Below are 121896 nucleotides of genomic sequence, written 5' to 3' on the forward strand. Positions count from 1 at the left end.
CAAAACCAAATCATAACGTTATATATATAATATATAGTGAATTCGAGTTAAAGCACTTGAAAAAAACTTATGGTACTGTTTCGAAAATTTTGAAAATTCTTATTTGAGAAAAGAAGAAGACCAAGCAGAATTTGAATGGAAAAGGGTGGAAGATGGGGACCCCCAAAGATGAGCTTGATAGATTTTGGTCAGTGCCGACAGCTTAGTTCGAAGTCTTTCGCCGAACTCAACTCACTTTGGATTTGTTCTTATTCTCCTTTATTCCTGACAATGACCTTATTCATATTTTATATGATTCTTCGTTTTCTTGGTTTATTCATTTCATCATTTGCATTTTTGTTGATTCATGACTAATTATCATGAAATATATATTATTATTACAGTAGTTGCCAGTATCATCATTTTCGTGTAAGTACTCAAAGGTGACCATGTAATTCTTATGTGTCCTTCTCACATCCATGGAAAATCACATGTTGGCTATTATTATTAAACTTATTATGTCTCAACTGTTATATTGTAACCCCGTTAAGGCATAAACTAAAGCCCCACTCTCTAATTACTTTGTTAATCATCATATATATCTCAAGTGTTTTGCAACCGCACCAAATCTAACTAGTAAAATGACCAAGCTAGGGCTTGAAGTTTTACTCTACCAATTTTCTAGATACATCACACTAATTTGATTTTTGGCTAATGCAATTGACTACACATATAAAACTCCAAGAATCTTGTCACCAGTTTGTTAATCCGCAAAATTCGAGTAATATGTCGATTAATTGTACAACTGATGACAAATTTGTATTACATCTATTGTTTCAGTCCATCATTCGTATAATATCACAAGAGCTGTTCATTCGTTCTAAACTACACTACTATATATATTGCTTAGTGTCATAGTGTGAGAGATGGTTTGAATACGAGTGTTGGAAATGGAGAACTAACTCTGAGGGTCTCAACGTCGAAAAAAAAAAAAAACTATTACACAAGCATAAGATTTCAAGGAAACGGGAAGAAGTATATAAATAATACATCACAAACTCTTATCATTGTTACTCTTGCACAACACAAAAAATTATAATCAATATTCAACAACTTATTTTACCCGTGGACAAGAAAAACTAAGGTTGTGAATGGAGAGATGGAAAAAAGACGATTTGTGTGCTTGCGGGGAAAACTGCACATGTGTTACCATTAGACAAAATACTTAAAATAAAACGAAACACATAAAAACGAAACAGTAGAAATTGTATTACTTTGACTTTCTCAAATTAATGATGCATAGATAAATAGCTGAATGACTCTACGTCTTTTGGGTCTGCCATACATAGAGCTATCACTTATTAGGGACCATCTTCGATATATATACACATAAAGATATGTGTTATTAGACTCTACTGGTGCATGCATATCTAAATTATCTATAGAAACAGCTGTTACGTTAAATAGTCAAAAGCAGGGAACTCATGCTATTTCACATTTTAAAGTTTATTATAATAAGCACTAAACTCCAAGTAAAGTGGATAAAATCATGGGTCAAAGTGCCAGTTGTACTAATCCAGTAATAAAGCTTCATTAAATTCTTAGCTTTTGGTGAAGCTAGAGATCCACAACCTAATATATATTATACTATATAAATTGGATTTAGAGTTGCCAGTATCTACGCCCATTTCTTCAAGAAAGGTTGAATCATCAAAATTTCTCAATAAAACAATTTAGGCCTCTGTTTGAGACTTTGAGCTATTGTTTTATTTTCAAAGCAATTTCTTCGAGAAAGTTTTTTTCTTTTTTCTTATATTAAAAATGGTGTAATCAATAGTGGTGGCAAGCAATGTAGAAAATAAAACATGTGAATGCTGAAGAGAAATTAGAAAACTGAAAAATGATATATTTAATTTTTTATTTAATACTATTTACAATCTGAATGAGATAAAAACACATGAAATATAAATAATTGACCAAAAGTCGATAGTTCAATCGGTAGAAACTTTAAGCAAATCTTGGAAATCGTCAGTTTGAATGAGAATTAGGAGGAAATCATATAAAATGTATTGTTTTCTGTTTGGAAAGATGTATGAATGGCTAATATCTATATCTATATATACATTTTTTAAGTACATTTTGGGTTCTACCCTTTTATTTGTACTTATTTACAAAGTTAATCCCTAAAAAATTTCCAAAAATACTATTACTTTAGATTTTGTTTCCTTAATATTTTATATTTTATTTCAACTAAAAAAATGACAGCAAAATCAATATGGAAACAAAAACTATGGTATTTAACCACACATCTATATTAACATTTTTTAAGCACATTTTGGTTTATGCCCTTTAACTTTTACTTATTTAATTTTTTTTTACAACATTAACCCCTAAAACAATTCCATAAATAACATTGCAGAGAAACTCAAAACTAAAATTTCTTAAATTGACCAACATTAGTTACATTTATTGCCATAAAATCTTAACAACATCTATACATTCCGATTTTTCCAAAAATAACTCTATCCATTAAAGTTTTAACCCATTAAATCTCCAAAACTATTTTTATGGATGCTAGAATCTCTCAAATTTAAATGATATACAACAGATTTTCCATAACAAAAGTTTATAATCTCCATAATTATATTAACATTAATAAATTTCCTAAACCAGAAATCCAATTATAAAATATCACATTAAATATGTTGAAAACCCTCCATGTAATTTGGTTTATTTTTTATTTTTGAGGAAGTACCAAAAAAAAAAATTATATTAATTATCATAAACTATATATATTGACATGGAAAAATTATAAACTATAAAAATATGCTAATTTGGTAAAACAATTAACATAACTAAACTTGATAAAAAACTTATTTTGATTATTATTTTTTACGCAAAAACTTATTTTGATTTTGGTGAGACGGGTTGGCATTATTCCCATATAAGGAGTTATTATTATTTTTTTAAACACTTTTAGATGTGTACCAAGAGATAAATTTATTACTAAACTATACATATAACACATGGGTTAAAACCTTAAAACACTACAAAAATCCTAACTTTGAATACTTAAATCAAATACCTGAAAATTTTCTGTTTTTAAAATTAATAATAAAATAATAAAATAATAAATAAATATAATATAAATTTTAATTTTTTAAAATTAAAAATATTGTCCCGCGGTATACTGCGGGTTAATTCCTAGTTACTAACATTTTTGAAGTATATTTTGTGTTATGACTTTTTAGTTTTGTTTATTTAAAAAGTTATTTATAACATTAACCCCTAAAAAGTTTCCAAAACTAACATTACTTCAGATTTTGTTTCCTAAATATTTTTAATTTCATTCCAACTAAAAAGATAGTAGCAATCCATATAAAAATAAAAACTATCATATATTTAAGGGAAAATTATAAATAAAAGATCTTTTTCCAAAAATTTGGCCATCTACACTTTTTTTTGAAAAGTTTGGTTATATAGGGTTTTGGATATAAAAATAGCCAATTATACCCTTAGTTATATTTTCAGATAAAATTTGTTGTTTTTTTGTCTCCTGAAATTTTAAAATCAGTAAAAATCGAAATAAGGAAAATTGAGAAAATAAGTTTAGTGGGCCTAATTTTTCGTAATGGGTCTTGAGAAAATAATGAAATTGTGACTTTGTCTCGACAAATTAAGAAAACAAAAGGGATCGAGAAATTGAGAAAAAACCCTTCAAAATATTCACCCTTTTTTACCATTGAATCTTCCAACTTTAAACAGCAGCATCACCAAGATTAGCATCAGTACGCTTTTCTAATACATCATTGGTCAGCTTAGGTGAATACCTTGAAATAATACCTACTGATTTTCCCACATCAACTTCCATCGCTACTATCAGCTGGGAACTTATTCAGATCGAACTGGACTTTACTCCTATCACCATCAACTACTCTTTTGAATGTAACAAACAACCGAATCATGTTTATTTTTTTTCAGATATGCAAGAAAATTTTTCATACCTCTATCATTTGTCAATACAACAGGAGGACAATCAACTTTAACCTCTGTGGGTAGATAACTGAATTCCACATCAAACATATTTTGCTATATTTCATAGTCTTCTGAAACCATAAACTTCAACTCTTCAAGAGATGTAGTGGGTTGCAAAGTCAGTAATCTAGCACGTTTTTCTTCATCATCAATAAATCTCCACTCCTTCTTGGCATCCAGTGTCCATACACCACAAGTAACATAGATTTGCATCATAAACAGGTAAGTGAAAGCTTTTGTAGAAGGTGGAAGAGATGGTGATCGATCACGTTAAGGTATAATGTCGATTTTTCTTAATTAGTTTATCTTCTAAATAATTTAGAATACGCATTCTAAAATGTATTAGAACAAATCTAAACAATAATTACGAAATCTTAACCATAAATTAAGAATATTTAAAAAATATTTAAAAATATTCACTTTCCTTATTTAATTTATTTTCTTTCTATTTTTAGGGTATTCTAAGGTTTACAGATTACAAATTCTAAAAATTTCTATGATATATCTTCTACTTGTTTTAGTATATAGGGTAAAACGTAGAAAATGAATTCTGAATTGATGTAGAATGAAGAAAAACGTAGAATACATATTCTTAATTTTGTAGAACATACAAAATTCAGATTCTCAAATTTTTAGAACAAATTTTCCGTCTAAACTTCGTAGAACATTTACAAACTGTAGAATGAACAATCTAAATGTTTCAGAAAGAGAAAAATCGTAGAAAGTCTTTTCTAAACAATTTAGACCATAAATCAACAATTTACAAACTGATTTTTAACACCCAAAACATTTTTTTTTCAAATTTTTTTTTTTCACAGTTGTATACTAACATGGTTTTTCTATTTGTTTATTGGTTCAAACTCCTAAAAATTTCACTATTTCTATTAGTAGGGGTATTTTCGTCACAATTGACAATCTTCAAAAAAAGTGTAGATGGCCAAATTTTTAGAAAAAGATCCTTTATTTATAATTTTCCCTATATTTAACCACAGATTCTATTGTGTTTTGAATCTGAATCATTCTCAAACAAAAAAAAAAAAATTTGATTTCCATTTCGTTTTCCAAACCCCATGAGCTTTGATTCTTAACGTAAGAAAAACTTCGATTGATATTTATTTAAATATTATAATTAACATATATATAAACTTAATAAAATTTTTAGTTATTACGAATATGTAAAATTAAAAAAAAAAAATACTATATAATGGGGTTATATAGTAGATGAGTTATAAAGAGGACATATTGGAATCAATAAAATATTACTCCCTATGTTTCACAAAGAGTGTCATTCTAGTCTGATTTTTTTGTTTCAAAATAAGTGTCATTTTAGATTTTCAATGTAAAATTAAGTATAAATTTCCAATTTTAACCTCATATTCATTGAAGAATATCAAGAATAAATTTCAATTTTAAGGGTATAAGAGATATTTTAATATGTTTTCTTAATTTATATGCAAAGTGCCAAAATGACACTTATTATGAAACAGATGGAGTATTAAATTTGTTTTAATACGGGTTAAATCCTCATTTAATTATTTGTCAACACTACTAATATTAGACTATTTGACATAAAATCAAGTTGATTTAACTACGATTGTGTTAAATAATTAAATCATTAGGAAAAATGAGACTTAATCACAACATATAAATTACTTATTATGTATTTAGATCCCTTATTTTTTGTTATAATAATTAAAAATAAAAAAGAATCTCAAACACTAAACAAAAAAAAATTAAATATAACAAACAAATGGTCATGAGGTGTATTGCGGGTTAAAATATAGTTTCCAAAACTAACATTACTTCAGATTTGTTTCCTAAATATTTTAAATTTTATTCCAACTAAAAAGATAGTAGCAATCAATATAGAAATAAAAACTATCATATATTTAACCACAAATTCTATTGTGTTTTGAATCTGAATCATTCTCAAACAAAAAAAAAACAAAAATTTGATTTCCATTTCGTTTTCCAAACCCCATGAGCTTTGATTCTTAACATAAGAAAAACTTTGATTGATATTTATTTAAATATTATAATTAACATATATATATATATATATAAACTTAATAAAAATTTTAATTATTACAAATATGTAAAAAAATTTTAAAAAAATACTATATAATGGGGTTATATAGTAGATGAGTTATAAAGAAGACATATTGGAATCAATAAAATATTACTCCCTATGTCTCACAAAGAGTGTCATTCTAGCCTGATTTTTTTGTTTCAAAATAAGTGTCATTTTAGATTTTCAATGTAAAATTAAGTATAAATTTCCAATTTTAACCAGATATTCATTGAAGAATATCAAGAATAAATTTCAATTTTAAGGGTATAAGAGATATTTTAATATGTTTTCTTAATTTATGTGCAAAGTGCCAAAATGACACTTATTATGTAACATATGAGTATTAAATTTGTTTTAATACGGGTTAAATCCTCATTTAATTATTTGTCAACACTACTAATATTAGAATATTTGACATAAAATCAAGTTGATTTAACTACGATTGTGTTAAATAATTAAATCATTAGGAAAAATGAGACTTAATCACAACATATAAATTACTTATTATGTATTTAAATCCCTTATTTTTTGTTATAATAATTAAAAATAAAAAAGAATCTCAAACACTAAACAAAAAAATTAAATATAACAAACAAATGGTCATGAGGTGTATTGCGGGTTAAAAAATAATATAAATATTTAGCCGTAAAATAACTGGAAAATTTAGTTATTCTTCAATTTACAAAACATCTAATACTTAACAAATAAACACAACATAAAATATAAATTATCATAAAACTTATATGTCTGCGGTACACCGCGGATTAAAATCTAGTATATATATAAATTTATTTAATCTGAATTTTGTTTTGTAGTGAAATCATGTGCGGACCTGAGAAGAGTCGGATGAAAATTTGCCTTAGCCCCAAAATTTAGGTTGATACAATAAAATTCTCCCAAATTGATACAAAATTATATACCATCTAAAAGTGTAATAGTTTATAGCCCTACATATCGTTTAATTTGATCGGTTTTGAGTGAATGTGTTTTGTTATCTCCATATAAAGCATAAACATATAAAGTATTAAGGCTATTGTAACCAGTACAATTTATTTTCATTAATGAAAATTCACATTTTACAAAAAAAAAAAAAAGCATAAACACGAAAGATACGAAAAGTAGATATAGGGATTATATACAATATAATAACCATACATTCAAGTTTACAGATATCTTTTGAGTGGTGGTATATTTTTCTTTTTAATGATCACCTATGCCAATTTGATTATGACAATAAGTCGGTAAAACACATGAAGAACATTAACGAATACTGTTAGGATATTGTAGGATATGATTTGGTAATCAAATCATATCTCTTATCTTAGGAATCAAGGAGAAATCTTAGCACTTAATAGATGATTTGATTGAATATATTTAGGAAGATTTACATATGTCATTTATTGATATATCTTTGTGTATATATAGAGCCTTATAGCCATTCATAATAAACAAGAAAACCTTTTCCAAATTATGTTTTCTTGACATGGTAGCAGAGCGAGTCAATCCTTGTGGATCGATACGTTCGAACGTCAAAGACGACGGTGATGAAGATGACAACGATGAAGACAGTGCCTAGATTCGATGATGAAAAGATGCGACAGTGGAAAGCAAGAAGATGAACATGAAGAAGTTTTTGCCATCTTACGTTCTTCTAGCAGAACGATGAACCCGACGAATCCGACAAACCCAATTAATCCGACGAACCAACGACCACGACGAACCCGATGAATCCGACAAACCCGACGAATCCGACGAACCAACGAACCCGACAAATCCGACAAACCTGACAAACAAAAACGCGACTTGAAGGATTTAAATGAATCCTTGTGTCACACACAATTCTTGTGTTGTGACATCGACAAATCAGATCTTCGCAAGAAAAAAAACCAAGATGACTCAACGGTGGAGTATAACACTGTGATGAATACCGAAACCGAGATGTGAAGATGAGGACATGATTATGTTCAAGTTAGGCATTTGCAAGCGGCATGCTCCAACTTGAGGGAGGGTGTTAGGATATTGTAGGATATGATTTGGTAATCAAATCATATCTCTTACCTTGGGAATCAAGAAGAAATCTTAGCACTTAATAGATGATTTGATTGAATATATTTAGGAAGATTTACATATATCATTTATTGATATATCTTTGTGTATATATAGAGCCTTATAGCCATTCATAATAAACAAGAAAACCTTTTCCAAATTATGTTTTCTTGACAAATACAATTTCTTTCAAGATAAAATCCTATGTGGAAAATTGACCACACTCTCATTTCCACTCACATTCAATTGGCGAAAACCTTGACCAAAGCACTACCAAAGCACTCGATATGTATTCTTTCACGAACTCGACAATACATGCATGCACTAATATGAAGGTGGATGGGTGGGATATTGAGAAATATGGCCAACTCATCATTTTGTTAAGTATGGACTTAACAAGGAAGATTAAAAGAGTGAGAAGAGAGTAGAAGAAGATAAGGAACAGATAAGAGAGAAGACAACAAGATGGAAATAGAAGTTCTTATTAATTCATTTGATACCCCAAAACCTTAGCAACACATTCAGCTTATATAGTTTAACTATTGAACGAGAAATCGTTCTTCTTAAACAACTTAAAACGACAAGTACTTAAATATAAAACCACACGTAGTTCATTATTTATTAGATAAGGGAAATAAGAGACTCTCAATGCCACAAAGTCTTTCCTTAACGTCTCTTTCCTGCTCTTCTCAGCCACTTTCGTTAAACTCCACCCTCGCTCTCCTTCCTACAGTCCTGGTCCTCTTCTTTACACAAGCAAGTCATAAAGTGGCATTGCATCGATCGACACAACAGGTGTATCGGTCGATGCAAGGATCAGTGCTCTTAATGGATCGAAGACTAAACGGGCTGATGGGTTTGAAATAATCGAATTGGTGGTGGGCCGGACTGAGCCCAGTTGCATCGACCCAACAGTTTCATCGACCGATGCAACCCCAGCATCGATCGATGCAACATAACCTAAAATCGCGACTTAAGCTTCACGACTTCGTCTTCTTCGCCACATTCATCTGAAATCGAAACCGAAAGAACACAACTTTGATTGATCGTATCTCACACGTTTCTTGCTCAAATCCGATGATTCCAAGCACCATTCCACTCGATTTTGTCTCCTCTACTCGATTCCCTTCTCAGATTTGCGATTCGAGCCAATGTCGACCAGCCAGAGATCGAAGCAACTTCACCGCTCCAATTCCAGCGTCGCTCCACCGCGCCAGACCGATAATCCACCGCCGGCGGTTCCTCCTCCGGTTCAACTGAGACCAATCCGACCACTTCTAGCTCTTGATGCACCATTTCTAGCTAATTGTCATGACCCATGGCCAAGAAGAAAAGGACAAAGGATTCCACCACAGTATGTTTGGCCAGGACGTCCAGTTGAAGAAGTTAAGAAGCTTGAGTACATCAACAGACGGCTACTTGATGCTTGGGGAGAGTATGAGACTCTATTCTACAATGCTTGGCTGAAGGTTGAGATTCTGCCAACTCGGTTCGTTGATCCTGTTACTATACCGAGGCTTGGGATTCATGATGAGGTACTGAGACTTCTGGAGAAGATTGGACTTGGGACCATGTGCACTCGCCACTATGACTTATTTCCGGAGCAGGTCCAGCAATTCATGGCTTCAGTCCGCCTTCTGTACCAGAACGAGCAGGTCCCAAAAGCTAGTGAAGGAAGGCTGTCTTTCTTCATTAGAGGAGTTCGGTATGAGATTTCTTTACCTGATCTTTGTGACATTTACGGTTTTAGGAGAGAGCCAGAGGGAGTTTCACTTCCAGGAGAGTTTGTAGATGTCTCGCATCTCTGGTCTTACTTTGGTACTGGTGATTATGATTCCCGACGTTCTACTATGACTGATGTGAGACATCCAGTGATCAGGTACATTTTTAGAGCCATAGCCAACACTATTTTGTGTATGATGGAACCTGGGAAGATGAGAGTGATTGAGTTGCACATGATGGCATCTGGGATTTATGATTTGATTGCCGAGGATGATAGATGGGTTGATCCTGAGAGGGTTAACTATGGTGCAGTGTTTGCCGACCATTTGATCTCTCTGAAGGTCAAGGCTTTTGGGCGTGGGAAGAAAGAGCATGTTTGGAGTCTACTTACTCCTATCTTTCAGAGACTGTGTATTGCTACAGATTCTGTCTCCATTTGTACTGAGAGGAGGGTTATTGATGAGGAGCATATGAGGAACTCTACTTGGATGAAGAGGGAGATGCTATGGCATTTTTGTGATTCTACTGGTACTCATCTGATCAGATTGCCGCGACCAGACCTCACCACTATTGGAGAGGATGCAGAGCAGTTGCGTTTTCTTCCTCCTGCCTCTGATTTTGTTATACCATCACCTTCTCGTCATCAGAGCACTGCTGCTGCTGATGAGCCACCTGCTGATGGTTTTGCTAATGATCACCCTGCTGGGGGTTTTGAGATTGGTTCTTCATCTGGCACTGCAGCATTTGAGTTTCCTGCTTTTCCTGAGCCACCACAACCTTCTCGTACTATGAGTCAGGGAGACTACCAGGAGTACCAGACATCCACCATGCGTACCTTCTGGAACGCGATTTCTCGATTTGCTTGCTTCCGTCCCACTAGGCGCAGATCCCATTCTCCTCCCCTTGCTGGAGCTAGTGGTAGCGATGCTGACGCTGCTGGTGGTGATGCTGGTTCTGAGGGTTGATCCTACTTCTGTTTACAGTTTCTTTTATCCTTTTTCTCTTTCACTTTGAGTCATTTTGTTTTTCCTTGAGTCAGTTTGTCATTTGTTTCAGATTGAACTTGTATTGCATTATGAACCATTATCTATCATGTTGCATTTAATGTTGTGTTTGAGTGATTCTTAACAGTGCTGACATCCATGAGAGAAACACAACTAACATGCAACTAACAGGATACGTCAGACTCTCGCACGATTTGGCTCTGCATCGATCGATGCAACCTTTGCATCGGTCGACACAGAGGCTATCAATTGGTAACACGAATCTGGTTCATTTGTTTACTACTTTTTCAATTTGATTTTGCTTTCTTAGTCAATTTTAGGCTTGATAAAACTGGGGACAATGTTGTTTAAGTCTGGGGGAGGCTAGTTACTAACTAATTACTTTTTCTTTCTTAGTTTCAGTTGTGTCAGTCAAAACCATATTTTTGAGTCAAATTTTTCAAATTTTTCTTTTTGGAATTAGGATCTCTAGCTAATAGTTTATGTTCTTTGGCTAACACTCTTATGAATCTTGATTAAGCTTGATCTCAGAACTGAAGTTTGGAAAAGCTATGAGCTGTATCAACAATCCTGAAAGCCTTTATTCAAAAGATATCTAGTTAAACTAACGTTGTCTCAACTTTTATCAGAATTTTAACCGGAATTAATCTCTTACTTTGGAGTTGGAAATCAGTGGACTAGACTTCTTCTTCGGGCCATACAAGACAGTGCAAGTTTTCAAAGTATATCTCCCCTCTCTCTTCCCTTCAGTACTTTAAAAAAAAAAGAATGATCAAAAAAAAAAAAGAGGAGAATAAAATAAAAGATGAAATGATTTTGATCAGTTTAGAGGGGGTAGGTAAATTACCTGTGACCCCATTATTCTACTCTTGAGTCAAATGATCACACAAAGCTTGGAAGCGAGGGGTAGGTAAATTACCGATAACCCCGGTATTCGCTTACACCTTTGATATAAAAAAAAAAAGAAAAGAAAAAAATTGGAAGTGAGAAAAAGGAGAGGAAAGGAGATGTATGAAGAATGTCTTGGCCTGAAGAGAGTCCATATTCCACTGATTGATACACCAAGCTAATAACTCACTTGTACTTGCTTTAATTTATTTAATGAGATGACAATGGTGAGACTAGAGATTCCAGAGGATTGTGGGATTTGAGTAAGGAATGTTGATGCTTTTCAATTGACAAAGTATATGAAGTAAGTTTTGAAGATCAAGGCGATGAAGAGTGCGAAAAACAGTTACCTGCAGTTGAGTGAATTCCATGTTTTCAAACCTCTTTCACAGGCCTAAGTTTCTGTTTTGCTTGAGGGCAAGCAAAAGCTAAATCTGGGGGAGTTGATATATCATGATTTTTGTGGTTTTTAACCATGGTATAAGTGTGTTTTTGAGTCTTTTGATTTGTTTTCTAGGTTGTTTTTGAATCTTTATAGGTTTAGGTACTCATTGGAACGGATGGAACACAAAGGAGCTAAAAAGGACGATTTGGAGCATAATCAAAGCATGAAGGCTGATCAACGAAGCTGGGAGACGAGATCAAGACTATGTATCGACCGATGCAATCTCAGCATCGATCGATGCAACTGACACAAAGCCAAACGGAAGTTGTCTCCACAAGCTTTAGAAGATTTACAAAATTTGCCCAAGTTTTCCTTATTTGCAATTAAGGCCCAAGATGTGTTTTAGAGTATTTATAGGATTTTTATGGTCATTGTTTAGACCTAAGTTTTATTCTGCAACCTATTTGAGAGAAGAGATATTGAGAGCTTTGGAGAGACAGATCTGATTTCATCTGTAGAGAGAAGATTTTTGAACTCCTTTCTTATTTCTTAATATCAATTGCTTATTATTCAGAAAGATGTTTTGTGCTTTATTGAACATATCTGAGTAGTTTGTTTGTTAGGTTCAGGGTTTTTCATAGGGTTTTTATGGTTTATTAGATCTATTATTTTTAGGGTTCATTATCTTCTGTGATCTTCATGTTAGGTTGTTTTTCATATTGATTCTTGATTGATCACCTAGAATTAATAACTTAGGAAAATAAATTGATACGAGAATATAATTGATTTTCCTGATAAAACTTTTTGATGAGCAAAATTACTTTCTGCAAAGAGATTTGATTTGGTGATTTTGTGAGCAATCTAAACTTGTTTTTAAAGCTGATTTATTACCTAGAATTTTGCAAAGAGATTTGGATTTTCTGGTTTTAAATTTAGATAATATTTGCAGTGAGAACTGATTTATTTTACAAAAAAGTTTAGAGTTCTAGATCTGATTTTTAATTGCTTGAACCATAGTAATTTATTGATTTAATATTCTTTAATTTCCTGAAAAATTCCCTAGACCTAGCTCTTTGATTCTTTGAATTTACAATACTTTTAATTATGTTTTTGCATTGTCTTTAATTTAATATTTTGATTTAGCATAATTAAAAGAATAATAAGTCTATTGTGTGAACTAGAGTCTCTGTGGATTCGACCCCTAGAGTATTACAACTGCAAGGCTGTTAGTACCATTAGGGTATTACAATTTGAGCATATCAAAACTCCTCCACATCCTTCCGTTGTCCTTTCCACCAGACTTCATTAGATAATCGCTTGTAGGTCTTAAGGACCCCTTCGTGCCCACCAATTGCACTTGAGTGGAACTGAGCTAGCAAGCTTGGAATGAAGAGAGATCCCACCGGTATGACAATCCTTCCCGATTTGTACAAATTCTCGTGTAGCAAACTGTAGCCATCACCAGTTGTCACTCCACGCCTATCTGAGAGCAAATGCCTTGAAGCTCTGAATCCGCCTGCACCTGACGACGTAGTTCTGCGCGTTCCAATGTAGCAGGAGCCAGTAACAATATGTGCAGTAACTGTTCTTGTGCAGGACGACGAGACAATGCGTCTGCTACACTGTTCTCCTTGCCTGGCTTGTACTCAATCTCATAATCCAGACTGACAAACTTTGCTGCCCAGCCCTGCTGTATAGCAGACACCACCTTCTGATTGAGCAAGTGTTTAAGGCTGCGCTGGTCTGTCCTGATGATAACCTTTTTCCCTGTCAGGTAATGTTTCCACTTGTCAACTGCGAAGACAATGGCCAAAAGTTCTCGCTCATACACCGACTTAATTCTTTCCTTGGTAGAGAACCCTTGACTGATGAAGGCTATGGGACGTTTGCCTTGTGATAGGACAGCTCCAATACCCGTGCCCGAAGCATCTGTCTCAATGATAAAAGGCTGATCAAAATCAGGCAAGGCAAGAGTGGGAAGTTTGGTGACAGCATTCTTCAAGGATGTAAAGGCCTCTGAAGCATCAGGATTCCATTCAAATTTACCCTTCTTCAATAATTCAGTCAAAGGCTTGGCTATCTTGCCATAGCCATCAACAAACCTGCGACATCAACAAACCTGCGATAGTAACCCGTGAGGCCCAGGAACCCGCGAAGCTCTGTAATATTCATAGGTTGTGGCCACTGCAGCATAGCCTCCACTTTGGCAGGATCAGCCGAAACCCCTTTGGCTGAGATGATATGGCCTAGATAGGCAATTGATATGCTCCCAAAACAACATTTCTTCTCATTAGTGTAGAATTGATGTTGAACCAAAAGTCGCAATACCATCTCTAAATGTTGTGCGTGAGCTGCAACCGATGGACTATATACCAATATGTCGTCAAAGAACACCAAAATGAATTATTGCAAGAAGGGACGATAAACCTCATTCATGACTGATTGGAATGTGGCTAGTGCATTGGTGAGGCCGAATGGCATCACTAAAAATTCATAGTGTCCTTCGTGTGTGCGGAACGCTGTATTTTCAACATCAGCAGCCTTCATTCGTATCTCGTGATACCCTGACTTAAGATCAAGTTTAGAGAAAATCTCTGCTCCTCGTAGCTCGTCCAACAACTCCTCTATGATGGGAATAGGATAGCAATCTGGGATCGTTGCCTTATTCTGTGCGCGGTAGTCAACGCAGAAACTCCAGCCACCATCCTTCTTCTTAACTAAGAGTACAGGGCTTGAGTAAGGACTGATGCTTTGGCGAATTATCTCAGCTTCCAACATTTCCCTTATCAATTTCTCCATCTCATTTTTCTGAGTAAAAGAGTAGCGGTATGGTCTAGCCTTAATGGGTGCGGTGCCTTGCTGTAAGGTAATAGCATGTTCACGCTCTATGGATGGTGGTAAGCCTTGAGGAAGTTGAAAAACCTTCTTGTACCTGTGCAGCAACTTTTGGATCACGGGTTCCATAGGTTGGTCCTTGGTGCCGTTAGGACCCGAAAACAACTCAGACAATTCAAGCATGTAAGCCATGTCTCCTTGTCTGATGATTCTCACCAAAGAGTTAAGAGAAATCTCCTGACATAGCAATGCCGGGTCTCCCAACAAGGTAATCCACTGTTCACCAACCAAAACCTCAATGTATGCAGTCCCCAGTTAACCCGTGTTTCGCCCAGGGTTTCTAGCCATGAGTAGCCAAGCATTACATCTGTACTACCCAACCCAAACAAGAAGAAGTCCTCTGAGATTTTCACTCCCTAAATAGACAATGGCACACTCATACACTTACTTTGGCCAGTAATGACTTGTCCATCACCAACAGCTACTACAAATCCCCTCGTAGGTGTGATGGTCAAGGAACATCTGTTCGCTGTCTCTTCGGAGATGAAGTTGCTAGTAGCCCCAAAATTGATAAGGACGATCACCTCTTGATCGCCTATTCTGCCTAGCATCCGCATAGACTTCTCTGTGGTTAATCCCACCATCGATCGCAAGGATAAGTGCATCAGAGTCTGAGCTTCACCCTTGAGATCCGGTTCCTCATCACTGGCATACTCTTCTTCATCCTCAGGAGTTGGACTGCTACCGCTGGTCTCCCCTAGCTCCAAGCATTTGAGCTTTTGATTCTTACAACGATGGTCTGGGAAGTATCAATCACCATAAGTGTAACAAGCGTTGGACCCCCTTTTGCTGGTTCTACCTTCCTGGTATTGCGACCTCCTTCAAAAGACTTCCTCGCAGGAGTGAACTCCCCACCAGTACCAGGATTCGTGTTTGACTGACGGTGTAACGTCGGTGCAGAATTAGTACGAACCACACCTCTAGAGTTGTGGTTAGCCTGAGCAAAAGTGCAATCCGCTTCCTGTTCTTCAATGAGTCGAGCCATGTCAACGATCTCATCAATACCCACTGGTATAGTTCGCATAACCTGGTGTCGAATGTTCCTATGCATTCCCTTGAGAAAGATGCCCTCCAATAAATCATCCGTCACGTGTGGTACCTCCACAATCAACTCTTCGAATCGCTCTCTGTACTCTTCAGTGGATCCTATCTGCCTGATGCTCAGCAACTGCCACACCATAGATCCACCATGACTTGGTATGAATCGTTTCCTAAACTTATGTTTAAAGTCCGGCCAATCTCGAAATGATCCCCTCACCTGTATCCCGTGCAACCAAGTAACCAGTGCGCCTACTGCCATACACTCCATCGCCTCGTTCACCTTCATGTGTTCGATGATTTGACGTTGCAGGAAAAACTTTTCCATGCGAAAAATCCAGTCGTCTGGGGTTTGACCCTCAAAAACCGGTGGATCTAACCGCCTTCCTGGAGAACCAAGAAATCTGCCAGGCAAATCAAGCGGAGCTGAGTGTTGGTACTTGCTGGAACTCTGAGTAGTTGCCATCAACTGCATTGGAACCGCTAAAGGGGGAAGCGGTAAGAGTCCTTCACCCTTGTTTTTAACCGGCGTAGAAGGAGTAACGTATACCGTAGGCGGTACCGTCTGTGACGGTGCGGTGGATCCTGTGACTTCCGTTGAAACCCCTGAACCTGCATCGGTGGATGGTCTCATCCCTTTCATATCAAGGCAGATCTGGTCCAGTGCTTCGAAGATCCGTTGCATCGCATCATCATGAGACGTCGACTTCTCTTGAAGACCCTGAACGGCGGTATCGAGCTTCGAGGAAAGCGCTGAAACCTTCGCTTCAACCTCCGAAACTAACTGAGCAACTTGAGTAGAAGACGGAGCCATAGCTCTCAATGAAAAGCACCAATTTGTTAAGTATGGACTTAACAAGGAAGATTAAAAGAGTGAGAAGAGAATAGAAGGAGATAATGAACATATAAGAGAGAAGACAACAAGACAGAAATAGAAATTCTTCTTAATTCATTTGATACCCCAAAACCCTAACAACACATTCAGCTTATATAGTTTAACTACTGAACGACACACCATTCTTCTTAAACAACTTAAAACGACAAGTACTTAAATATAAAACCACACGTAGTTCATTATTTATTAGATAAGGGAAATAAGAGACTTTCAATGCCACAAAGTCTTTCCTTAACGTCTCTTTCCTGCTCTTCTCAGCCACTTTCGTTAAACTCCACCCTCGCTGTCCTTCCTGCAGTCCTGATCCTCTTCTTAACACAAGCAAGTGGTACTGCTAGCTTATCACATTTACACATGCAAATTCAATGAGCTCAAATAACTCAAATCAGTTAAGTCCATTATGAATTGAGTTTTAATAACTTTTTATTTGAAAACGTTTATATATATGTACTAGTGAAAGAAAAAAAAATACTTGCAAGATAGTATGTATATATATGCTATGTTAGTATGTTACCATGCAGGCCCAGCTCTATACATGTGCTGGGGGTGTAAATGCACATGGTCCATTTAATTTTTAGACTTTTTCCTTTAATTTTAGGGTCCAAATTTTTTTTTTTTAGTATGAGGAATAGGGTCCAAATATTTTTTTAAATCAGGGTCCAAAAAATAATTGAGCAGGCCCTGTTATCATGAGGCTCGACGCTTCATGGTCTATTTTATTATATATATATATATATATATACTAGAATTTGTACCCGCGCACGCGCGGGATTTCAATTTTAAATATTTCTTATCAATAGAAATTGTTAAGCTCAAATATAATCTTTCCAATTTTTGAGTATAAATTTATATAAATACTAAACTTACTTTACTCAGTGATATACAACATATATATTTTTGACAATTTGTTAGAAATACCTTTTTTGGCATATCCATTTTCAAAAATGTCCATTATTTTATACATTTTCATTTTTGCCCTTTTTTACACAATTACACCATGTTAAATTAATTTTTAAAATTTTTTTTTAGGTTTGGGTTCCCAATTTACATTTAGGGTATAGTTTTTAAGGGATAGAGTTTAGTATTTGGGGTTTAGGATTTATAATTTTGTCATTTTATATATTGAAAAGGGGTATTTTTGAAAATAGACATCATGAAATGGTATTTTTGAAAAGTGACATAGAAAAAGGGGTATTTTTGAAAATCCCCCTTTTTGAAGATAATATTTCTTTGCTATATCTATTTGCGATTTTACGTGGGATTTCAGTTAAAATTTATATCAGTAAGAATCATTAAATATGAATATAATTTGAAGATTAAAAGATAAATATATATAAGTGCCGTACTTATTTTACTAATCTATATATAACATATATTGTCTACTTTCGCAATAATATTGTCGACAATCTTGTGACCTTTTATCTTTAAAAAAATTCATTCCATATTCATATCTCATGAAAACATAATTTTAAAAGTTCTAACATCAATGTCGATCGTTGACCTAATTATAGAGACCATTTCAACATATCGATATCCTACATTAAATGCGAATATACAAAGTTTCAGGAACAATTTTAATGTTATGTCGCTACAATGAGGTTGTCCAAATGCATCATCTGCCATAATAGAATTTCTGACTAAGTCAAGAATGCTTAAATGATGAAATGTTTAAACCCTACAATGAATATCTATTCACTAATCCAAGTTACATATTTTTCTAAAATCTCATATGTTATTTGCAGATGTTAATTTTGTGATGCAACCCCAGCTTCGTCTTCTAAAAAAAACATAGTGTACTTTAAATATGTTATTTTTGCCAATGTTTTGGGTTAAAAGCATTTGATAATATATATATATATATGTTATATTTGTTATATATGTTTTATATCATGTTATAAAATTGTATACAATTACATAACTTGTTTTTTTACTCCACCATGCATTAAATTCTTACGTACATTCTAAAACTCATTAACCCATTCTAAATATTGGAATATAATCATTTTTGGTTATAATTTTAATAATAACATTATTACTAAAACAAATTTATAGTATTATTTTTAATATTTTAAAATTTTCATTTATTTTACTTAATTCATTTTTAGATAATTATTAATTTTATTATTTACTAAAATATTATATTATTATTTAAACTATTTTAAATTTAATTAATTTTAGTTAATTCATCTTTATTTATTTTTTACTATTATTAATTATAAATAATAAATATGCAATGAATGAATATTAAAAATAATATTTTTTATACAAAAAAAAAAATGATTAGGTGGAAGCTGATGTGGAGGAAGGAGAAGTGAGCAAAGTTAACTTTATATATATAGATTTTTTTGTCAATCAACCGATTCAGAGGGAACAGGCTATCCTTTGTTCCAAAAATATACGACACTCTGTAAACATTATAAATTTGTTTCAATTCCAAAAAGTGTTGGCTCGTCACTCTCCGCTTAAAATTGCATTTAAACTTAGTTTTTGGTCTAGACTTTTTGATAAGAAGATAAAAGATGAACAATTTACTTCTTATCAAAAAGTATTTCACATCTTCACTTTCTTTCCCTTGTTAGAGTTGTTATTGTCGGAGACTAATGGTTTGTGGAAATCTATTCTAATATATTTTTACAAGACGAGGTTGGATATGTGTTTAACGGATATATGCACTTGAGTTGTTTGTTGAGGCAAATAAATTTACTTTCAACATTTTATAACCTCTAAATCTTTAAAAAAAAAAAAAAGAGCCAACCAATTAACCTCTAAATCATTATTTTCTGAAATTTCTTATGTCAATTATTTTCCTCATAATTGAGCCAACCAATTAAGGAGTAAACATAATGTATGGTTAGAAATAGAAATTTGGGCCTAAAACCAACTAAAGGCCCACTGGGTTTCCTAATCTTTATTTTGGTTACTTTGTGTATGTAGGATTGGAGGTCAATCCATTCTATATTCCTTATTTTGTATTCTCTTCTTTGAACAAAGACTTCTCTTCTATGTCTCATATATATATTTTTCTTTTAATCGATTATTTTGTAGAAATTAAGCAGAGGATGAGATTCCAACGAAAAAGAAAAAAAAGAAAAGAAATTAAATTGAACAATATTTCAAAAGATTATAAGTATTGCATAACTACAATTCCACATTTCGTTAGAATGAGCAATAAATTTTTAAAAAGATACACAAACTTGTTAAAATCCTTAAATGTTATAGAAAAAGAAGTCCCTTTAGCATTAATAATGTCCAAACACATAGTTTAGCTCCTCAATAACTAGAGACTATGGAGTTAGCTACCGATGGTTCGCGTATTGACACTCGTCCTCCGTACAACCTTTTCTGTTCTTGGGACAGCCCGATAAGCACTAAGATCCACATCATTACTTCTGCCACAAACCGTCCTCGGAGCCATCAGATTCATTCCTTTCCACAAATTTCGAATGCTCACTTTATTTACCAACCCATTCTCCTTCTTACTATCATATTCAAACTTCTTCTCCAATATAACATGATCATGCCGGAGTCCATTACCCCGATTGGCAGGTAAAGAACCCTCATCGATCCTTTTAGAGATACTCTTAATCTCATAAGGGTCAAGAAGACTAGAGAACTTGGTTTCTTGATCTCCACGCGATAAATGATTAGTGTGTGGTTTAGAAACCCTTTTCTCGGAGAGGATCTTGTTCTTGTTGGCCTCGAGCTTGTACCGTGAAGGTCGAGGTGTTCTTTTGGCTTTTGTAGTGAGATCAAACTCTCTCATCATCGGTTTGCCTTCGTGTCTTTGGTACCAAGCCCACGCAGCAGCTTTCACCGTCGCCAGCTCATCATCTCCTCCTCCTCCTCCTCCACCTCCCCCTCCGGTGAAGAGTGTATGTGACCATCTCTTCTTTCTTCTGTTGCTAATGGTTCTGATGATGTTTTTCTTCTCGGACATAATTGGTGTTGAAATGTAGTAGTTGGCGAACGGAAGCATAGCTCATTGGTTATATTTTCTTTTTGGGTTTGTGGAATTTGGATGGGACACGTTAATAGGGGTTGAAGGGAACGGCTAAGAAAAAAACAACATGAATTATTCATATATAAATAATAAATACGCGTATGTGAAAATGATTGATGAAAATGAGAAAAGAGTAGTATAGTATAGTAGTTGTTGCTTTTGGGTCCATAGTGGATACACAATTATTCCGTAGGTAAAGTGTTTGTAATTTTCTAGTTGGACTCACATTCTCCATTTCCTATATTCCTTTTTGTATTGGCATTTATTTTTGTTTCCCAAAGAAATTATTAATATATATGTACGTACCTACTACCTTGTTGTGTTGAAGAGGAATTAAAATCGAAAATTTTGATTCGAACAAGACAAAGATTGATATCACAATCAAAACACGTTTAGTAGTCATCCGACATACTCCCTCGAGAATCTTGAGAAAATTTGGAAAGCTGCATTGGAAGAAAAGCATTGTTGTATGAAACATGCGAGGCTTTGGAACAAGAAAGAGAATCTGAAAAATCCGATTCCAAAACTGAATCAAAACCAAACCGAACATCAGTTACTAGCCTTTTTCAACCGATCAATTTTTTAAAAAACTTTTCTATTTTAAAATTTTGAAAATTCTGAATGCTTTTGTTTCTCTTTAGTTGTTTGTTATATTCTGAAAAGAAACTACGGAAGTGATTGGTAAGGAATTTAAATTTAGATTTTTACTACACAAAATTGTTGTAAAAAATTAACTTTATTAATGGTTTTTGACTGAAAGCTTGGATAAAACCAAAATATGAAATAGAAACTTTATTGAATATTTTTGCTTAAAGATTACAATGACATGAGAGAGGTTTATATAGGATGATACAACAGATGGAACCTAGGACACACGTCATTACACACGTTCTCGCTGGGGAACAAGGAGTATCAGATCTGTTATAAATAAGGATTTGTTGAGCTTTAAATCTTGTGCGTTGATGAGATGGTAGCACACAGTTTGAGTGAGAAGACTCTTTGTTACCGTTGCAGAGCAGAGGTGTGGTGATACTTGTGAGCTTTGTAGTGTGGTTGTGGTCCAAATTGCTTGAAGCTTTGAGAAATCCAAATGCAGAAAGAAGACTCTTTGTTTGAACTGTGGTGTCTTGGTTAATACACCCCCTCAAACTTGGAGTAAGAGGTAAGACAACTCCAAGTTTGTAGCATAGATCATAGAACAGCTCCTGAGCAAGACTCTTTGTGAAGACGTCAGTCAGTTGATAGTCATCAAGAACATGTTTGACTACCAACTCACCTAAAACCACTCTTTCTCTGACAAAATGAAAATCCACATTATATCAAAAGACTTGGAGCGATTGTGCATTGCAGAATTTGCAGTCAGATAAACTGTAAAAAGATTATCACAATATAACTCTGGCGTTGCAGCTTGAGACACACTAGTTTCTCGAAGAAGTAAAGAAATTCACTTTAGTTCATAAGCAGCAATAGATAGAGTTATGTATTCTGTTTCCCTAGAGGATCTTGATACAATAGGATGGCATTTAACATACCAACTTTTGATGTTTGAACCAAGAAAAATACAGAAACTGCAACCAGACCTCCTCGTTTCTTTGCAATTAGCTCAGTCGGCAATAACTATCACTATATGCTCGAAGTGTAGAATCAGTATTGGAGTAAATGTTGAGCCCCATATTAATTGTACTTTTTAGATAGCATAGGACTCTCTTAAGTTGATAAAAATCAGTCATGGAATGTGAATGCATCTTCTGACATACAAGATTCACAGCAAATCTAATGTATGGTCTTGTCAATGTGAGATACTACAGTTTGACGGCCAAACTTCAAAAATAAGTTGGATCAGAAAAGGAAATTTGTTTTCCATGGACCTTGTCTAGTTGTAGAAGTAGAGGAGTTGGCATAGGTGCACAATCTACCATTCCTGCTGCGACCAATAGATCAACTGCATACTTTTCCTGATTAAGAAACAACCCCTCTGAATGAGAATGAGCATGTATCCCAAGAAGTATTGAAGACCACCCAAATCCTTCATCCAAAACTCCTTGTTGTGATTGTCAAACAACTTTTGAACAAGCTCGGTATTGTTACATGTCAGAAGCATATCATCAACATATAGTAAAAGAACCATCTTATCATCACCTTTATGATATGTGAACAAGGAAGCATCAACATAGTTGCAAGTGAAACCATAGTCAATGAGAAAAGTGCTGAACTTATCAAACCAAGCTCTAGGAGCCTGTTTTAAACCATAGATTTCCATGTTGAGTTTGCAAATGTAGTCTGACTTGTCTTTATCTTCAAAGTCTGGAGGTTGATGCATGTAAACTGTTTCTTTCAAGTCTCCATGTAGAAAGACATTTTTAACATCAAGTTGCTTTTATAGCCTATTTTTGAACTGTTGTGTGTTTAACATAGAGCGTACTGTAGTTGTGCGTATTACTGGACTATAAGTCTCCATGTAGTCAACACCTTCTTCTTGTTCATAGCCCTTTGCTACCAACCACGCTTTTAGTCTATCAAGAGATCCATCAGCTTTCAATTTTGTCTTCAACACCCATTTGCAGTCAAGAGGATCTAGACATTCTTCTGGTGGAGCCAAATCCCACGTATGAGTCTCATGAAAGGATCCTACCTCATCTCCAATGGCATTAGTCAAACCCGGATCTTTGAGAGCTGTTTTCACAATTTTTGGTTTTGGATAACTGTTCTTGATTGTAAATAAAGCATATTTAGGATTTGGCATGACAACACCCGCTTTTGCTTTTGTAACCATAGGATGAACTGGATTCGTGTTTGAACTGCTTGGTTCAAGGTCTACAGACGTAGAAACAACAGTTGCTGGTTCAGCAGTTGCAGGCTCTTCGACCATGAATTCGTTGAAACTGTCGGAATGAGATGAAGAAAACTTGGTGAAACAATGTGAGTACTTGTATGTGATGGAGAAGAAAAGTTGTTGCCTATAGGAATCGAATCTAAGTCCGTCGTACACTCAGTACTTATTTCTCCAACACATTACAAGGCTCATGATTCTCCAAACAAACATTAACTGTAGGTCGACAATCAAATACTTCTGGAGCTTTCGGAGCAAAGCTTACCTGCCAGGCTCAAAGCAGAGGTGTATCAACATAAGATAACTTCTGTTTATAAACATCTGCAAAAGGAAACTTAGACTCAACAAACAAGACATGTCTGTCGATGAAGACCTTCCCTGTAGGTGGATGGTAACACCGATAACCTTTATATTTTTATTTTAGCCAATGAAAGCACATAGAAGAGGCTTAGGATCAAACTTATTACGTGAATAGGGTCTTAGATAAGGATAGCATGCACAACCGAAAACACGAAGATAAGTGTACAGTGGAGGTTTGCCCATAAGCATCTTATTATGACTCTTGTGATCAAACAAGACAGAAGAAGGAAGAAGATTCCCAAGAAAATTTGATGTAAAGAATGTTGCCTTGAAACAACATTGACAGTCCAAGTTATGTAATGTGCTTGTGCTTCCTCTCTACAATTTTGTTTGCTACGGAGTTGTAACATCCGCGAACCAAGTTTTGTGGTTTTGGTGTGGGTGTCGATCGACACCCTTGGTGTATTGATCGACACCATGATTTTCGGTTTGGTCGGGTTTGTTTTAATTGCTGTTTGGTTTGGGTTGGTTCAATTGGAATCCCTAAATCGCATTTATAAGTGTTAAGCGACGAATTAAGGGTTTTTGGGAGTTTCATTTGTCGCCGTTGAGTGAGAAAAAGGGAGAAAAGGAGAGAAAACGTTTCTGTGAGTTTCTGGGCTTCTTCTTGGTGTTTTGGAGAGATCTGTGTCTGTAGAAGGGATAGTTGTAGCTGGGAACGAAGGAGAAGCTCCTGGAGGTGTTGATTCCATCGATTTCTCAACCCAATCTTTCTGTTTTGAGGTGAGTGCTTGACCATGGTTGATCTAAGCATGAGATCTCTTTTGTTTGGGTATTTCTTTGTTGTTTGTGGTGTTTGCTTGCTTGGGTTCGTTGTTTTCGTGTTTACCAGAGATTCCCGAGGTATTTGGGTGAGTTTGAGACGGTTTTGAGGTGGATTGAAACAGAAGTTTGACGTTCGGGTTCGCGCAGATCGTGTCTGCAGAAGAGGCATCGATCGACACTCTAGGAGCATCGGTCGACACCAGTTGGTGGAGCATCGGTCGACACTCTAGTGGCATCGGTCGACACCATTTGGTGGAGCATCGGTCGACACTCTCTTGTAGCATCGGTCGACACCAGTCTCAACCGAGACTTGTTTTCCTGGTTTGATGTATTGCTTGTGTTTTGTTTGCTTGCTTAAACATGAGAGTCTCATATGCTTGTGTGTATAACCTAGTAGATGGGAGCATGGCCTCACTAAGTATTTATGATAATACTTATGCATCTCAATTGTTGTTTGTGGTGTGCAGGTAAAAGGCAAAGTGTGATCGTGGAATCATGGCGATGAGGAGGAGGATGATCTAGGGTCTCATTTGTGTGTTATTGGATTTATTGGTTATGTTGTTGGAACCTTGGTTAGTATTATGTTAGGTTGCTGGATTGAATGGTTAGAAATGTTATTGTGTTGGTTTTGTATTATTGTTATGTTCCGCTGTGCATGTTATTGGATGTCGGTTTATCATTGGTTGGTTTTGTGTGTGTGGGTTGGTTTGTTTAATTAAGTAGTATGTGATGCTTAATTATATATTGTATTTAATTATTGAAAAAAAAAAGTTGGGTTGTTTCAGGAGTGTAAGGACAAAAATTCAATTGTTGAATACCACTGTTACTTAAGTGAGCAATGAACTGGTTACTCATGAATTCACCCTCTCCATCACACTGAAACATAGCTATCCTCTGTTGAGATTGGTTTTCAACCATCTTTTAAAATTGCAAAGACACAGAATAGAAGTCTGACTTGAGATGCAAAGGATAGAAGTAGAACCAAGTAAATCTCCAATAATTATCAATGAAGATTACATAGTATCGAAATTCTTGTGTATAATGACTGGAGACAGTCCCCATAAGTTGCAGTGGATACATTCTAGTGGACTACTTGAAACAAAAACAGAGGAAGCAAAAGGGAAGTTTGCAAAACTTTCCCATTTGACAAGCATCACATAACGAAGAACTCAACTTATTTATAACGATGGCCTTATTCCTTGAAAGCTACTGGAGAATATCTTGATGAGGATGACCTAGCCTCATGTGCCACAACTCATCACTTGTAGCTTGTTGCCTTGAATAGTAACACACCATGAACTGCAGATTATCCAACAGATACAAATCATTATGTATGCGTCCTTTGGTGAAGAGCTGTTTTGTCCATTTGTCCTTAACAATTACACCATCAGAATCAAACTCAATAGAACAAGGATAATCAGAGGTGAGTTTAGAAACAGATAACATCGACTTTGTAATACTAGGACAGACTAAAACATCATATAAAGGTAAGTTACCATGAAGACTTGGCAAACTGAGGATCCAATGTGAGTGATCGGCAAGAAAGCTCCATTAATGACAACAACAGGGTCCTCTCCATCGTATATTTGAACTGTGTGAAACTGAGTAGTGGAGTTTGTAATATGCGATGTTGCAGCAGAGTCAGAAAATCATTCCTGGCCAGGATGAGTGTTTGGACTAGAGACATGCATTTAAGTAAAGGTCTGGTTTAAGTCTTCACTCTGGTACGCATGATCAAAACGTTTGTACTATTTGACATCAGAGTGCCCATACTTGTTACAGATCTCACAGGTAGGACAAGTGTCTGAATTTGAATTAGAGCTAGTGGAGATTTGTTGACGGAAACCTCTACCTCTGGTTGAGTAATTGCCACGACCTCGAGAATCACTTGACCGACCATGCCCACAACCACGGTTTGAGAAATTTGTATCAGTGGCGAAAGCCAGATGAGGAGAAACCGACGATGCAACATACTTCTGAATCTTATCATCAAAATTTGTCAGCTTGAGCACAACATCATCATAAGGCAAAGGAAAAGTATCCATTTGACTCTCGATAATAGTGACAATAGACTCATATTCTTGACCTAGCCCATGTAAAACACCAAAGAGTGCAGCTAATCACAGATTTGCTTAACCATGGTAAGATACTCAACCAAAATTTTCCCTTCCTTTTCTAGAGTGTATAAACCACGTTGAAGATCACTTTTCCTAGAAGCAAAGATGTGATTATACTTCTTAGCCAGAGAAAACCATACCTCAATAGAAGTGTGAAGACCGTACACATATCTAAGAGCTTCTTCAGTGAAAGAACCAATCAGCCAACCCATAATCATTTGATCATTGTGAACCCAAGAGAGAAAATCTGGATCCGAACCTTCTTTTTGAACATCACCATTTCTGACAGTTCTTGTAGCAGGAGGACACAAAACACTGCCAATAACATGACTGAGTAGCCTCTGATTGTTGGGCCAAGTTTCAAACTGGATCTTCTACAATAGATAGTTTGTGGAGAAATTTTTTAAGTAACACAATGAGAAAAAAAAAGAGCAGAACAATCAGAGTTATCAGCCATTGGCAACTGTGCTATGATACCATGAAAGTTTAGATAAAACCAAAATACGAAGAGAAACTTTATTGAATATTTCTACTTAAAGATTACAGTGACATGAGAGAGGTCTATATAGGATGATAATAAAGATGAAACCTATGTCACACATCATTACACACACCTTATCGCTGGAGAGCAAAGAGTATATATTTTGTTATAGACAGGGATTTGTTGAGGTATAAGTCTCATACGTTGATGAGCTGGTAGCGTACGGTTTGACTGAGAAGACACTTTATTACCGTTGCAAAGTAGAGGCGTGGTGACACTTGTGGGCTTTGTAGTGTGACTGCGGCCCAAATTGCTTGATGCCTTGAGAGATCCGAAAGCAGAAGGAAGACCCTCTGTTTGAACTGTTGGGTCTTGGTTAATAGTAACTTGATATTTGTAATGTCTTATTTTGTTGGATATAGAAATAAATGACGACATAAACAAAAAAAAAAGAAAAAAAAAGAAGTTAGATACTTCAACTTTTAAGATTTTGAAAAATAGAAGGTCATAAAAGTCAGATCTGATTAAAAAAATGTCAAAAGTATACATTTATGAATAATAAATAAAGTCGTCACATTTTAACTTTGAGAACCAATCAAACTTTGGATGATTTTTTTTTTTAAAGACTATTGCACTAGTCAATGAGACTTTATTATTTTGACAACTTGTTTAATATGCTTAAAGCCCTTTCTAGTCCCATATATATAGAGTCAAACTTTCCTGAGAAAATTTGGGGACTATACAATCATGAGAAAACATGATTTAACCTTGATTTAAAAAAAGTCAGATAGATTATACGATGAACGAAGATATCTTAAACCTTAATGGTGATGGAGGTTCTAAGGTTCTCCGATCCACCTTTACGACAACAAAATTTGAGGATAATACAATTTACAGATTGTATTTTAAAGGTTTTGTGAGTGATAAAATAGTGATGAATAAAGAAATGAGTGTAAAAGTTGGAATTGGGATCGCAATATGTGACGAGGCAGATAACTTGTTGTATGGAATAAATAAATCATTTTTTGGCGATATGATTAATCGCGAAGAAGTGGAGATTATTGCACTGATTATTGGATTAAATGAAGCAATTCGTTTGGGTTAGCAATATTGTAATTTGTTACAATAATTATGAAATTTACCAAATTGTAAGTTTTTCTTTACTCTATTAATTAATTATTTAGTTAGTTTCTTTACCCTATAACACACATAAATTTTTAATACGGGTAACCGTTTTCTCTCCGTTCTCTCTCCAAAAGCACCTCTTCAGAAACCGTCGTTTTCTTCACCTTACCGGCCGGCGCTGGCTTCTCTGGCGTCGGTCGGTTCTTTTCATTACCTTTTCTTCTTTGCATAGTTTCAATTTCCAATAATACTTGCCAATGATTTCCAAAACTGTTTGGTTGATTTGCATGATCCGATTAATTTTCCTTCTCTTCCTTTGTGAGAGTTTCATTCCGACCATATTCCGGCCAGATCATCAGAGTAGTGGCGGCACCTTTCCCCTGAATTTCGTTGCAGGCGGTTTCCTTTGGTTCACGATTGAAATCGTTCCTCGCCACCTTCGTCGAACAGTTAACTCCGACGCAACTTTCATCAAATCGAGGAACGACTTTCAATCCCAGATATGGGATCCAGGCGGATCAAATTTTGGGACAGAAGATAGCGAGATGAATTTCGGATTCAAATGCATCACTAGCAGTCGACTGCTTTTCTTCCCGACGAGTAAGACCTTGTTTCTCCCATTATTGAAGAAGTTAACACAATTTAGTGATGGTGATATCATCTCCCTCCTCTGGTCGGAAACTTCCACTTCATCGTCTACTTATTGGAGTACTGGAGTAATTGGTTTCAAAATTAAGATAATTACTCTTTATGATGATAATGGGGGTGAATGCTTTTACGGGCCGGAAACCATCCCTTTGTCGAGAAAAGTCCAACGTTTTATTTATCAGGTTTATCTCTGTTACATCGTTGGCGTGAATGCGACATACGACTCGAAGACTTTTTACCAATGTTTTTTTATGATGAAAATATTTTCAAATTTATTCTGGTGGCATCAGAGAGATACATGGATAAGGGGACTACACATATTTTCAAAGGAATTCAAAAGAATCTTGTTGATTATGAACCGACAGTGTTCTGATTGGCGAATGCGGCATGCTCTATTAATCTTCAGAAGACAGATATCATATTCATTTCAAGCAATAATCCATTTTTTTCTTTTAACTAAAGTTATGCCAAGAGCATTTTGGAGTCTCAGCTATATGCTGTTAGCCAATACAAATTATGTGAAAGAGGGACATAACAGTTTTCATCTGTTCGCCTATAAGTCTAAAAATAGCATGGTTACCTTCCACTCTTTCATCGAAATTGTTATAATTTCCTATATTTACGTAAAAGATTGTTTTGAATTGATGATGTATCTTGTAAACACTTTCTGAAATCAATATATTTTGAATTGCCGAAAAAAAAAGTTAGTTTTATTACAAAAATCCACTCTTTCATCGAAATTGTTATAATTTCCTATATTTACGTAAAAGATTGTTTTGAATTGATGATGTATCTTGTAAACACTTTCTGAAATCAATATATTTTGAATTGCCGAAAAAAAAAAGTTAGTTTTATTACAAAAAGAAAAAAAAAGTGGTGCTACTTTGACTTAGATAAAGAAAATGTTTTATCATGCAAATGAATTTTATCGTACTTGAAATCTCATTAGATGTTTATGAAAATACTAGATTAGGAACCGTCCGATGTACGGGTTTAAAATTTTGTAAATAAAATAAAATTTAATAAAATATATTAAAATATACTCTACAATATTTATAAATTTTCTTTTTGCTATAGTACACTGATTTATATCCATATACAAATCTTTTATGTATGTTACCATTAAAAGTGTATTTTTTATACCTAGGTATATTGTATGCTACAAATATATTATTTACCACCACCTAGAAAATGTCTATATGAATAAATTAAGCTAATTATTATACATCTCTTTACTTTAATTTTGCATAGTTTTTTTAATCACTAAAATTGTTGGTTCAAAAAATATTTCGAATAAAAAATAAATAAATTACATCATAATAGTATATGACCAACCATGTAGAGAACCTCGGTTCTGCCCTCCTCCCTTATGGAAAGAATCTTGCGTCCAAACTCCTCAACCATAGAGAGAACCTTGGCTCCGTCTTTCTCCCTTGGGGAGATAACTTCATTGGACATAGTTAAGAAAAACTAGAAAATTATAAGCACGGTAATATATAAATCTCAAATAATTCAAAGATGAAAATATAAAGTAAATAAGACAATCTAAAACTATTACAAGAAATTTTAAAATACAGTACTAGAAAAAGAAGATGCATATATTAATCTTTCATTTTTTGGGTCAACATATTAATTTTACATATTCTAACCTGAAAAAGGAGAAAGTAGAAGTATATTTTAGTTAAAAAAAAATAAGAAAATTTGTCTTCCAATAAAAAAGTTTCACCAATAGAACAAAGTTGAAAACAATATTTTTCAATAAATTATTTAAATATGAGACGATCTATGTCTATATAGAAGTGAGTACTTACAAAATTTAGAATTAATAATTAACTGTATATTTTTCTTAATCCCTTTTTCTATTTTTTTTGTTGAATTAATAACTTAAAATTAAAAATAAGTAAATAATATTATAATTTTGAATTTATTAAATATATATAGATATATATATTTATTTATAATCTCCTTATAATTTTTTTTTTAAAACTTGGTTTTTTTTTATAAATTCTGTAATTTTTGATAATTATGTTTTTACATTATTAATATTTCTAAAACAAAATATTTTATTTATGTTGTAACCGAAATTCCTCCTATTAAATATTAACTTTTACACATGTCAAAATCTGAAATTGTAACTTGACACATGTCAAAATATTGTTAATGGCTAACTTTTAAAACCCAACTTTATATAATAAGATACCAATTTTTCTTCACTATTTCTTTTTGTTGTCATTATTTTTATTGTTAGTAATTGCATTTGGAAATTGGAATAGCTCTCTCGCTTTAGATGTTTAATTAACTAATAGATGGGTTGTCTCTGAATTTTTTACTGCAGATAAATGGTAGAGTCAGAGAGATGCCTAACCAGAAGATTGTCCATCTTGTGGACCAAGTCCAACGCCTTAGAGAAAAAATGACTTGTACTGAACTTGTTTTGGCTACCCCAAATGGTTTTAAGTTTGCCTTTAGTCTTGCAATGGATGCAATGGTTACTCAAAGCAGTAGTAGCAGCGTTGATGTGAAGGCAGCACCACAAAAAGAAGTTTGTACCATTTGTTTTGAAGAAACCGATGCTGAGGGCATGTTCTTTAATGACAAATGCCTTCACCACCATTGCTTTTCGTGCGTGAAACAGTATGTGGAAGTGAGGCTGTTTAGTGGAACATTTCCCATATGCCTTGAGTATGGATGCAAGTCTGAGCTCACTCTCGATAGTTGTAGCAAGGTTTTGACACCAATGCTGGTTGAGATGTGGAAACAGAAGATGGAAGAGGGCTTAATCCCTGGTGCAGAGAAAATCTATTGCCCATATCCAACCTGCTCAGTGTTGATGTCCAAAACACAGCTTTCCAGTGAAACCGGCCAGTCGTCCAATGCCCGGTTATGTATCAAATGCTATGGACTCTTCTGCATTGAATGCAGAGTACCATGGCATTCTGACTTGTCCTGTGATGAGTACAAGAACCTTAACCGTGAACTTAATGACATGAAGCTTGTGTCTTTGGCAATCGAAAATATGTGGCGTCAATGTGACAACTGTGGGCACTTGATTGGACGTGATGAGGGTTGCAGCCGCATGACTTGCATGTAATTATTGAACCTGATTAAGTTACTTTTTATATATATGAATCTATTTCACTACCCTTTGTGCGTACATTGTGTAGATGTGGACATGTGTTTTGTTACAAATGTGGGATCGAATGGAGCCAACAAGAATGTCCTTCAGGTTGCTTGCTTTTTGAAGAGGATGATGATGATGATAATGATGATAATTCTGATTCTGATTTAGATGATGATGATTTTGATTCTGATTTTGATGATGATGGATGATTCTGATGGTGGCGACAATAACCATGATGATGGCACAACATTTAGCTCTGAAGTGGGTCTAGATTGGTACAAGTACAGACTTTTGTGGATCAACAAATCCAAATTATGATGTCCAGAAAAGATTGAAATATGTCAAATGAGCAGCAAGATAAGAGCAAATGAACTAAGCAACCCTTTGATGGTTTTTTGTTTTTATTTTTGTAATGTCTTTTAAATTTTTATAGAATTTGAAGGTAATTTACATATAATTTGATCTTTATAAAGCCAGTTTATAACATAGTAATCATTGTATATCATAACCACAAAAGATATTTACATCCTACCACATGAACACAATATTCAGTTTTACTCCTTCCATTTTCATTTGAAATGGGCGGTTAAGCCAGAGAAATAACACAATGGTAAAACTGCTATCCAAGCAATGATGTTTCACGCTGGTTCTGTTTTGGTGTTTTTGCCTGAGCGTCTTGTTAGGTTAAAGCAAAGTCTTCCATCGACAGGGTTAGATGACGGAGTGCTTATCGACGTATCCAACTTCGGCCACATATCTTGTTAATCCCACTCTCCTTCATTTTGTCCCTAAGATGAGCGACATCTGCCCACCGGTCTAAAGCTGCATATATATTTGACAGAAGCACGTAATTACCGCCACTTTTTGGTTCAAGCTGAAAGAGTTGTCTTGCAACTACCTCTGCTATCTTAGTATTCCCATGTAGACTACAACCACCCAGAAGCGAACCCCAAGCACTAGCATGAGGTTCAAAGGGCATGGACTTGATAAGCTCATAAGCCTCTTTAAGCTTTCCTGTCCGGCTAAGAAGATTCACAATGCAGGAATAATGATCAGGAGAGGCCACAATAGAATAATCCTTTTGCATCAACTCAAAATACCTTAATCCCTCCTCAACAAGCCTGGCTTGGCCACAAACTTTCAATATTACAGTAAAGGCAACATTATCAGGAACAATACCTTCATCAACCATTTTCTCAAACAGTCGAACAGCTTCATATCCACACCCGTGAATAGCCATTCCTTCCATCATTGAACAGTACGAAACAAGATCCCGCTGAGGCATCTCTTCAAACAACTTGGCTGCTCTGTCCATGTGACCACACTTGGCATTCATGTCTATCAAAGCAGGTATAACGTAATGACTAGAAAACTTTTTCATGCTCTGGTGGAGATATGTATCAACCTGTTCACACAATTCAAAGCAACCCATCTGAGAACAAGCTGACATCAAACCCACCATTATAAACTCATCAGGTTTGACATTCTTAGCACACATTTGGTCAAACACCTTAAAGGCCTCACTCGGCTGACCGTTCTGTGCATAACCCGATATCAAAGCTGACCATGCCCTAACATCAACATCACTCGCTTTCTCAAACAAAGCCCGAGCAGAAACCATATCACCACCTTTAGCATATCCATCAATCATACAAGTATACGAAATAATGTCTCTCTTAGGCATTTCATCAAACAGTTTCCTAGCATTAACCAAATCTCCGGATTTAACCAAACCATCAACCAAAGCATTCCAAGATCCAAGATTACGCTCAGGCATAAGATCAAACATCCTCTTGGCTCCCTCTAACTCCCCAGATTTCATATAAGCTACAATGAAAGCTGTCCAAGAAACCGCATTCCTCTCAGGCATTTCGACAAACACCTTACGTGCACTACACAAATCCTTACATTTACCATAAAAATCAACAAAACTTGTAGCCACAACAACATCTTTATCAAACCCAATCCTCAGAACCAACCCATGAACCGTTGAACCAACACGAACCTGCCCATTGTAAGAACAAACCTTCATAACCATTGGAAACGTATACTTATCAGGTCGAGCAAAACCTGTTCTCATCATACGCATAAGAAGCGAAACAGTCTCGAAGAAGAGAAACTTATCCGAGTAGCCTTCAACGAAGTGGTTCCAGAGATAAGAACAAGGATGAGAAACACGGTTAAAAACAGAGGAAGAGTAAGAGAGAGATGAAGAAGACGATGAGATCAAGATCGAGATGAGATTCTGGTCTTGTTCAAGACCTTTACGGATGATTCGGGCATGAATTTGATTAAGATGAATCTCAGATTTGCAGAGCTTCAAGAGGGTTCCGAGTGAAGGCAAAGAAGAAGAGAGAGATGATGATGATCTCTTGATCATTCGTCTCGTATGTATCACGCGTGTGTATAAATGTATCTTCTTGTCATAACAAAAATAATATTTATGGGTTCTTCTGAAGTTACCGCAGATTCAGACAAGAATCGCTCATTGCAGAACTAGTTCAGTTGAAAGATAATGTAAAGATGAATTCTTGAGGAAGAGGGTTTAGGCCTTTAGGGTTTAACCAATCAGCCGCTTGAGGTTTTATGGAAACAAAAATTAATTATAAATTCGATTTTAAATCCATTTCTCGGTTTGAAATTATTGGTTTACGAGGTTTAAGAAATGTAGAAAACAAAATACAGTACTACCACCATTTGGATTGGTTTAATTTCGATTTTTTATGTATATGAAAACAAAAAATTCGAATTTATATTTGTTCTCAATAAAACAACGTATTATATATTTTAGAAACTAAAATCCAAATATTTTGGAGGATATTTCGTAGTTTTTAACTTTTATAGAAAAATAGAATAAAAAAATTTGTAGTTTGTTTTTTTTTCTTTTTCCAAAAGGAACTCATGATTAATATATGCGACAATTGGATCTCTGTATGATCCTTTATTCGTTTGGAGATTCTAAGAATGAATAAAGAAAACACTTTCCTTAACAAGCTTTTAGACTTTCTTCTGCGAAGCAAGATCGATTTCGATACGCCTAACTTCTCCCTTCAGCTCTGGTAAAGAAATAGGACTATCCTTTGAGTTGAGCGTCGTCTCTTTGTTGCCTAATAAAGCTGAGAGATGCTTAAGACACGAAAGGTATTCAGATTTTACTTCAGGAGAGTCTTGCAGCTGAGTTCCTCTACCAAACTACACAAAGCAAGAATCAGTGTTCCAACGTTTTCTTTGCACGATGTATCAAAATCCTTTTTGGTCAGGGACTGATCTTTGGGACAGAGAAAGGAAAAGAAGTAGATACTAGATGCTAATGAGAGCTTCGATATATAAGTAGTCTTTAGCTTTTTAGTTAGTTAAGCAAGGAGAAGCAATCTATTTCTTTACCTCTTTGTAAGCTGAAACACATTGGAGAAGGGTTTCTTCGGCTGCATGCGGATTTGTTTCCTGCAATGTCATGAAACAACAGGTTTACACAGGCTTGTTCTATAGTCTAAGGAATCAATACGAAGTCAATTCAGTGTTCATCATCAAGTCAAGTACACAGAACCTAATGAGAAATCAGCAGAAAAACTTGTGTTTGAATCTATAATAATTTACATTTGACTGCATTGAACTCTCGCATTGCAGTACTAACCTTCGCCTCCTGGATCTCATTTTTGCTCGTCTCTAAAGCTGCAAGACTCTCAAAAGATTGCAGCTGCAAAGAAATAGAAAACGTCCCAAACGCGTTGTTTTTAAGAAAATCAAACATAATTATATGGACAAGTGTTGCTTCAAGCCAGACCCACCAATATAACTAAAGCTGCATGTTCATAATTCCTAAGAGTCGCGCTTGCTTTTTCGTGTTTCTGCGCTTTGCTCTTTTGATTTTTCAGCTTAAGCAGAACGTCTTTTGCTATCCTGGTTTACACCACACACAATTTTTTAGTTACATTCTCGTACATGAGATTGAAAAATTAAATATCAGTTTAAGCCAAGGAAAGAGAGCTAGTACATAAATATATATAGATACCAACCTAGTTGAGTTTTCAAGATAATTCTTCGCTTTTTCTAGTTTGGATAGAGCTTCACTGTTATTAGTTCTTCCCAACTGACTAGCCTGAAGCATAAATGTCTTCGCGATATGCAGCAAGTTCCCACCAATCTATCATCAGCGACAGAGAGGAGAGAAGCTGAATACTCACTCCATTTCCAATATAAATATAATTTTTCTAAAAAGAGGAGTGAACCTGGATATGTCCTTCTGGAAGTAATTTCTTTTGGGCGTTGAGACACCTGACAGGAAAATCGTCATAGAGCTTTAGTTTGAGGATCCTCGTATTTTAATCTGATAACCCAATCAAGATTTTGTGTGCTCACTTTTCAAAAAGTTCTAGAGCTTCTCCCAGCTGCCCAGATAATCGTAAAGTGAGCGCTAATGCTTCAGCTGCAGTTATAGCCTCCATTGAGTTCAATCCCTGTCAAAGATTTTAGCAATTAAGTAAGAACTATAAACTAGAATCTTAAAAGTACAGGTAAAAATGGTGCAAGTTCCATCCCTGTGATTAATAGATTGCCACTAGCTCCATCTATGTAAGTGATTTCCTCAACTTACGATTTATGTATAATCAAGTAGTTCAAAAGAAAAAACTAAGCTTTTTTAAGTAAAATAATCTTTCCCGTTCTACCATGCAAATATCAGGAAGTTAGAACAGTTCCTTCAGTTCTACAATAGAAAGTTGGAATTTACTAGGAAGGATGCATCAAAACAGACTGTAACATATTAAATTATTGAACGATACAGCTTAAGGAAAGTTAAGTAAGAAAACACCACACCTTTGATAATTCCATCATGTGCAAAAATTTCCTTTGAAGGTTTTCAGCCTCAACCAGACGATTGGATCGTATATATATCTGAAACAACAGATGAGAATGTAAAATAACAGAAATTTCAAAATCACTTAATGGAACGACACAGATGTTGAGAATTGTGAGTTATATAAGCCAACAAATTTCTACGGTTTTCATCCGGAGTGGTTCTGGTTTACTTCATGCTCTTCTCAAAATCAATGCATTGTAAAAGTAGAAGGATACATCCAAATAACAAGGAAACTTTAAGGCAAAAAAAACCTGAGAAAGATATCTCAGTCTCCTGATATATGTCATGGACTCTCCTTGACCACCTTCCTAACATTATAAAAACCAAAAATACAATAAGGAAGCATCCAATTGACAAAATAAAACGTCAATGGCACATATATCAGTTATCATTAAGATATCGACATGCCTCAAGTATTTTAAGAGAATCCAGAATAAGTGCTTCCGCATCTGTATCTTTTCCTTGCAGGTGTAATACCTGTCGAATATCAAATCATATGTTAGAAGGAAGTTTAAAATGATAGGTCCAAATCAGACTTCATGACAGCAGGGATCACATGTCTGAATAGGCAAGAGGCAATTTTAAAGTTCAGGGTGACAATATGTGGCTAATATGCAAGAATCTCAAGAAAAGAAGTGTACAGTTCATTACAAGTTTAAAGAGCTCATGAAGATTAATAAAAGCAAGAAAAGTGAAGCATGAGAGTACCGTTCCAAGATGATACATTGTCTCTGCAAAGTCAGTATGATTATGTCCCAGGACTCGGCCTTTCATCTAGACGGGAATCACAACAAAGGATAAGAGGAAAAATACATACTAACACAAGTGTGAATTGAAAATAAAGAAGATTAATAACCATAACCATACCTTTAAAGCACGCTGCACAGGGAACCATCAGCAAAAAAAGTTAAAGAATAAATTGTTAGCATCACAGAATGTATTTATCATTTGAATGTGGTGGCAGTATATGATCTTAATATATCAAGTATAATATTAATATAGGCAAACAACAGGAAATAACAAGCAGACAAGTACATATACTATGGATGTCGTAATCATGGTCAATTTAGGATCAGTTTCTCAGAAAAAGAGGTAAAACACGATGTTAAAAAATTTAATTTGGACCAACTATCTGATTAAAGCATCTAGACTTCAATATGTAACATAGCGAGCAACATTCATGACTCCCGTCCATCTTCATTGTCTCATGTAAGAAAGAACAGAAAACACACCTCACAATATCCAATACCAACACTGAAGTCACCCAGATAGCCAAGAAAAGTACTCGTCCTGACCAATCCATATTTGATGCCTATAGCCTAGTTTTGCAAAAAATTAATTGTGATTACCTCATAGCACGCACGAGCTTCCTCAAGTTTTCGCTGGACAAGATAGAGTTGTCCAAGGTTGTGGAGAGTAGCACCAACACTGCATTGTTAACAATATGGTTGTATGAAAGAAGGGTACAAAAACAGTAAGGGAGTCAAACCTGTCACCAAAATGTATGTATAACATGTAACACAGTTCCTGATGTTTCTAGGTGTTGCATGACATTCAATCTAGCCAGTGGGGGTCATAAAGATCACTAAGAAGGCCAAACGTAAAGAGCCTTAAAGAATTACGAATCTATAAATTGTCTTATCAGGAAGAGGCCTTCAGGGGAAAGTAAGCACTCTAACAGAGTAACAGGGGTATATAACTAAATATAGTAAAATGTACCAGAAAAATCAGCCAGCTCAACCAAAATATATATGTTTCAGAACAAATAGTATTAGTCAGGTAGCATCAAAACTCAAAAGTAAAGACTTTACAATATGTGTGGTGAAGTTCAAACCAATGGAACTTAATTAATGAAGAAAAGATGTTGATGTCTCACCGCACATCTTCAGGACCATAAAAATCCTCCAAGATACTAACAGCTTCCAGGTATAAGGGCTCTGCTTTGTCAAATTCTTTCTTGACTCTATATAACTCTGCCTTACATAGAGGAAGGAAAAGATAGAGCAATTAGTTTTAAAATACAAGAAATAACAAGTGTTAGCAGAGAACCATAAGAACGAAAATTTTCAAAAGAGATAACTCTCCCAAATATGAATTCAACTTTTCAGAAAGAGACTGATCATGAAACCGTTGTGCTAAGATGTATATATATATATATTGCTCAGCCAGAAACAGTATTTTTAGAGAACCATACTCGGGATACTGATACAGTGTTCATGCATATCATATGAAATGAACAAGCGCAACAAGCACTATGATCTAAGGAACTAAACATAGAAACTTATAAGAGCTAAATAAAGCCTCACAGAGACTAACCAGATTGTTACATGCAGATGCAACATGTGGATCTCTCTCTCCAAAACCTTCTTTAGCTTCTTGTATTGCCGAACCGAAAAGCCTCTCTGCTGGCTCCAGTTTCCCCTACAAAATAGAGAAAAATTATCTAACAAGACAAAAAAAAACCTTGTTTAAAGAAAAATGTAGATTCAGCTTCATTCTTCAAATATCAACCTGAAAGAAATGCTCTCTTCCACTATCAGTAAAGACCCTCCACTTAGATGTGTGTATATTAGACACAACCGAACCATCCTCAATTTTTTCTAGCCCACTATTGACACTCTCATCCTCTGCCAATACGGAGTTCCCACCGAACCCAAGGATTGCTGGAAAAAGGAAGGACGCAAAAATCAAAATCAAATACAATACAATAGTGAGATATTAGAATCATAACGTCACAGAAGTATCAATATTAAGCATACAAACACACCAGCTTGTCCTGAGAAGATAATCCAAAGCCGAGGATCCAAGAGATGTAAATTCGTCTTATGGCCTCCGTAATCATTCTGATACGAAATCCTTGGTTTCCCTGAAATTAACACACTCAATTCTTAAGACTCCTCTTAGATCCAGTTTGAAAATTCCTATTGTCGAAAAAAAGCCATCATATCTAAAGCAGTTCAACTTCACGAGCTAAAGAGTAGGAAAGTTTCAGGATTTGTCATAATTTGATATGATAAACGAAGGAACAGATTCGAGAAATGATCCAAAAAGTTACCGGAGAGTGAAGAATTTGCAAAACTGGTGCAGATCGGACTCCGCGAGGAAGAGAAAGAAAGTGAAGTGCGATGAGTTCCTCTGCGAAGAGTCGAAAAAATTCGAAGCAGAGACATTTTTGTTCAGACGCGAAAAAATCCTTAAACCCTCTTGGAGTTTTGTGAAGTTGCGCATCAGGTGTTCGACGAAATTACATGTAACAAAATTTGCATTGTTGGTCTAGGATAGTGAGTCGCTTTGGTTTGGCTCTTCAATGATATAAATTAACATGAACCGGAATAGCTAAAATGAATTAACTTTTTTTTAGTTTCAATTTGAGCTTTTTAGTTTTAATACTGTAATCAAGATTCTAAAAGTCTATTGTATTTTTTTTATTCAAACTACCAAAGGAAAATGAAATTCTTATATTTTAAAACATAATCAATTTAATTTTCGTATTTGATTAAAAATCCAAATCCAAATTAGAACTTAAACCAGGCAAACCGGATTATTCTTCATTCTTTATGCAAACCCAAAATCCAAAAAAAAAACATAACGAATGAATGATGATGATAAAAAAGCACTTTCATTACGTAGATTTACATGTAACAAAATTTGCATTGTTGGTCTTTGGGATACAAAAGTGGGTCGCTTTGATTTGGTTCTTCAATGGTTCAAATTAACATGAACCGGAATAGCTAAAATGAATAACTTTTTTACATGGTTCAAATTATTTACGTTTTTAGTTTTAATTTATTTGATCTACTATATAAAGTTGAGATTTTGAAGTCTATTAATACTGTAATTCAATCAAGATTCTAAAATTTTCGATAAAAGTTTACTTTTATTAATACAAAAGGAAAATGAAAATTTTGTATTTAAAAAGATAATTAATTTAATTTTCGTATTTGATTCCAAATCCAAATTACAACTCAAACCATGCAAACCGGATTATTCTTCATTCTTTATGCAAACCCAAAATCCAAAAAAAAAAAACATAAAACGAATGAATGATGATGAAACAGCACTTTCATTACGTAGATAATTTTTATTCGTAATAAAACGGAGAAGGTTTCAATGGGTGGGAAACAATACAAAAGCAGAAATAAGCAGAGAGCAAATCATTGACTTTGAATCTTGCAAGAAAACACAATTAAGTGAAACAATTCAAGATTTTCTTGATCTGATCAAATCAAGGATTCCAGAGGATTGTGGTCTCTGCAATCATGGAAGTGACAATGTAAGGGTCCATGTTCGAAGCTGGCCTCCTGTCTTCAAAGTACCCTTTCCCTTCTTTCTCAGTGTCACGTCCTACACGGATCGATGCTCCACGGTTTGCAACACCCTATAATACAACATTATTCCAACACAAAAAGAATTAATAACAAAAGCGAGTTTTTAATATACGAATAACCACAAAAATATGTGTTGTGGTTTGTTTACCCATAGGAAAGTGTTGATGTCAGCTGTCTCATGGTGTCCAGTGAGACGACGCTCATTGCCTTCACCGTAAGCAGCAATGTGTTCTTTGTGTCTCAGTCCCAATTTATCGATCGCCTTCTTGATAATCTCGTAACCGCCTTCTTCCCTCATTGTCTTGGTACTGAAACATTTAGTTAATATGAATCAGCAAAAAGATCATATGACAAAAACATTACAATCGATTGTTGTCAATGTAGTACCTGTAATTGCAGTGAGCACCAGCACCGTTCCAGTCACCAGGAATTGGTTTCGGGTCAAAAGATACAACCACACCAGCAATCTCTGTGATCCTCTGTTTTCAAAACAAGGTGAGTGTTATTAATCGAAATCTACATAACAAGTAACAACCATTGAAGTTTGAAATTTTATTTTGGTTAGACTTACCTCCAAAATGTAACGAGCCACCCAAATTTCATCAGCAGCTGAGATACCAACAGCTGGACCGACTTGGAACTCCCACTGTTCTCAACTCAAAAGATTTGGTAATTAATACTTTATGCAAAACATATTATCTTTAAGATCAAGATTGAATACCGTAGAGAAAAAAAGAAGATCAAAGCATAATAAAAGAGATTTATATTTAAGGTCATAAGTGAATATCAAAGAGACAAAAATAATGAATCTTTATGCAAGTTTTTATGGTTGTGAAAACTACCTGACCAGGCATGACTTCTCCATTAATACCACTAATGTTGATTCCAGCATATAGGCAGGCCTTGTAGTGAGAATCAACAACATCTCTTCCAAAAGATTTGTCTGCTCCAATACCACAATAGTATGGTCCCTGCAATACATTTTTAGACAAAAAATTTAGAAAAACCGAACAACGTAAAAGAAACGAAACCGATTGTATATCCATCATCTTGTTTACCTGAGGGCCGGGGAAACCGCCAATAGGCCAACCAACAGGCCACTTGACATCTTTCTGAAGTAAAGTGTACTCTTGCTCAATACCGTACCACGGCACTTCAGCTACAACATCAGGGTGGCTAAAGACCTTAGCCGCAGCGTGTCTTTTGTTTGTCGGGATTGGTTCACCCGCGGGAGTGTAAGCATCGCACATGACCTGATAAAGAAACCATTAAGTTATTATGATGGATCTAATCAAGTATGATGCAACAAGAAAGGTCAAAACATGTGAAGAAACTCACAAGAATGTTGTTGCCTCTACGGAAAGGGTCTTTGAAAATGGCTTGAGGGCTAAAACAGACGTATAAAACACACGAAAGGTTAATAAACAAGAATCGATCAAAAGAGAAGAAAGAAAATAGTGTAAGATTTCAAGAAAGAAAGATTATTAACTATAAGATGACTTCACTGTCTTCACCAGGAGCTTGACCTGTGCTTGAACCATCATAGTTCCACTTTGGCAGATCTGAAGGGTCCTTCACTGATCCAGATAGAGTCTACATATAAACCAGAATTACAATAAATCAAGAACTTCTGAATTTACTAAAAATAGGAAAAGACAAAAAGTTGAATCTTTTTTATTTTCCCCCAAAATTATTTAGAGAATGAGAATTCACCCTGGCTTTGCTTCTCATATCCATTCCAGAACCTCCAACCCTGATTTGGTAATAAGACAACACCAAAGAGATAACAAAATAATTCAGTCTCATACATTTTAAGAACAGAGCCAAACAAAAAACAGGGTAAACATCATCAGGGGATAAAAATTAGCAAACATATAGTTTCAGTATTGGCAGATTCAGGAGCCTAATAGATTTATTAGCAAACTAAACAGAGATCGCAAGAATAAATAAAACGAAACTGACTCTAAAGGACTAAGAACAACAAAAGGACCAAAACCAAAACTAATCCATACAATCCCAAACAAATAAAACAGAGTCAACACTTGTAAAAAAACAACACGAGCCTATTTGATTTAGGCTCCATAAGAGTACGTATACATAAACAAAAAAAAAAACGATTTTTACTGAAAGAAACAAATGAAAAAAGAAGGAGAAGAAGACGAACCATATGTATTCGGCAATGATTTTGTCAGTGGTGTCTGAGAGGTTAAGGTTAACGAGATCTGAAAGGTTACTCATGGCTACAAACACCAAGGTTTGGTTGATTGTAACAGTTCTAAATGAAAATAAAATGGAACCAAATCTGTCTCGTGTTTTGGTATTGGTAGATATGAAGAGTACTTATAAAAGGAGGAGGGTGCAGGGAACGAGGAGGAGGGTGACGTGAAGACTTAGGTGACTTTTTGGCTCTCCATAAAGAAAAAACCAAAATTACAGAACTGAAATATCAGGAATAAAATATCAAAGATTCTCTTGCGGCCCAATGGAATCTCATATATTTTAGGAATTTATTCATTTATAGATATATAAGATCCTTATTACAACACCAAGTTGTATGAGATACTGAAAAAAAAAAAGAGAAAGAAATATAGTTATTTGAGGTAAAACATCCTTTTATATTGACTATCAAAAAAAAAAAACATCCATTCTATATTGACTACCAAAAAAAAACATCCTTCTATATTAACTAGGACTCAAACTCGACGGAAAATATTTTAGAAATAAGTAAATAAAATATAAATTTTAAAATTATACATTATAAAATTATTTGAATATAATATAATAGTTTGAATATATAAACATTAAACATAAACTATTACTAAAAACACAACCATCAAAATGAAAACTTAAAACAAAAAAAAATTATGTATAGTAGACGCAACTTTGCAAAAAATATTGTTTAAAATATTATAAATACATAAGATATTTTATGAAGAATTATAATAAAGAGCTACAATTAAAAAAATTATTATGACAAAGTGATCCTAACTGAAAATATTAAACTAATGTTGTAATGAGTAAATGTAATTTTCTATTAAATAATTATAATTAAAAATATATTTAATAATGAGTAAAACTGTATAAAAAAAATTAAAATTAAAGTACACAACTTTTGAAAAAAATAAGATAAATTTTAAATATTAAAATAGCTTTTAACGAAAGTTACAATAAATAGATGCAAATGTAAATTCTATATTAAGTTTTATTAAATTTCTATATTGATATAATCATTTCTAAAATTTTAGTTAGATTATAGAATAACTTTGAATATTATATAATAATATCCAAATTATTAAAATTCAACATAAAACGAAAAATTTGTTTCATAACAATGATTTGTTTGTTATCGATGAAGAGACAAATATATAGAAAGTTCAAAAGACATGACTATTTTAATAGACACACTTATTAGAATAAAAAATTGTGATGAAAAAAATATAAATAAAATATAGTGAAAAACACAACTCTACAATAAACAGATACAACTATTTGAGTTTTAAAAAAATAATAATAAAATTTTTTTACAAAAAATATTACGAAATGTCGCAACTGTTGTTCGCATTTATTCAAACTGTTATTATTATTTTTAAATATTAAACTATTTTCTTAACGAAAAGTTACGATAAATAGACGCAACTGTAAATTCTATATTAAGTTGTATTAAATTTCTCTACTACTATAATCATTTCTAAAATTTTAGTTAGATTATTGGAATAATGTTGAATATTAGATATTAATATTCAATTATTTAGATAAAAAATTTGTTTCAACGAACTTGTTAGTTACTAATGAAGAGACAAATATAAAGAAAATTCAAAAGACATGAATATTTAAATAGACACACCTATTAGAATGAAAAGTTGTGATAAAATAATATAAATAAAATATAGTGAAAAGACACAATTCTACAATGAATAGATACAACCGTTTGAATTTTTTTTTTTCAAACATTTCTTTTACGAAAAAGTACTAAGAAAAATAGCAACTTTTGTGTCTGCACTTGATTATATTTATACCTAATAACCCATATAAACTGTTTTTAAATAGAAGATATCTTTATTACCATATTGAAAAGTCAAATTCAAAAACTCACTATATAATCCATCTAAATCTTGGAAAAAAACTCCAAGAACAGTTTTCATTAAATTTTTATATTTAAAGTTAACTAAAAGTTGTAAATTAGATTCATCATTCTAAAAATCTTTTGTTAAATCAAGAATTGGAGGAATTTCTTAATTTTTTAAAAAATGAATGCTAGAGAATAATTTAGAAAGCTGTAAAGACCGTTGAGATTGAAATCTTAAAAAAAAAAGAATACAGTTCAAAGACAAATATATATATATATATATATATATATATATATATATATATTTGAAAAAATATGAATATTCTAATAAACACAACTGTATAATGAACAGTTGCAACTTTACAAAAAAAAACTGTTACAATGAACAATCGCAACTTTTTGTAAAACACACAATTTAAAACTTTTATAGATTTTTTTGGAAAATTATCCAAAAGGTTTGATTGGAAAAACCCGACTTTTGGGTCATTTATTCGGATTGCTATTATATATAAATTGAGAAGTATAAATATAAAATAAATCTTATAAAATATAAATATATTACATTGTCATGTCATTGCTTTTAAAGCAAATGTTTAATATTTTAGTAAAGATAAATATACAATTTAAATATTAGACTAACAAAAATTTTGAAATAATTATTAGTTTTCAAAAAATATATTTTATCTCACTAATTAGTTATGGACGAAAATTATTAACTAATTTTAAAAAATTGTAAACCAATCAGAATTTAAAAACTAAGATTTTATATCTAAGTATACAATATGATTATTTTTAATAACTATATTTAGAAAATTTTGTTAAGATTTAAAATTATGATTCTCCTATCATCTTTCTTTTATTTCATTTACAATATGATTCGAATTATCATATAATACATATGATTAATAAATATGTAAAAAATTTCTGCATATGTTGTGATTTAGATTTTTTTTAAATGAACATATATTTCTCCATTTATGAAGAAAAATGTGCGTTTTTAATGTTCCACAACGGCGGGTTGGTAAAACTAAATTTATGTGGTTGATAAATTAATATTAATAAATTTTATTTGCTCATAATTGCAATATTATAATTACTACTTTAAATATTTTACAAAATAATGATGTAAATTCAAATAAAAAATAATATCAAACTGTAATATACATCAAACAAATTAAAATAATTAGTGGTCTAAAAGATATATGTAGATTTACTAAAAAATGCAATATTAAGTAAATACTCTCTCAAGCAAAATAAATTTTTAAAATAAATAAAACAATAATTTTTCTTATTATATTATAATTTTATGAAAAAATGTTGACTCTGTGCTATATAACACGGGATATCTCCTAATATTATTATTAATAACAAAAACACTGTCCTGTATATCAATATTTTTTGTATATGTTAGAAGAAAAAGACAAACTCATGACAAAGAACTACAAAAATATCAAACAGAAAATAGTATTTTAACGTGAAGTATTTTATTCGATTTATATATTATAATATAAATTCAATAGTTTTGAAATTAATATGACCGAAATCATAATTTTATAGGGGGAAAAGCAAAAATGCCCCTTTTTCTCTTCCACTTTTTAAAAATGCCCTTGGGAAGGGTCCATTTTTAAGGGTACTTTTTTTGGTAAAAAAGACTTTTTTACCCTTAATGAAGGAAACCTAATTTTCTCTCCACTTCACCGTGCTTCTCTCCTTCCTCAACTGACGATTCTCTCTCCTTCGTTCATCGGCGATTCTGCGCGGCGATTCTCGATCCTTCTTCGCGGCGATTCTCGATCCTTCTTTGTGGCGGTTCTGCGCTTTTGTCTCTCGTACATGTAATTCCCGACATTGATTCTGGTTCTATCGCACGCAGGTTCATTCTTTCTTTGTTTCTTTCTGGGTTTATCAATTTGGACTATCGCTTATTTAAATTTAGGGCTTTTAGATTTCTTTGATATCGATTTGGAATATGTAAACTCTTTTAAATTTGGATTTATGTTCTTTTAAAACAGTTTTTAAAAGCCCCTTCAGTTTCTTTGATATCGATCCAGATTCAGATCTGACGCATTCAGATAGATAATTGTGTTTGATATGGATTTGAAATTAGTAAAGTCTTGTAAATTTGGAGTTTTGTTATCTCTTGTAAAACACTTTTTAGAAAGTCCCTGTTAAACCATTTGATATCAATTTTTAGATCGGTCATAGTTGAATTATGTCGATAAAGTGTGTTGATAAGATGACTTCAGATCGATAACGTGTGATGTTGATTTTTAAAAACCCTTTTAAAACTCTTGTAAATCCGTTGAAAAGTCTAATTAAGTGTGTTTCTTTAACAGATGGCATCAAGTGATTTTGAACCCCTTGCACTACCAGAACCAACATATGGTATGGGTTTTGAACCAATTGTTGGAGCAAACATATGTCAACATTCGGACTTAAGCCTAGTTGCCAAAGTTAAACATGCATTAGGAAAAGCATCTTTCACGAAGCTTCAATCTTCCTTCCTTGGGCCTATCATCAATCTTTCGGCCAGAGACATCAAATTTTCTGGGAAAATATTCCACTACTTGATGCTGAGAAGGCTGAAGACAAGAGGGAGAAACTTATGGTTTATAGTCGACATGCAACCTCTTCGGTTCTCCATGAGAGAGTTCTTCCTTACAACAGGTAATTATAAAGTGTTTGCAATGGTTTTAAAAGGTTTTAAAACCCTTTTAAAACCCTTTTAAAACCCTTTTAAAACCCCTTTAAACTTTAAAATTGTTAAAAGCCCATTAAAACCCTTTTAAAACTCTTTTAAATCTCTTTTAAACTCTTTTAAAATCCTTTTAAAACTCTATTGTAAAAGGGTTTTTCCCGTTTTAAAAATTTTTAAACCCTTGTAAAACCCTTTTAAAAGGGTTTTAAAACCTTTTAAAACTATTGTAAAAGGGTTTTTCCCGTTTTAGAAGTTTTAAAACCCTTTTAAAACTCTTTTAAAAGGGATTTAAAAGGGTTTTAAAACAGTTTATATTAGGCAAGTTTGAACAAACTAACATCATTGTTTTATTAAACATAGGGATTCAATGCGAACCTATTCATAGAGAACCAAGGAATAACGGCAAAGATCCAATTAGTGAACCATATTCTTGGGCGGTGAGAGGAGATTACACTTTAACTCAACTTCAATATCGACTATTTAATGAACCAGAAGAGGGTGAAGAACCTTTGGATGACAAGGATAAGGAATGCCTCGCTGCAGTGGTATTAACAGAAGGTATTTTGATGACACCATATTCATTAGAGAAGATACCTCTGTCTAAGCTTAAGCATGCATCGGATTTCGAGATGTATACAGCCCAACCATGGGGCAAGGAAGCGTATAACATTCTCGCCACATGCATTCAGAAATTGGATAAAGATTCTTGGTCAAAAGGTCAGTATAGTGTCAAAGGATTTCCCATGGCATTATATATATGGGCCTTGAGTGCTGTTCCAATTTTTGGTGATACATTTGCGAGAAGATGTAATTTTTCCAGAACATTCTATCCACTGATTCTCAACTGGCAATCAAGTCAATATGCAAGGTTTGATGATATTGTTGAAGCTATTAAGACAACAACTTGTGTAAGTTTTGAATTCTATTAAAAGTGTAGTTTTGATTATTCATTGGTTATCTATATTTGATGAGTTTTGTTTTGATGGATTTTGATTATTTTGGTAGGTTGAAGTCAAAACAATAATTGGAGATCCACAAGAATATAAGCATTTGGTTGATAAAGATGACAATGATTTTGAAGAAGTTATTGGCTTGGTTATGAAAGGCTATAGGTTGAAGAAAGAAGAATGGTCTTCTAGATTAGTTGATATTTACTATGCTTTGGGAGAGTTAGGTGACAAAATGGGGGAAAAATTGCCAGTCTTTGAGAAACATGAGAAAATGGAGAAAAATTTGTCAGATTCAGAAAAACTTGACATAATCCTCTTTATGTTAGATGACTTCAACAAAAGACTAGAAGCCACTGAAGAAGCTGTCAAAACCACATCAGGGGAAGATAAGGATAAAGGAGTAAGATTACAAGATCGCACCTTTTCGCATATATTGGACACTAAACTCTTTAAACTGAGGTCCTTTTTTTTCTTTTCCCTTTGTAGTCTCACGAAGATGAAGATGGACAGAATAGAAATGAAGAGGTTATAAATGAAGAGGTCAATATCTATTTTAAAAGTTTTAAAAGTCCCACATCAAAGTTTTCTGTTTAAAAAGTGTTTTTAACGGATTTACAACATAACACTGATTAAAGGGCAACCATAATGACTTAAACCTTTTAAAACCCTTTTAAAACAGAATGTAAAACCTTAAAAATGATGTTGTTATATGTTTTTTTGTTTTGTTGCAGGCTGGCAAACAAAATGTTGATGGAGATATTGCTAGAGAAGATTTCGTAGAAAGCCAGTCTGTAGATTCTGTCCGTCCGCCAAACATACAAGATGGGAGCTACGCTGCAGATGATGAAAACACTCAAAAAACTGGTGGTGATGATGGTAATTACTTTGAAGAAACACCAAAGGTACATATATCTAGTATTTCTATAAGTTCTCAAATACCCTTTTAAAAGTCTGTTGTAAACCACAATTGTTATCATCTTTGAAGGATAAATCTCCTTCTCCATGCCCTTCTACACCAAAATTTGATCTTCTCTCTGAAGAAGATGAGGATAGTGGAAAAGATATAAGCATGGGCAAAGAGAAGGGAGCAAGCAGTAAGAAGAGAGTTTTGAGAGAGAGAAAACAGGTAAATTATTAATTTTTTATATAGTTGTTATGAGTATTTTAAAAGATTTCATCAAGTAAACCAAGCAATGATGAACTGCAGAGAAAGTCTAAGCAAAGCAATGATGGTGATGATGATGTTATGAACAGAAAAGAGGTTAGTAACTAATTGTATAATGTTTTACATTTTATTAAATGTTTACAAAAAATTGTGATTTTCTTGAGGCACTATAGAGGAAGAAGCGTAAACCAAGTGACAATCTAGATGCTGATATTCAAGCTAGAGAAGGGGTATGTATCTGTGACAACCCGTCCCGCGGACCCCACTAGCCCACCGCTAGCTGCCCCAACGGACCTTCCGTGGACCCTGCTAGCCCACCGCTAGCCGTCCAACGGACTCCAAGCTGGCCCTGCAGGGCATCGATCCTAACCCATCACTGTGGATATCCCAATCCACCAGTAGGTTATTGGTGCGCCAGGCGTTCCTCGAACCCTGGTCCTCACCCTTTAACAACCTTCCCACAGGACAAGTTGCACCAATTCAGATCAATTGGTGACAGCTTGTCCTGTGGGAAGGTTGTTAAAAGGTGGGGACCAGGGTTCGAGGAACGCCTGGTACACCAATAACCTACTGTGGATTTGGATGAATAGTTCCATTTGCCCAGTGAGGGGTTAGGATCGATGCCCTGCAAGGCCAGCTTCGGGCCTATGGGGGCAAGCTAGCGGTGGGCTAGTGGGGTCAACGGGACGGGTTGTCACATAAAAATCGATTTTTAAAACCTTTTAAAAGGTTAAATCTTCTAAAAAGGGTTAATATTCTTTTAAGTTTTAAGGGTTTAAAAGGTTTTAGAGAGCTTTAAAAGTTGAAAAACCTTTTGAGAGGGTTTTAAAATCTTTTAAAACGAGCTTTAAACCTTGTAAAACCTTTTAAAAGAATTTTAGAAGTTTTTGAAAACTTTTTTAACATCTTTTAAAACCTTTTAAAAAACCCTTTGAAACCATTGAAACTCTTTTAAAAACCATTTAAAAATTATTGCTGGTATATAAACGTGATCACATCAAGAAGAATATTGAATAGAATAGTATTTCAATGTTTAGTTTGCAAGTATATTTAAAACAATTGTCCTTTTAATGTAAAGTTATTTCTTTTCGCTTGTAAAACCTTTTAAATGGTGTTAATCCTATAAATGGTGTTAAACTGTTTATAGGTTTTAAAAGGTTTTAAAAATCTTTTAAAATCTTTTAAAAGGTTAAATTTTCTAAAACGGGTTAATATTATTTTATGCTTTAAAAGGTTTTAAAAGGTTTTAAGAGAGCTTTAAAAGTGTTAAAAACCTTTTAAAACCTTTTTAGATGGTTTTAAAACCTTTTAAACGGGCATATAAATCTTTTAAACCGTTTAAACTTTTAAGATTATATCTTGTTTTTAGAAATTTTAAAAGTTTTTACAAATGGTTTATAATGATATATATCAATTTGGTTTGCTTTTTTAAAAGCTTTACAAGTTTTTTCTAATATTAAAACAGTAAACTCTGGATAAAATATTTTTTTAAATAGAGTTTACAAGAGCAGAGACTGAAATATTTTATTAAAAAGAACAAAAACAAGATAAATTATTCAAGAGTTCTTAAAAATAGATATGAACTATCTCAGTTTCCTCTCCCAGCATATTGATTAGTCATCTCTCTAGCCATGGCTTCAAACCTTCTCCTATCAGATTTGTAGAGGTTGGCAAGATATTCAATGGTCTGTCCCTCATCATTGACCTCTGGTTCAATCAACTTCTCCACTAATTCCTTGAAAAGCTTAACAATAGACATGGGAGTCCAACAGTCGGTCCTCAAAACTTTTAGGTGAATGCCTCTCCTATCTGCTACATTTGGGTGGCAAATTCTTGTGATGAAAACAACCTGCATTATCAAGAAATTTTATTTAAAAAACTATTGAGTTGCTGCAAAAAAGGAGTCCTAATAATCATGCTTGCTAAAATAAAAAAGAGTATAATCAAAAATAGATACCTTGGGGGGACTTCTTGGGTAATCAAGTGGAAAATTAAGCCTAAGTTTAAACACTCCCCCTTCATAGGGAGTATTCACCGGTCCGATTAGAGTAGCCTCCCAACGGAAAATGTCATCATCAACAGTTACTAAAAAAAAGGCAAACACTCAATCTCTTTTATCCTTAACAGTAAAACAAATCTACTCTGAAGATGTATGTGTTTACCTGCTGTGATGTTTGGCGAAAGATCCCTGTTCAGACATCTCAGATCAGTCCTTATAAGGCTTGAAGGAGAACGACGAGCCATTTCTGACGGATTGAAGGAAGAATGTAAATAGATTTTTCGAATCTGGGAGATGATTTAGGAGACAAAGGTTTGATTTTTCGAATCTGAGAGATGATTGAGGAGTTATCGTGAGACAAAAAGTATATATAATAGGCGAAGCGTCGCTTTGGTTTACAAAAAGTACCCCTTCAACGCTTAATTAAAACCGAACCAAAGACACGCTTCAAAATCTTATCCATTAAAATCTTACCCCTTCAAAACTTACCCCTTCGCTGTTTCCAAGTGACTCTTCGCATATTACCCCTTCAATCGTTTTCCACAAAAAAAACTTAACCGATTCGAAATCAAAATTCGAAATCGTCTCTATCTCTTCAAATCATCTAAAATCGTTGGAGGGTTTTGCTTGGTGTTTGATTACGAAGCAGTGAAGGAGACTGAAGATGGTGAAATCAGAAGAAATTTAGGGTTTTTGCAGTGAGAGAGAAGAGAGAGAGAGATGAAGAAGAGGAAGGGGAAGGGGAAGGGGAAGGGGAAGAGAGAGAGAGTGTGGCGACTTGCTTTTTACAAGAGTTTATATATATGGTTTTTAATCGTTGTAGGGTTTTACAAGAGTATATATGGTTTTCAACATGTTTTAAAAGGTTTTTAACATGTTTTAAAAAGGTTTTACAAGTTGTTTTAAAAGGTATATATATGGTTTTTAATCGGTGTAGGGTTTTACAAGAGTATATATGGTTTTTAACATGTTTTAAAAGAGTTTACAAGTTGTTTGTAAATTATTTTAAAACAGTACGACTTGCTATTTTAAAAGGCATTACAAGTTGTTTATAATGATTTAAAACTATAAAATCTGAAAAAACAATTCTGAGAAAATGGAGTTTACAACACCACTGACTGAAAATATTTTATTAAAAAGAACAAATTCAAGTTGAATTAAAGAGAGAGAGAGTTAGATAGCTGCAACACAACTAGATTTGTTGTGTCCACACTGACCGCACCTACTGCATTTGTATTGTTTTGAATTTGTCTTAGCCTTTCCATACTCCCATGAACTAGCTATTCTCTTTTTCTTTTGCCTGCCACTAGGTATACGAGTAGAAGGTGGTCGAATAGAAGTACTAACACTCTCTGGAATCTCCCAATACTCCATATCACCTACTGGGTGAATGCTCTCTGAATATGCTAAACGCCATCTGTAAAATAAAAAAGAGGAAGATAAGACTAATATAACTTTGATAAACCTTTGAAAAACCTTGTAAAACCTTGTAAAACCTTTTTTAAACTGTTTATAAACCTTATAAATAACTTATAAAACCTTTTAAAACCTTTTAAAATATTGTAAAAACCTGTCGGATCCGTTACTTTAGCAACCTTTTAAAGACCTTATTAAAGAAGAGAGTTATAACCTTTCAGTGGAATGATAATCATCAACAAACATGTTTTCATTGAGATTGACATGTTTGGCAGCAGCAATTCCATGTGCACAAGGGAATTTGTCAATATCAAACATACAACATGTGCATTTCCTTGTGTCCAAATTCACCATATATGTCTTTAAAGCTGCTTTAACCTCGAAGATATTTTCATTTACTTGACTAACTTCAAGCCAGCGGGTAGTATTATTATAAGATTCATTCATCTTATTCCCAACTTTTGTAGTAACAGCATATGGATGTCGATAGCTCTCCTCACGTCGTTCATTAAACCACCTAGTCAAAATAGACCTGATTGTATCAAACAGGCAGACAATTAGATACTCACGAGTCTCTTTTAACCTGGATTTAATGGACTCGGCACAATTAGATGTCATAATGTTGTACCGGTTAGAAGGAGAATATGCACGTGACCATTTCCTAATATCAGCTTGCCAAAGATATTCTCCAAGATCCGGATCACCATTGGAAATTTGACTGAACAAATAATCAAAATCATACTGAGTGTAAGCATCATGAACAACTGGAAGAAGAGAAGCAGAAGCTCTAAATCGTGTTTCCAGGTCCTTTTGCAAGTGGAAAGTGCAGATCCCGTGATGAGCATGTACATAATTTACTGATAGCGCAGTTACAATTGAAGAAGCCCGATCAGACACAAAAACTAGATCCTCTTCATCAGGAATAATAGTCTTCAAACACCACAAAAACCAATCCCATGATGCATCATTCTCAGAATCAACAACAGCAAAAGCAATAGGATACAACTGAAAATTACCATCCTGAGCTGATGCAGCAAGCAAAGTCCCTTTATATTTTGATTTCAAATGGGCGCCATCAATAGAAATAACTTTTCTCATCAACTTAAAACCTCTAATTGATGCACCAAAAGCCAGAAAACCATATCTATACTTATTATCAGAATCAGCTTTGATGTAAGTGATAGTACCTGGATTCTTCTTTTCTATCATGTGAAACCAACTCGGTAAAACCTCATAACTATCAGCAGGTATACCCCTAGCAAGTTCTGATGCATGTTCTTGAGCTCTCCATGCTTTTGAGTACGAGACACCAACTCCATGGTCATTCCTAAAAATTTCCATGAGCTGTTTGGGTCTGAGAGGAAGCTTTCCTCCTGCAAAATGGTTACTAACCAAACCAGCCAAAGTCCTTGCAGATGCTTGGCGATGATTAACATTCCTTAAAGCAGAGTCACAGCTGTGCTGACTAATATACTTTCGAACAACAAAGCTATCTGATGCTTTAGCCTTAGTTGCACGTAGCCTCCAACTACATTTTTCATCAATACATTTAAGAACATACCTCTTGTTGTCTGACTTAGAAGTATGAAACTCAAAACTATGCTTGACTGCATACATCCGCATCTGACTTCTCATTTCTGTTTTGTCTTTGAATAACTTTCCACAAAACAGTGAATCAACATCGATTAGACCAGTTGAGTGTGAAGAACCAGATGGATACCCAACAGAGGTTGTCATGTTACGAGGAACACCCTCGACATATGGATTTGGTATTTGTTGATCCTGAAAGTACAAATCAATGGTTTTTTTAAAGGTTTTACAAGTTTTTTAAAAGGTTTTAAAAGTTATTTAAAAGGTTTTACAAGTTATTTCAAAGGATTTAATAAGGTTTACAACCGTTTTCAAAAGGTTTTTTAAAGTCTTTAAATGTAAGTTACCTGAGTATGAGTAGAAGTAAAATCATCAGAATTGCCAGTATATTGACTTGAAGAAGCAACAGGAGAACAATAAAAACGAGGAACACCCTCGACATATGGATTTGGTATTGGTTGACCCTGAAAGTACAAATCAATGGTTTTTTAAAAGGTTTTAAAAGTTATTTAAAAGGTTTTACAAGTTATTTCAAAGGATTTAATAAGGTTTACAACCGTTTTCAAAAGGTTTTTTAAAGTGTTTAAATGTAAGTTACCTGAGTATGAGTAGCAGTAAAATCATCAGAAGTGCCAGTATATTGACTTGAAGAAGCAGCAGGAGGATCACTCTCGACATATGGATTTGGTATTGGTTGACCCTGAAAGTACAAATCAATGGTTTTTTAAAAGATTTTACAAGTGATTTCAGAGGATCTAATAAGGTTTACAGTTTTTAATAAGGTTTACAACTGTTTTCAAAGGTTTTTAAAGCGGGTTGAAAAGGCAGTAAATTACCTGAGTATGAGTATAAACATCAATAGCATTCCCAACTAACAGATTTGAGCTTGTTTGATCCTGAAAGGATTTGTAAAATATTTAAAACGTTTTACAAGTGTTTTCAAAGAATTTTATAAGGTTTTGTAAGCAATAAATAATTTAAAATTCTAAAGTAGAAAGTTACCTGAGTAACAGCAGTAACACTCTCAATAAAAGGAGTAGAGCTAGGTTGACCCTGATAAAGAAACATTCCTCAAATCAGTTACTTTTCTAAAACAATATTAGAAAGAACAAGAGAATGAGTTTACTAAAAATACCTGCTCTACAATCTCACAAAAATCCTCAACAGTAACACATAGATGAAGAACTCCTCCACTTTGTGCATATTTGAGTTTAAAAGCTTCAAGCTGCCTATCATTTCTAATAAAGATAGGAATACTACCTATAGTAGAAGACTTAGCAGGCAATGAATAACTAAGCTTTAAACATTGTGCCTGAATATCAATGTCAAAATCTTCTAATAGAATTTTTACCAACTCACTAAATCTAGTATTCTCATCAATGTTAATCAAAGAAGCTCCCCTTTCATTATCCATCTCAAATTCCCAATGAATGTTGTTGTTCAACTTCCACAAACCACATACTAAATACAATTCAATCATTTGTACATCCAAACAAATCCTGAGAAAACAAACCAATAAAACTACATTAAAAGAAGAGAGATCCGAACAACTATATCAAAGAATAACAGTAGATGTCCAAAGATCTAATAAAAGACATTATTATCACGAACAGATCTAAAAGAGCAAGTGTTAAGACCTAAAAAAATTCTGACATCAAATTTGAAATCGAAACAACAATCTAATAGCTAACACAAAATTGAAATTGAAATCAAAACAAAAATACAGAAACAAGCTTACACGATGGGAGAAAACGACTTTATTATCACGAACAGATCTAAAAGAGCAAGTGATTAAGACCTAAAAAAATTCAATTTATAACGGCGGAGGAGAGATTTGCTTTATAAGACCTAAAAATTCAATTGCTCAATACGATGGGAGAAACACTTACACGAAGGGGGTAGAAGAGACGACGAACTAAAAGAGAGAACTAAGACGACGGGAGAAACAGTGATAACGGCGGACGAGAGATCCGACCGGAGAAGGAGAGATGTCTCCGGAGAAGAAGAGACGAAGACGAAGACGATGGGAGAAACAATGATAACAGCGGAGGAGAGATCCGACCGGAGAAGGAGAGATGTCTCCGGAGAAGAAGAGACGAAGACGAAGACGAAGACGAAGAAGGTCGACGGCGAAGGTATAATAAGATTGTCGGTATAATTATAAAACAAAGCAAAAATGTCTTTAAAAAATAGTGGAAGGGTATAATTAAAAATGATCATCAAAGGGGGTATTATTAAAAAGGGGTATCAAAGAAAGGGCATTAGTAACAAATTCTCAATTTTATATCACATTGAAATAATATGATTGTTGGAGGTGATTTGACATTGAATGTGACACATGGTTATGTCAACTGGTTTAAGATATTTTATTATATAAAATTTATTTTCTATGATCAAAGTTAATATGTCGCCATACATATCATATTTATTGATTGGAGATTTTGTCTATATTTCCTTGCACATATACAAGAAGAAGAAAAAGATTTCTCTATTTAGTTCTAAAATTTAAAGGGAAACCAATCTTATTATACAGTTATACTAGATTTTAACCCGCGGTACACCGCAGATATATAATTTATATTTATATCGTATCTGTTAAATATTGGATGTTTTGTAAATGGAGAAGTAACTAAATTTTCCGATTGTTGTGTGGATAGATGTTTATATTATTTTTTAACCCGTAATACACTTCATGACCATTTGTTTGTTATATTTAGTTTGTTTTGTTTAGTGTTTGAGATTCTATTTTGAATTTTAGTTATTATAACAAAAAATAAGGGATCTAAATACATTATAAGTAATTTATATGCTGTGATTAAGTCACATTTTTTTAATGATTTAATTATTTTACACAATCTTAGTTAAATTAACTTGAGTTTATGTCAAATATTCTAATATTAATAGTGTTGATAAATAATTAAATAAGGATTTAATCCGTGTTAACACAAATTTAATGATATTTTATTAATTCCAGCATATCCTCTATATAACTCACCTACTATATAACCATATTATATAGTATTTTTAATTTTTTAATTTTACATATTCGTAATAATTAAAAATTTTATTAAGTTTATATATGTTAATTATAATATTTAAATAAATGTCAATCGAAATTTTTCTTACGTTAAGAATCAAAACTCACAGGTTTTGGAATACAAAATGAGAATTAAATTGTTGTTTTCTTTGTTTGCAAAGGATTCAGATATAGATCTTCAAAACACAACAAAATATGTGAGTAAATATATGATAGTTTCTATTTCCATATTGATTGATGTTATTTATTTAGTTGGAATGAAATGTAAAATATTTAGGAAACAAAATCTGTATTAATGTTAGTTTTGTAAATTTTTTAGGGGTTAATGTTGTAAATAAAATTTTAAATAAACAAAACTAAAAGGGCATAACACAAAATGTACTTCAAAAATGTTAATATAGATTAGTCCTAATTATATAAAGCTTGGTTATTCTTCAAGATGCAAAAAAAAAAAAAAACAAAAAAAAAAAGCCTGAAAGAGTTCATTCTCTAAGGAAACACAAGAAGAAAAGCAATTAAAAACAAGGCACCCATCAAACTTTGCTAGCTATAACCATCATCAAACTAGTTTCATAACATTCGATTATCAAACACAATATAGTTTACTTCATTATTTTGATATTCATATAATGTATATATATATATATATACTTAATGGAATAAGAGCATGATTATTTTGAAACAGGACGCTGCATCTGTGATCAGATATGTGATGCATGACAAGGAAGAGCAGCTGACGTGTCATGACGGTTGCGAGCTGGATTTGGAGATAAAACGGAATCGGTAGAGAAGATATTTAGAGAATATTCTTATCGACGATTAAGGAAGGAGAGATCTTGGCAAACAAGTTATTGTCGTAAGTGAAGATACGAAGATCTTCTAGTTAGGATTTGAGAGGCCAAGTATAAAAAGGGTTGAGAGATTAGTCTAGGTTTGGTTAACACTTTGAGACTTTTGGTGAGAGATTGTAAACTTCAAAGCTATCGAAAAAGGCTTAGAAGGTGAGTGTTGAGTGATTCTCTTAGATCTAATACTTAGGATATTTTAGATAGAAAAGAGGAGAGTGCTTAGATTTATTCTTGTAATCAATAACTTGTTTATTAAACATAAATATAAAAGCCTTGGCTTGGCTCAGTTCCAAGCAGAAGTGTGTGTGTGTAACCTCTATACCTTTACAATTGGTATCAGAGCAGACACCTGATAAAAGTCTGTTCATCTTTTCGACAGGTGAGATCTTGCGGCAAAAGGTATGGAGAAACCACAAGGGTATGTTGCGCTACCAAAAGTACTGAAACTGGATCAAGAGCACTATGAACATTGGAAGGTGTCAGTCAAGCAGGCGATTCATAGCATTGACATGGAAGCTTGGTTTGCTGTTGAAGATGGGTGGACAGAACCACTGGTGAAAGATGACAAAGGTGAACTGATGGCCAAACCTCGAAAGCAATGGTCTGTAGATGAGAAGGTTGAGGCTAAGCACAATTCGCAGGCCCTATCCGTGATCTTCAACTCAGTGCCTATGGATCAGTTCAACAGTGTCCAAGGATGTGTGTCGGCTAAAGAGGCTTGGGATATTCTCCAATTAACCTTTGAAGGAACTAGCAATGTGAAGCAGACACGTCTAGACAATTTGACATCTTATTTTGAAAATCTGTCAATGGAAGAAGGTGAAACTATAGCTGGCTATAGCAGTCGGCTAAGCGGTGTAGCACAGGAAGCGGTAGTCTTGGGAAAGCGATATAAGGATAAGAAGCTGGTGAAGAAGTTTCTCAGGAGTTTGCCGGATAAGTTTCAACCGCATAGATCAGCGATTGATGTATCATTGAACTCTGATGCATTGAAATTCAGTAAAGTCGTTGGGATGATGCAATCGTTTGAGATGCAATTGAAGAAGAAAAAACAGCGTGCTGAGCGATCATTTGCTTTGAAGGCGGTTGAAGTGCAGAAAGATGCTGACGCACAAGGTGCTGCAGATGAAGAAAAAGTTGGACTACTGGTAAGGAAGTTCTTCCGAAAGATGGAGCGAAGTCAGCGCAGAGTGTGACAACCCGTCCCGTTGATCCCACTAGCCCACCGCTAGCTTGCCCCCATAGGCCCGAAGTTGGCCCTGCAGGGCATCGATCCTAACCCCTCACTGGGCAAATGGAACTAATCATCCAAATCCACAGTAGGTTATTGGTGCGCCAGGTGTTCCTCGAACCCTGGTCCCCACCCTTTAACAACCTTCCCACAGGACAAGCTGTCACCAATTGACCTGCATTCGGGTTTGCGGATGTTACACAGAGGATCTTCATCGTCAGTCAAGTCTGAATCAAAGAAGGATTTCAAACGGGGTGACAAGCAAGAACGACAGTGTCTGGAGTGTGAAGGATGTGGACATATGAGGATGGATTGTCCTAATAATAAACACAGAGGGTCCCTTCAGTGTTACGGGTGCAAGGAATATGGACACACCAAGGCTGAGTGTCCTGCCAAAGAGAGTAAACCGAAATCGTTTGTCATCTGGAGCAATAGTGAATCAGGCGATGAGGAACAAGATGGTGAAATACTCAACAACTATGTTGCCTTACTGGGAGTGATTGAGGAAGATGAGGGTGATGAGAAGACTGTGAAAGTTCAGCAAACTGTCGTGTCAGATTCAAAAGATGATGAAGGGGATCTGTCAGCTGAAGAACAGGTTGCTTTACTTATCTCAAGTCTGGTACAGAAGAAGCAAGAAAATGATGAGTTGGTAGCTGAAAAAGAAACCTTGACTGTAAAACTGACTATGGTGTCTACAGAACTTGAGGAAGAAAAGACCAAGTCTCAGGGACTTGAGAAGCAATTAGAAGAACAACTGAAGAACATCAAAATGCTGAGGAAAGGGACAAAGGATCTTGACAAAATTCTGAGTAATGGGAGAGCAGGTAATGTGATGTTGGGTCTTGGCTATCAAGGTAACGATTTCTCAGTAACCAATAAATTTGTCAACAGTGTGAGCTCATAGGACAAAGCTGCAGCAATCCCAGACTAGTCTATCAAGACGCAAGCACCTGCATATGCACCGGATAATCCTCAGCGAATCAGGAGTGTTTTTCCTCAGAGAAGAGTTCAGCCAGCATTCCGAACACAATACGGAGTCACTCTGGAGACTCGCCCGCCTGCTACATATGGTTTCGCTGGAAACCCTTATTCGTCACATCATGCATATGGACCAGTCTTTAATGTTCATCGCAGTCGGAAGAATGGATGTTGGTATTGTGGAAACCTTAATCATTTTAAGGCACAATGTTATGGATACAACAATCACATGTCAAGGGTCATACACCAAGAACAGCATCACAAAGGGATGAGAACACCTCAGCCGATGTATGTCAAGAAATGTGATTTGTACTGTAATGTTGCTCTTGCTGCAGATAAGTTTGAATCTGATCAGTAGAAGTGGTATTTTGATAGTGGCTATTCCAGAAACATGACTGGGGCTCACACCAATCTGACAGATTTTGAGGATGTTACAACTGGACCAGATACCTTTGGAGATGGGGCAAAAGGAGAAATAAAGGGGAAAGGTGTTACCGGTAGACATGCGCAACCCAGTCTCAGAGATGTGTTTCTCGTTGATAGGCTCAACGCAAATCTTATCAGTGTTAGTCAGCTGTGTGATGAAGGCCTTGATGTCACATTCACTAAGCGGGACTGCAAATTCATCGATCAGCAAGGGTCTGGGAAGCTCGAAGGCAAGCAATCTGGCAACAACTGCTATATGTGGAAATCAACAAACCATTGTTATCATGTGACAACAGGGACATACACTGAGTTGTGGTACCAGAAGCTGGGTCATTTGAACATTCGCACAATGCAAAAACTAGCGCACCAAGAAATTGTACGAGGAATACCAAAGCTCAAGACTGATCAGCACTTTGTGTGCGGACCATGCAACAAAGGAAAACAGGTGAAGGTGTCACACAAGGTTGTGTCTGATGTTCAAACTAGTCGTGTTCTTGACTTGGTACACATGGATCTCATGGGTCCAATTTGTGTTCACAGTATGACTGGGAAACGTTTTATTTTTGTCATGGTTGATGATTTTTCCCGTATCACATGGGTCCGTTTCCTTCGAGAGAAGTCTGATACATTTGAGTGCTTTCGGATTCTTGCACTACAAATCAAGGGCGGGAAGTGGGTTATCAAAGCAATTCGTAGTGATCATGGTGGTGAGTTCCAAAATGAGTTGTTTGATCAGTTCTGCATAACGCAGGGTATTGTCCATCAGTTCTCCGCACCTAGAACACCAGAGCAGAATGGTGTTGTTGAACGCAAGAACCAAACTCTGCAGGAGATGGCTCAAGCTATGCTTTATGGAAATTAGATTTCTCAACACTTTTGGGATGAGGCGGTTAACACTGCGTTTTACATTATCAATCTTGTGTACGTTCGGCCAGGTACCTCTAAGACACCCTATGAATTGTGGAAGGGCCGAACTCCCTCAGTCAGCTACTTCCATGTCTTTGGTTATGTTTGCTACATATTAATTGACAAGAACCAGCTGGAAAATTTTGATTCCAAGAGTGATGAAGGTTTGTTCATGGGTTACTCGGGAAACAACACTGCATTTCGTGTGTACAACAAACGCCTGTGAACTGTTCAGGAAACTGTGAATGTTGTCTTCGATGACATCTCTTTTCAGCGAGTGTCTTTCATTCCTATTCCACACACCAACAATCTGGTCACTGCTGCTCCTTCAGCTTCCACTGTTGTGCCGGATTCTCTTAACACTACAGAGGCCCCTGTTGTTTCCTCAGAAGAACGTGCTCTTTCAGATATTTCTCAAGTGCATCGGAATCACTCCTCTAAGGATGTTATTGGTGAGATTCAGGGAGAAGAGTTACCAGGGGAAAGCAGATCATTTTTCTCCATTTAGCTGGAAAGAAACAGAAATCGGTTGTTCAGCAAGTGCCTCAGGACTCTGAAGTTGTTCAGTTCGCTTGCTTTGTGTCCTCGATTGAGCCCAAGAATCACAAATAAGCTTTGGTAGATGAGTTCTGGATATCTGCTATGCAGGAAGAACTTGAACAGTTTACTCATAGTAATGTGTGGGAACTTACAAGGAGACCTGATGATGTCAATGTAGTAGGCACCAAGTGGATTTTTAAAAACAAAAACGATGGAAATGGGTGTATTGTGAGAAACAAAGCTCGCCTTGTTGCTCAAGGTTACTCAAAAGTAGAAGGAGTTGACTTTGATGAGACCTTTGCACCTGTTGCAAGGTTGGAATCGATTCGCTTTCTGCTTGGAATGGCATGTGCTTTGAATTTCACCCTGCATCAGATGGATGTGAAGAGTGCTTTTCTCAACGGAATTCTTCAAGAAGAAGTATATGTTGAGCAACCCAAAGGCTTTGAGGATCCTCAGTATCCACAACATGTGTACAAACTGAAGAAAGCTTTGTACGGACTCAAACAAGAACCTAGAGCTTGGTATGAAAGGCTGACAAAATTCCTTATGGATCAAGGAAATGTCTGTGGAAATGTGGACAAGACTCTGTTTATTCTAAGCCTCGACAAACACCTGATGTTTGTGCAAATATATGTGGATGACATAGTCTTTGGATCAACCTGCCAGCGACTTGTCGATCAGTTTTTGAGGAATATGACCGATGAGTTCGAGATGAGCATGTGTGGTAAATTAACTTACTTTTTGGGTTTGCAGGTACAACAATCATCTAACAGGATTTTTGTGTCTCGAAGTACGTATGCTAGGAGTCTGCTGACAAGGTTTGGTCTCACAACCATTAAGGAAGCTAAAATACCCATGGGGGTAAACGACAAGCTTTCCAAGGATGAAGCAGAAGAGGATGTGGATGAGAAGCTATATCGAGGAATGATAGGCAGCCTCCCATACTTAACAGCGAGCCGGCCGGACATCTTTCTAGCCGTTGGTGTGTGTGCGAGATATCAGGCAAGACCTAAGAAATGACATCTTTTGGTCATAAAGAAGATCATCAAATACATCAAAGGCACAGTCGAACTTGGCATCTACTATACCAAGGACACAACCACCAGCTTGACAAAGTATTGTGATACAGACTGGGCAGGATCTGTAGATGATCGCAGGAGCATAAGTGGTGGATTCTTCTTCATGGGAAATAACCTAATATCATGGCATAGTAAGAAAAAGAATAGTGTATCCCTATCCACTGCTGATGCGGAGTACATTGCCCTAGGAAGCTGTTGCACTCAACTGATGTGGATGAAACAGATGCTGCTGACTACGGTATTGCTTCTGACTCTATCTTGATTCATTGTGATAATCAGAGTGCAATTAACATTTCCAAGAATCCTGTTCAACATTCACGAATCAAACACATAGATATTAGAGATCACTTCATTCGCGAATTGGTTGAGGCGAAACTGATTGAGATTGATCATGTGCACACTGAATTTCAGTTAGCTGATTTATTTACTAAACCACTAGATTTTAACAGATTCAGTAATCTGCGAAAGTCCATTGGGATCTGTGAAATCTAATCCTTTTTTTTAGTTGTGCTGATTGATTGATAGGAACACACATAATATCAGATCATGGAAATCCTAGGATACATAAAAGATTAGCATGTTGTTCTGTTCTTAAAGACTGTGTGGAAAATAGCTGCCTGTAATGCCGATCAATGTCTCCTGTAAAACGTTGTCATGTAATTAGGAGGTCAAAGAGCTGAGGAGAGACAAATCCTGGTGATTTTATCAGAAGTTTAAATAAATATTTAGTGATTGAGAAGTCAAGTGATATCACTGAGTCACAAAGACCTCTGAAGTTCAGTGAGGTATTGTGACAAAGCTCTGTGGTACATCATAGATGTGTTAAAGCAAAAAAAAAAAAAAAAAAAATTTGCTTTTTGTTCTCTCCAAAGAATTTTCAGCTGCCTATGCATGTTTGGATGACATCTAGAAGATTGAAGGCATGACAGTGTGAAACTCTATCCGCCATTGTCGAATACTGATCTTTGACAATTCAAAAGGTTGTGGTAGCATCTGATGTGTGTTCTGAAAAAGAGGTTGGCATTCCTTTACAAAGGGGAGTTTTCAGGTATGTTCTATATACCAAAAAAAAAAAAAAATGCCATGGTTAATCTCTCTCTGGGTCCCTGAACAATTCTCAGTGGATTCTGGTCTGTCTGATCAATAGGCTGGAATAGCTTAAGTGAATGTTTCTTTGTGAACTCGGAAAGGATATTATTGCACTAAGTGGTTTCACGAGTGGCTGCAGGTTAATATGGACCTGCGATTAGGTTTTATCTTAGGCCCAATCTGGCCTAGTAAGAGGTGTATATAAGAGGATCGATGCCTAGGGTTTCCACAACTCATCCTCTTTGAGAATTCTAACAGTCAATTGAACGATCCTTCTTGCCCTTTCTTTCTTGATTCTTTTTTCTGTTTGATCCCTTTGTCCATCTGTGCTAACCGTGTTGCAGCAATGGAATCCATTTTTGAGTGGTCTGCAGCGTCTCGTACAGCCAAGGCATAACATCGCACCGTTGGAACATCAATCGTCTGGTGGCGGATCCTCTTCGTTGGAGACAACTCCAGCGACTCCTCCGTGTACGATTATGGTTCTCTACAATCCCGATGGGTTGGAAACAGAGGAGACCCCTGAAGATTTTACCATTGCATCCTCACATGACGGTCCAGTTGTTCTGGTGTCTGATCCTCCTCAGTCCCCTGTTGCATGCGACTCCTCCTCTGCCTCTCCACCCCAAAAGCAGGACACAATCGGTTCTCCGGTGGTTGAAGTCTCCGACTCTGATACGTCAATTGAGATTCCGGGACCTATTGTGTCCTCTCGTCTGCGTAAGCGACAAACAGAACCGATTGCCTCAGAATTCCCTACCAAGCGATCGTGTACGAGCAAGTCTCGGGTTCTTGGTCCAGTTCTCACTCCGTTTGACCGGAAGAGGTTCACCTTGGCTAAGGCGGTGCATAGGTACGTCTCCTTCTCTGATCGTACTTTGGCTCTAGAAACGAGTGCTATTTTTGGTGATGATGGGACTGTCAAGTCCCTGATTAGGAAGTGTGGACTGCTTAAGACTGTGATAGGAGTAAGCCCCTATGTTGCTGATGTGGTCTATGAATTTTGGGCTAACCTCCCAACCGTCAAGGTAGACATTGAGTCAGTTGAAGTTCTTGTGCGTGACTGGGTGTATAACTTCTCATCTGCACGAATCAATGAGCTGTTCGGTCTCAGATCGGTGGAACTTCGTGAGCAACGTCAATGGACTTCGGCAATCTTGGAGGAAGATTTAGCATTGTTCCTGTCTGATAGTAAGGTCAAGTAATGTAAGCAATTGATTCGTGCAGTGGTTCGGAATCCAACCATCAAGGAGCTTCACAAGCTGTGTTGCAGCAACTGGTTCCCTACTGCCAACAACGGGTACATCTCCACAGGCTGAGTGATGGTCATCTACATGATCATGCATCAAATACCGTTTGATTTTGGCAGGATGGTACATGATCAGATTCTCCAACTTGGTCTGCAAGCCCAGTCTACGTTCTGATTGCCGTTTCCCAGTCTGATTTATCAGCTGCTTCAAGCACAACACCCTGTGGCTCTTGATCGTCAACCACCTCCGCGCAAGCTTGCAGCAAAGACATAACAACCTGAATCTTCGTGTGTGGCATCTAAGACTGATTCCGTAGCTGATCATGGAGCCATGCGTCTGGCTATCAAGATCCTACAAGATGCTCTTGCAGCAAGTAAGTCTATTTGTTTGACTCAGCTATCTGTTGGATATCTTAAGTGTTGTTTTTGACTCATTTCTGCCAAACAAGCAGGGGGAGATGTGGACTCGGAGTTTGATGAATGAAGGGATTGTTTGTTTGTGGGGAAGCTTATGTTTTTGTTGCCCTTTATTTTTATTGTTCGCAGAACTTGAAACATGATTTTTCGTTTTGGGTTGTAATAGGCTTTGAACCTATATTTGGCACTTTTATGGTGGATTGGTTCTGTGTTATTTCTGGCCCCCGTCTTGTGTTCTTGTATGTCCCATGTTATTTTCAGGCTATGGTGGATCAGTTGCTTGTTTATCAAACTGAGTTAAAAAAGGGGAGATTGAATATGCAGTTGCCGTAGCAGGCTATTGTTAGTACAAGGAGCTGCAAGGAAACAGGACGCTGCATCTGTGATCAGACATGTGATGCATGTCAAGGAAGAGCAGCTGACGTGTCATGGCGTTTGCGAGCTGGATTTGGAGATAAAACAGAATCAGTAGAGAAGATATTTAGAGAATATTATTATCGACGATTAAAGAAGGATAGATCTTGGCAAACAAGTTATTGCCGTAAGTGAAGATACAAAGATCTTCTAGTTAGGATTTGAGAGGCCAAGTATAAAAAGGATTGAGAGATTAGTCTAGGTTTGGTTAACACTTTGAAACTTTTGGTGAGAGATTGTAAACTTCAAGGCTATCGAAAAAGACTTAGAAGGTGAGTGTTGAGTGATTCTCTTAGATCTAATACTTAGGGTATTTTAGATAGAAAAGATGAGAGTGCTTAGATTTATTCTTGTAATCAATAACTTGTTTATTAAAAACAAATATAAAAGCGTTGGCTTGGTGCAGTTCCAAGCAGAAGTGTGTGTATAACCTCTATACTTTTACATATTATCGATATCATCGCAATCGAATGAATTACTGTATAAGATTTCATAATTGAATTAGGAAATAAATATATGAATGCAGTTGCACATTTAGTAGTGTAAAACTGGATTAACTCGTGCATATAACCCGCTTCAAAAGACTTCAATCATAAAACCATCAACCTTCAGTCCTTAACTCACTTCACCAAATGACCGAATAACAAATGAAAATATGATCTTGTATTAAAAGTCGCACATTATATGACTGTTCTCTCGGCCTTGTTGCAACCTTAAGAATTAAGATGTACACTGATGAAAGATTAATAAAATTGGCGTACAATTAATGAGACAAGGCTTCTAATTATCCTAGGCAGCAAACAGGACTTTAAATATTTAAAAAGATATCAAAAATTTCAAAGAAGAAAAAAAAAAGATGTGTTTCACGAAAATTATTATTCTTGTTTTAGCAATGATCAATAATCTATATATCTATATATATATATACTAGGTAGTAACCCGTGCTGTAGCACGGGACAAAATTTTTTCATATAAATTTTAAATTCGTAAATGACTAAAATTATATTAACACGGGTGCTATAGTACATGTGCGTACCCGGGTGCTATAGTACATGTGCGTACCCGAATGTTATAGTACATGTTTGTTATTTTCATTTAAATTAAAAAAAATTAAACATAAGCGTATTTACTCTGGAACTGGAAACACGTCCAGTCCCTTCCCATCTCCTCACGTCCCAACTCATCACCTCTCGTCCCTTCTCATCTTGTCTCAGCTCGTCTTGTCTCATCCAGTTTCGTCTCGTCTCATCCCGTCTCCTTCCGTATCCATTAGAATATTTTGTCTTATGTTCGTTCTCTTTTAAATAGTTACTCGTTAGACAATATTTACTAAAAGATATTGGGTAAGAAATTTAGATGGGATACCTGAGTTCTCTGTTGATTTTTTTTATTTAGTTAGTTAAAATTATCCAAAAAATTATAATTCTCAAAACTATATAATTATTTTCAAAAATACAAAATTTTTAAAGTGTCCGTTCCGAAGTCGTTAATTACCTGTCGTATAGTCAATCATTATTCAAATTAGTGAAAGCTTGATAGTTGAATTCATCTACCTATATTTTTTATTTTGTACTTTAATCTAAATTGTATGTCCCTTTTTTAAAAAAAAAACTATTAAATATATTATTTTTCATTATTCGAATTTACCCGTTTCAGTTTACATATACTCTTTCTCGTCTTAATACCATAAATAAATTAGAATTTTCTCAAAATTTAATTCATATTTTTTAAAGTATATGTACTCAGTTAGTATATTAAATAACTTAAAAAATACTGGTAAAACATATATTCAGTCAAATAATAAACCTTTTTTGGTTGGAAATTTTAAATTGTATAATAGTAATATTTTTTTCATTAAAATTAGTTGGCCACTATTTCACGGGGTTTTGTCAATATTTTGGTGTATATGTAGAATACCACAACCGTAGCGAAAATAAACATGATCATCATCTTCATTAGCTGGAAAATATACAATTTTTTGCAATCCATCCATAATAATCAAAGACAGCTCGTGTTTGTTGAAAATGTTAAAGTAATTTTGTTATGGAGTGATAAATCTCTTCCTGTCCCATCCCATCAATTTCTGATCCATCTCATTAGAAATTGTCCCATAACCATTTTATTTTAAAGAATTATCAAAATAAGAATGTTATTAATAAATTTTGGGTAAGAATTGAGACGAAATACATGTATTCTCCATTTGTATGTTTAATTTCTATAGTTAGTAGAAATTATAATTCTCAAAACTTTCAAAATATTATCAAAAATACCAAAAATTCTCAAAATACCCGTCTGAAGGTAGTAACTCGTGCTACAGCACGAGACAAAATATTTTCATACAAATTTTAAATTAGTAAAATGACTAAGAATAATATTAACATGGGTGCTATAGCACAGGTGGGTTCTTTTTCATGTAAATTTTTAAAAATTTAACCTAAAGGTATTTACTTTAAAACGGGAAAGTAATCCATCCCCTCTCGTCCCGAATCATCCCGTCTCATCTCGTCTTGTCTCGTCTCATCCCATATCCATCAGAACTCTGGTATTTTTTTATTTAGTTAGTTGAAATTATCCAAAAATTATAATTTTCAAAAACTATATAACTATTTTTCAAAAAAAACCAAAATTTTCAAAGTACTCGTTCGAAAGTCATTAACTAACTGTCGCATAGTCAATCCTTATCCAAATTAGTGAAAACTTAGCACTTGAATTTATCTACCTATATTTTTTTTTATTTTTTACTTTTATCTAAAATTTATGTCCCTTTTAAAAAAAAAAAAAATCATTCAATTTATTGTTTTTCATTATTCAAATTTACCTGTTTCAGTTTACATATATTATTTTCGTTTTAATACCATAAATAAACTGGATTTTTCTAAAATTTGATTATTGTTTCTTAAAGTATATGTACGTAATTAGTAAATTAAGTTACTTCAAAAAACAATGGTAAAACGTATATTCAATCAAATATTAAACCATTTTAGATCATAAATTTTTAATTGTATAATAGTAGTATTTTTCCATAAAAATTAGTTGGCCACTCTTTTACAGTTTTTTGTCAATATTTTAATGTTAGAATACTGCAACCATACCGAAAATCAAACACAGCCCGTGTTTGTTGAAAATGTTAAACGTAAATTTGTTACGGGTGGTAAATCTCGTCCAGTTCCATCTCGACTGAATAATAGTGACAAAATATAGTAAATTTAGTATATCTAAATAAATAATTTCATAAACGTTATATATTATTATGAACATTATGGTTAAAAAAATTAAAAAAAATATTTCATCATTAAATTACATATCAATTAAAAGGATAATGACATATCAATCTCCATTATCACAAAATCATACAATATAAAATTAATTCAGAAGGATTTTCTTATTGTTGAGAATTTAGTGTTAATATTTTTGGGAAGATGGGATCAAATCGACAGAGGCTTACACAAAATCATTCTTCTGCAAGAAACAAAAATGTATATATATGAAAAGATAAAGATATAAAACTATTAAAAACGTAAATCAGGAAAAAAAGAAAAGCATATATAGAAAAAAACATTAAACATCAAATTTATATCAAGTGTAAATAGATATGATGCGTTTTAATAACAAAAACTTTGAAACAAATATGAAACATATCAAAATCTTAAATATGAAACATATTAAAAATCTTAAACGTTAAAAATTTTATGTAAAATCGAGTATATAATGATAAGAAGTAACACTAACTTCTGAAGTACAAAAATATAGCTTCCTTCCTACTTATCATTTTTTCTGAAATTATGTTATAAAAAATGACAGCATTAGAACAATAAAAATGATTATGAATATTAAAGTATTTCTTCTCTTTATCATTAAAAGTAAAATCACATGATAAATTATTCGAAATAGATTGAAGTATGGTAATATGGTCTAAGTCCCATGTCATTACCATCTCAAAAATTCAATCAAATATAAGAGCAAGATAAGATATATACCTTGAATTTTAATTAAGTATTTTGGAGACTGAGTTGATAATACTCATAGTTTTCCAACTATTTCAGATCATATTCTACAATATAAAATATTAGGTCAATGTTGAAAAAATGTTATGAAAAATAAAATACAAGAAAAGAAACGTTAACTCAAAACTCAATTGTAGAGAAAGTAAAAAACGTTAAACAATTGGAGAGGTCGTTGAAATAATCTTTTCTTTATATAGATGAATGAAGAGTATTCGGGAAGTTTAGCTTTAACAAAAAAATCTAAACTAATATATTACAAAGATTAGTAATTAAATTTTTAAGATTCTCAAAATAAAATAAAGGAAACTATAACTGATATGATTTCGGCACAAATTAATAATTGAAATTATCATTGGTAAGAATTAAAGCTATTTTTTAGAGAATTATTCAAATGAAATTTTTCTGTATAAATCAGAATACAAATATAACAACCACTTTAAGATTTTTATCCCTACTTAAGCACATTTCCATAATTTTTGTTTTGTTTTAATAACAAAAATATTTAATTTATGGCAAATATGAAATCCCTACAATTAAGCATAATAATTAATTACATTTCCATAATTTATGACCCCAAATATCGTCAATGTCTATTAAATATTAATACTGGAAAATTTTAAGAGGAATGAAGATCTCTCAATTTCTGAATTGTATAACAACTAATAGAGTTTAAGGTATATTCGGAATTTTGAGAGAATCTAGGTTTTCATATATTAAAAAACTTAGGTATCAAGATTAAAATTAAAGGTAACATTAAAGATATATGGTAATTGCAATATTTCAATATTATAAATACATATTTTTTAGATAATTATGGAATTTATAAAATGGTTGTATAAGTCGATAAAGTCTATTTTCACAAAATGCGGGATTTTGGGGTATCAAGATCTTAAAGACACATTTTGAATGATAAAAAAATTATATATGGTTAGTGCAATATTTGAATAGTATAACTACATTACGTTTTCCTTAATAAATTAAGTTTACACCTTAATTTGTGGAAATTAGTTTCCTTAATAAATCCGAATAAATTCATACTGTGATTACTATTCCAAAAAGCCCAAAAGAAAAAGGTATCTAAGGCGTGCCGAACTTGGCACATAGTAAATAAGACAAGCATCTAGTAAACCAATATGCTATTAAATGTTTCTCAGTATAACATGGAATGTATTTGTTGTATGAACAATACTTGGGTTTACCCCTAGGGATGAACCTCTCCATTCACCCCCTAATAAAATAAGGCAATAAAATCTTTATACATTATTATAAAATTAAAAAACTTAAACTGCACTTTAATAAATCCAAACCGACATATATAAAATCTAAACCCTAACCATCTCATTTGTGAACCCAAACCGTATATAATTTCGTTCTACTTATAAAATCTAAACCCTAACCATCTTATTTGTGAACTCAAACCGACATATAATTTCGTTCTAATTGTGAAATCTAAACCCTAACATCTCATTTGTGAACCCAAACCGACATATTATTTTGTTCTACTTGTAAAATCTAAACCCTAACTATCTCATTTGTGAATCCAAACCGACATATAATTTCGTTCTAATTGTAAAATCTAAACACTAACCACCTCATTTGTAAACCCAAACCGACATATAATTTCGTTTTAATTGTAAAATCTAAACCCTAACCACTTCATTTGTAAACCTAAACCGACATAATTTTATTCTAAGTGTAAAAATCTAAACCAAGCCAATATTTAACTTTCCTTAATTAAAAGTATACAGAATTTGTTTCCTTAATTTGATTTGCTTTTTAATTTAATTTAAATTTATTTTTGAAATAAAATATTAGATAGAAGATTCTGATTGGCTGAGAGAAGAGGGGGTGAATGGAGAGATTCACCCCTAGGGGTGAACCTAAGTATTTTTCTTGTTTTATTTAGAATTTTGAATCCGCTTGTTTGATCAATTTAGATTAAGCATTAAATACGGGTCTACCGGGTCCGGTTTTTATTTCTTCTCAAATTATATTTTGTCCGTGTATTTTTTTCACATAATGGGCCGCATGGCCCAGTGATTATTTTAAACAGATAAGTTTGAAAAGAACGGTTAGATGTTCGATGCAACAACGGTCATGATCAAATAATAAGATCCGAGAACAATATAACCGGGTCATTTTTGACCCGCGTGCTTATCCGTTTTTAAGAGAGATAAAATTTCGTTTTTACCGTTAATGAAAATCTATTATTTTATCTTGTTTCCAATGGCATTCATATATGAATGTAATTTCTTACAAAACTAAGGTTAGTTTTATAAAACGTTTTCTTTTTAATAGTAGGGATACCTATACGTATCTATATATATATATATATGTTTAAATATGTGTTTGACGAATTAAAAAACCTTGGCTCTAACATCGTCGAAAGATCCATTTAGTAACATAATAATAATATCATTGATATACATCATTGAATCGGTATAACGTTGTTAGACGGTGATTAGGTGGCACCACAATTAGAAACTCTAATCAATTCTTGATAAAAACTAATATATTTAAATGTAACCTACTTCAATAATTACTTTTATAAACAAGATTGGCTTATTTGTTCAGCTAGCCATTAGCCTCACATCTCCGGTTTCATGGGTTTTGTTTTTAAGGTAACTCATCAAAAATAAAAATCAAGTGAGGATTGAGAACTTAGGTGAAAATGTCACGTTGTCATATCGACATCACATGGTCATTGTTGTCCATCGTATCTTCGATCTTGAACCTCTTCACCATGACTTTTCAAACCCAAAATAGTGTACTTACTTGAGAAGACACCGAGTGCCAAATGATCCATCGACACTTAGGAATGCAAATCAAAATAAACGAACGATCGAGTACCAACGATTTTGTTTTTGTGGTCTATGTTCAAAACTTATATTAAGATAATGAAACTAAAATATTCCAATTATAAGTTGAGTTGACTTTTTGTTTTGGGAGCATGTAAGGAGACGTTTATGACCGGCACTGGTTGACTCGGCCCACCCAAAGGCCAAATGAGTTGAAGTCTAAACTCGTTGACTTTTTTTTTTTAATTCTCTAGTTTTATTTAATAATAAAGTTCTACGTTTGATTTTTGATTAACTTGTGTTATAGTGCTCTGAGAAATGTGTAATTTATTAGATTTAAACGATACGATAACCAAATTATGTATGAAAATAATATAATTTGATTGGTTAACAAAAAAAGATTGGTTGACAATATAATTTGATCTTTTGGATCAATTGTTTCGGTTTTCTTCTTATGGAATAAATATTTTGGACATCTTTAGATATCAGGACTAAGTTGGAGAACAAATATGGAATAGAAACGCTGAATCTTGAAACTGAATTAGATACGTACACGGGACCAATGTGTAACGACAGTGTCAATATTGTTACTTGCTTGCACCTTCAGAATTGTCCAATAAGAATGATTGCATCCCCAACTTGCATAAAGTACATGTCGATGAAAAGTACAATTCATCTTCAACTCTCTGCATATGTCATGTTTTCTAGGCGATCGTCTCAATCATATCATTCCAAATAAAAATGCATATAAAGATTTTACTAGGGTGGATCATTAAGATGAATTTTTTTGATAAAATATGAAATTTTTTTTGGTTTTACATGATATTTTTAAAATATAGAAAACACAAGTAATATAGAAATTTATAAATAATATTTGTTTAGATTTTATTTTATTTTTTATTTTTTTGGGTAAGAATCTTTGTTTAGAGTTTATCTAGTTGTTTTGAAATAAACACTTTTGAATATTATATATGTTTTTAAAGATAATCGTAATTAAAAGTTTGAAAAATAATCACTCTACATTCTACAACCAACATCTACCAAAGCTATTTTGAATTTTCTCCCACTATACCCGATTTTATAGATTCAAAGTAGTAGACTTCTCCGAAATGTTTGTATGTTTGACTTATTTAAAGTTGCTTTGGATAAACGTTTTGCAGTATAAATTAATATATGTAAATCCGTATAGTGTATAATTTTCCGCGGATCAAATAAAAAAACTTACATCATTTCATTTTTTTAATTAGCTCATTGGAAAAAAAGATTAATCAGTCAGTAGAGCAACGACGTGCAAGAAAATTATCAAATAATAATAGTACGGACTGTCTGTGAAAATATTCCTAAAGTGGGCCAACTGATTGTTACTATCATTTAAATATAATGTTGGTGAGATAATGTAATGATGATGTATATAATTGTACCATGTCGTGCTTAAGCTTAATATTCACATGATTCATTCAATTCATTAATGTCACTCTTTATATTGGATTAACAAACCCTCAATCATTAGTAATCAGCTATGTGAAAAACTGTTCATAAAAGTCAGATCTTAGGTCTACTCTCGCAGATCAAAAAGCGGCACCTACAAGCATACTTCATCTTAATAAAAAAAATCTACAAATTATTAAGAAATGTATCGACGAAGCTCAAACGCAACAAGTGGTATTGCATCATAAATGGGATTACAAAAATATTTTTTTTTCTTTTGACTTAGTTTGAAGATCATTTATCAATAAAAAGTATTCAAAAACTTATGCTTTGATGATTGAGTATTAGGCTCTGAATGAAAAAAGAGAACAAAATCGGATATTAGACAGCTGTTCTGTTCTCCATTTAAGAGAGTACTATGTACTCTGCCCCGTCTCAACAATTATTTGGTCCCTAGGCATATAATTTTTTTAGACCCTTTTCAATATAATTTTTTTTTCTTTTTTTGGACTCTATTTGCTTAAAGTTTTTTGCAAAAGAAAATTTTGTCTCATGGCCACCGCCCCTCTCGTCCTAGGTATGAGTCGGACCTATATGTACTAACCCGCGGTATACTGCAGGCTGAACACTTTTTTTTGAACACTTTTTTTAATGTAAATTTATAATAATTTATTTTTTTACTATGTTATTTATATTCATTTGTGATGATAAATTCAGTTTGCTTATATAACTTTTGTGTTTTAAAATATTTATTGAAAACCTTTGTCAATAAAATACCGAAATTGTAACGATCAATAAAATTGTCTAAACATTTGTCAATAAAACAAAATGACATCCTTGCTATAGTTCTGAAATAAGTAAAAAGATTGTCTCATTAACAGATTTGTAATCTAAGATTTATAGCCAACTGTCTAGAGATATTCGATAAGTTTTTGTTTAATTGAAATCATATAGTATCTTTATATAGTTCTATAGACCCTGTTTGTAATAAGTATGTTGTAATTGATTATAGACGTAAATAATAGTCCTTAATTAATATGTGATGACTTACTTAGGAACAACAGACTTAAAGTAGTTGTTACAAACCTCGCACCAAAACTTAGGCTTTGATGGTGTTTTGACACCTATCTCAAATCTTAAACTCCTTGGACACATTAAAAGACAAACCCATATATGCAAAAACCAAACTTTGTAATATGAAAAAAGTTAAGATAAATTTACCCCCAACCGTGTTCGATATAATAAGGAAGATTACACAATAACTGATATATTTTTTATTTGGTCAATGTAACCTACTTAATTCGATTGAGTATCCATGTAACCCGTAATTTTCTGATTAATTAGATAACTAAATGATTATTAATTATTAATTATCTTTAATACCCTCAATGATTTTAGATTCTATTTAACTATTTCTAATGGCATTTGAATGTAATTTTTTACACTTTTTAAGGTTAGTTTCTTTTGTGTACTTCTCAATTAATATAGTAGGACAATCGATTTGCTTTTCTTTTTTGCCAACGAAAACCTTTTATATTAAACAAAGATCAAGAAATTTTCTTATAGTAAAAACTTTACATGAATCTTCCAGCTTACAAGGATGAAAATTGTTAGAAAACGACGAAAAGATGTTCGCAAAACAATTTTTAAAACCCGAACTAAAAGACAACAAATAAGGGCACCTCTACTTTGAGATACTAATCAAGAGACTGAGAGAGTTACTGATAAAAATAATATAATAATAAGAAAGAAGGGAAAAATAAGAGAATCATTTTTTAAATTGCTTAAATAAGAAACTTTCTTAAATAAAGTGGACAAATGTCGTCTTTTTAATGGGTGCTATTAATGAAAAGTAATATATATATATATATATATATATATATATATATATATAAAGTTGCTGCTGTTAAAATTGGTCTTAAACTGCTAAAACAATGCTAAAGATAAAGGATTTCAACAATCTAAAAGATAGAGAATAGTATCTCGAGAGAAAACTATTCGGTTGTAAAGATACAAAGGCTAAACAAGATCATCATTTTTTCAAAATAGTAACTCCAAATCTTTTGCAAAATTTGAAAGATCTTACTACTTCCTACTTATTCCAGACGCGTGACAACCTCTGAATCCCGGCAAGAGAAAAAACATGTAAGACGAGCATAAATTGCCGTGATTACAGAAATGCAACATTCATCATCAAGAGAACTTCGGTCTTTACTAACGTTAAATAATGTTTTCAAATGACAAGTATGGACTATATAACCACCATTTGGCATAGGCATCAATAGTTGTAAAACGCCGCACCAGCCCTTCTTCTACCAAAGGACTAAAGTAACATTAGTCTATTGCCATAGACCAACGCATAGAGTGCCAAACAGGCCCATAAGCATCCTTGAGGAGCCTCGGTTCATCCAGAATGTGATACTGACTACAAAACATGTTCATAAGCATCTTCAGATCACTTGGCGAGAAAAAACTCTCCCAGGCCCGACTCCCAAGGAGGAACGATGAAGCCTTTTATCCAGATCTCACCCACCTTTCCCCTCCTATAGAAACGACTCCCACTCTTTACCCACTAGATATTTCGAGTTCGAATGGAGTTTTTTCAAAATTCAAACCAAACCCTATATCTGATTGTTCTTCCAGATGACGACTAATCCTGCTTTGCTTGAGTAAACTGGTGTTACTGCTCCCCCCCTTTAGTGCAGTTACTCCCCCCAAATCTCAATACCAAAGCCATTTCAAGAAGTTTCTGTTAGCTCAGCTTCATTTATTACTCCTCTGTCCTGGATTACCCGCTCATTTACTCGAACTCCATCTGATATTGTTGTTCCCCCCCCCCCCCCCCAAACCTATTTAAACCCTCATCACCTCACTGCCTTATACCATGTCTAACCGAATCCCATATCACCAGAAAGGAAAAGAAAAATCGGGAGATTTCTCCCCCCCCCCCCCTCCTCGCAAACGAGTCAAAGCCCCTGAGATAGACACATCAGATCTGATACAAGAGAACTCCCTCACACTGATAGGACGACTCACCAACACTTCCATCCAAAGAATCTGGGCCCTCTTCCCCTATCTCCTCAACCGATGGAATCTAACTGGCAAAGCAACGGGCTCTGACCTGGGACATGGCTGCTTTCAATTCAAGTTTGAATCGAAAGATGATCTACATAGAGTCCTGGCGAACAGACCCTATCATTTTGACCAATGGATGGTCATTGTCCAACGCTGGGAGCCCATTATATCCCCTTCCTTCCCATCGTTAATACCCTTTTGGATAGCGGTTCAAGGTCTACCTAAGCACTACTGAAAACTTGAGATGCTCCAATCCATAGGTGAAGTTCTTGGAGAATTCTTAGACTGGGAAATCACCTCCTCCACTATTCAACTCAAAGTCCTCTTGAACGGACTGGAACCTATCACAAAGGAAACTTTAGTTGAGTTTCAGGATAGAAGTGAAGCAGTAGTTTGGATCGAATACAAAAATTTAAAAAACCACTGCTCCCATTGCCTCCGGCTTACCCATGAAAGGTTGCACTGCCCGGGTTTAAAGAGTAGAGTCAATCCCCCTGCAAATGCATCTGCCCTGGCCCCCTCGCTCCCTGCGCACCAACCAACCTCGAGAAATTACTATACCCCTCAAGATAATTTCCTACCCCCAAGGAACAGACTCCCACCAAGTACCAGAAGCTACCAACCTCGTCAATCCTCAAGCACAAAAAAGAGAAGTTTTGAGGACATGAATGGTAGGATTCGAACCTGCTCTATATCTCACTCATCTCCTTGCAATCAGAATAGCCCAACTTCAAAGCCGTACTCTGCAAGATCTCCTGGAAGAGGTTAACCAATCCGTTCTTCTGCTTCGGGTCGCCATTATGCGGGATATCAGCAACCTCCTCCCCCAGTCCGAAACCTGCAATGGCGAGAAACATCAGTATCATCAATGGGAGGACCAAGAGAGGCCTCAGTGTCATCCCGTGCAAGCCGAACACCGCTAGAACGAGAAGTTTTAAATCCGGATCCTGCAACCCCTCCACCTTTAGTGGAACAACAAACAGATCTGGCCCCTCCCCCAACTGCAGATCAGGAAGTTCTCCTCCCTCCATCTAGAGAGCAAGTGATGACTGATCGCAGAGAGGTAACTATCCAGTACTTATCTTGTCTTGACCCTGCTGAAAGTGCAGCAAGACGAATGAGAGTCTTTCAAAGTGAAGCTGAGAATCTTATGGAGACCACTACTGACTCGACTTTAGCTGCAAACCGAGTCCTTACAGCCACCTTAGAGACCAACAACCAGTTACCGATGGAGAACATCCCTTCACCAACATGAACCACCGAAGACTTGCCTGTTTTAAATCGGGATCAAGGTGGAACTAGTACGCGAGGTAAAGGCTGTCCCCCAAACCGTAAACAAACTACTATACAAGCGTTAAACCTCCCAGGAGCTAAGAAACAGAAAAGAAACTTTACCAAAGGATCTCCAAGGAAAGCTAGTGACCCCAAATCAATAGACAAACCAGGGCCATCAAAACCAGCACAAAAGCGTCTACCTAAACCTCCGACTGCAGCTACCTCTCGTAATTCCACTGATCAGACTCTAGCTGCAAACTAGAGTAGGAGCAACAATCACTCGAGTAATCCTTCGGACTCCTCTCGACACACGGACCCACTAAGAGTCAACCTAATACCTGCAGAAAGAAAGAAAAAACGGATTTTCAAAATCTGTCTGCCCCTCTTCCTTAAGGTTTGTGAGCTAGAACTGTTGTGGGTTGGGGAACCCCATAACAGTCCAGAGACTAAGGAAAATAAAAAAATTTATCTTCCCTGATATTATTTTCCTCATGGAGACTAAGAATAGCTCATATAATGTCCTACAACAGCTTGATTGGCTTGACTACCACTCCAACCACCTGGTTCCCCCTCAATCTCCTGGCTCGGGAGGCTTAGCACTTTTTTTGAGAAAGAGTATAGAGGTGGAAGTCCTCAGCTCCTGTCAAAATTTTATATATACCAAAATCAAAGCAAAAGGCCATTATTTCTTTACTATCTTTATGTATGGTGAACCCGATAGAGAGAAGAGAGTAGGGGTTTGTGACTCCATCCAAGAAATCATAGCTGCTAGATCCTCTCCATGGATACTCACTGGAGACTTCAATGACATTATCCACTCTGCAGAAAAAGTCGGAGGCCCGCAAAGACCAAAGAGCTCCTTCTCAGACCTGCGCTCTTTTATGTCCATCTGTGATTTATTCGACCTAAAGCACACATGTAACTGATAACTCTCTAATTTACATGTTTTTAGCATTTTTTTTTGTCCATATTTTGCATTGTTTATACCCTTACCTTAGCATTTTTAGGTCATTAACTGTAGGAATTCGCATTTAGGACATTTAGGGTGTTGCATTCTTGCATTTGCATATTTTGGATGAAAACAGGTGCTTTAGAGCCTAAATGGTGGAAAATAAGGACAAATCTGAGCATGTACCCGAAGGATCTATTGAGCAGGAAGAACAGTCCGAACTCCAACCCGATCGCGGAGGATCCAAGAGAAAGAAGAACAACCCGAAGACCTACCCGAGGAGTAACACGACCTCATCTTCGTGCATCCCATCGAGCAGACCCTCGAGCAGGACTGGGGAGCTAGGTCAAAGGGGTTTCCATATATAAACCCCCCTCTTCTTCCTCTCGCCCTAGCACACTGCAGACCCTCAAACCAGAGAGCGAGAGCTTCTAAGAGAGATCTAGAGCGACTCAAACATTTTTCCATTTTTGTTAGGATTTATTTTACATCTTTTTGTTATTTTCTTTAGATTTATACTTTGTACTCTTTATTCTCTACTCTATCTTTTAATACAATACAATTTTCGTTTATCTATGCTTTCATGTTTTCTGCAATGAGTTCCGAGTAGTGAAGTAAAGTTTCTAGGGATGGGATAGATGATTTTGTGTTCTTGATCGGTTAGGATGTCTTAGTTTGATTGTTTATGTTTTATAAATTCCCTTCTAGATTGGTGTTCTTAATGCTGTCAACAAACCGAGAGGGTGAGATTAGATCTAGGGTGTTTTACCATCGAGAGGTGTAGATGAAATGCTTGAATCAACCAATGCTAGAGATTTACTCACTTAGCCTAAGAGATTAGATGAGTAAGGGGTTTATTGACAATAATGAATCGGTTTGTATTGCTTGCTTGGTCATGTTTCTCCAACGAGAGTTGGGTAGGGGAGTGATCAAGGTTGATTGTTTCTATCAGGAGAGTGTTTCAACAAGCTTTTAGAGATTCATTGTCTAGGGAATATTTGCTTGAGGCATGTAAGACATCTGTATTGGTCAGGAACACTTAGGAGTCGATTACCTCATCCTTAGAAGCTTTCGTATTTTAAATGTTTGCATTTTCATACCTTACTCGATCCCTTACCCGAATAGGTACACAATCACCTGCTTTGAGTAACCCTTCGAGCTGTTCATACCTTCTTTGCTTACTCAATCACCCTACCCGATCCTGTACTCGAATGCTTGCATCGAGTGCTTAGATCGTGTGGTTCCCTTTTTATATTCTTTTCTTTGATTATATTAGGATTGTTAGACGAAACCCTTTTTATTGCTTGGCTTGACTTGCTTGCTTCTGATTGCATCCTATCTGCTAGCATGACAACCATTTGGATTGATAACCCTTTGTACTACAACTGCATAGGGAATTGATACCCTGGGTGAAAATCTTATTATCAATTTGGCGCCGTTGCCATTTGGTTGAATTTAATTTGCTACGTTTAGGATTTCAGCACTTGCTAGATCAAGTTCTTTTATCTACATTGGTTCGGCATCTGACTTGTTTGCTTTCGTGTTTGTTTGTTTTGAACCTCAGGTACAACCCGAGCACCCACCCGACCCGTCACTCGATCACCTGGATCGGGTTGACCTTCGTGTACTCACTCGGTCACCTACTTGTGCATGCAAACACGATCCAAGGGTAACCACAACTTGAGTCCTTTCATCGACAACATCGACAGACCAAGGTTACTTCGTCAACAACAAGTTCAACAACCACTACCAGCAACAATTGAGGAGACAATGAACAATCAGAACGGTCCACCAGCTCCTCAAGCAAGGACCAACATAGGAGCAGGGGATGCTCCATCCACTCATACTCAAAGGAATGGCATTGTGCCACCTGCTGTCCAGAACAACAATTTTGAGATCAAGAGTAGTCACATGTAGATGATACAAAGCAACAAGTTTCATGGATTGCCAATGGAGGACCCATTGGATCATCTGGATGAACTTGATAGGCTCTGTAGCCTCACCAAGATAAATGGAGTTAGTGAGGATGGATTCAAACTCCGGATTTTCCCATTCTCTTTGGGAGACAAAGCACACATCTGGGAGAAATCACTCCCCAAGGAGTCCATCACCACTTGGAAGCGTGCAAGAAGACGTTTCTAGCCAAATTCTTCTTCAACTCCAGAACCGCAAGACTGCAAAATGACATTTCCAGCTTTGTTCAGAAGAACAATGAGACGTTCAGTGAAGCTTGGGAACATTTCAAGGGATACACTACTAGATGTTCTCATCATGGCTTTAGTAATGCTTCATTGCTAAGTACACTATACAGAGGAGTGGTCCCTAAGATACGAATGTTTCTGGACACCGCAAGCAATGGTAACTTCCTCAGCAAGGATGTTGATGAAGGTTGAGACCTAGTGGAGAACTTGGCTCAATCTGATGGGCATTACAATGAGGAATACGATCATACTGTGCGATCTACTGGAGAGGAAGATGCCAAGTACAAGAGGGACATGAAAGCCCTCAATGACAAGCTCGACAAGCTCCTCAACCAGCAGCAGCATGTTCATGCAATCTCATAGGAAAATCAGTTTTTACAACAAGATGGGGAGAATGTTCAGATAGAGCATGTGAACTACATCAACAACTAAGGAGGTTACAACAAAGGGTACAACAACTACAAGCCCAATCCAAATCTGTCTTACCGTAACCCGAATGTTGCCAATCCTCAAGACCAAATCTACCCATCAGTTCAAGGGAACCAGGTCCAGCAAAAGCCTTTTGTCCAGTACAATCAAGGCTATGCTTCTAAGCAGCAGTACTCTGGCAATTACCACCAACCCATTGAACCACCTGGATTCCAACAACAAAAAGGCCCACAAAAAGGCCCACAAAAAGGCCCACGCATCACCTGCTATTGACACTGCAAAACGGTTTGTAGAAATGAGCAACAAGATCGATTCTAGATACAATGACTTGACTGCCAAGTATGATTCGCTCAACACTATGCTGAGGTACCTAGAGGGCCACAACAATAACCAACCACCTCTAGAGATCAACCAGCTTCCAGGTAAAGCTGTTCAGAATCCAAAGGATTATGCCACTGCCCAGGCTATTTTCCTTGATGATGATTATGAGGACTACCTCACTGAGGACAGTGATGTTCAAGATGGGGAGGATATGGATCATTATGGTATAAATCCGAGTATGAACCCGAGCCTTCACCCGAGGATACTGATCGAGTTGATGATAGAGCACTGGTTCGAGAATCACAAACCGAAGAACCACCCGAGGCAGAACCCGATGACTCACCCGATCATGGTGATCGGATGATACATCGAGTAGATGTTTAGATGAGAGATCAACCTCAACTGCCTGTAGCAGCAGAAGAGGTACTAGAGGAAAAATTCAATGCTGCTCTTGACATCCAACTGGAGGCGCTTGCAGAGCGTATGGCCAAGCGTAAAGCTCCACCTCCTAAGCTCTTGCCACCACACAAACTTCAAGAGGAAATCACCAAGGAGGCAGCTCGGCTGGATATTGAGGTTAAGGAAGCTGTCAAGGAGATTGGGTATGAGATTCTCAGGAGTGGAGTGTGCTTAGATCCTGAGCTGCAAATCGAGGAGAAATTGGAGGATTCTGGCTCTTTTACTTTGCCATGCTCGATAGGACTTTGGATTTTCAAAAATTGCTTGTGCGATCTGGGAGCTTCAGTCAGCATCATGCCACTGTCAGTTGCCAACAAGATGGGTTTCAGCAGTTTTAAACCGAGTAGTCTGTATTTGGTTCTAGCTTATAGAACAATTAGACATCCGATTGGGATCCTGGAAAATCTGCCTCTCAGGATTGGAAGAGTGGAAGTCCCTACTGATTTTATGATCCTTGATATGGATAAGGAACCAGACGATCCACTGATCCTTGGGAGACCATTCTTGGCAACAGTAGGTGCAGTGATTGAGGTGAAACAAGGCAAGATCAGAATTGAGCATGGAGAGCATTTCAAGACGGAGTTTGATGTCAAGAAAATAATTAAAAGGTCAACCATTGATGGTCAAGTCTTTTCCACTAAGACAAAGCAGAGAAAAGTCAAGCATCTTGAAGAAGTCAACACTGCATTTGCTGTGGAACCTGGACAAGACTTGGAAAATCCATTGAATCAGCCTGCTAGAGTGGAAAGGATTCCAAAACCTTTCCCTCCTCAATCCCATGCTTAAAGAGCATGAAGAGTCAAGCTTAGTGACTTAAAACAAGCTCACTTGGGAGAAAGTCCCAAAGGTATCCTTTATTTTGTTTTAAGTTTTATTTATTTATTTTATCTCATTTTCTATTTTTGAATATTTTTATTAAAAAACAAAAAAAGGGAAAAGTGAAAAAGGAAATTTTGGAGAACCCGAGGCTCTATCCGAATCCATACCCGACGCGCCTGATCGTGTTCCTACTCGAGTGGCGAGTGGAGTCTGAATTCTACAAAACCTAGCCCACTCTCGGAAAAAGCCCAAGAAGCCAATCCTCCCTATTTAAGGAGCCTAACCCTCACAACTCCATAAGTTCTCTCTAAATCCTACAACTCTTTGTCTTCTTATCCTTTCTCTCTCAAGCTCGAGTGTTCTAAGATTTTCGGGAACTAACCCTATTAATCTCGAGTTTAGCTTTTCTTTCTTTTTAAGGGTTTTCCCAATGACACCAAAGATGAAGACATACCAAAAGAAGGGAAGCAGATCAACTTCCGCCGCTGCTAGAACCGGAGGTGATGCCGTCGAACCTCGAGAATCCCAAGGTAGAGAAGACGTTCCGAATTCCCAACCGCTGGCTGGACGTTTTGCTTCTCCAACCCGATGCTCAACCCGATCCATCACCCGATCCGGTGCTCGAGCAACCGATCGTGTAGACCCCCGAGTTTGCTCACCAAGCCCGGTGGCGAGTGCTGTTTGCCGATCTCCTCGACGTAGGGACCTGTCTAGGTTCGAGAGAACTGTTACCGACTCTATTGAGGTCGATTTTGATGCTGGTGGAGGAGAGCCAGAGGAGATCCAAACGTCGCGGTTGAGGAGCAGAGCTGCGGTTGCAAGAGGGAAGAGACCAGCCTCTGAAAGGGCTGAGAAGGTAGCCGAGAGAGCAGCTGAGGAAGAGGATCGAGACACAGAAGAGGAGAACCGTGAGCAAGAGGAGGAGCAGAGAGAACGCACATGCCAGGCTTCACGGAGACTGAAGCAGAAAGAGGTGGAGACTCCGGCCAATCTATTCAAGGTTTTCCGCAAGATGAGTTTTGTTGGTACCCGCTACCCTCACCGAGAAACGATGAAGCAGTGGGGCATCGCTAGAGATGTCGAGTTCCTGTTCGACATGTGCCACCTGGGCCTGATGATGCGAGCCCACCTCGAGGCTTATGAGGAGGAGACGTTTCGCTTTCTTTCCACACTGTGGTTACATTATTTCGAAGATCACCCGACCCTACTACCCGATAGGGGGATCGGGTTCATCACTTTCTTCGTGCGCAACAAGGAGTACCGGCTTACCTTCAAGGAGATGGAGAAGCTGTATGGTTTCAAGGCTGGGAGTGGAGAAGGCATGGAGGTGAGCAAGGAAGAGATGAAGTCCCTATGGCTGACAGTAGGAGACAAGCTCCCCTACAAGTCTACAATCTCCAAATCAGCTCAAATAAGGAGCCCCTTTTTGAGGTACTTTCACAAATCTCTAGCTTGCACCTTGTTCACTAGAAAGGAGACTGGAAATGTGAATGACCATGAGCTCCAGCTGCCAGACATTGCCTTGTGTGGAGTGTTAGACAATGCTAGGGATGGTACACCGCTAGTAGGAGATGTTGCGGATACTAGCATGGTCTTTGTGCTGCTCGATCAGTTCCTTTACCTCAAGTCATGGGCCCTGTTTTAAAAATCGGCCGCCTAGCCGATTAATCGGGCGCCTAGTCGCTAGGCAGTGGTTAACCGATGGGTTTAATGCAAAATCGGTTAACAAAATCGGTTTACAATTTTTTTTTAATTTAAATGAGTATTTTAATTGATTTTAATCGAATTAGGCCTTAAAGTCCATTAAATTTTTTTAAATGGGTATTTAGTTGATTTAATTCGTACTGGGCCTTAAAGCCCATTACTTTTTGATTAAAAATTGATGGTTTACGCTCAGGGTCTTGGTTTAATGACTTTAATGTCGTCTTTTTTACCCCAAAAACAAAAAAAAATCCTCTTCTTCTCTCGACAGTTGCCGAACAACACTGAAAACCCTAATCTAATTTCTTGTCTAATCTCAATTATGTCCAGAAATTGTTTGTACTCAAACTGATACTTATTTGTCAAGCCACTCTCATCTTTCTGTTCGTGAATCTACAGGTAATTTTCTAAAATCTCTAAATTCTTACAATCTTGTAGCCGATTAGAATGTCTTTGTCTATATCTCTCTGTTGCTCTGTCTAGCCGATTAGGATATCTCTGTGTATTGGTTTCTATTTCTCTGGGCAGCCTGTTTTTGATGTTTCTATTTACTAATGTTTTGATTTTTTTAACATGTTAGAATGGTTGATGTACAACTAAAACGTAATTCTGATGATGTGGGATGGGAATATGGAGTGTTGTATGATCCAAAAACTCCAGATAAGGTGAAATGCAAGTTGTGTGGAAAAGAAATGTCTGGTGGAGTTTATAGGTTGAAAGAACATATTGCTCATCAAAGGGGAAATGTTTATGCTTGCCCATTGTCTACAAAGGAGGATCAAGCTAAGTGTAAGAATGCACTTCTAGAAGCAAAGAGCAGGAAAACGAAGAAGAGAGCACGTGATAAAGAGCTTAGATCTGAGGTGAATATAAATAAACCGCATTTGGATGATAGTGAACTGCAAGAAGAATCTGGAACTCAAGCGGCTTCTCACTTCCAAGGTCCAATTGATAAGTTTGCGAGTTGCATCAACCCTGAAGCTTCCTTAGCTGCACAAACCCGACAACAGAATATCCATGATGCAATTTCTAAGGAGAAGACACATGTTGTCCGTCAATATTGTGCTAGGTGGATGTACGAGTCAAGTATCCCCTTTAATGCTATTGATAATGAAAGTTTCAGATTATTTTGTGAAATATTGGGACAATTTGGACCTGGTTGGGTTCCCCCTACTCAATATCAGTTGAGCGAACCATTGTTAAATGAAGAGGAAGAGAGGACAAAGAAAAAGTTGAAGAGCTTAGAAGTAGAATGGGGAAAGCAAGGCTGTTCCGTGATGACAGATGCATGGACTGACATGAAAAAGAGAAGCATAATGAATTTGTGTGTCAATTCAAGAGGAGGTACATGTTTTCTTTCTTCAAAGGACACTTCTAAAGATTCTCACACAGGTGAATTCATCTTCAACTACATAGACAAGTGCATTGAAGATATTGGGGCTGGAAAGGTAGTTCAAGTAGTGACTGATAATGCTACAAATAATGTAGCGGCTGCAAGGATGCTTAAAGAGAAGAGGCCGAGTATATTTTGGTCAGGCTGTGCTGCTCACACCATCGATCTGATGCTTGAGGGAGTTTCTAAGTTGCCTTGGTTTGCAAAAGTGATCAGTCAAGCTAAATCTCTCACTGTTTTTATATATGCTCATCATAAGACATTATCCATGATGAGAACACATACAAATAGGAGGGATATTGTGAGACCAGGAGCAACACGATTCGCCACATGCTTCTTAACACTACAAAGTTTATATGAGAAAAAATCACAGTTGATGTCTATGTTTGGCAGTGATGAGTGGCATGACTGCAAGCATTCTAAGTGTGTAAAAGGAAAAAAGGCATCTGATACAGTTTTGAGCTATGCATTTTGGAGTAGTGTTATGGTGGTTTTAAAAGTGTTTTGTCCTATGGTGAAGGTTCTAAGACTTGCAGATGGGGAAAAGAAACCTTCTATGGGATTTATTTATGGAGAGATGTTAGAAGCTAAAAAGTTGATCAAAGAAGCTTCTAATCATCTGGAAAAGAATTATCAACCTATTTTTCAGATTATGGATGAGAAAATGAAAGGTAGATTGGATTCTCCTTTGCATCTTGCTGCTTACTTCTTAAATCCATTCTACTTCTACAAAGATTCTAGCATAGAATCTGATAAGGAGATCAACGAAGGATTTCTTGCTTGTGTTGAAATTTTTTTATCATGGTGACTTTGAGAAGCAAACTAAAGTCGTCAATATTGAGCTTGATATCTATAAAAGCAAAATTGGCTCTTTTGGAAAAGACTTAGCAATAAGAGGATGTCAACAAAATGATGAAAATTTTGATCCAGGTTTGTCTTCTCACTTGAATTTAATTTTGTTGTTCTCTTGTCATTTATATGTTTTTCTTAGATATCTTAAACTGTTAACTTTAGGGAAATGGTGGGCAACTTATGGATGTCATGTACCTACGTTACAAAAGCTAGCAACTAGAGTGCTTGCTTTGACTTCTAGCTCTTCTGGTTGTGAAAGAAATTGGAGTAGCTTTGAAGCGGTTAGTTTTTAATCTATGTTCAGTTTTTATGTTTGAGTTACTGATTAATTCAATATTTGTATCTCTGTTTGAGTATAGCTATTTATGTTACAGCCCTTCTTCTAATATCTCTTATTAATTTGCAGATCCACACTAAAAAAAGGAATAGATTAATGGTTAGTCGTCTAAACAGCCTAGTTTATGTCCAGTTTAATGCAAGACTTTTTAACAAGCACAAAAAAATCAAGGAGAAAGCTGTGGATGTGATCGTAGATGATGGTAATGAAGAAACTGTGGAAGATTGGATTGTGGAGCAACATCAAAAAGACCAAAGTACTGGTGTTGGTATTGTACCTAATACCCAATATTCAAAAGTAAGAGAGCTTTATGATGATGATTTTGAATCTGAGGAAGAAGATGAAGTAATGGTTGACATGGATTTTGAACCAAATGCTTTTCATGGAACCCCTGAGTTTCGTGACACACCAATGGGTTACTAAGGTTTGTTTTTTTTTTTTGTGTGATTATTTGTTGTTTAACCTGACACACCAATAGTTCTTGTCATCTTGCTGTTTTTTATTATTAATTTTGTTTGATCTGTTGTAGTTGCAGATAACCAAGAAGAAGTCTTCACTAAGCAAAAAGTCTAACACATGCTAATTACTTGATCATTGAAGAAAGTAAACGAAGAAGAAGTAATCTTCATTCTTTTTGTGACTTTTTCATATTTTTCGTGTCCTCAAGATCAAGACCATCCTAATTTTTGTATATCATGTGATTGGAAACTTATTTTGTGTTTTTTGAATGTATAAATGTTTTTATTTTATAAAGTTTAAACATATATTATTAAAAATATATAAAATATATTAAATTTTATTAAAAACTAGTCCCCGATTAATCCCCGATTAATCCCCGATTTCTCTGCTAGGCGCTAGGCCTGTACTCGCCGCCCGACTAGCGCCTAGCGATTTCTTAACCAGGGGTCATGGGCAATGAAAACTGAGAGAAGAGAGGGAGCCAGAGAGATCTCCATAGGAGGACTGGTTACACCAATTTTGGTGGCTTGCGATGTGCCTTTGAAGGGAGTAGTACATGATCCGAGATGGCTGGACATTAACTACCTCATGCTGGCAAGGTACTTGGCTTATGAGAAGCCAAACGACATGCTGCTCTTCAAGTTTGTCCATCCAACTGCCGAAGCCGCCCAAATGATCCTACCCAATGTCGCGTGCACCAAGGTCCGGCTGGGGGACAACATCGACTTTACACCGCCTCTGGAGGAGCTGTACAACCCGGAGGAGGAATCCGAAGCTGAAGAGAGATAGCCGACTGGGTAAGAACAGGGAGACAACTCGGAAGATTATGACTTTGAGGAGTATGTCTGCTCACAAAAGCAGCCTGTTGGGGTGTGGGAAGCTCACAAGAGGATCAGATGGCTGAAGAGGATGAACAAGTTTCTGGTTAGGAAGGTGAAGGATCTTACCGGTTCAGTAAAGGTGATGGGAGGTCAGATAAAGGAGCTGCAAGTCAAGGCAAGCTGTGCCTCAGCGCCCACCTCGGCATATGCACCAACATGGATGGGGAGAAGCGGACCGCTAGGAGGAATTTGAGGACTAACACCTCCAGAGCCTCACAGAGCATCATCTTACGAGCCCCAGCTTGATGAGGATGTCACCAGACCCGACAGATCGTGGAGAAGCCACTCAGATGCCTATCCGACACCTAACCCGATGGGGTACACGATGCCGTATCCGATGCACCCGTCGAGCACACATTTGTGTCCATTCTCACCGACCTATCAGATGCCGTATCCGATGCCGTATTCGATGCACCCTGCGAGTGGCTTTACGGGTGATCACTCCGGACCTCTCCCACCATACCCGTCATACTACCCTATGCCCTACCCGATGAGCTACGCGATGCCGTACCCGATCAACCCCTCGGATGCTGGTCCGAGCAAGTCGTCTGTGCATATCACCGAGCTCTCTGATAAGCGAATCCTGGCACCTGCTGAAGCCGGTGACGACCCTGGCTACACGTTGGCGGGTATGGAGGCTGCTACAACCTCCTTCTTCACCAACCCATGAGGTACCACATTCATCCAACCTTTGTAAATAACATTGCATTTAGTTTATTTCATCTTGTGTGATTCTTGGATTCTTTTTCAGACTTTTATTTACATAGAGACTGTATAATTTAAGTTTGGGGGAGGGTCCTAGAATGTATATAACATTGTGTTTTATTTTCTTATTTTCTTATTTCAAATTTTTGCATGCTAGTTTTATTCATTTGAGTCTGCATCTATGTGCATTGAAAAAACCAAAACATTTGAAAATTAAAAAAAAAAAAAAAAAGAGTGTTCATGTAGTTGCATTTACATATTAGGATTGAGTCTATTTTGCTTCATATAGGATTGTTGCATATGCATCTTAGGGGACAATGATTAAAACCACCTTGTTTAAAATCAAACCTTAGGATTGAAGCGATAGCCCTTAATTACAGTTCATTGTTGCTAGATCAATCTTTGGAAAAAAATGAAAAATCTTTGCTTAGAACCTTGTGTCTTTTGAATGCTTCCTCCACTTGCTTGAAAATTGAAACATCTTTATATTATTGGACTTAACTTGAACTTAAATTGTCTTGCTTATGGAATTTGAATGCTTGCTCATGGTAACTCTAAGCTCGGGTTAGCACTCCATTTTTACCTTTTCGTTTAACCCGATTCGTTTTTCCTACCCTTGAACCCAAACCTTTCTTTCAAACCTTGTTATGAATTGTTGAGTGAGGCCTTTTCATTGTGCTATAGGTTGTGAAACCTTGAGAGTATTGAGAACGACAAAGAACTGGCTCTTGATTTAGCAAAGTTAGAATCATTTGGACTAGCTAATAGAATCGGTTTTGAAAGATAGGTAGTTAGCATGTTTATTTGGGGTTGGGTTGAGGAATAAAAAGAAGAAATTCCCTAAGGTTCAGTTCAATTAGCTCTAAGTCTCTAAGTAAAAAAAGAAGAGAAAAAGATCTTGCTATAGTGTCCTAGAAAAAGAAGAAAAAAATATATATAGGAATATTATTAGGAGCTTAGCGAAGAAAAAAAAAAGAGCTAGATGTTTAAAAGTTTAAACCTTAGGGATTATATAAAAAAAGAGAGTTAAAATCAAGGTTATGGGTAGTTTAATTCTAGGGGGTTTAAATAAAAAAAAAAAAGAGAAAGTGAATGAGACAATGGTAGATTATTAAGAGTTAAGCTTTGTATGCCCAAATTGTTCTCAATCTTAGATAGTTTTCACAACTGTCTAGCATTCCTTCTTTTGAGAGAAAACCATCCAAAGAATTTGCTTAAAAGCACCTTACCAAAAAGCCTTACCCTTGAGACCAATTGAGCTTGATTCACCTTCCATTTGCAAGAATTCGCCAAATACTTTAATGAATGTGAAAGAGATGTTCTTTGGAATTGCAAGTCTTTACTTTTAGTTGGAGGTTGAACTAGATCGGTGCATGGTAATAAGCATAGAAAAATATTTGTAAGTATGTTGATTGATCTTAGCACCATTAAACTATCTTTAAGGACTATAGCTTGAATCATTTGCTTAGCATAAAAAGGTTATGAGTCCCCATTTTCAAACCGCACCCTCCTACTTCCTTGCTAGAGGACTAGCAAGATTTAAGTTTGAAGGTCTGATAATTCTCTAATTTACATGTTTTTAGCATTTTTTTGTCCATATTTTGCATTGTTTATACCCTTACATTAGCATTTTTAGGTCATTAACTGTAGGAATTCGCATTTAGGTCATTTAGGGTGTTGCATTCTTGCATTTGCATACTTTGGATGAAAGCAGGTGCTTTAGAACCTAAAATGGGGAAAAACAAGGACAAATCCGAGCATGTACCCGAAGGACCTATCGAGCAGGAAGAACAGTCTGAACCCCAACCCGATCGAGGAGGATCCAAGAGAAGGAAGAACAACCCGAAGACCTACCTGAGGAGTAACACGACCTCATCTTCGTGCACCCCATCGAGCATACCCTCGAGCAGGACTGGGGAGCTAGGTCAAAGGGGTTTCCATATATAAACCCCCCTCTTCTTCCTCTCGCCCTAGCACGCCGCAGACCCTCAAACCAGAGAACGAGAGCTTCTGAGAGATCTAGAGCGACTCAAACATTTTTCCACTTTTGTTAGGATTTATTTTACATCTTTTTGTTATTTTCTTTAGATTTCTACTTTGTACTCTAAATTCTCTACTCTATCTTTTAATACAATGCAATTTTCGTTTATCTATGCTTTCATGTTTTCTGCAATGAGTTCCGAGTAGTGAAGTAAAGTTTCTAGGGATGAGATAGATGATTTTGTGTTCTTGATCGGTTAGAATGTCTTAGTTTGATTGTTTATGTTTTATAAATTCCCTTCTAGATTGGTGTTCTTAATACTGTCAACAAACCGAGAGGGTGAGATTAGATCTAGGGTGTTTTACCATCGAGAGGTGTAGATGAAATGCTTGAATCAACCAATGCTAGGGATTTACTCACTTAGCCTAAGAGATTAGATGAGTAAGGGGTTTATTGACAATAATGAATCGGTTCGTATTGCCTGCTTGGTCATGTTTCTCCAACGAGAGTTGGGTAGGGGAGTGATCAAGGTTGATTGTTTCTATCACGAGAGTGTTTTAACAAGGTTTTAGAGATTCATTGTCTAGGGAATATTTGCTTGAGGCATGTAAGACATCTGTATTGGTCGGGAACACTTAGGAGTCTATTACCCCATCCTTAGAAGCTTTCATATTTTAATTGTTTGCATTTTCATACCTTACTCGATCCCTTACCCGAACAGGTACACGATCACCTGCTTCGAGTAACCCTTGGAGCTGTTCATACCTTCTTTGCTTACTCGATCACCCCACCCGATCCTGTACTCGAATGCTTGCATCGAGTGTCGTGTGGTTCCTTGTTTATATTCTTTTCTTTTATTATTTTAGGATTGTTAGACAAAACCCATTTTATTGCTTGGCTTGACTTGCTTGCTTCTGATTGCATCCTATCTGCTAACATAACAACCATTTGGATTGATAACCCTTTGTACTACAACTGCATAGGGAGTTGGTACCCTGGGTGAAAATCTTGTTATGGCGAACACTGAGTGGATTATGGTGTATCCCTTGGGTTGCAGTGAGTACCTGAGATTTGAAGGCTCGTATCATCGCCCTCTTGTCACTTCCTTCGACCCAAAAAATAAAAAAAGAAGAGGCTTGTTTAGATATGGTTGATGCTTGAAGGATAACCCTGAAGTTACAAAGCTCATTTGTGAGGCCTAGAATTTAAACTTATCTGCTACTATTGACCAGAGGATTGGTTACTGTCGAGAGGCCATTATCACCTGGAGCAAAGACCAACATTCAAACAGCCAGCAGGAGATATTGATACTTCGAGATCAACTAGAGCATGCGATGACTGTAGATGATACCCCACAGGAAGCCATTGATCTTATAAACAATAATATACTGAAGGCTTACAAGAAAGAGGAATCCTTTTGGAAACAAAGGAGACCGCAACCTCTGGCTAGCATTGGGAGACAAGAACACCAGATTTTTTCATGCTGCTACAAAAGGGAGATGTGCTATCAATACTATCTCTATTATTGAGTCACAAGAGGGTAGACCAGTTTTCGAAGAAAAGGAGATCAAACTAGCAGTGCCTGATTAATTTAATCAAATTTTTACCTCCCACTCAGCCGAACGGAGATCAGTAGTGGAGGCTGGCCTCTCTCCTTGTATCACACATGAGATGAATGGAAAACTTATCCAGATGCCTTCCAAATTTGAAATAAAAAATGCGTGTTTTGCGGTTCATGCTGATAAGGCCCCGAGACGGGATGGCTTCTCAGCAAGCTTCTTTCAATCTAACTGGGAGACAATAGGATCACAGGTTATCTCTGAAGTTCAATCTTTCTTCATCTCCGGCGATCTACCACAAAAAATAAATCACACACATGTGAGACTTATCCCAAGGATCCCAACCCCATAGAAAGTATCAGATTACAGACCTATTGTGTTATGTTCTGTCTACTACAAGATTATCTCAAAGATCCTGTCCATGCGACTTCAACCAATCCTGCATACCTGCATATCAGAAACCCAATCAGCTTTCGTTCCCCAAAGAGCTATCTCTGATAATGTTCTGATAACTCATGAGACTCTACATTACCTAAAGACTTCTGATGCAAAGAAAAGATGTTTCATGGCAGTCAAAACAGACATGAGCAAGGCTTACGATAGAATAGAATGGGACTTTATCCAAGCAGCTCTCGAAAGATTGGGTTTCCATCCCCGCTGGATCCACTGGATCATGCAATGTGTTAGTACGGTCTCCTACTCTTACCTCCTCAACGGTGCAGCCTCAGGATCTGTCACACCGGGCAGGGCATTAGGCAGGGTGACCCACTTTCACCGTACATTTTCATCATATGCAGTGAAGTGATCTCTAGACTGTGTTCCAAGGCTCAACTTCAGGGTAGTCTCATAGGTATCAGAGTCTCCAAAGGCAGCCCGCGGGTTAATCACCTCCTTTTTGCTGATGATACTATGTTTTTCTGTCGGTCTGATCAAAGTAGCTGCCACAAACTCCTCCAAATCCTTAAATAGTACGAACAAGCATCAGGACAACAGATCAACAAAGCCAAGTCGTCTATTACTTTTTCTGCAAAATCTCTGCAGGAGGTAAAGGACACTGCCAAAAACATTCTCGGTATACAAAAAGAAGGGGGTCAAGGCAAGTATCTAGGCTTACTGAGCTCTTTGGTCGCAAGAAGAAAAACCTCTTCAGTGAGATTGTTGATAAAAGCAAGCAGCGGTCACTTACTTGGTCGTCTAGGTTCCTCTCATCGGCTGGGAAACTAACCATGTTAAAGTTGGTACTGTTCGCTATGCCCACTTACACCATATCCTGCTTTAAACTTCCGAATAACCTGTGCAAGCGAAGACAATCAGCACTGACACGCTTTTGGTGGGACTCAAAGACAGAAAAAAAGATGTGTTGGGTTTCTTGGCAGAAAATTTCTAAATCTTTTAAAGATAGTGGACTGGGTTTCTGCGACTTACAAACTTTCAATGATGCTCTGCTGGCTAAGATCAGCTGGAGAATCCTGATGCATCCCACATGTCTCCTAGCCAAAGTCCTCCTTGGCAAATATTGTCGTCAATCCAACTTCCTCGAATGTCGGATCCCTAACTCTGCCTCCCATGGATGGCGTAGCATTTGCATAGGCAGAGACCTACTCAAACCACGAGTTGGTCTACTGGTAGGGTCAAGAAACTCTATTCCACTCTGGTGTGCACTGTGGCTCTCAACTGATTTCCCTAGCACACCAATGGGTCCTCCCACGTTAGAGTCTCATCAACTGACGGTTGCAGACCTTCTCAACCCTGAATCTCTTACTTGCAACAAACCCCTTATTCGAGAACTTTTACCAGAATATGAACTCGACATCCTGAAACTAAAACCCAGCAAACAGGGTGCAGCTGATTGATGGGCTTGGCTACCTTCCAGAATGGGGTCTACTCAACCAAATCAGGTTACTATGAAGCACAAGCACCCGCTCCACCACCTCCTGTTTTCAACAACCAAAATCATTTAAACCAAGATAACCAATTTAAATGGAAATCACTTATCTGGGTAGTGAAATCTTCTCCCAAAGCAAAGCTCTTACTTTGGAAGATAGCTCAGAAGGCATTACCTGGAGGAAAGAATCTATCCCACAGGAGGATCACAGAGTCAGTCTCTTGCCCACATTGTAAAGCAGCGGAGACATAGCTGCACCTATTCTTCCACTACCCGTTTGCAACAAAAATCTAGTCTCAAGCTCCCTTCAAAGAAAACTTCGAACCAACAAGAATATCCTCGACCCAGTCAGGACTCATGGCGTTGTCGAAGCTAACTTGCCTTCCCCCTTCCGGCATCAGCGATGGACCTCTCTACCCTTGGATTTTGTGGCTCATCTGGACATCCCGCAACAATCTACTCTTTAGCAAAAAAACAGATCTCGTCGGAATAGACCATTCTGCTAGCCATCATACGAGCTAAGGAATGACAACAATCCCAGATCCGTAAACCCCCAATCGTCCCTACCCCCGTTCCCCTGATTCAGCGACAACCAGAGACTCAATTTTCCAATATAATCACCTGCTTTACAGATGCGTCCTGGATCGATCACAGAAGCAAAGGCTAGTCTTGAATGGACTTTCCACAATCGAAATCACCAAATTATCGGACAAGGTTCAGACCTCGCTCTTCATGTCCGATCACTGCTGATGGACGAAGCGTTAGCAACTCTCACCGCCATGGAAGTTGCAATCGAATAGGGCTTTACGCACCTCTCTTTTGCCTCTGACTCTCAACTGCTAGTCAAGGCTCTCAATTCGAAGCTCCAATCGAAGGACCTTCATGGGATTCAACACGATATCCTATCTCTATCTAGTTTCTTTTTGTCTTGTACCTTCTCTTTTATCCCCCGGAACTTGAATCATCAAGCCGATGAACTGGCCAAAAAGGCTCTATCTCTCTCCTTTGTATGATTATTTATTTAATATGATAGTATCTATGTGATCAAAAAAAAAAAAAGCATCTTCAGATCAATTAAATTTTGTATATGTTTATATTTTTAGAATATTATTATTTTATTTAAAATTTACAATATAAGATTCAAAATAAAGAGTTTAAAATAACAACTAATATAACATCCAAATAAAAGAAAATCAATAAAATCAGTATTTGATCCCTTCACCATTCACCATATATTTTAAAATTTTGAAACTGCTTATACCGTCATATTTTGTGAACGGTACATTATGCTAATTACAGTATGTTAAAAAATTAAAAACAGTCCATTTAGCAAAATGGGAAAAATGTCATTTAAACCATGAACTTTCAAATTTTGGCCACTTAAACCATGAACTTCGTTATAGGCCATTTAAAACATCAACTTTTGTTGACTAGCTTTTTTAAACATGAAGTTTCGTTGACCAAGCCAAAAAAGACATGACGTTAAATCCGATAATTGATCTACTAACAGACGTTACTATGTCATTAATCAGTCAGTTACTAACAAAATGACATGTTTTAATGGAAGTTTTATTTCAAAAAAATATCATTTAAACCATGAACTTTTTAATATAGGCCATTTAAACCATGAACTTATAAATGTATGTCATTTAAACCATGAACTTTTAAATTTATGTCATTTAAACCAGAATACATTAAAAAAATGATCAATCCTTCAAACTCTAGTGTAGTGTCCTAAAACAAGATGATCAATCCTTCAAACTCTATTGTAGTGTCCTAATAAATGAAAAAGACTCAAGACAATATAAGGAATGTGTATTGTATTATATGTTAAAACAGAGTAGCTACAGACTTATATATACATAGAGTGGGAGACTAGGGTAAATGTATTTACAAAGAGATCCTTATACTTATATAGTTCTACTATTTACTCTTATACGCCCCCTCAAGATGAAGGAACCTTGGTGACGCCAATCTTGAGACAGGCATTCTGGAATTGCGTGCACGACAATGGTTTGGTGAGAGTGTCAGCGAGTTGATTGTGAGTGGAGACATGAGAGACACGGAGCTTGTTTGTCTGAATCTGATCGCGAACGAAGTGGTAGTCGATGGCAATATGCTTCATACGAGAATGGAAGACAGGATTTGCACAGAGGTAGGTGGCTCCAATGTTGTCACAGTAGATGGTTGGAGCCGTAGGTAGAGTGATCCGCATTTCAGTGAGAAGAGAGCACAACCATCGAACCTCAGCAGCGGTGTTTGCAACCACCCTATATTCAGCCTCAGTGGATGAGCGGGCGACACCCTTTTGCTTCTTAGAAGACCAAGAGATGGGGTTACGGCCATTGTAAATAAGATACCCATTTGTAGACACATAATCATCCGTATCACCTGCCCAATCTGCATCTGAGTAACCATGGAGTAGGATAGGAGAGTGAGCATGAAGATATATACCATGTGTAGTGGTTCCAGCAAGGTAGCGAAGAATTCGTTTCACCGCTTGCCAATGATCAATTGTCGGACGGTGTATGAATTGTGAAAGACGGTTGACGGCATAGGAAATGTCTGGTCTAGTGAATGATAAGTACTAGAGGCTACCAACAACAGACCGGTATTGCGAGGCATTGTCTAGAGGGGTTCCCATCGACATAGTGAGTTTCAGAGATGCGGGTAGAGGCGTTTGGACTGGTTTGGCATTGTGCATGTTATTTTTGTGAAGAAGATCCATGATATATCTCCGTTGCATCATATGAAGACCAGTTGTCGTACGAGAAACCTCGATGCCGAGGAAGTAATGTAAGTCGGTGGGGTCTTTGATGGAGAAACGTTGTGAGAATGAGGCAAGAACAGAGGCGATAACCGAGGAGTTGTTGCCAGTTACGATTATGTCGTCCACATAAACTAAGACGTAAGTGATGTTAGAACCATTACCTCGAATGAAAAGAGATGCATCAGCGAGTGAGTTGGTGAAGCCAGTGTCAAGTAAATGTTGCTTCAAAGCCATGTACCAAGCGCGATGAGCTTGCTTTAATCCATAGATAGGCTTGCGGAGACGACAAACATGATGAGGCCGATCCTTGTCAACAAAACTAGGGGGTTGAGACATGTAGACTTCTTCAGTGAGATCACCTTGGAGGAAGGCATTATTAACATCAAGTTGTTTGAGCGGCCATGATTTCTTTACAGCAACGTCGAGGACAAGTCGTATGGTGGTTGATTTGATACCGGGCTGAAGGTCTCAGCGTAGTCCTTACCATACTGTTGGTGAAAACCTTTGGCGACGAGACGTGCCTTGTAACGATCGAGTATACCATTGGCAAGGAACTTGGTGGTAAACACCCACTTACACCCAACAACATTTTGGTCAGCATGTGGAGGAACTAAGTCCCAAGTATGGTTGATATTGAGAGCATCATACTCGCGAGAACAAGCAGGACTCCAGTTGGGATCTTTCAATGCTTGCGTAATGTTGGTGGGTTCTAGCGGTGATCGTGGAGAGGCAAGTACATTGAGCGAGAGTTTGAGGTTAGGTGTGGTAATTCTGTTTTTGGCTCGAGTTTGCATTTTGTGGTTATTTTGTGGTGGCTCAACAGTTGTTATTTGGTTCTGTGGTTGAATAGGGATAGGTCGGTGTGGTGGGGGATTAGTGTTTGGTTGTGACTGAGTTGTGGGACGCAACTCATTTTGACGTGGAGCAGTGGGCTCTTGGGAAACAAGGGATGGCTGAGATGTGGGTCGCATCTCATTTTTGTTGGAAGCAGTAGGCTCCGTATCAGATGGAGAGGAAGATGAGGGTGAAGGAGAAGAGATAGAAGGCAATACCTGAGGGGTCGACGTGGTGGCGCGGTGAAGGGTCGAGTCGAGGGGTCCCAATCTCGTAGTCGGAGAAGATGAAGGCATAACCGAAGTTGCAATGTTGTTGGGCCGTGCGATGGACGTGATTTGTTGTTGTTGGGCTGCATTAGTTGGTGAGGATCCATTATGTGTCTGATTCACGGGTCGTGGGCGACGGTGATATGTGAGACGAAACTCACGCGTCGGAGGTAAGGGAAAAATTTAGGGTTGATCGAAGCTCTGATACCATATAAGAAATGTGTATTGTATTATATGTTAAAACAGAGTAGCTACAGACTTATATATACATAGAGTGGGAGACTAGGGTAAATGTATTTACAAAGAGATCCTTATACTTATATAGTTCTACTATTTACTCTTATAGACAAATACAAAAAGACACAAAATACATGACAAAGATTGAAAAAGAAGGATGAATTGATGTTCTTCATTCTCTTTTTCAGAATCGCATCATGAGGCAGAGTCGAAGAAAGAAGAGATAAACTAAACTAGGGTGAAACGGTTTAGCCAGTTAGGCTTATATACTTCTGCGGTTTCTAATAAACCTACCGGACCAAACCGAAATCCAATTATCCAAATCAATTGCGCCGAACGGTTAGGCTTTCTCTTTTCGATTTGCTTCGATAACCAAAATTTTCAGGTTGTCTAGTTTTCACCTAACACCTAAGGCAAGTTCATGATTTAAATGACATAAATTTGAAAGTTCATGGTTTAAATGACATACATTTATAAGTTCATGGTTTAAATGGTCTATATTAAAAAGTTCATGGTTTAAATAACATTTTTTCGAATTAAAACTTCCATTAAAACAACGTCATTTTGTCAGTAACAGAGTGATTAACGGTATAGTAACGTCTGTTAGTAGGTCAATTATCGGATTTAACGTCATGTCTTTTTTGGCTTGGTCAACGAAACTTCATTTTTAGAAAAGCTAGTCAACAAAAGTTGATGTTTTAAATGGCATACAATAAAGTTCATGGTTTAAATGGCCAAAATTTGAAAGTTTATGATTTAAATGGTAAATCTATCGTTTTAAATTTAAAAAGTAATATCGTCCCGCTCACTCAAAAAGATTTGAAACATACAACAGATCTAAAATTAAAAACCCTCTCACATTCACAAGAGCGTCGATTCAAAACATTTTGAATTTCAAAGCCCTCAGTGAAAAAAAAAAATGGGCGAAGCATCCGAAATCGCGATGGCTTCCGACGCAGATCGAAACCTAACCCAGAAAATCGCCAAGATCCTAAACGAGACTCGCACATCATACGCTACTCACAACCGAAAGCTAAAGGAGCTCGCCACAATCCGGTCGAAACTATCTTCACCTGAGTCCGACCACGAAGAGGACTCATCGTCTTCGTCTTCTTCTTCTCCTTCTACAGTCCGTAGATTCTCCTCGGTGTTTTTCAAAACCCTAACCCCTCTTTTCATCGCCGCTCAACGGAGAACCGCGGCGGCGGAGCGTGTTGTTCGATTCGCGGCGGAATTCGCTTGTCTTCGTTGTAATAATCCAGACGGTGATTCCGATTGCGACGAGTTTCTAGAAGAATTTCTGAAGTTTCTGGTGGCTGGGTCCGTGGCTGCGAACAGAAACGCTAGGTTCAGAGCGTGTCAGATAATCTCAGAGGTATAATAAGCGTATTAGGATTCAATTTACTGGGTAAAGGTCTTTTAGGTCAAAATATAAGATTAGCTTCTTGGGAATTTGAGACCTTTTTTTAAGTTTTCCCACTTATTATTCTGTACATTGTGTTCTTTGCAGATTATATTGAGGCTGCCAGATGAAGTGGAAGTAGCGGATGAGTTGTGGGATGATGTAATTGATTGTATGATGGTGCGTGTTCGGGATAAAGTTCCTGTTATCCGTACGTTTGCTGTCAGGTCACTTTCACGCTTTGTGAACGATCCTGAGAACTGTGACATTCTTGATCTGCTTCTTGAGGTTCTTCCTCTGGAACAGAATCCGGTAAAGTTTCTGTCTTGTTGTACTGTTTTTGGTTAGCTATCAAAGTCTGGACATTATAGCTACATCCTACATCACATTTTCAATGTAAGTCATATTGCTTTAGCTTGTTAATGATTTCAGGAAGTACGCAAAACAATTGTTCTATCTCTGCCACCTTCAATTGCAACCACCCAAGCAATTATTGATTGCACGCTCGATGTTAATGAATCAGTACGCAAAGCAGCTTACTCAGTTCTGGCAAATAAAGTTCCTCTTCAGAGTCTGAGGTGAATTTGGGCTTTTAGAGCTTTGGTCTCTTTATTTCTTTCTTCATCATTTTGCACAGTCAGATTCAGCCTAGAGTTTCCGTCTCTTTTTTTTCTTCTTAGAAATTCTTTGATTGCCCTCTAAATAGAATTTTTATGCCGTTTTTTGTTTTCCGTTACAAATGTTCTACACTTAGCCTTACTGACGAAAGTTTCCTCTTCCCTACTGTCCTTCTCTTTCTCCTGATTGGTATTTCTTTCATTTTGCTATGTTAGCATCAAGCTTAGGACCACAATTCTTCAGAGAGGACTTGCTGATCGTGCTGTAAATGTTTCAACGGAATGTTTGAAGCTAATGAAAGATCAATGGCTGTCTAACTCTTGTCAAGGAGATCCTATTAAATTTCTTAAATACCTTGATGTTGAAACCTATGAATCTGTAGCAGAATCGGCGTTGGAAGTTCTGTTAAGTGAAGGATTGATAATGCCCACCGATGACAAAAGCATCCAGCAGTACATATTGTCAGCAGATGGTGAAGCTAGAGGTCTGTTGAAATCTGGACTATATATGCAATGCATTAATTTCTGCATGTGCTTATATTTTCTTTACCTGTGTTAGATGAGAGCGCGTGTTCTGCACCCAGCATCCAACTTATGGAGCCAGAGATTGCTCTTTACTGGAGGATTATATGCAGGAAATTGAACAAAAGTGCTCAAGTAAGTCTGTAAACTTACCAACTATTCATTTCTCTGGGTTTAGGTACTTGTATGCTATAAACATGTATTTTGTGAAGCCACAAGTTCTGAAATGTGCTTAAACTGAGATGATAATGTGCTTAACCTGAGATGCTTTTGATGAATCCATAACTGACTGCTTGATTCACGAACCAGAGAATGCTAATTTCTACTGGCATTATCTTGGTCGTTGGACAATTTCTATTCAAATATCCTGTGACCTGGTTTTCCTTCTGATTTCAAGTTACCATTTTACTGCCTATTTTTTCCTTCGAACACCAGACATGTCAAACTAAACAAAAACGTCTCAGAAATCAATGCATCAATACTATCAAAATAAGAAAACACGTATTGACAGTTTGCATCACGTTTTCTTGTATTGCATAGCCTTTTGTTTGAGAACGCATATATATCTATAGGCTGTGCCTGAGCTAAGTCAAAATCCTCTTGGAATATATTGTTTGCTATATAGAATAGCATTTGAAATACAATTCCTGGTTCTTGCACTGATTATAATGCGCATAGTGGTAGTTTTATATATGGGACACACTAAAAATGATGAAACTGTCACACAGGCAAAGGGTTCTGATGCTGCTACTGCGATGGGAGCTGAGGCAGCAGTTTATGCCGCTGAGGCTTCAGATGCGAATGATTTGCTGGAAAGAATTCTTCCTGCATCAGTTTCTGATTATGTTGATCTAGTTAAAGCTCATATAGAAGCTGGTGAGCCGAATATTTTATAAAATCCCAAAACATAGTTGTTTTTGTTTGGGTTATACCCTTTGCTAACATATAATTTTCAGGACCAAATCATCACTTTGCTTCTAGGCAGCTATTATTGCTGGGCACCATGCTTGATTTCTCTGATGCAATGCTCCACAAGACTGCAAGTTCTTTTGTCCAGGAGCTGCTCCACAGACCTTTTGAGCAAGAATTAGATGAAGATGGGAACAGTATTGTGATTGGAGATGGTATAAACCTTGGTGGTGATAAAGATTGGGCTGATGCAGTGTCCAAGTTAGCTAAGATTGTCCATGCTGCCCCTGGAGAATATGAAGAAGTTATACTTGTTGTTGTTGAAAAACTAGCAAGACCCTGTAGGGAAAGGACAGCGGATTTCCTGCAGTGGATGCACATGCTTTCTTTGACAAGTCTTCTGTTGGAAAATGGAAAATCTTTGCATTCACTGCAAGGGAAGGCTATTGAACCAGAAGAGATATTGCATGCTTTGTTGCTTCCAGGGGTATATTTTCTACTCTCCTCTGTCTATTTCTTTTTGTCATATATCACTGCTTAGGGGCGCTTCTTGTTTTATTTTTTCTTAAATTTTGACCTTGAAGTTATCAAGCAGCTTATTTTTCATTGTCAATTTTCCATTTAAGATGCTGATATTCCATATGATCTCTGAATCCTTTTGTTTCATTGAAAAACTGTCAAAAGGTGTCAACAATTTTAAGGAAACAGCTTATCATACAGTTGAATCCCTTTTGCATAAAAAACTTGGCACTTGCACAAACAAACACTCTTTCTGATATGATTCATGTCATGCAGGTAAAGCACACTCACTTGGATGTGCAGAGGATTGCTATAAAATGCCTTGGTCTTTTTGGGTTGTTAGAGAAGAAGCCTAGTGAAGAACTTATAAAGCAGCTACGGGTAGCTTTTTGTAGAAGCCCTCCTCCTATTAGTATTATGGCTTGCAAGGCACTAGTTGATCTTGGGATGTGGCATAGCCCAACAGAAGTTGATAAGGCAATGGGACAAGATCTCTTGTCACAATTTGAGGATGAGAGCATTCATTTTGCCCCCATCGACTTATCCAATGCCGAAGAAGATATGAACTTAAAAATGCTCGATCTCTTGTATGCTGGACTTGAAAGTGATGACTGGAGAGCATTCGCAGATAGTAATGAACATGAGTCGGTTAAAGCAACCATTGGGGAGGGGTTTGCAAAACTTCTTCTTCTAGGAGAGAAGTACCCAAGCTTGCCTGCATCGTTTTATCCTTTTGTTTTGGGAAAGCTGATTGCATTATATTTCAGCGAGGAGTCAAAAGAACAACTGAGGTATAAAGACTCTGTGCTTTCAATTGGTAACTGTTCTCACCAGAACTAATACTAATGATTTGTTCTTCTTATTCATTTTCCAGGTTTAAACAGTGTTTATCTGTCTTCTTTGAGCACTATGCTTCCCTCTCCGAAAAGCATAAGGTAACAGAAACCATGATGTCCGTGAGAGAAAGAGGTTTAATGGTGTATTTGTATAACACTATTTTTCATGCAATGCAGGGATATGTGTCAAAGGCTTTTGTTCCTCTCATACGTTCAATGTGGCCTGGTATTGATGGAAACTGTAAAAGTTCGTCATATGTTGTATCAAATCAACGCAAGCGTGCAGTCCAAGCATCCAGATTTATTCTACAGATGATGCAAACCCCGCTTTACAAAAAAGAGACAAGAGGTGAGCCTGAAACCCAATTCAATAAATCACCAGACTCACCAGAAGATTCTATCCAGCCTTTACTAAACTGCACTGAAGAAGGGTTAGCCATACGCATAGCCATCGAGGTTAGTTGCTTTCCTTAGACGTCTATCGTATCACATTTTCCTCAAAATCCAGGAAAGTTTAGTGGAGAATGAAGAAAGCATACATCTGACCAAAATTCTCTTGTCCATTAATGCGATAATAGAGAGTAGTTGCACTTTCACCATCAGAATGTCTTTTGCCTTTCTAGTTAGTTGAGAGCAATCATCTTCTCAAGATGTCTGTAACACTGGTTAACCCGTTTGCTAATATTGTTTCCCATAGATGCTTAACTTCAAGGGAAAAAAGACTGCAGCTGAGAAGGCATATGTTGCAGCACTGGGCAAAACACTTGTGCTGTTCCATCTGAAACCATCAAAACAAAATGTGATAAAGTTGATGAAAAAGCTTTTAAGCCAACTTGCAGATTCTGTATGTTCAGAGAAGGAGCTTCTTAGGGACGTGAAACCGATCCTCGAACATCTAAAATCTTTGGATGTTTGTCCCAGCGAGGAGATTACACAAGATCAAGCCGATTCCATCTTTGGTACATATTGATATTTTGCCTTGTACATTACAGTTTGGTTTTAGTTACACGTAAAACTAGATGGTTAAAGTTATGTTAGAGTCTATTTTGTCTTGATTGTTTTTTTGCTAATGGCAATTTACAGAAACACTCGGAGTAAGCTACAACTTGGATATCACTGCAACTACAACAGTGCCACAGACACCTGCTCCTTGCTCAACAAGACCAACTCAGTCAAGAAGACGAGTAAGGATTGCAGAAACTTCCTCTGATGAAGAAGAAGAAGAAGAAGTAGCATCGCCTCCACCTTCTGCTTTGATGAACCGATCACACCGAGCAAGTAAAGCTGCTGCTTTAGCCAAAATAACGGCAAGCAGAGTGAAAATGAGCAATGTAGATGAGGATGATGAAGAAGAACAAGGTTCATCTGACGTTACAGCAGAGGATTCAGATGAATCTGATGAATAATTACAGGGAGTTGATTTTAGCATTCGTTCTGTTGTTTGTGCGTTTGTCACCAAGTCGATGTGTGTTTTGTGACGGTTGCGAAAAGATATCTTCTTGTAAGTTGTAACGAATTCCTTGCTTGTTATGTTATGTTTGCTCTGGAAAAACTTGGATTTGGAAAAGACAGTATTAAAACCTTTTCAGCCATGGATCCTTGTAAGAACCAAAACTAACAAAACTACAAATGAAAAAAGAAAACTGGATACTGCAAGAATGAATTTGCCTAAGGCTCAGGTTGGTTCAGCCAATCAAACTCACTCTTTGGGAACACTTTAAGATTGTCATCCACTGACCTCTCGATCTTAACATTAATTCTCCACAACACAATCTTACTTTCCATTTTCATACCTTTGATTGTGTAGAGCCTCTGAAGCAAACCTTTGAGGAATCTGTACTCACAAGTCATGTACCAGTCCCCTTGTTTCTCCACAATGCTTTCAAGATCTCTGAAAGCTCTCATCACAAGCCCAACTTCCATTCCTCTTTCTACAAGCTCTTTCACAGAATCGATCATCTTGTGTGCAATCTCCTTAACGTATCCAGCGTGACTTTTGGTCTCTAGCAAGTGAATAGCTGAACAGTAGGCACCCATAAACGTCAAGACCCAGCCACTGTTATCAAATAACAACTCTTTTGGTGCAGTTAGCCTGCTATGAATCTCTGGAAGAAGATTGGCTATAGCAGGAACCACAATATCTTTAAATTCAAGCTGCATTGTTAAACACTGGAAGATATAAACCGCTTTCTTGAACTCTGCTTTGCTTTCCGATGCAATATAGTCCCATAGATCAAACCATGGATCCTTTTCGTAGTTAAACGTCTCCTGTGCAACATGGAACACAACCTGACCAAGTATCCTGTATAGGTTCTCAGGCATTCCTTCTTCCTTTAGGCATTTGATGAGCAATGGCTGGAGATCTCTGATCTCTGAAACATCTATTTCCCACTGGTCTGAAGTGTGATCACAGACTACATCGTAGAGTCGTCTGATTGCTATCACTCTTGACCTATCATCAGAACCAGATGCTGCAAAGGAACCCAAGACTTCCACTGGAGTACATTTCCAAAACTTGTAGTACAATTCAAGGTCATATCCAACTGTGACATCTTGATGATTATCAACGCAAAAATGGTCGAGTTTGAAGGCCGAACTCGGAACATACTTATCCATTTTCGTAACCATTACAAAGATGTTCTTGGCAGCTTCCTTTGTATTTTTCCCTACCCCTGAGACCCCGTACGCAAACGATGCCACAAAACGGCATTGTTTGGTACTCCATTTACACACTTTAGCGTCTTTCTCAAGGTATCTCTCGAGTGATCGAATCCCTCTTATCAGAAACTCTATTTCCATTCCCATCCACACAACATCACTAGCAGATTTCAGAACATTGTGAAGTATATCTCTTGTCAAATCGAATCTCTTGTCGGAATCTATAATCTGAACCCCCATTTTAACAGCAGCTTTCAAAGCCAAAATCCAATCTACATCTCTATCTTTCTCAGGACGAAGCAAAACCTTGTACACTTCCTCACGTAACCTCTGGAAGAACCTGTGAATGAATCCAACGTAAAGCGATGGCAAATCTACGAAGTAACTAAACGCCCTAATCGGATCTTGATTCACAAGCAAGAGTATATAATCACTAAGCTCTTCCCATCGTTCATTACGAGAAACCATAACGTTATAAGCTACGAAAGAAACAATGACTCTCAAGTAGTCAGTATCAACCCTTCTAGGGTTTTGCACCGTCAAGCAAGAAATTAGAAGCGGTTTGATCTCGTGGAGAGCGAGGCTAGAGATCTCGAAGTTGTTGCGGTTTCTTAACTCCGTGAGAGTTTGAGAGAGGTGTGAGATCGATCGGATTCTGACGAGGTCGTCAGAAGAGAATCTATAGATCTTGAGAAGCTTTAGGGTTAAGCAGTCTGGGAAATTAGAGACGCAAAAGTCGTAGAGAATACGAGCTTTTAAGTAGTCTTCGGATTCTCTAGGCGTGAAGAGTTGATCGACGAGCGTCACTAAGCCTTCGTGGCTTGGAGTCGAGAGAATCTCTCTGGCTTTGATGGACAGATTTGCTGCAAAATCTGCCATTGTAGGGTAGAATCTGAAGTTTTTTCTTGAGAAAGTTTTGGATCTGTTTCGTTCTCTTAGGGTTTAAGGAAATATTTTGGAAGTGGTTGCGTTAATTATGCCCGAAACTGAATCCTAAGGACTGGACAGTCTGGACTTAATCCAAACCGGAAACTAATAATTTTACTCTTTTAAGAAATATTAGTTATATAGGATTGGTTCCAGATCCTATATAACTCATCTGGTAGAAGAAGGCTACATTTTTTTCTTGCACTAAAATATGTTTATCTATTTTCAGTTTGACGTCTTAACTGCTTTGCATCCAACCTCATATGTTATTTTGTCCACACATTTGATCGAGAAATATATATACGTTGGACATGTTGGGCTTTTGGTGATGGAGAGTGAATTTGTTATCGATCGACAAAAGGAATGCTGTAGTAAAATAGGGGGGAGTTGTAACTCGAATCAACAACAAATTCGTTGAAGACCACCTAGGTGTTATCAGGACTCCTAAATCTGAGAGATAAAGATAGACTGCGTAAGCAAAGATAGAGAAGAGCTTCAATTTAAAAGTTCTCCAGGCTTCAAGTATTTATAATAGACTGGTTGGAAGGTTAATTCAAATAAAACAGGGAAAAACAAAAAAGAATGAGTATTGGTAACGTGCCTCCATATATTGCTGTCCCTTTGGGAAGCTAAGAATTCCTGAAATAACCAATTTGGATGATATAAAGAATTCCTGAATTCCTGAGAATTTGCTTTTGTAAAGTTAATAATCCTGAAGTGACAGAATTTGGATGATATAAAGAGAAACTAAAATTTAGAACTGAGCCACCATTGAAAAACATCATCGTAGCGCCTGTCTCCCAAACGGAGGATCATTAACAGCTATCACGAACTTGCATTTCGATCCACCCTAGAAAACATTAGCTTCTTCATCAGCACAAACTAGAAAAGAAAAAATGAATGTGATATAATGTGGAGAATCCTTGCTCGAATAGTCGAATTTAAGATATAGCACCAGTAATTTTTAGCCATCAATAATTTGAAAACATTAGATAATTTTCAAAACTATTAACAAATTCGCATTACTAACTTTTTACAAAATTTAAAATCTTTGTTTCACATGAACATAATTTTTAGAGAATAAAAATCATATAAAACAAAATAAAAGTATCTTGTGATTCTTGTCCAAAATAATATATATATATATATATATAATCCAAAATAAGATCACTAAAAATAATAACATATATACTCATATATATATATATATATATATAATCTAACATATATGAAACTATATTCCCCTATTAATAATTTGGATGTACATTTGGTAAAGTAACATTTTATTTATAATATCTAAAAACATATTTAAAAGTTAAAATAATTCTAAAATAAACTAGTATCCGTAATTTTAATATTGTAGATACTTTTAAGTTGCTAACAAAAATTGTAAATTTTTGCGGATCATATTATGGAGCGGACTAGTGTTTACATATATATGATGTTTACAAATAAAAACTTTCATCAATAGCCTTGTATATTGATGAATCTTCTCAAGGGGAATTAATCACTTTCAATGTGTTTGTTTAATTTATTCACATTCTCATCAGAACCACTCAATTGTTAATTCCTAAACCTAGTAATAGCAGTAAAGCACTTCTAATCATTCAAACTGGAACTAATTTTAAATTCTGGAGCAATATTTAAAACAAGTGAACAAACCCACCAGAGATAGAGAGAGCACGAGAGAGAGAGAAAGCGAAGAAAAAACCTGAACTTCGGCGAGAGATCCAGCAAGACAATAAAGATGAGTGCTTGAAATTGAGATCCAAAAATCCTATTTTATGTTCTTTGGTCGAGCACGAGAGAGATGAAGAACATACAGGTTTTGTGGTGTAATTTTCTAAATTAATTGAGGGTATTTTAGATATTTTTGAGTTTTTGCTGAACCAGCTGCAGTTGAATGGTCCGATCAGACTCATCCAGTTTTTTCACATTTTTTGGATGAGTTTGATAAAAATCATCCAACTGATTCATCTAAATGCTCCTATAAATGGTCAAAAACGAACATCATTTTTCACCTCCATTGAAATGATCCATCCTAATAGAGAAACGAATAGGCCTTTAATAGTGCAGCATTGCAAAATGTTTTCCCCCAAAATCGTGTCCATAATAAGGAAAATAGAGGCCAACTTCCCATATATTCATTGGTGAGGCGCACAAACTCAAATTCATTGATACCATTTCACATGAGATAGAAATTAATCTTATGTAGTATTAGAAATGAGTAAGATCATGCGATTATAGGGGTTATTTTGATACATAAACTAATACTACCATGCATTGTGATATATACGCAGCTCTTCTTTAAGATAATATATTTTCTGTTAATCTCTACATTTGGTAGTAATTCTGATAACATCGGGGATGATATTTGGAACGATGAAAAGATTTCGGATCTATCAATGAGGAAGAGAGAGTAGAGATGTCAATCACTCGTGGAGATCGTTCTTATCTTAGACTTGGTTTTTGAAGATTTGGAGATTTTTCAAACCATCTAACGTCTCAATTAATTTAACTGTTAATTGTCTGACATGGACTCTTTTTTTGAATGAATTTTGATTAAAGAACAATTAAAAATTAATGTGTGCACTACCAGAGTCAAAAGATATTACTATGTAATACTTTAGGATCAAATCCAAAAATACCAAAAATTACACTACAAATTTGTTAGACTCAAGTAGAGTCATGAAACTAAAAGATAATTTTGTTGTTTTTACTCAAACTACACAGAAATCAAAGCGACCTAAATCAATAAGATAAAAGCATTGAGGAGAGAAAATTTGTAGGGATTCATTAAATCATAAATATAGTAATGAAACAAGAATTAGATAAGGTAACATTCTTAAAATAAAATCACTAGAGTAAAGTTAAATCACGCAACGTTCTATTCAGTTTTCGAAATCAAATCGCTAAGGTAAAGTTAAACTAGTCTCCCAGCATTTTTTTATCTCAAGAAGTCAAACGACTCAAACCTCTAACATAAATAACAAAAGAAAATCCTAAAAGTTAGTTTGGAGTAAAAAAAAAATCTTAGAAATGGATAAAGGAATATTTGGTCTAAAATGTAAGAACCGATCAGTTCATGTATTACTCTTTTATCTCTGGTAATCGTCAGACGAAGTAAATATCTTGTGTGAAGAAGGGGGACCGTTTGTCGCCAAGGGTAAGAGAAAAACATGCATAATTGCCAACCGGGGCGCTGTTGGACTAGCACGCCTCAAAGAATGTATTTTCTTGACCTTCTGAAGACATTTCTCCTCTAAATTTCCCTTAAGTAATTCACAAGCTATAAATATAATACTCCTAAAAACAAAATAACATAAATACAAATAAATAATGCAAAAAACAAAAAAAGATATTGAAAACTGAAAGAAAGAAGAAGAGAAGAGATATGAAAGATTGTTTCTTTGTTATTCAATCCTTAAGAGACATTACAATCTATGCTTTTGCTTTTATATAGGTTACAAGGGTTTTAACCTAGAGTCTAGAGTCTTCCAATGATTGCTGCACTTGCATGTTGATTATCATGTGGTTTCATTGTTATCGTATGATTCAAGTGAAGTAAACCGGTTTTCTGTCATCATTGCAGTACTAGTCTTCTCTGCAAATCCTTTCTTTTTGTCTTGTTCTGTAGGTAGCTGTTGACTCAATGTGGGCTTCGGAGTTGTGTTGGGTCTTGGACCTAGAAGGCTTCTTTGCAAAGTTTGCTCTTTACACTCCCCCGCAAACTTGGAGTGGATGGCACACCAACGCCAAGTTTGGTTCTGAGAATTTCAAATGGCCGTTGCGAAAGAGACTTGGTAAATATATCTGCAAGCCATATATCTGCAAGCCATAGATCAGCAGGAATGTGATTGACGATTAACTTACCAAAAGTCACTTGCTCACGAACGTAATGGTAGTGTGTTGCAAAGTGCTTCATGCGAGCGTGAAAGGTTGGATTGGCTGTGAGGTATACTGCCGAAAGATTATCACAGTAAAACTCTGGTGTAGAAGGGGGAGACACACCTAGATCCTGAAGCAGGTTTACCAGCCAAGTAGTTTCAGAGGCTGCCTCGGACATAGCTTTGTACTCAGCTTCAGTAGAGCTCTTGGAGACTGTGTCTTGTTTCTTTGAAGACCAGGAGATCATATTGCTTCCAAGAAAAGTACAGAAGCCTCCATGGAACGACTAGTGGATTTACAGCCGGCGTAGTCACTATCGCTGTATACTTTCAGCTTGGAATCTTTGTTTCTGTTAAACGAAATTCCCATGGTTGTAGTACCTTTGATATACCTGAGGATTTGCTTGAGAAAATTGAAGTCAGAGAGAGATGAAGCGTGCATCTTTTGACAGACGCAGTTAACATCGAATTGCAGATCTGGTCTTGTTAACGTCAGATACTGCAGACGACCTGCCAAGCTTCTAAAGTATCGAGGATCAGCGAATACAACATTTTGTTGTGGTGTCTTTTTAAGTTGTTGAGGAAGAGGTGTGGCAACAGGAGAACAAAAAGACATAGCTGCTGCAGCAAGGAGGTCTTGAGCATATTTTTGTTAAGATATAAACAGACCATTCTCATGATAGTGAATTTGAATGCCAAGGAAATAGTGGATTTTTCCAAGATCTTTCATTCTAAACTGCTTGTTTAGCTCATCAAGAAGAGTTGAGAGTAATGCTGATGAGTTTCCTGTAATAGGCATATTATCAACATAGAGAAGCAAAATAATGATGTCGTTACCTTTGAAACCGAAGAACAAGGAAGGATCCCTTACACTGCAAGTGAAGCCAAAATCAAGTAAGAAGTTGCTAAACTTGTCAAACCAGGCCCTTGGAGACTGTTTTAGGCCATAGAGGAATTTGTGTAAGAGACAAACATGATCAGGAAAGTCCTTGTCGACAATTCTGGCTGGATGTTTCACATATACTGTTTCGGTAAGGTCTCCATGGAGAAAGGCATTCTTTACATCCATTTGCTTAATTTCCCAGTTCATGATAGCTGCAAAGTGAAGAACAGCTCTAACTGTTGTTGTTCTGACCACTGGACTGTATGTTTCGAGATAATTGATGCCCTCTTCTTACTTGAATCCTTGAGCAACGAGTCTGGCTTTAAACTTATCCAATGAGCGTCTGCATTGAGCTTGACCCTAAAGACCCATTTGGAGCCTAAGACATGCATGTCTGGTGTTGTAGGGACCAAAGAAAAGGTATTTGCTTCTTTACAGTTACCCATTTCTTCATTCATTGTCGCTGTCCAGTTTGGATCTTTTAAAGTAGTCATTACTGTTTCAGGTTTAGGATATGATACCTTGTGTGTAAGAAGTGCATATCAAGGATTCGGTTTGGAGATGCCTGATTTTGATCGTGTTGTCATGGGATGAGTTGAGGCTTCTGCAAGAGCATTGACGTCTGCATTGCCACTGATATCATCGTTTGCGTCTGAAATCTCCACATTTGAGATTGATGATTGGGAGCTGTTGCATATAGGAACAAGGTCAATGCTTTCCGTACACTCAGTACTCCATCAACAACCTCAAGTGGTGATTCAGTCATTGTACTTGTTGTTGTAGGACCAATGGCATCAGTAGTAGTAGTAACAACTGTAGTTTGTGGGATCGCAGACGCTGGTATTTGAGTAACAGTGTCGGAGTGATCACATATTTCAGAGGCGTTTGAAAATTTTCTAAGCCATGCAGCATACAATGGTGTAGGTGAGGACCGTTGAAGATAATTGTATGTGTTGGCAAAGGGAAAACACGCTTCATCAAAGGTAACATGGCGACTGAGATAAACACGCCCAGTTGGAGGATATTGACATCTATATCCTTTGTACTTCTCAATGTAGCCTCGAAAGACACATTTAAGAGACCTTGGATCAAACTTGTTTAGAGTGTATGGTCTTAGAGTGGGAAATCAGGCACATCCAAAGGTTCTTAGAGCAGCATATTCTGGTGTTTTACCAAAGAGAGCTTTAACTTTTGTGATCCTTGAGAGCACTGGTTGGTAAAAGGTTATAGAGAAATTTTGATGTAAAGAAAGCTTCCACCCAAAAACTCTGTGGAGTAGCACTTTGAAACATCAAGGTGAGTGCCATTTCAGTTAACTGTCTATGCTTCCTCTCTGTATTCCGTTTTGTTGCGGAGTGTGAGGACATGACATGAAATGTTGGATACTAGTGGTTTGCAGATGAGTAAGAAATCTGTTACTTATAAATTCTCCTCCTCCGTCTGATTGAGAGGTTACAATTTCTGTTTGCAGCAAATTTTCAACAAGGAGTTGATACTTGATGAATGTAGAACAAAAATCAGACTTCTTCTTTAAAGGGTAAAGCCAACAATATCAGGAATAGTTGTCAATAAACACTGCATAAAATCTGAATCCTTGAACAGAAGAAACAAGAGAAGGACCCCATAGATCACAATGCACTCTTTCTAGGGGTCTTGAAGCAAGAAAAGTATAAGAACTAAATGACAATCTTGAACTCTTCCCAAGGTGACATGATTCACACATCTTGCTGATACTTTTATTAACTTGAATTGCCTTATTTGAAAAGAGAAATTGAAGCACTTGTTGATTTGGATGTCTTAATCTCTGATGCCAAACTTCATCACTTGTCTTGATTTGTCTTGTAGAATACAACATCTGATACTTCGGATCATCCAGCTTATAGAGACCGTTATTTTCCCTTCCCTTTGTCAGAAGTTTGTGCATTGCCTTGTCCTTAATAACAACATCATTAGAATCAAAAGTGACAGCACATGGATAATCTTCAGTTAACTTTGAAACTGACAACATATTCTTTGCTATTTCAGGACAAACCAACACGTCTTTAAGAGAAATGTTACCTGATGTTGAAGGAAGATTAGCGGAACCAACATGAGTGATTGGAAGCGGAACCAACATGAGTGATTGGAAGGAAATTTCCATCACTTGCCATTACCATGTCAGTCTCATGATATGGTTTAGTTTGTTGCAGATGTTGAGCAGAGCTAATGATATGAGCCGTTGCAGCAGAATCTGGATACCAGCTGTTGTCCTCTCTGACATCAGTAATGTGTAGAGCAGAGAAAGCTGCTGCATTAATTGCAGGTTGAGCCGGTTGCTGATACTCTTCGTAAAACCTGTACCAACACTCGAATGCATTATGTCCTCGTTTCCCACATATTTGACAGACTGGCTTCTCACTTGTGTTGACTGTAGGTTGGGGTGAGTTTGCAGAAGATGAAAATAGTTTGTGAAAGCCACAACCTCTGGTGGAGTAACTACCTCATCCTCTGCCTCTGTTTCCACGTCCTCTGTGTGAGTAGCTAGATGACCTTGTGGAGTTGAAGGCCAAGTGTGGTGAGACATCAGTGGAGACATAGTAACCTTGGAGTCTATCATCGTAGCCGGTGAGGCGACGTAGGTAGGAGAAGGTAGTCGATCCATTGAGTCCTCGATAACAGTAATAATAGGCTCATACTCACAACCTAAACTTTTTAAAGCTACAAAGATCTTCATTTTCTCACTAACCGGATCTCCTATAGAAGCTAGCTGATCACAAATATCCTTGATTTCTCTAAGATAATCTGACATGATTTTATCTAGTTTCTCAGCATTTTGAAGACGCCTTTGTAGCTCAAATAGCCTAGAGGACGATGTTAGGTTAAAGTGAGAGATTAAGGTTTCCCATACCTCTTAAGCAGTTGCAGATCCAACCACCTGTCGCAGAACATTCTCAGTAATGGAGCCAAGCAGCCACGCTTTAACAACTTGGTCAGATCTGGACCAGGTTTCAAAATCTGGGTTGAGAATGTCTTTGGTTCTGCCATTATTGTTGTTGCGAATGGGGATGTTATCAGCAGCTGGTTTGACAGCACCATTGACAAAGCCAAGAAGAGCTTGAGTGCACAGAAAAGATTCAAACTGAGACTTCCAAATGATATAATTTTTTTCGGTGAGTTTTATAGTAACACAGTTTGAAATGTGTAAAGAAGGAGAAGAATAGGGTTCTATGGTTCTGTTCATGGCTCTGATACCATGAAAGAAAGAAGAAGAAAAGATATATGAAAGATTGTTTCTTTGTTATTCAATCTTTAAGAGACATTACAATCTATGCTTTTGCTTTTATATAGGTTACAAGGGTTTTAACCTAGAGTCTAGAGTCTTCAATGATTACTGCTCTGGCATGTTGATTGTCACGTGACTTCATTGTTATCGTATGATTCAAGTGAGACAAACCGATTCTATGTCATCACTACCGTACTAGTTTTCTCTGCAAATTCTTTCTTTTTGTCTTGTTCTACAGGTAGCCGTTGAATCGTTGTGGGCTTTGGAGTTGTGTTAGACCTTGGACCTAGAAGTCCTCTTTGCAAAGTTGTATCGTTTTGAGTTTTGCTCTTTACAAAAAGACACAAAAATGTGTAGAGGATTTTCGGGCGTTGTGGTTGGTTAAATCTTGAACATGAAAAATAAATCATTAATTTCCAGAAAATAATATTAAAATCTTAAATTTAGACACAATTCGAGTTAAGCATTTTATGTTACCAAAATCAAATATCTTCAATCTACAACTTTGGATTTCACCAACATCAAAACAAACAAACAATAAATCAACAATTTTTGATGAGTATGCGCTGAAATGTTTAGTTATGATGATATTATCATATGTTAACTATAGTACAAAAACTCTATTATCGTTTTGAAATAAAGAAGAGTTAAATGAAGTGGTACGGGAGTTCCTTCGAGAGCAAGCAATGAATATCCTAAAAAGAAGAAATGGAAAACTCGATGAGTGCGATGGTACAGTTGGAGAAATGTGTCTTCGTTCGAAAAAGGTTTCTTCTTTCTTTATAATTTTAACTTGGAAAAACTAATATGAAATTTAACCAAAACAATATGAACCTTAAAGCTCTCACGGAGATCACCCACGACCCACCTACCCTCCCTTTGAGAATTATTTGCAGAAAAAAAAAAAGAATATTCAGCTTTACAATTTGACATCCTTTAGTTATGAAAGCAAAAACAAATACTATTTTTTTTTTTTCAGTATAACATTCTTTTGTCATGGAAGAAAGACCAATATAATGTGAAGATTGTTGTTAAAGTGTACCTTACTTTTTTGAAGTTGTGAATTTTTCTGTTATCTTAGTATCCATTATCTACAACTCTGTTTTTTTTTTTTTTTTTTTTTTTTTTTTTTTTTTAAAAATGGGCCGTTTACATTACAATTTCACTAACAACATCTTGAAAATAAGAGTTAATTTGTCTTTTTCCGCCAAAAATTATAAACTAACTACAACAAAAAACATAAAGTTAAAAGAATTTATCATTTAAAAATAGAAGTTTAATCACAACTTAAAATCACATATTTTACACAACTAAAATAGTCTAATATTTATGTCGATCTTTAGTTAAGTCTAAATTTAGAGTATGGGACATGTTGAATAGTCTGATTTTTTTTTTCATCAAAATAGGATTTTATTTATGAATTCATAAAATCAAGATATCGATATATTTTATGTAAAGTTCACAATAAGTAGAATCAAATGTATAATAGTAAATACTTAAGATTAATGTATGCATTTTTAACAAAAAAGATTAATGTATACATATATTGTAAATTAAGTTGGGATCTCACTGCGGTACTGCGACCTATAAAGTTATATTTTAGATATATGTATAACGCATAAAATTAAGCACAAAATCATGATAACTACTGCATTTTAAAATAAACTATTTTCTATATCTCTAATATTATTTTAACTTTTAAGAAATGGAAAACCTTTTCTTGCATGGCTGCCTACTTTATGAAAAGCTTAGAACTTCTTAAGTGAAGCCATCCACATGTTATTGAAAATATATTTAAACTTTACAATTAATTTACACCTTTAATTATTACCCATCACTAATTAGCTTACTTTGGAATCACACCCTCTAACGTTTCTCAGTAATTTGATAAGCTAATTTAATGCTGATTAAGAACTAATTAAGTAAACACTAAATATTGATTGCTAAATTTCGAAAATATATATGATAAAAATTAAAAACAATTTTGATCAATAACAATGATGATTTATTGAATCGCATAAACATAATCAATATTGAAATGAATACTATAAAAATAACTCATTCTTCTCATAATTATGTGATTACTGATTAGTTACCATTGTACTTGATATATGATGTGAGTAGTTAAATCATACGAATTCACGTTACCATTTCATCATTCCACATTACCTTTAAGTAAACCTTAATCAGTTAACATGTATAAATAAGTATCCATTTTCATTGCTAATGTCTTTCTCTCTTTTACCATCAATGCCAATGGCAAGAACCATCATCAAAACTCTCTCCTTCTTCTTTCTCATTGCCGCAACGGCTCCTTCATTTTCCACCGCAACCTCCGCCACAGACACATTCGTCTACGGCGGCTGCTCCCAGCAAAAATTCTCTCCGTCCTCTGCTTATGAGTCAAACCTCAACTCTCTTCTCACTTCTCTAGTCAACTCAGCCACATACTCATCCTACAACAACTTCACCATCATGGGCTCTTCCTCCTCGGACACAGCCCGTGGCCTCTTCCAATGCCGCGGTGACCTCTCCATGCCCGACTGCGCTACGTGTGTGGCACGTGCCGTCTCTCAAGTTGGCCCTCTTTGTCCTTTCACCTGCGGTGGAGCACTCCAGCTAGCCGGCTGCTACATCAAGTACGATAATATCAGCTTCCTTGGCCAAGAAGACAAGACCGTTGTCCTCAAGAAGTGTGGACCCTCTGAGGGTTACAACACTGATGGGATCGGCCGGAGAGACGCCGTTCTCACGGAGCTAGTCAACGGTGGAGGGTATTTTCGAGCGGGAGGGTCCGGTGATGTTCAAGGTATGGGACAGTGTGTAGGAGATCTAACGGTATCGGAGTGCCAAGACTGTTTAGGAACGGCCATCGGACGGCTAAAGAATGATTGTGGCACGGCCGTCTTCGGAGACATGTTCTTGGCTAAGTGTTACGCAAGATATTCAACTGATGGCGCACAACACTATGCCAAGTCTCATAGTTGTAAGTTTTCTTTACTTACTATTATAAGTAAGGCAAGTCTCTAAAATATAAATTTGTTTGTTTTGTTTATTCTCTCTAAAAAAAACTTGAGTTATCTATATTGCTTTAGAATTTGTTTTGAATAGTATAATGAAAACTTACTGAAAATAAAGATTTGCACTGAGATTTAAATGAAGCAAGACCCTTATGTTTTTGCATTGCTAACTGTTGTTGATTAAATAGATAAAGCAAACTACGGAGGTGAAAGGACGTTTGCGATCATCATAGGACTACTAGCTGCAGTTGTTCTTCTAATTATCTTCCTTCTTTTCCTCAGAGGTGTTTGCAGTCGTGGCGGAGGTAAAATTATTTTTCTTACATAATTTCTAGTTTTACCTGATTTATTTCACAAAAGATACGGAAAACACACACAAAAACATATTCAACTGATGTCAAAAAAAAAAAAAAAAAACACATATTCAAGTTATACATGCATGGATTTTATGATAAAGGTATGTCATGAGTCGTCATGTAATATTTAAGATGCTTGCACGTGCATCATAAAATTAGGTGAATCGAGGAGTAGTACAGTAACCTTTATTATTAGGATATTCAAAGTTTTAATTAATATGTGTATATAAAATTTAAAAATTTTCAGGTAAATAAATGTCAAAGTTCTGAGGATTCGCAAGAGCGTGGATCTCAAAGAAGCAAAAAAAAATCAGATGAGATGTATATCGCTTTGGATTCTGTCAAAACTTTATTTCTTTTCTACTTTTTTCAGCATTATTTTTAATTATTTTTGTTTGGATTGTTGTTACATAATACTTGTGATAATAATTATTTTAAATGGAAAAGAGATAAGAAAAGGAAGTCTTAAGAAATGCATATCCGAAACAAAGCTTACGAGTTTACGACTAAAGCAACAAAGTAAAAGGGGGGATAGCAAAAGAGAGGTCTAAAACTAAAAGCAAAAGTTTATGTCGATCTTTATTTGTCAAATGGCATATATTCTCTTCTAAAGATACCAAATTGTATAATATTATTCTCAAATGTTACCTTCACTTTAAAGAGAAAGCAATGCATATGTTTTCTTACGTTAAAAAATATTTTTCTTTATTATTATTTGAGAAACATTCTAAAATAACACTAATCAAAGTTTTTCTTCCAAAGTTAGCACATATCCTTAAATC

At 36.1% G+C, this 121896-nt stretch overlaps 8 protein-coding genes, 1 non-coding gene and 6 pseudogenes across 11 annotated transcripts; 6 read left to right on the top strand and 9 right to left on the bottom strand.

Annotated features, from left to right (window-relative positions):
* Positions 1-20054: 20054 nt before the first annotated feature.
* LOC104732645 (uncharacterized) lies at positions 20055-21311 on the bottom strand. Its single transcript, XM_010452212.3, has one exon. The coding sequence runs from the start codon at positions 20932-20934 to the stop codon at positions 20251-20253; it is 684 nt and encodes a 227-aa protein (XP_010450514.1). The 5' UTR covers positions 20935-21311; the 3' UTR covers positions 20055-20250.
* Positions 21312-22870: 1559 nt separating this feature from the next.
* LOC147931144 (uncharacterized) lies at positions 22871-27487 on the bottom strand (annotated as a pseudogene).
* A 4073-nt stretch (positions 27488-31560) lies between these two features.
* On the top strand, positions 31561-32862 carry LOC104733866 (E3 ubiquitin-protein ligase RSL1-like). Its single transcript, XM_087477890.1, has 2 exons — positions 31561-32371; positions 32449-32862. The coding sequence occupies exons 1-2, from the start codon at positions 31641-31643 to the stop codon at positions 32612-32614; spliced, it is 897 nt and encodes a 298-aa protein (XP_087334016.1). The 5' UTR covers positions 31561-31640; the 3' UTR covers positions 32615-32862.
* Positions 32852-34954, bottom strand: LOC104732646 (putative pentatricopeptide repeat-containing protein At5g37570 pseudogene; annotated as a pseudogene). Its single transcript, XR_015574099.1, has one exon. The product of XR_015574099.1 is annotated as a putative pentatricopeptide repeat-containing protein At5g37570 pseudogene (transcript).
* Positions 34955-35225: 271 nt separating this feature from the next.
* Positions 35226-40549, bottom strand: LOC104732647 (uncharacterized). The gene is made up of 18 exons (XM_010452214.3): positions 40319-40549; positions 40031-40129; positions 39775-39926; positions 39580-39684; positions 39140-39240; positions 38613-38691; positions 38131-38142; positions 37972-38037; positions 37672-37740; positions 37515-37571; positions 37221-37298; positions 36765-36862; positions 36635-36680; positions 36422-36549; positions 36194-36305; positions 36040-36102; positions 35790-35849; positions 35226-35597 (listed from the first exon to the last, which is right to left on the bottom strand). Exons 1-18 carry the CDS (start codon positions 40431-40433, stop codon positions 35403-35405), a joined length of 1635 nt encoding a protein of 544 aa, XP_010450516.1. The 5' UTR covers positions 40434-40549; the 3' UTR covers positions 35226-35402.
* Positions 40550-41307: 758 nt separating this feature from the next.
* LOC104732648 (glutamine synthetase cytosolic isozyme 1-1-like) lies at positions 41308-44177 on the bottom strand. Of its 2 annotated transcripts, XM_010452216.3 has the most exons (10): positions 43756-44177; positions 43305-43344; positions 43081-43184; positions 42930-42978; positions 42650-42844; positions 42434-42562; positions 42163-42237; positions 41979-42070; positions 41740-41899; positions 41308-41641 (listed from the first exon to the last, which is right to left on the bottom strand). In XM_010452216.3, the coding sequence occupies exons 1-10, from the start codon at positions 43827-43829 to the stop codon at positions 41489-41491; spliced, it is 1071 nt and encodes a 356-aa protein (XP_010450518.1). In that variant the 5' UTR covers positions 43830-44177; the 3' UTR covers positions 41308-41488. The 2 variants fall into 2 exon arrangements, with proteins under 2 accessions (XP_010450518.1, XP_010450519.1); XM_010452217.3 differs by lacking the exon at positions 41740-41899 and having other exon boundaries at positions 41308-41593; positions 43756-43994.
* A 7881-nt stretch (positions 44178-52058) lies between these two features.
* Positions 52059-52714, bottom strand: LOC104772680 (uncharacterized; annotated as a pseudogene).
* Positions 52715-53642: 928 nt separating this feature from the next.
* Positions 53643-55613, bottom strand: LOC147931145 (uncharacterized). The gene is made up of 2 exons (XM_087477565.1): positions 54100-55613; positions 53643-53886 (listed from the first exon to the last, which is right to left on the bottom strand). The coding sequence occupies exons 1-2, from the start codon at positions 55518-55520 to the stop codon at positions 53643-53645; spliced, it is 1665 nt and encodes a 554-aa protein (XP_087333691.1). The 5' UTR covers positions 55521-55613.
* Positions 55614-78809: 23196 nt separating this feature from the next.
* LOC147931146 (uncharacterized) lies at positions 78810-79769 on the top strand (annotated as a pseudogene).
* Positions 79770-79868: 99 nt separating this feature from the next.
* LOC147931147 (uncharacterized) lies at positions 79869-98006 on the top strand (annotated as a pseudogene).
* Positions 83396-83502, bottom strand: LOC147931148 (small nucleolar RNA R71). Its single transcript, XR_015576843.1, has one exon. It is a non-coding gene; the product is annotated as a small nucleolar RNA R71 (small nucleolar RNA).
* Positions 84009-90159, top strand: LOC104733871 (uncharacterized; annotated as a pseudogene).
* Positions 98007-102108: 4102 nt separating the features above from the next.
* LOC104732650 (uncharacterized) lies at positions 102109-107713 on the top strand. The gene is made up of 12 exons (XM_087479276.1): positions 102109-102691; positions 102827-103030; positions 103151-103296; positions 103552-103820; positions 103895-103992; positions 104586-104733; positions 104814-105253; positions 105562-106076; positions 106160-106220; positions 106299-106577; positions 106819-107080; positions 107205-107713. Exons 1-12 carry the CDS (start codon positions 102236-102238, stop codon positions 107525-107527), a joined length of 3201 nt encoding a protein of 1066 aa, XP_087335402.1. The 5' UTR covers positions 102109-102235; the 3' UTR covers positions 107528-107713.
* LOC104733874 (uncharacterized) lies at positions 107680-109676 on the bottom strand. Its single transcript, XM_010453406.2, has one exon. It carries the CDS (start codon positions 109656-109658, stop codon positions 107790-107792), a length of 1869 nt encoding a protein of 622 aa, XP_010451708.1. The 5' UTR covers positions 109659-109676; the 3' UTR covers positions 107680-107789.
* Positions 109677-119627: 9951 nt separating this feature from the next.
* On the top strand, positions 119628-121587 carry LOC104732651 (plasmodesmata-located protein 7-like). The gene is made up of 3 exons (XM_010452219.3): positions 119628-120724; positions 120947-121063; positions 121362-121587. The coding sequence occupies exons 1-3, from the start codon at positions 119965-119967 to the stop codon at positions 121367-121369; spliced, it is 885 nt and encodes a 294-aa protein (XP_010450521.1). The 5' UTR covers positions 119628-119964; the 3' UTR covers positions 121370-121587.
* The last annotated feature ends 309 nt before the right edge of the window (positions 121588-121896 follow it).

This window comes from Camelina sativa, chromosome 12, assembly GCF_030686135.1.
Source record: "Camelina sativa cultivar CO46 ecotype springtype chromosome 12, ASM3068613v1".
In the NCBI taxonomy this organism is placed as follows: domain Eukaryota; kingdom Viridiplantae; phylum Streptophyta; class Magnoliopsida; order Brassicales; family Brassicaceae; genus Camelina; species Camelina sativa.

Coding starts and splice junctions, on each gene's coding strand:
- LOC104732645 (XM_010452212.3), bottom strand. CDS start 20,934: ATGCTTCCGTTCGCCAACTACTACATTTCAACACCAATTATGTCCGAG.
- LOC104733866 (XM_087477890.1), top strand. CDS start 31,641: ATGCCTAACCAGAAGATTGTCCATCTTGTGGACCAAGTCCAACGCCTT. Junction 32,372..32,448: donor TGCAGCCGCATGACTTGCAT/GTAATTATTGAA, acceptor TACATTGTGTAG/ATGTGGACATGTGTTTTGTT.
- LOC104732647 (XM_010452214.3), bottom strand. CDS start 40,433: ATGTCTCTGCTTCGAATTTTTTCGACTCTTCGCAGAGGAACTCATCGC. Junction 37,741..37,971: donor CAATGTATCATCTTGGAACG/GTACTCTCATGC, acceptor GATATTCGACAG/GTATTACACCTGCAAGGAAA. Junction 36,103..36,193: donor ATGCAGCTTTAGTTATATTG/GTGGGTCTGGCT, acceptor ATTTCTTTGCAG/CTGCAATCTTTTGAGAGTCT.
- LOC104732648 (XM_010452216.3), bottom strand. CDS start 43,829: ATGAGTAACCTTTCAGATCTCGTTAACCTTAACCTCTCAGACACCACT. Junction 42,563..42,649: donor GCGGTTTCCCCGGCCCTCAG/GTAAACAAGATG, acceptor AATGTATTGCAG/GGACCATACTATTGTGGTAT. Junction 42,238..42,433: donor GAGAAGTCATGCCTGGTCAG/GTAGTTTTCACA, acceptor AGTTGAGAACAG/TGGGAGTTCCAAGTCGGTCC.
- LOC147931145 (XM_087477565.1), bottom strand. CDS start 55,520: ATGAGAAGTCAGATGCGGATGTATGCAGTCAAGCATAGTTTTGAGTTT. Junction 53,887..54,099: donor GATTATCATTCCACTGAAAG/GTTATAACTCTC, acceptor TTTATTTTACAG/ATGGCGTTTAGCATATTCAG.
- LOC104732650 (XM_087479276.1), top strand. CDS start 102,236: ATGGGCGAAGCATCCGAAATCGCGATGGCTTCCGACGCAGATCGAAAC. Junction 103,821..103,894: donor AGCAGATGGTGAAGCTAGAG/GTCTGTTGAAAT, acceptor TACCTGTGTTAG/ATGAGAGCGCGTGTTCTGCA. Junction 106,578..106,818: donor CCATACGCATAGCCATCGAG/GTTAGTTGCTTT, acceptor TGTTTCCCATAG/ATGCTTAACTTCAAGGGAAA.
- LOC104733874 (XM_010453406.2), bottom strand. CDS start 109,658: ATGGCAGATTTTGCAGCAAATCTGTCCATCAAAGCCAGAGAGATTCTC.
- LOC104732651 (XM_010452219.3), top strand. CDS start 119,965: ATGTCTTTCTCTCTTTTACCATCAATGCCAATGGCAAGAACCATCATC. Junction 120,725..120,946: donor CTATGCCAAGTCTCATAGTT/GTAAGTTTTCTT, acceptor TTGATTAAATAG/ATAAAGCAAACTACGGAGGT.